The sequence below is a fragment of the Cydia pomonella genome, chromosome 17 (assembly GCF_033807575.1).
Source record: "Cydia pomonella isolate Wapato2018A chromosome 17, ilCydPomo1, whole genome shotgun sequence".
Taxonomy (NCBI): domain Eukaryota; kingdom Metazoa; phylum Arthropoda; class Insecta; order Lepidoptera; family Tortricidae; genus Cydia; species Cydia pomonella.
Genome location: NC_084719.1, coordinates 5,738,756 through 5,840,292, shown reverse-complemented (window position 1 = coordinate 5,840,292; position 101,537 = coordinate 5,738,756). Strand labels below are relative to the sequence as shown.

The following is a 101,537-nucleotide window of genomic DNA, read 5'->3' as shown; positions in this document are numbered from 1 at the left end:
TGCGCGTACCCTGCTTCGTCTACTGCTCCGCAGCAGCCATCCCCCATACGCACAAAGCTGGGGATCTATAAGACTTACTTGCCAGGACTCTCCTGCTAGGAGCCAAAAAGGGCCAGAAATGGCCACCTCAAACCCCCCAGAAAGGGAAATAAAAAAATGAAGTTCGTTTTTACTATAATTCGAAACTGAATTACAAAAATAAGATCCGTCCGCGTCCATTCGTATTCGGTTTTAGTTCAGTCCAAAACTAAATAAAAACAGTGAGCGTTTTACAGTAAACAGTGAATCATTTGACGTCCGCACGTTGCTATCACGGACTCTGGTTGGTCAACGCGTGTCACGCGTTTATTTTCCTCCTCGCACCTCATCCAACGTATCTTTATTATCAAATTGCCCAACGACCACGTAGCAATATTCATAATGACCAGACAATGTGATAAATAATGAAGTTCAGATAATAATTTATCACTTGGCCCGATATAGCTTGCCATTATTCATAATGCCCGGGCATTATATATAATGCCCACATTAATCACTTGGTCCATGACATATCCATGCCAAATTACAGCTATCTAGCACTAACGATCACGGAGCAAACCCTCGGACAGACGGACATGGCGAAACTATAAGTATACACCGCATAACGTTATACAAACTAATCGAAAACTAGTCAAAAAAAAATTAAGACATCGTAACAATGTTGTGATGGTACTGAATCCTCGGGGTGCGAGTCCGACTCGCACTTAATCTTTCTTTTTTTTTCAAACCAGGGGGCCCCGCGAGCTATTGTGCTAGGGGCCCCGCGCCTTCTTAATCCGCCCCTGGGTCCGGCATCACCATTAGACAAGAAACAATGGTGATGCTCAAGTTGAAGACCCGGCGTTGTTGTTATGATTTAGCTAATATAGACCCATGGTCCCCGCATTGAATACGGGCGGCCATGGTTCCTGGTTGAGAAGTTTTAAGAAAGATGATTTTTTGTTGTTGCGATTTTTATTAGATTTTTAGTTGGTGATACGAATTGGGACCGCAGTAGGTGTTAGTAACAATACTCGACGGACGCTGCTGACCATACGTCGGTTTCCCTTAGTCGGCTCTTACGACACCCACGGGACGAGATGGGGTGGTGCTATTCTAAAACGCCGGCACCACACGGCGACGTTCTGCGTACTAAGACTGCCATGTGGCGAGCAGGATCGTGAATTTTGGTGTAAGACTGCAGTTCGCCATTTCGTTTTCAATAAAAAAAAACACGGGCTTAGCAGATTTTATTGAAATATATAAAGGAAACCGCTGTTTATGTGATCAAACCGCCAAAATAGCTATTTTATTTTTTTACAAATAGCACGTAACGCAAATTGCAAGAGCACAGACACGAGGACCTACTGCGAAAACCGAAAAGCGTAGTGTCATACCAAGATAAGTTGGCAGCGATGTTGACAGCCTAGCTAGGCAGTGCAAGTGTTATTTTAAACATCAAACTTCTATGAAGTTATGACGCTTACTTAAAACTTGGACAGGCTGGGCTATCAAAATCACTGCTAACTTAGCTTGATCACTAGGATATGCAAGAGCGATAAAGCGGCAGGTAGCGACATTTCGATTTTCGTTTTTCGCGGTAGGTCCTCTGAGGCCTCTGGTGATGGACGGGTAAGCAGTATTTGAGCTATATCTTGCCCACAATCTTGACCCACAATCCTGCGAAGCGGACTGCAATGCAGAAATGTGAATAGGGGGCTTCAGACTGAGGTAAGTTAGGTTACAAGGTAGGTTGTTTTTTTTTTAAATTTTTATTGATTGTAAAAATGGACATGTAAAAGTGCCTCTGTGGCCTATTTGCTGAATAAATGTTTGATATTTGGTGGATATTTGATATTTGGTAAGTATGCAGCAATTTTGATAGCCCAGACTGTGCAAGTGTGATTTTAATCGTTAAACTTCTATAAAATTATGACGTATTTTAAATAACGGTTGTTATAAAAATCATTGCAGAGTTATCTTGATCTAACTCTATTTAATTAAAATAATAATTTTATCCGTTCAATTCCGGGGAAATCATTTTGGCTGCTGGTAACATTGTTAATATCTCCCCGCCTGTCACAGATGATCGTCGGACGGACACCCCTCCAATCGTTTGAAAGCACAACCACTCGACTTTGCTTTGGACGTGGGCGATACCAAAACACAACGTACCTCATGTTCGCGTGTTTATTTATAATATTCAAAAACACTGACTGAAAAGTAATTGCTTACATTATTTATTACCAGCTAATAGTGTTCCGTGAATAACAGTGACATTCGGTGAAAATATCAAATTGTATTGTGTTTAAAACTTTATATTACCTGCCTATTGAATTTTCGTGAAAATGACGGCCTCTACGATGATCGAACTGGAATCCTGGATCATCTACCAGTGTGTCCTGAACGAGTGCCACGTGTCTAGCTGTAAGTACAACATATAATATTTAATATTGTGTTTAGAAAAATAACTCCAAGCCACTTGCTAAAACAGAGTATTTTTTCGTAGTAACTAAACCTATTCAATTTTAAAACGTGTATTCAGGATAATCGTGGTTAAGTTTTTATTTTTTCAGCAGTATTACATTAATAAATAAATAAATTTGGAATATTCTTGCCCATTATTCTTAAATAAATTAGTTTATTATGTATTAAATACGTTTAGTATATGGGTACGTAATATAAGTATAATTACTTAATTAGCAAAGATGACTATCTAACTAGTACAAGAACCAACGAAAGTACAAGTTTACTTCCGAGTAAATAAACTATAACATTATTTAATTACACCCAGATAAATATAAACAAAGCAAAGGTTGATCCAATTGTATATACTTACCTAATATTGGTTTAGCAACAGATAGAATATCAATTTTATAAGAAATTCCGAATACCAACTTAAAAATGTCAGGTAATTCCAAAAATTACCTATAATCCCATCATACTATAGGGTCCATTCTCGAAATTAGGTAACAGACAATTCGAATTTACCCCAACCTTTTTAAACATAAACAAAATTGAGACATATAATTGATGACACTTCTTAAAAAGTACGTTAAAATCCGTTAAGCCGTTAGGACACGGACGCGCCGAGAAAATATTCATACGTACATTACGTACGTACGGTCAACCAATTTGATTCCTAGGCCACTATATGTAGAACCATGTCATAATGACTTCTACGACAGTGCTTATTGAGTGATGCATGTCATGTATAGAGTAGTTAAAGCGACAAGGTTCTATAGTGGCCTAGGATTCAAATTGGTTGACTGTACATACCTATCCAAATACCTACGTTAATTTGGACGGAGCGATAAAATATCAAAAGATATCTTATAGCAAGGCATCTTACGATATATTTTACGTACCATTTGACAGAGTCCACACACGAAGCTGTAATATATATTTTGGTATCTTACGATATCTAATAGCAAGGCTTCGATACCTTGAGATATAAGCTCGGTATATTACGATGTATTTTGGTATATTTCGTCGCTCACAATGTAGGTGTGCTAGACAGGCAGCGATATATATTTTGGTATCGTTGGCGTGTGTGGTGCTTAGCTATACTAGGTATAACATATCTGTCGATATCTTACGGTATATTAATGTTTATTATCGCTCCGTCTGTGACGGGCTTTAGATTCTGTTAACTCTGACTTTAGACTTTGAGAGAACCAAGTGTGGAGGTGTCATTACGTCATATTTTCACGTTTTAGAAAGTTGACATTTCCACACTTTATCATTGAAAATGCTTTCCAGAGTTAGCTTGGTTTGACCCTATTTACCCTTCCTTCGACGATTGGGTAAAAACGATCTATATTGTGTATCTGTCTTAACTTATTTCAAAGCGCTGGCGCATGTAATTGTATGTGATTAATAGTTTAGTAGGAATGTAGACGGAATTGCCCAATCTGTGCAGTAGTAGGTATTTACTGAACGCAAGTGTAAATCTTTGCACAATAATTGGACGCCGAAGTGATTAAGTTCATTCATGTAGCAACTTACAATAGGTACAGATAGCAGGCGAAATCAAATCTATTATGGCAGGGTAGGTAACCTGTAGGCTTTTGGCTGTTACCCACATTACCTACCTGGATACCTAGGTTTTTATGTAGAAACTTTCGTCGGACATTACCGAAAATTCAGTTTCGGCATGGCCGAAAGGTTCTTCAGATTCTCGGCCGTGACCGAGCCTTTGCCCGAAACATTAATTTTATGCCGAAACCTTCCGAAATCGAAAGTTTTCGTTCGAAAAAGACACCTTATCCTTTCGCGCTCGCTTCGGAAAAAATCGTGGTTTTCCTCTAAGGTTAAGTGACGCAAGCATAAATAATATTGTACGCACTTATAAAACTGTACAGTCAACTGCATTAGTGGCTGATGAGAATACGTGTCAAAGGCATCGATCATTAACTAATAGATAGAGTCAGACGCAGCTTGACAACGATTTTGATACCACAGACTGCGAAAGGGTTATTTTAAACGTCAAACTTCTATAAAATTATGAACTTCAAAATTGCTGCCAACTTGGCCTGGTCTGACTCTAAGGCTGTTGTTTAATGGTCCCAGCAAGCTCGGTTCTCCAATACAAACGTAGTTAGGCTCTATTTTAAAACGACTAGCTTTATTGCTCTGAAACTTTATACTTACAGGATAAGGTATTATCTAGCTAGTTAGTTTTTGTAGCCTCAGATACCACTTCTTCTCCTTGTCCTTTTCCTATCATTGGCGACGGAGACTGCTTACCATAGGCGGGCCGTATGCTTGTTTGCCACCGACAAAGTATAAAAAAAATTTGGGGTCGGCTCTCCTAGTTACATTTCGCCAGGCTTCTCGGTCCTGGGTCATGTCAGGTGGGATTTGGGCTTCTTCCATATATTCCATAGCCTCGGATACCACAGTTAAAAAAATGAAGCGAATTTAAGATTTTCATACAAAACTTATTTTTGCCCTATTTCGTTTGTTTCATAAGGTGGAACAAAAACAAATTTCAGCCCTAGCTATACCTCATTTCATTTTATGTGCAAAGTTTCATTACAGTCCAACACGTAGTTTTAAAATGAGAACGAAACTCCGTTTGTATGGGAAAGTAATTCGGCCGAGCTTTCCGGGGTCTCTTAATTATTATTAAATCATTTATTGCAGACAACATTGATCCATATACATATAACATTTATAAAAAGAATTAAAATAAAAACGAAAATTTAAATCGATTTAAAAACTAGACATTAAAATTTACATGATTTAAACTTAAGCCTGAAGAGGTGACAGATAGACAGAGTTATTGTCTGTCCCTTTTTCTAAGATCAAGTACGCCATAGTAAATGTATGGCGAACTTTGTCTTAGACAACTGACAGGCTATACTTTTGCATATATAATATTAGTAAGTATGGTCAATTAACAGTTTGGATGCTGGTATGAAGAAATTACTCGTCCCGCTCTCACGCGTAACTGCGTTTCTTTCACTCCAGTTTCGCAGCCGCCCCTCAATTAACTTAATGGTTTCTTCTTAATAAATTAATAATCATAAGCCACATGTTGTTTGTCTGTTCAGCATCAATGAAGTGAAACGGTATCAGGCGTAGCTCTTACAACTATTTTGTTTGTTTGTAATTTTAATTCAGACGAAAGTTGAGGTCCCGCCCTAAATCGCCTTTTCATACAAACGTTGTCCTCATTTTCTCTCTCTGGATATTAACGTTATTGAAAATATATTGACACAATTTGTTGTATATCAACCACAGCTCTGCCCCTATGTTTGATTTTTTACAAATGTTTAATTATTATAAGAGTTAGGAGCATTTAATTATTAGTATGAAATCTGTTTGTAGCTCTTATTCAATAGTCAAAAAAATCTAAACAAATCAAACGTAGGGGCATACCTATGGTTAATATACATCTAATTATGTAAAAATATTTTCCATAATGTCAATATCCAGAGAGGAAAATGGGGACTACGTTTGTATGAAGAAGCGGCCGTCCCTTTTCCTCTTAATGTTCCCATTATCTTCAAACTTAGTTTGAAACAATCTTATACAAATCTTGTGGTGCTCCCACATTGGATGTTATAAAATGTTATACAACATCGTGTGACAGGGACATCATGACAGTATTCATAGTAATTTATTATGTTGTCCCCGTCACACGATGTTATATAATATTTTATAACATCCAATGTGGGAGCCAGGGAACGGAAACCGGTATTTTTTGTATGGGAACGAAAACGGTATTTTTTCGTTCTTTGTTAATTATTTCATTCCTAATCGGGCAATCTAATAATACGAAGTCGTTATCTAAAAACACAACTGAGTCCTACATTTTGAGTATAAAATAAACCGAAATATATGGTTATTTAGATGTTTTTGCAAAAAACTGGTTCCGATCCCTGGTGGGAGCATTAGTACACAGGCCCCACAGTATTCTAAATAAGGGCTGTGACTTACAATTATAACCTTTGAAACACTTCTTTTAATATAACATTTCGCAGAATTATAACTTTCCCTTATTACAAATTCATGAATTTGCAGTTCGTCGACCTAAAAGGATAATAAATTTTAAGCGAAATTCCCGGAATATACGAATACCTACTGACAAATGTTATAAAATATCCCTGAAATTAATGTTCTTCCGCGTTCCGCTTAGGGAATATCTGCGTACACAGTACATATTAGAGACCATTTGATTTGATTCTGATAAACTTTGTGCCCGAAAGATCATGAAAACCTTCTGAAACAACTATTACATGCGGTTAAACCTATACTTTATTTCAGGAAGCACCTATATACATTATACATCTCTAAAGTGGAGTGAAGATAAGAATATTACTACTAAGAATCTACCTAGCCTAATATATACATACATAAAATGACGCCTATTTCCCGGAGGGGTAGGCAGCGACCACAGATTTCCACTTGCTACGATCTTGACATACTTCTTTCGCTTCCTTCACTTTCATAACATTCTTCATACACGCTCGTCGGTTTAGGGTGCTCTTGACCTGGACTTTCTTCAGGATTTCCCCAATTTGGTCAGAGAAAGTCCGCCGAGGTCTACCCCTTCCAGCTCCCTCTTCTACTTCTCCGTTATACACTCTCTTTGTTAGCCTTCTTTCACTCATTCTTTCCACGTGTCCAAACCATCTCAACATACCATTCTAAATTTTTGTCAATACATCTGCGTTCAGTCCACACTTTTCCCTAACCCAATAAACCTAATAAACTGATATAAATGTCATAATATTTAAGAAAAAGTGAATAAGTTCTGCAGTGACCGAGGCCGGAATTGAACGAATATGGAATGGATAGGCGTCAGCCGCGTAAGGCTCTCCTCACACCTATCGACGTGGAATCGGCAAAGGCCGATAGAAAAGCACGCGTTGTCAGGCGTCGGTCGAGCCGATAAGAGCCGAACGTCTTTCGCTCTTATTGCGTTAACATAACGTTTTTTTTCTATCGGTTTTAGTCGATTCCGCGTCGATAGGTCTGGGGACCGAGCGTGTCAATTTTTTGATATACTATTGGCCTTAGCGTCTATTTCAGACGATCTATGGTGCAATGTTTAGAGACATTACACCGCCTGGGACGGAGTTAAGGAAAACGCAGGAATGCCCAGCACCTGCGTCACCCTCTCGACCTCACTGGCCGGACCCACAGGAAAGGCAAGCCAATATGTGTGGAGCCAGGTTGGCTGCAGGAGTCTTACCGCAGATTTCAGGTTGGACCCTACTCACGCCTAACGGGGACTCCGTCCCGGGTTTGATTTTGGAGTTTTCCTTCTCCTAGATAAGTTGCAACCCAATGCTTAGAGGCTTATCTCCCCTGTGACGAAGGGTTAGATGACGGCTTCCTTCGTTCCTTTTTTGATATAAATTGACGTTTTTATGATTGATTTTAAATCGATTCTTTTATCGAATATAAATCGAGTTTATGGACAAAAAATGCGAAGCGATTCCAGTACAGTCGGTGCTCCAGATTTGAGAAATATACTAAATATGAAGAATAACAATATTATATAATCTCTCACTTTATACTTAAGCTTAAACTTCATAAAGATCTTCGTAACACGAAACCGTCACAAAAATCGATTATAAATCAAATTTCACAGTGATACTGCATGAAACATCATAGTGTGCAACACTAGTGGCTTAAAATCGACAGAATATGAGAAAATTCCTCCTACCATGCAACTAAACGATGTACGAAAGTATCGTTTGTTTGCTGTCCATTGCGACCTACAAATAAAATGCCTTTAGTGATGCATCAAATATAAGCCGTACTGGATGGCGTACTTCGTAGACAGTATGTATTGACTATTTTGGTAGAAACGTCACGACATCATTACAAATTGAAAATAAATAATTTTAAATTAAATATGGCGATATTTAATACCAAAATTACTTACTTATGAAAAGAAATGTCACCTTTCACACGACTAACCGCTCTCGTCGTATTCGCACAGTTAATTATGCTACAATGAGGCATTTTGTTGCGTGGCAATAAACGTCTGACACTTGGGATGTCATGAGCACCACTGAGCGAGAAGTAGTGAACTGTACTACTTAAAAACTCGCGCAAGTTTTGTACTGGCGATATCTAGTTAATCCTAAATCTGTGGGGAAGACCGTAAGCTGATGACACTGGTTCAATTATTTCAGTTTGTAATTTATATAGCGGTGTGACTATTTAAAAAAAAAAAACAAAATAGTAAAATTTCACTGGTTTCCTAGTTGGATAAAATTATGTCTGTTAATTTTATTTTAACACCTCGTTCGCTAGTTAAAATTGTGAAACCCCGGTGTTAATTTAGAGTCTGTGCCCAAAGCATTTTGGATCTGGATATAGAATTAATAAGAAAAGTTTCGTAAAGGTCGAGAACCTCTACTTTTACAAGTATCCAGCGAGAAAAGTTATATTTATCGACTCATTAAAATGGATGCTTGTTTCAAATTTCATAAAATGTTTTTATAAAATATCAAAATATTTTAGCTTACCTACTAAAGGTATGTGTGAAAAAATCAAGATGTGAAAGCATTCATTCAACTAAGGGGTACCTGATTTCTGCACACAGGGAATGAAATTGATACTTTTTAATATGTATTAATACCCTTCAAAAGTAGCTATATATTATGTCTTTGTTTTAACAATGTTACAACAATCAATCAATCTGCGTTTCGTAATAGGCAGTATATAATAAATACATAAATCAATATTATAGGACATTAGTACTTTCTTACACAAATTGAGTAAGTCCCACGGTAAGCTCAATAAGGCTTGTGTTGCGCGGGTACTTAGACAACGATATATATAATATATACATGATTATAAATACTTAAATACATAGAAAACATCCATGACTCAGGAACAATCATCCATGCTCATCACATGAATAAATGCCCTTATCAGGATTTGAACCCGGGACCATCGGCTTCATAGGCAGGGTCACTAACCACTAGGCCAGACAGGTCGTCAAAGTGAAGTAAGAAATGTCTTTAGAACTAATGGATTGTTGGCCGAGGCGCTGCCGAGGTTCCAAATATGTGATCTGAGGCTTTCTTAATTTGGCCGAGCTACTATTTTTCTGTTCGACGGAGCCTGAAAGCAGTAAATTCGTTTAGCGGCAGCGTGCCGAAAGTTGACGCCTTCCGCATAGAGAACAGAAAAATATGTTGACTTTTAAATGTTTTTTTTTTGTCCTACGAGTATCATGACATCGGAAACATATTTATAGGAGCTTAAAGAATAAAAGCCGTTAAAGGAACCTTGGGCCGAGGTCGCGTCCTTCGACGCGTGCCAATCGATTCCACCTTAAAATCTGGCCCTGAATTCCCTGTTTACCGAATCCCAATCCAGCATAACTAGGTCTCTACACCCGTGGCAACTGTGCGTGATCAAAGATTGAGCTTATACTGGTTTTCTAGAGGCATTGTCTTCCTTTTAATGTTGGGGAAATGCGTTTACGCGTGCCACCTGGTCCGGGGGAACCAGGAGGGATGACGGAATTGACGGACAAACAAGTGGTTGGCCTACCGGCTAAAACTACCAACGAATGCCGACTCCGTCTTGCAGTGGAGCGCCGCGGGGTAGGGATCATTTTTTTTGTCTGAGTTCCCTGCTTATCGAACATCAGTCTAGTAGAACTTGGTTCTTAAAGCCGTGACAAGTATGGGAAAGGAAAGAGCAAGGTTAAACTGGTTTACAAGAGTTTTTGTCTTTCCGTGGTAGTTGAGCTGTTGTAATTAAATGACATATATTTATATATTATTTTGACGACCGGTTTGGCCCAGTGGGTAGTGACCCTGCCTACGAAGCTGATGGTCCCGGGTTCAAATCCTGGTAAGGGCATTTATTCGTGTGACGAGCATGGATATTTGTTCCTGAGTCATGGGTGTTTTCTATGTATTTAAGTATTTATAAATATTGATATATTATATATATCGTTGTCTAAGTACCCTCAACACAAGCCTTATTGAGCTTACTGTGGGACTTAGTCAATTTGTGTAATAATGTCCTATAATATTTATTTATTTATTTTATATATTTATTATTTTTTATTTATTTATATAAGTGTGTTCTGATTGCTAAGGCGGGACGTTTAGGAATTCAGTGGGCCTATCGTGATAATGGAAGATTTGTCTCGTTGCCTTATAGCTCCAAGGAGGTCGGCATCGGCAAACTCTTAGCAGTAATCACCACAAATCTATAATTATTATGGTTATCTTAGTACTAATGATGAGTATATATATTTCTGTACAATAAAGAGTTTTACTATTACTACTACTACTTAGTAACTCTACTGCAGCTGGTAGCTGCGCGCAACTACGCTCACGGAGGTGTTCACGGAAGACCAGCGTCAGGTACTACTCCAGTAGGACCTGGCATTATGCTGAGTGTTCACTTTTTTCAGTATAGTTACACTAGTTACAGTGTACAAGTATAGTTATAAGTCTTAAGTCTTTTTTTGTTTCTCTTTCTCTGTATGTACTGTATAACTGTGTACTTATACTGAAATAAATGATATTCTATTCTATTCAAATGTAGGTTTCAGTGGTCAAAAATTTTTGTGTTCATGGATCACACGAGGAGCAAAAATTGTATCTTCAAAAAACATTATGCGGCGCGCGAATTGTGGTTTGCTGACCTCCTAGGGGAGTGATTTGCAAAAAATGACTTTAATAAAAGCCTTTTATGCTGCCGTTTTCTAAAGCTATTGCTTTGCCTTTGAACATGTTTACTTTAAATTAAGCACATTGTTGTTATTGTTAATTGTTAAGAACGTTCTCTCGTGTCGAAGGTTAAGATCCTTGTGGGTCGTTGAGCTAGCGTTTGTTAATTCACATTTCTAATTGGACTTGAATTGGATGTGGTTAATGTTTAATTAACTATCCGTACATCGTAACTAACCCGTATAATGATGATTAATTAAAACGAAGAATTATATTTTAATGAAATAATGCCTTAATAACAGAATATTTAATTAAAAATGTATTGCTCAAAACCTGATTAAAATGTCATAGCGAATGTAGTATTATGGATTGGTAGTATACTAGTATGATGGCATGGCTGCAATAAAAACACTGCAACAAAATAATAGTACTTATTATTGAAGAAAAACTCCGAATTAAACTGTCGTGAGACATACTAACATTAAACTAATTTTACAGATTACACTCCCGTGTTGTTAGGGTTCCGGACCCAAGGGATGGGACCTCGCACAACGTATCAGTATTGCGATACAACGAGGAAATGCCGCCAGCATCCTTGGTACAATGCCTCAAGGGCCTATTTTAGATATGAGCTAGTTATAGTTATCATCTGTATATATCCATTATGTATTTTGTTATTGTCAATAAACCCTTTAACAAATCGTAAAACAGAATAAAATAAATATTTATTTCCTATCTCGAGGTTCTCATCCAATCACCGAAGTTAAGCAACGTCGGGCGGGGCCAGTACTTGGATGGGTGACCGTTTTTTTATAGATAATGGTACGGAACCCTTTCTGTGCGAGTTCGACTCGCACGTGGTCGGTTTTTAGTCACTCCTGTGACATGTTTCGGAGAGCCTAGGTCTCCTTTCACAAACACTAACAGTACGAGCAGCGTTCACGACGGCCGTGACACACACTCGTGAAACACGTGAAGTGCAAACCTTAAAATTAGTTTAATGAAGAAAAACTTCATTACTAGCGTTAATTTTATAAACCACGCATTTTTTTTTGTTTATAAATCTCGACTTTTCAAATCTATGATTCAGTTTGTTTAATTGGAGCCAAAGCAAATTAATTTAAACATGGACGATCACAGAAACCCAACCCAACGCAAACACTCAGAATATCGGAGGTCCATTCTCGTCGTATTTACATTTAGAGTTGGTAAGAAACTAAGAACTTGAGTCTTATGAGTCTAAATTATAAAAAAATCTGCTTTGACGAGACTGCGGTTAAAAAACTTGAGTCACGAATATCTACTTTTTTTTAATTTTTTGGAGCGTGATTAATAAATTACTTATAAATAAAGAGTAAATATAATCTCCTTTTGTTTTATGGTTAAATCTGATTATAATTGTTTTATAATAGTTAAGAGGCTGGTAATGGAATAATAAGAAAACTATTGAAATAATTAAAAAAATATCCACGGATTATTACTCGTTAGTGTTTTAGGTATAAATGTTTTGATTTGTTATTTTATTGCAGACCCATGAGTAAAAAAAACAGCCAGAACCGTTTAATTATGATTTTAGGACTAATCTTTGCAATTATTTTCTATCGAGTTGATTTCGTCCTGTTTCGAGTACATCCACGTTCTTTGAAATATTAAAAACTTTTTCCTTTCCTAAAACAAACGGTTTTGTTAACAAATAACATCAGTTTCAAGGAGATTGGGTGTTGACAGCAGCCCCGTAAAGTAGTTGCCGTTTGGCGGAGAATCACAGGTTTTTTAAGTGCATAATGTTTGACATGTTAGGAAATGTTGAGAAAGTTAAAGAAGTTGCCGCTTTCAAGACTTTGTTTCTGTAAACCATAAAAGTAACTACAAGTTTCTGTTTGAACCAATGGTTGACTGGAAGAGAAGGCTTTAAGGTATTAAGTCCGCCGTTAGTAGAATTATAAGTTTAAATAACTAAATAAAACCAACACTCTTGGTGGTGGACGTAATATCCTTGCAATGAAGAGTCTAAATCATCTAGTCGAGTCTAGTCGAGTTTTATTCATTAGTGCTTCACCAACACCTCTCAAAGAACCCAATTTCCACTCGGAACCAACAAATGTTCTATCATTGCTACATTCCCAATTCATTTCGGATAAGTGTTTGCTTCGGTCCACGATTGGATGCTTGCCGGAACAGACACACGTTCTGAATTCAGACGGTGTAAGTAATGGAAGAACTCCTATATAGCCGCGTGAATGCACAGATTAAATAATTGATAAATTTTGATTTGATTTGATTTTGCCTCCATTGTAAAACCAAAATAAAAGTTATGCTTCCCTTCCTCTGCCCAAGACCAAACTTTTGGCTTGCTTCTAGTGGTTAGATAAGGTTTCTAACCTCAACAATCCTGACAAAGGACCAAAAATCTGACATGTCAGAGGAAATCCTGACGTATGGCAAGCATAATTAGGCTAGCATGTTATTTCACACTCATACGAAAACCGTAGCTTATGAACGCTTGCAGCTCTATGTGCAGGTGTAACTTGTACACGTGCGTTGCGGACTCCCCTTTATAGATTAAGTAGGTATATAGAATAAATCATTGACGATTTACTATAGTGGTAACTGACAGTCGATCGCCGAGAACACGATGCATTAGCATACTATATTACAATAGCTATATCTTATCCATATTTAGTGACATATCTGTTTCGTGTTGTGATCTGGACGAAGGGTTAGGATCACGTTTATTAAAACACGTTGCTGTTATATAACGTGCTTATGGAAGCTTGCGCGGGGAAACCGTAATCTTTCCAATATGTGTCTAATAATAGAATGTTTTCAAATGTGATAAAATAAAGTCAGCGATGGCGGGATGCCTTGTACTCCATGAGAGACTGGCCAGATGTAGCTTAAAACCGGGACGAGAAAAAGAGGGGGGAAGGTCGTGCCCAGCAGTGGCGCATAATAGGCTTGGAATTAGGGCTGCCATCCGTCCGGGTTTTCCCGGATTTGTCCTAGTTTGGAGGCCGTCCGGGGGGGGGGGGGTCAAGAACTGTCCCGGACACTTTTCATGTAAGGAAGCACATTAAAACTACATGTAAAATTAAAGGTCTTGTTTTTTTTTAATATTATTTTCGGATTCGTCCGGGGAAAAAATGCGATTTACGCCAAATGTCCGGGTTGTTTTGAATCTTTGTCCGGGTTTGGCAAAATTCGATATGGCAGCCCTACTTGGAATAATATATATCGTGTCGTGTCTTGCTTTGTCCGTTTTGTCGCGTGCCACTTCATGTCAAATTACGCAGGCCAAAGGTTTAATAGAGCACACTAATTTCAAAATCCCATAGCTATTGCATTAATCTTGTGTGAACACACCTGGCCACCTGGTGCCGATATTATATTAGTTATTTTATTTATTATTCAAATTTGTTACGCAGCATTACAGTATTAATACCAATGCACTGCGAACTCCAAAACATTTATAAAAATACAAAATACAAGATTACGAGAAAACGTAACAGCGTTGTTCCTAGCGTCGTCTGACTTGGCGTAGGATTCGGCAGGTTCTCCGGAACCGCCGAAACACCACACCCTTCGTCCAGAAGTCCGCGCTTGCGATGGTGTCCTGCAGCGGCCGCGGTATTTTAAACAGCAGAAGCACCAAGTCCTGGAGAAACAATTGATTTCTAAATACACGACGGTTATCAGACCAACGTTATCCTTGGGGCGAGAAGCTTTCTTGACAGCTTCGAGGACATGATCGCTGTAATCCAGCAGTTCCCAGACTATAGGTCGCGATCCATTGGTGGGTCGCGAGCGAAATTTAAGTGGGCCCTGAAAGACGACATGCCAGCAACAAAATGCAGTTGACGAAATTCTAGCTCTCAGTTGCTGGTAACTATCCTTGCCTGTTTAATGAAGCTATAAAAGTAATACTTTCCTTCAGTACCTCATATCTATGTAAGGCCGGATTTTCGGCAATAATTAGGTGGGTCCCGAATTTGGCGGTTTTGGTTAGGTGGTTCAGAGCCCATTCTACTTTGGGAACCACTGCTGTAATCTTATTCTAGGTTATGTTCAGAAACCTGGCTAATAATACCTAAGTATAAGTACCTTGTATTATAAGTATATAAAAGTTATAATAAGCGATGACCAATCTGACGTAAGATGTAAGAAGCGTGTGCCCCAGTTTGCCCACAATCATAACCACTTGATAAATTGATTCGATAACATCGTTACGGCAATGATCGTCTGGACTCTATCACGTCATCCCATATACTATTGAAGTATTATCTAAGATCATTACTTATACATAGTACACCATCGATTTAAATTACCATATAAATAAAAATAGTAATAGGGTATGTTAAATCGATTTAGTACACTAGAAAGGCCGAGATATAAGGTTGCGCAGTGGGATTTACGGACGAGTGGTGCGAGGCCGCTTAATAATAATAACACAAGGCTGGCCATATATTTTCTGGTTAGGTAATAATTCTCAAAAATAGCGCGCAAATACAGCCAAAAAATCAATCATAACCAACAAGTATATAATATAAGGCTCACTGGAACTGGGCTGAGCGAGGATAGGGAAATTAAATGATACTATCGGTTCTTAACAAACACATCGCTCGCCACGCGTCCTCGGACGGAAACGCAGTTAAGCCACAATTTCTGTCAAAAACACAACGTTAATCGCGTCATATAGGTATATGTACGGACGTACGAACGCTGCAAAATTATCTCATTATTAAAAGCACTCCTCCCCAAGGACTCCATCGGAATGTGCGATATGTGGAAGGCCAAGGTCGTTTGGTATAACAAGTACGTTCGTGTGTCGCGGCCTTGCATTCCTCGTTTACGGGGGTTGATGCGTAATGAAGGAAACAATAAATATGCAGATATTTTTTTATTTGGAGATACTTGGAAGTATTTGAGTTAAGTTTTAAACTATATCAAATATGGAGCCATATTTGATATAGATTGAGCTATTAGGTACACCCAAAAATACGTAAACAATTTTTGATAATGTCAACAAATGATTCCGTTTGTGTATCACAGCTAAAAGAGAATATTTTGAAGATAATACTTCAAAATGTTTAAATTTTTAGTGGCATTTGTAAAAGAGTTGTAAGTAACAAATATTCCTTAATAAAAATTGTTTGTCAATATATTTGTGCGCCATCATGTAGATGTGCAAATTGGAGAACGTTTCCAGAAGGTTGGATATGTTTTTCTAAAAATCCACACATTTTTACAAAAAGCCTGTATCAATTTTTGAAATGAACATTTTCGGCAGATGATAATATGACTTGTTTATTCATATCTGCAATTCAGTAGGTAATAAAAAAAAAAAACATTATGGTATATGTAATTACCCTTTCCCCCCTTAATATATTTTAATGTGCAGTTTGCATGCAAATTTGAATTTCCTTCTTTTCGACCATCGTGTTGTCTACCTATATTATGTACCTTTATAATATATTAAGGTGCATTGGGGTAAGTTCGAATGCGTTTTCGAATAATTTTTTAGTAAATATTAGCATTTTTTTTTGTAAAATTGCTGATATCTACTAAAATAGAAGTACGTTCTAATGTAGCAACCGTAAGCAAGATGCCGTGATAAGTCTTGCAGTAGCCAAGTGTTGCTAAAGTAAAGTAACATCCTGTTAATTCAAAAGAACTTGAAGTAGAACTTTGTTCATATGTCCGTTTCATCCGATTGCTTACGTGTAGGTATATATAAACCAAGTTTCGAACTTACTCGTTCAAGTTCCTTGGGAGATTTGAAACTTGTGTTCGATATTCGCTATTTTTACCATCTTGGGGGACCAGAATAACTTCTATAACTTTATAAAAAAAGAAAGCCAAATTAAGATTCTCAGAGCTCAAGATTCCACTTTTCGAACGACTTGATACAGTCGTGGTTCAATTTTGGAATCTTTCGTTTGCTCAGGTATTCTCGTAGTGGAATCTTGAGCGTTGCGAGCGTTTCAAGGCAGGAGGGTTAAAAAACTTTGCCTCGGAGTAAAACAAAAATTTTCACCACACCAACGCGAGGAAACTACTACGAGTAACTATGAAAAACCAAAAAAACAAAAATAAAATCTGATTAAAATGAACATCTAAAAAAATTATCATTCTAAATCATCATTTAAAAGTCAACACGCAATGCTGTTTATGGTAGCAAAGAGAATTGATTGTAATAGAGAGGTAAAGTCTAAGAAAAATATCTCTGTAAACCCGTTCTTCCCTACAAGTTTATACACGCATGAACGTAACAACAAAACACTTCCCCATCCTTTTTAAAAATATCGCTTGAATTACTCGGGTTGATACGAGTAACAATGGTTCCCCCCTTATTCATTTTCGCATAAAAAGACACACCTTGGTGGTTATTCCGAACGATATCCAAACGAATGAGAGTCCAACTTCTGGCACTGGCAACCCAGAATACCCAGATACACGCTCTATAAGTCCTGTTAAGGCTCGGTTTCATTGGTCGATAGGGCCCGCGTGCGGGGTGCGTGAGATTTACATAAAGCATGCCATTAGGGCCCGCATTCAGGGAACTGTTTTCATTGGTCGATAGGGCTCGTATGCGGGGTGCGGGACATCTCCAATAGGCATGCCATCATGAGTTTCACTAGTCGTTATACCGCCTGCGGGGAATCCCCGCACGTTTTATATCGACCGAGTTATAGACCGCCGAATTTTATTTTGATGTAAAAATAAATTATTTGTCTGCTTTGAAGATCTCCTCATTCTAGGCGAAATAAAAACGAAATGAAAACTTGCCCGGAAAAAAAATTGCTTACTTAGTTATGTAGGTAATTTCTCGTTGAAAGTATTTTATGAAAGAAACAATATAAGATAAAGGCCATTTTTGTAACACATATCACATTAAAGCCTGACCAGTAATATATGATCACGCGCCATATTGCGGAATTTCATTGGAACTACATTTTTCATACTAAACTGAACTGTCACCCTATACATCAGAGTAACAGCGCCCTCTTGACAATGATCATACATTTCTGGTCGGGCTTTAGATACGATTGTTTGTGAAATAATAGTCACCCAACTCTTAAAATCTTGAGGTCAAACTTACACTGGTGAGGTTAAGTTTATCTCACCTGCGCAAAGCGCACACTTCCTTCGCTTAACCTGCTGTACAATAAAAGTTCTTACCACCTTACTTTAAAGTCCTTACAAGATCCTTTTAAGAATAAGGCATTGAGACAAGTAAAATAGTTCTTAACACTTTCATAAGTATTATTGAATAAAGCATTGAGACGGGCTCGCTAAAATAGTCCTTAACACTTGTATTCTAAGTCGGTATTAGAATGCGCGTACGCTGGCACTGGCAGGTGTGCGCACAGCTGTTCGCCGCCATGTTTGTAACGGACGGCGCATGCGTTCTGTCAGGCGTCTGTCTTACCTATTAGACTAGGGGAATGCTTTTTTGGATAAAATGCAAAAAAAAAGAATTCATTACAAACTTAGATGCTGACGGCAACCGGTACAAATGCCACACTAGCAGATCAAAAGTATCAGTTCCCTTCTAATAGTTTGACAAAATTAAATATAGATTGAGTTCAAACATATCCGGAAGGTACTAGGTACACTTAATTGGTTTACATTTAGGGCCTGTTTCAGAATGTCCAAGTAAAGTCCTGAATAAACTACTTGCCACTTTTCTGAAAAATAAAGTCATCGTTGGCGTTTCACAATCTTCAAATAAGCTTAACTGGTTGATAAAGTGTTAAGTTTTACATAAAAATTTATCTGGCCGTTAATTTATTTGTTAATTAGCTATCCAATACTTCACTCGGACATTGACCCTTAGAATCATATCTGTAAAGCTATTAGGAAACTAAATAATTTTGAGAAGTATACTAATGTGAGGATGATAGAAGCGTGTCTTTAAAACATTTTTAAAAATGTTTTCGGTCAAATATCCCGTTACGAGATGGACAAAAATAAGACAATTAAGCGAGTCATAATTTTAACATACAAACATTTTAAAAATATCGTTGTCCTTAAATATAATGTAAGAATGTAATGGACCGATTTTTTGTTCTTGTTTTTCATCAGATTTCGATAAAATTTGATGGACAGATTCGGTGGCAGATTGCATTTTTATCATCTGTTACTATGTCTGTCACATTCGCACTTACTTGTTAGAACGTGACACGCGATAAAAATGCGACCGTGCTTAGCGCGATGGTTCCCTATTCTGAACATTATGGCTCCGCTACACGATGGCCCAGCGTAGGCCAGTCCTATGGACGCATTTATGCGTTAGAGGGAGCAAGTAATATTGCTATCTCGTTTCATCGCATAGCTGCGTCCCTTAGACTGGCCTACGCTGGGCCATCGTGTAGAGGAGCCCTTATAGGCGCAATTTCGCCGTATGCATTTTCCTCCGTGTTACGAAAACGTATGGTAATTTGGGCAAGTAGTGATTCCGTACCATCGCCCACACTGTTAGTGTTAACTGTCCAGGACCTCATTACAAAAGTCATAAGGTCCACCGATGGACAGTTAAGAGTGTTGCTGTTTGGATGTATTCCACTCAGAAGGAGGTTCTCTTCAAACCAGCTAAAATGTAACGTAATGTAAGACAAATCGATAAGAAAATAAAAGTCTGCCCTAATATGTATACTAGTAGAAAACGTTAAGTAATATCTTCATAATGTTACTTGTATAATTCTCTACGGATACATTATATAGACATGGGTTCAATTTAAAATGCACATTAGAATAATACATTCGTTGGCACGCGGTTGCGTATTGTGCAATGAATTATTGATTGGATTACTCCTTACAAATATGCTTTTGTCGTTTTGTCGAGTCTCCATTTATTGTGTTCAAGTGCGGTAAATAACCACAGAAGAATTTTCCGGCTCTTTTGTCCTATATCTGTTTCAATTTTCAATATCGATATGTACAGTCGATTTCATAAATATGTATACAATTCTTCACCCTGGTGCTTCAGTCCATTTTTGAAGTGAAAACTTCTTTAGCGGCGCTGTGCACTATTTGTGATGGGGGAAAAATGGAAAAAAGTATCCCCCTCTCTTTCTACCGCGCGGCGAAAATGTATACCTGCGCTTGCTGTTTCGTTTAGGCATGGAATGTTTTGCAAAATTATTCCCTAACCATTTCAAAATATCAAAAATGCACAACGCTCCCGGAGTGCAACCCGTTGTTTTTTTATACAACGTCGGTGGCAAACAAGCGTACGGCCCGCCTGATGGAAAACAGTCTCCGTAGCCTATGGACGCCTGCAACTCCAGAAGAGTTACATGCGCGTTGCCGACCCTAACACTCCGCACCCTCGTTGAGTTGTAGCAACCTTACTCACTATTAGCTTCAGTCCATTGCAATAAGGTGAAAAGATGTATAGATATGTATAAACTCATCTGTACACACAGCTTCAAAAGTACTAACTTACCCACTTTAAGAATGAATCGAAAGTGGGTATGCACTTTTGCAGCTCGTACATATGGAGACATGATCGTTTATCATAAGGTCAATAAATAAGGCTAACTTCGCTATGTGGTATCATGGGCGAAAATGTATCTAATATAAGTATATGGAGAATAATTTTAATTTTGATATGCGTTTCACTAGCATTAGTAATACGTGGGTAATACTGAAAGTTTCTGGAATGAGTCATTTATAGGTCACGCAATGAAAATGTTTATTTGTTGAAAATATAACTTATTGTCTATTTTTAGTTACAATTTGTTCGGTGATGATTTGTATTTTAGGAATGCTGTTTGAAAATTATATGTCAGGGATTTTTTGAAGATTAAAAAAAAAAAGATTCCAGGTCTTATCACGCGAAAATTTTGATGTGATTAGTACCTAAGTGCACAAACAAAAGGTATATATTACGACCAAATCTGCGTAATTCGTACGATTCTGAATTAGGGTGACAATATATCCATTGCTTCCTAATGTCCTTCTGGTTTCCAGTTTTCTTTCTTTACATTAGTTCAGCTTTAAACATGTTGCTAGCACTTAACAGTACAAGGATGTTCAGTTACGAAGGGTAGGAACTTGCTGTAGGGGTCAACGGCTTGTGGATTTTTTCGTGTCCCCCTTTTATTTTAAGTCTGCTCTAAGTTAGAACTTTTATCTGATGTCGATTCGTTTTAGAGACAAATGGGGATATTTATTTTTGTGTACAAACACAGCCTCACATTAAGCTCAATATACCTTCTCTGTTTCGTATTTGCACGTTTTTTTTTAAATATAATATAGGAGGCAAACGAGCAGGCGAAACGCCTGATGGTAAGCGGTTGCCGTACCCATGGATAACCAGTTGTAATTGTTGTAAGTGCGTTGGCGGCCTTTAAGATGGCAGTACGTTTTATCTTTAAAGATTTATCGAAAGAAGTGCCACACTTGGAACGAAAGATAATAGACTACACATTTTATTTGGTTTCCAATGGTACCATTACAATTTGCGGGTTAAAAACCTCATTTACCTTGTTACTTGTTGCGATATCGACGAAGCCTAATTTACGATGCGTCAGCGTATTCTGAGCAGCCACGTTGCCGATCTTTAACTTTAAACAATGTTTAATTACTCAAAAGAGCCCACAGAATAATTACGCAGGTAAATGCCTTAAGATTCACACGAACTTGCCACTAATCGAACGATAAGGTTGCATTCGATGCACATGCCAGCGTAAGCGACTCTGCTTTAGCAGCGCAAAGAGGCGCCCTCTTAACGTAAAGTGAAATAACTCATATTAATATTTAATTGTGTACTTTGTTCTCATACGATGTGTCACACAATTAAATGAAATTTTAAAATAAGTTATTATTGCACTTAACATTAGGAGGGCAAAGAGGGCAGCTGAGTAAGTTCAAGCACCCTCTCGTTCAAGTTTCATGTAATTTGATCATGTAGTTTTAAAATAAATAAATAAATATTATAGGACATTATTACACAAATTGACTAAGTCCCACAGTAAGCTCAAAAAGGCTTGTGTTGAGGGTACTTAGACAACAATATAAATATTTTTAAATACTTAAATACATAGAAAACACCCATAACTCAGGAACAAATATCCATGCTCATCACACGAATAAATGCCCTTACCAGGATTTGAACCCGGGACCATCGGCTTCGTAGGCAGGGTCACTACCCACTGGGCCAAACCGGTCGTCAATGAGAGCGTGACCTCGATGGTATGGAGACGGCTAGGTACGTATGACTTTTAAACATAATGACGTCAGCAAATCTATTAATTCTGTTACCTCGTTAGACTTGAACAGAAATTCCTAAGGCAACGATTTCTTAAACAATGTATGTTCAAATTACGTTGGGAGTGAGGCTTTTCATCCATAATTAAAATTTCATTGTGACCTTCCACAAATATAGAACTAGAAATATGAGTTGAAAATTTAGATTATTCTTGATGAGTTCTAAAGCCGACCCCTGACGAACAGGCCGCCGGACGATATCGGCTTGTCAGAACAAAAAATTGACAGTTCCGAAAAACTGACAGGCCGATATCGTCCAGCGGACTGTTAGTCCGTGGTCCTTTAGTCTACACCTCGATATTGGCAGAATCTACCTTGCTAAAATTGGGGAGGAGTAAAGGGGAAGGGAAAAAAATTCAGTTGTCGGCTTAGCAGAATATTTGTCTTTTGCGTTGCGTACTTGCGTATTTTAACGAAATATCTAAGGTTCATCCAGAATTTGGAACTTCCTGGATTCAACGGGCATTAGTAATGAACTTTAAAGGGCCGTCATCGTAGATCACTGCTTGGTCGACGCGGCACTCAAAGGCCCGCAACACCCCAATAATAATATTCACCATACAAATCAATATGACTCGTCTTCTTCTTCTTCAACCTAGCGTTTTCCCGGCCTAGCGCCAGGGTCCGCTCTCCTACTTAATCTTCTCCACTTTGCCCGATCTTCGGCATCCTCAGATGTGAGATTGCTCTCCACCATGTCCGCTCTCACGACCTCCAGCCAGCGCTTCTTAGGCCTACCGCGGCCGCGTGAACTAGGGCCTTGGACAGTGAGGTTGAGGCATCTATTTCCGACGTAGTCTACTGGTCTGCGGCTTATATGGCCATACCATCGGAGGCGACTTTCCTGCAGCTTATCCGCTACGTCACGAATTCCAAGGCTGCCACGAATGTGTTCGTTACGTATGCGATCTAATCGCGTAACGCCACACATCCATCGCAACATCTTCATTTCGGTGACGTGAAGCTGCTGGACATGTCTTCCGAGGACAGGCCAGGTCTCGCTACCATATAGTAGGACTGGTCGGATGATGCTCTTGTACACAAGGCCCTTTAGCTTCACCGGTATCCTAGGGTCGCAGATGACACCTGTTACTTCTCGCCATTTTGCCCAAGCAGCACTTATTCGGACTTGGACGTCGTGATCGATTTCACCAGATTCGTGCAGCACGGAACCAAGGTATTTGAATTTATTCGTTTTCACGACAAATTCGTCTCCTACCTTTATGGGGTCGGGGTCCGTGCCGCCACATGCCATGTACTCGGTCTTCGCAACATTTAGTTTCAGACCGCCATTCTCTAGCGCACCCTTCCATTTATTCACTTTATGCTCCAGTTTCTGTTTGTCCTCATCTGTCAGTGCAATGTCATCAGCGTACATCATCAGCCACGGAGATGGTTCATGGACTTTTGCCGAAACAATGTCTAGCACTACGCTGAACAGAAAAGGACTCAGGGCTGAGCCTTGGTGAACGCCAACTGTGATAGGGAATGGGTGAGTATCGCCAACGGCGGTCCTTACTATGGATTCCGAATTGTGGTACATGTCTCGGATAATATCAATATAGGTTTGTGGCACATTCTTCTCCTTCAAAGCCCACCAGATTACCTGGCGCGGTACGCAGTCGAAGGCCTTCTGCAGATCCAGAAAAGCCATATGCAAGGGCTTTTTCTTTTCTCTGTAGGCCTCGACTAGCATTCTTAGGGCAAAGATGGGATCTATAGTGCCACAGCCAGGACGAAACCCATACTGACACTCGTGATTAATAAAAAAACATTTAAAAAAAACATTAAAAAAAACCCCTAATTTTGGAAAAAAAAAACTGTTGTGTATTCAACAAAATGGCTCAGGGATTTAGCCAATATATTAGATAAGTCTGCAATGATTTTATTAGCACACGCTGCACAGGCCACTCGCAGTGCAACTGTCATTTTGAACGTCAAATGTCTATGAAATTATGATGTTTAAATAACACTTGGACTGCGTGTGCTATCAAAATCATTGCAGACTTATTTTGGTTGAACTCTAACTGAAGGAACAATATTAGCGTAGATATTTATACTAAATTAGGGGATGATCGATGGTGGCATTGACATAATTTAACATTTTCCTCTTAGTAATTGGGTCACGGAGGAAAAAATATCATCCCTGTTTCTGAAAATCAAGGCCACCTTCATTTCTGGTGAATTATAACAGCAAAATTTAGTAGTAGAGACGCCAATACACTACAATATGTCTTATTTTGTTTCTGATGCTGAATAAAGTAGTGTTCGACCGAAATTTCGGTTTCGGCATTAAAAACCATGTTTCGGCTGAAAAGCTGTGCGACGTCAGGAATGACAGGATAAAAAAAAACTTTTATTTTGGACAAGATTTCCATATTAGTAAATTTAAGTACCAAACGGAACTGAGGGCCTACCTAGATTATCGAAATTTCATTATCTTCCTCTATCGCTCGAAAATAGCGAATAAGCAAAATTGCATAAGCAAGAGTATATAAGAGAGAGAAATTTAGTTTTTGATTTTCGCGGTCATATAGACAAAACCCTCTAGACAAGACAAGACCTGTTTTTATTGAAGTCTGTGAAGTCGTTAGCGAAGGTCTCAGTTACAGCTCGGGCAAAAATGCTTTCGTATGCCCGGATGTTCTCTGCAGGTCGCATTTCTCAACCGATTCTCGTGAAATTTTGTGACCAGATGGCCTGCCGCGAACCACGTTCGACGTGTTGCCTCTCCGTCGCACTTGTAAATTCGTACGTAAGCGTGACAGGGAGGCAACACGTCGAACGTGGTTCGCGGTAGGCCCTCAGGTTCGGTAGCTGGATAGGATTCCTGTCGTTTATTTTTTTGGAAAATGGTAGAAATTGATATAAAGGATAATGATAATGACTCAACGCAGTAATATATTTTAATTTTTTTAATTTTTTTAAGCTTATGAATCTTATCGCGAGATGTACAACTCATAAAGCCACTAGTATATACTATATATATGTGTATTGATGTAAGGTATAATTGCAATATACGAATTACGATCCTGGTTCAATAAACTACAGTTGACAATGGAATTAATTTAAGCGGATGATTGGAATGGCATCTTGCCGGACGGGTATCACCGTTAATTGACTCACTGAGTCACTCGACTCACTGCCCATAAGGCCTATTTGGATAGGCATTTCTTGTTATGAAACGGTTATGGATATGATCTGAGCTTACTTACATGTACTTAGGTACAAATACATTACAAATCTTTAGTGCACAACCCCAAAATATTTTACAAGGGAACACAGATAATACATTAAGACAAAGGTAAACAAAAGGCGGCCTTATCGCTAAAGAGCGAGCTCTTCCAGACAACAACCTAAAGGTTAGTGGAGAAATGAAACTCTAAATACTCTAGGTAGTAGCTAGGTATAGGTACAGATGATTTCACAAACATTAATAAAGCCAACGTTCCAAAAATATTTTCTCAAAAGATTCAACGTTTAAGTATTCCTTACATTCCCATATGGCGTGGCGGCTCGTCGGCTCTGAAAATCTGAAGCAATATGCGTCGAACTCGTGCATTGGCTAAATCTGGGAATCGAAAGAATAGTTATTTACGATACAATTGCGAAAAATTGGAAATTCGTGACGAGTGGCGATAAATTGAAACACGACCCAAGGGAGTGTTTTAAATCGACACGAGTTGCGAAAATTACCTATTCGCACGTGTATCGTACAACGTTTTTCAGTATATATGACCTTTTTAATTTTCGACATAGTATGTAATGTGCTAATTTACGCACTAGTGCGGAAAAGTAGCACCATATGTACTGAAAATTATGCATCTATCCGGAAATATAAAGCCACAGCAATTCTTGATTTTGATGCAATTATAAATACTGTTCGCTTGTCGGAAGTCGGAACTCACTGTATTTTCTATGGCTAACAAGGTCTAACATCACAGACAAAGTTTATTTTGTACGAAGCGGAGGGCGGGTAAAAACATAAGCAGGCAATTTCAATGTCCATATGTTTTTTTTTTTGTTATCACTCAGAACTAACAAATACAAACGAAATGCACTGCGAATGTTAACAAAATTACTTCATTCGATATCCTTTTTATAACAAAATGTAAGTTCGAATTGATCTCCAGGTATTGATTCTTCATTTCTGACTTTTCTATTGCTTTTTATTTGACATTCGATCCTCAGAAGTAATAATAGGAAATTACCTTGAAGCGCACTATGATCATGATTTATGGAGCAATAGACCTGTCTGTCTAGCTAGACAAGACTATGACCTTGTCTTATAATGCTCATTTAATATTAGACCTTAAGAAGCCAGTGGATGGGTCAATTCTCTATACAACCATATTTGAGTCTATCTTTGATTTGCAATGACTTGTTTCAATACAGATTAAATATTATCAATGACTGTTATGCCTTTACTGACGACCCGATTCGAACTTTAAGATACGTCAAACATTTGCTAGAAACCATATGGATTAGATATGTGTCAAAAGATACGCTTCTTCAAACAAAAACATTACTTTGACTCTGACTTGTCCAATCCATATCGTATCTTTAGGAAATTTTTGACGTATTTTAAGATACGTTCGATTCGGGCAGTGATTTTTTTAACATTACCCAAAACGGCCTAATTGGCTAGGCCACTAAGATAAGACCGGTAATCAAATCTGCAGGCGTATCATGGATGGCTTTTTCCATGTGATAAAATAACTGTCACTTTTTGATACTGCGCGATTGAAAGTGATGGACACTGTTTTTATCACGCTGTCACGTAGACAAGAACGACCATCATATCCACGTACTGATATCAATTAGGGCAAAAAGGAAAAAAGAGCGCCCCAGAATATTTAATTTAGCATTGCATAGATTTTTGGTTGTGAAGTCGTAAACTGTTCTTATTGAATAGTGATTCGCACAGCGCCAAAAGTAGGCTTTAGTCATTATAACGGTTTAAATGATTATTTCGTATGAGAGCCGTCAACGAGACGCTATATCGTAAGATGAATTGCCACGGCTCAGTTTTTATCGTACGGTCAAGGCATTTAATTTCAGTACCATTTCGTTCTTGACGACCAGTTTGGCCTAGTGGGTAGTGACCCCGCCTAGGAAGCCGATGGTCCCGGGTTCAAATCCTGGTAAGGGCATTTATTCGTGTGATGAGCATGGATATTTGTTCCTGAGTCATGGATGTTTTCTATGTATTTAAGTATTTAAATATTTATATATTATATATATCGTTGTCTAAGTACCCTCAACACAAGCCTTATTGAGCTTACTGTGGGACTTAGTCAATTTGTGTAATAATGTCCTATAATATTTATTTATTTATTTATTTTATTTCGTACATTGTCCGAGGGCCCAAGCGAATACAATATAAGTTTGTGACTGTCAAAAGGTACGAAATGATACAGAAATTAAATTCTTACACTACAAATTTTTTGCATATTTTGGCGCATTTACGAAAAGATAGATAGATAATCCGTTTATTTTTTTACCACAATACACACAGGGAATACAAATAATAAAATGACAAAAAAAAACAGATAATACAAAATCAAACGAGAGAAATACCTTCCTAGTAGGTATTTCTTACCTACTAGGAAGACCCAATCTTGTTTGTCATATGTGTACCCAACATTAATGAAATAAATCATTTTCATTTTCAAATACACATTTATTCAAAATAGAAGCAGAAAGTAAAACCTTGAAATAATTAATACTGTTCCATACATATAGGAAATGTTGTGTGCGTCGGTCGTAGCAAAACAAAAGGGTTCTGGCTCAGTATTAGGGCTCCTCTACACGATGGCCCAGCGTAGGCCAGTCCAAGGGACGCAGCTATGCGGTGAAATGAGATAGCAATATCACTTGCTCCCTCTAACGCATAAATGCGTCCCTAGGACTGGCCTACGCTGGGCCATCATGTAGAGGAGCCATTACGCTTCACCCTATGGGAGAGGCAATAATTTCTGTTATTACGCGTTCGTATAAAATTTTGTGCCTAATTACTTTGTAATGGTAAGGCGAAAATTGTTTGAATATCGACGTTGACTATACAAGTATACAGATTATGCGGCCGCAATTCTACGCATCCTGATTCATTGTGTGAACAGGTACGTGGGTATTACTGAAGTCAAATATTTTGTAAATAAAATCAGCCATAATTAAAATAACAATTCAATTGGAGTTACTGCTCTGTCCACGGATTTGCCAGCCACTCAGATTCTTTCATTACTGGCATCCGGACAGCAGACGAAGAGGGTTTGTAATTATTATTACATTTTTAAAGTACTTACCTGTGTAAAATAACTAAGCATTGTTGCTTTTTTCTTCGTGGCCTTCACCTTGAACTCTTGTATAACATTATTAATTATACATTATTACATTATTATTTAATTGAAATCTGTACTGTTTTAATATAACATAAAATTAATTTTAGGTACTACTTAAAAAAAAAAAAAAAAACATAATAATAATAAATTATATACTAAGATATTAAAATTAAAACTAAAATATAATAGAACTTAAAATAAACTTATAAATAAAAAATGCTCCCCAGGTCACCTTCATGCATTATGGTACCCAGAAGACTGGCAGCGTTACCTTTTTGGATGGCCAGGCTTATCCTCTGACCGAGATAGCTGCCAGCCCTCCAGTCTGGTCGGTCTGTTAAACGCTGAGAAATTTCCTTGAATATTATTTTTGCGCTAGGCCCCCACGGTCCCAGAGTTTCTACGCCAAACGGCGCAAATATATAGCCCTCACCGAGGACAGCATATTTGCGCCGTTTGTTCTGTTTTAAGGTTTGTGAATTTTCGGTGTGGACGCACCAACGATCCAAACACACCAAGCCATTGAGTTTTTTTACCAATAGCTATTCTATCGGTTCTAATCGGATTCCTTTTGGAGATACACAGAAATTGCACATCGTAATCCATCTTCCCCGTCCCATCGTCTGGCGTCTATGCGGGAGAGTGCATCCTTCTGTCGTCGACATACTATTTATCGCAGCGAATGAAATGGAATTGTCTCCTGTCGTCTACATTCCCTGGCAGATACGATCTAGGACTTCTAAGTCTCTGTTTAAAGAAACACAAAGTGAATGTACCAGTACAGTGTTCGTGTCATCCACGGTGTTGTGCAGAGTTGTCAAATGTAATAAATAAAAATAAATAATAATAAATAAATAAATATTACAGGACATTATTACACAAATTGACTAAGTCCCACAGTAAGCTCAATAAGGCTTGTGTTGAGGGTACTTAGACAACGATATATATAATATATAAATATTTATAAATACTTAAATACATAGAAAACACCCGTGACTCAGGAACAAATATCCATGCTCATCACACAAATACATGCCCTTACCAGGATTTGAACCCGGGACCATCAGCTTCGTAGGCAGGGTCACTACCCACTAGGCCAAACCGGTCGTCAAATATTTAATAACATGACATTACAAGTCAAGGCGCGCTTCTTCGTGAATAACACGATCTATATACTGATTTTACATGTACTTACAATCCTAATTATCAAATTAATGGTTGGGTTATCTGCGGTAATAGGCAACAGTAATTGGATTATTCGCTGTAATATTTACGAACTCAGTAATAGGTACCAGGCATTTAGACCGCGTAGTAATAGATACGTGCATCCAGACTTTTTGTAATGCTTATCTTATTAAAGAAAATGCTAATCTATATACTGTACATGCAGATGTCAATCACAATGAAAAAAAATAACGATGATCAACTCTGGCTAACGTGGGACTCGAACCCACATCTTTGGATTGCCGGTCCAACGCATTGGTTGCTTGCACATCTTTTAAAGTTCAAAATTAGTTAGTTAAACTTTGATATAAAATAAAATAACTATATCGTTATCTTATACATTTCAGAAAAACAATTTCTAAGATTACTTGGAATAGGCATTAGCCTAAAAATATCCGTAATCACGGGTCAGCTTTCGTAATAAAATAAACCTTGTACAGTCGCCATCAGATATATCGGAGCGCCCAAGGAGTCCACAAATATCTGGATAAAGCCTTTTAAGAGATTAAAGTGCATGTTCAGATATTTTTGGCTATCTTGGCCGCTCGGATATATCTGATGGCGACTGTACACGTAGAGAAGGCGAGTAATATAAAAACCGCAAGAATGACTTCGCGCAGCGTTATAGCACGCATACAATTCGTGAATCATCGATGTAGAGTTGTTGAGTAGAGGTATTTTTAGTTTTTTACCTATATTTTTTTGAAACAGGTATTTGTATGGTATGTCTGCTATCGAAGTTTGAGTTTTTATCGAAACATGTTTAAAATTTTAAATGCTTATTAAAACATATAAACCAGGTCTATCGCGATTTTATTTTGTTACCTTTATTTCCGACGGGTTTCATGGTCGTGGTCACGGATAACTGATGTCCCAGCATAATGGCTCCTCACACGATGGCCCAGCGAGCGCTGAACCAGCGAAATAGCCATGCGATGGTTGAGAGCACGCACTATGGAATGGGCCACGTGTAGATGCGTACTGTTAAATGGAAACCGCGAAGGCCATTTTTAAAAAACATTTATTTCAAACTAAACTAACTTATATTAATACAACATGGCCTTGGGAGGCCTCGAAGGGCCAGGGCGACCAAAGGGATAGAGGTAATACGCGGCGAGCTCGACAGTCGGTAGGGACCTGACTGCGGGCAGGACTTAGGTGTTCTATATAGACAAGGGAGAAGGGAGGTGATGTGCTGATGGTGCTGCTAGGTCAGCCCTTGGAGTACAGGGAGGAGTACAGTACGCACCATCGCAGGCCCGCTACCTTTGTTGATGTGCGAACGATAAACTGACACCGTGGCCATCCCATCGCAGTCCCGCCGCGCCATAAGCTATCCGACACCACTACCCTCTCTACGGTAGCCCATCTTAGTGGGCCAGTATGATGGCCCATTGTATAGAGGAGCCATAGTGTCAAAATACAGATTTGTGGAACTACCGACGAATAAAGGTGACACAATAAATATAGACTATGTTTAAATATGTTTTAACTGTTCGAAAGTTTTAAATGTTACAATACTTAGTTCTGAACTGAACCTACATAGACGATAGCTTATTCTTAATTTACCCCCTTACAAGAAGATATTATTTTGCAAGTGACATCCCAAATATCTTATCGCCTTTTTAATAAGTGTGTCACGGCCTGTACATTCCCTTAGGGATTCATATGCAAGAATTGAGTAGTATTATACCTCGGTTCCAGGCAGCACCATTCTAACATGACCTAAGGATCCGTAAGAAAGCGTAATCTGACTGTGCAACTATATTGGTTTCCATGAGCCGTCGATTCGCCCGTGTTAGGAATAACGGTCTAGGTCGGAGGGACCTTCGTAACTCAATCCCAGACAGGACGGGCTGCGGCGAACGATACGCTTATTGGGTTACAAGTAAACAATCAACGTGGTAGTACTCGTACGTCGCGAGGCTACAGGACGCCATTTTGAAGGAATCCAGTATTTTACCGTTTGACCGCCGAGACGTCAACAGATGCTACAGCCCTTTTTTCTTAAGAGGAGCAATGCGTTCCGCATACCACCCAGGCGCGGGGACGGGCCTGGGATGGTTATGTGGCACTCCCATGTAGGCTGTTGAGACCCATGGTTTACCCACTAAAACCCCTCTGTTGCCGCCTCCGTGCTATAGGATGAGGTCCCAGGAACGCCAAAGTACTCTTCCGCAACAGCCCTATTTTGTATTAACCTTCATGCATTCCGACAAGGTTCCAGATGACGCGCCGCATACGTTAGGTGTGCCTGCAAAGAGAGATGGAATTCGGATGGCAGACCAGCGTTGCTGATACAGCATTGCAGTAGCGAAAAAGGGACGAGAACACTCTCAATTTCCTAGGATTGAAGCAGTAACGAGTGCAACGCAATTAATCGAGGAAATTGACAGTGAAATCTCACGTTTCCCACTTCTGCAACACTACAACACAAACGTTTCTGCAGTTGCCATAGGAATGTCACAATACATTCAGAGATTTATGGCGTTATTGATAAATGCGTTACTGGCCTGAATTGCTGTTCTTTATATGTTATTTTCACTTATGTATTATGTAAGAAAGGGATAAAACATAATTTAACTAAATTAGGCCCGTAAAGTATGTATGTATGTATGTCAACACTTTATTGTACACAAGACAGGTAAAGATACATTAAAAACAGTTGATTGTTGGCGATGTCTATATATGTCTATGTACAAAGGCAAACTTATCCCTATAAGGTAAAGTTTTATGAATAAGGGTTTAATGATTTAATCTTTATTGCACAATACATGACAGCACATGGTGTTATTGTAATTCCTTAGAATTTGCTACGAAAAGTTTGGCTGTAATTTTTACCTATTAGACCTTCTTATCTTATCTTCTCCCCCCCCCCAACCCCAACCCAGAGAAAACCCAGACCCAACAGAAAACGGCACACACAATGAGTCTACTCTGCCTCAACTCTATACAAGCACAGGCGTATTCTAATTTTAATAACAGGGTATGAATTAGATTAGATACATATCTAATCCATATCATGTTATTAAGGCGCTCTTATAGACAGATTTTAGGTTTTTGAGGGGGTGAAGCAGACGAAGTGGTAAAGCAGGCAGGCGGGCGCCCCGCGCGCCGCGCTCGCAGCAAGCCTACGTCCTTATTCTGACGCCATCCGTACTCTGGTTTGTTAGTTCTGGGATCTTTTCCGGAAATTTATATTGATTATGATTTAAACTTAATGAAATTAAAAATTGGATGATTATATATAATACTAGAGTATACCGCGGTAAATTGAGAACCTAGTAAAATGATACCAAATCGTTTTGTGTCGAAATAATATTACTTACTAATTCAGACAAAAGTTACAACTGTCTGCTTAACTAATTAACAATTACCTCCAATCATAACTTTGTTTTGTGGTGGTAGTCATTTTTAATAAGGAAACTGGAAAACTGTCACTGTTGCTAGGTTTGATTAGTTAGGTGCATGTGGCGAAATGCATAAACATTACAATAATTTAACAACAACAAGGACAACTTCAACAGAAGGACATGATGTCACGATCCTCAGCATTGAGGGACCAAGAAGAAGAAGACAATAATTTAATTGTTCTATGCGAATAGCGTATTTAGTGCTTATTCTAACGATATATGCTTAAATATATACTTTTATACATAGATAAGCTTAAATAGTTGAATTTGTAATATTCTCTAAATCCGCGCTGAACACCCGACGGGGCCCCGCCACGTGACTACTTTTTACGTTTTGGCTTCTGCCACTTGAAGGGATATACTATAGGCCTTGACTAGTGATTCATTTCAAAATAAACTATTTTAATATATACATATTACACATAAGCACCCTAATGCAAAAATGAAGAAAATTTATTTTGCGAAACTTTCGATCGATTTTTCCACTTATATTTTGTATTGGCAGGAAAAATAGTAAAAGCATATCACAAAGACATAACAAGGTCCAAGGTTTTAAAGAAGAAGGTAAAATTGGCTGAGACCTGAAATTGACGACAGAGTGTCATCGAAATTTATACTTGAAAAAATAAATAAAATGTCACCAGTTTTCATTTCATACAAAACAGAAATAGCATGGTATAAAAGTATTATACCAAACTTTTACAAAGGACTTTATGTTTAACATTATCAAAAATGGAATTCAGTAACATTCTTGAATTTACAGAATAATTAACCAGTGAAATAAAAATATTGGCGAGAGGTACAAATATATACGAACTTCCGAACCGAGTACTTGCAAAATTTTGAATGGAATTTGAAGGGTAAATATCACTCCTGCTCACCTTACAAAATAAAATAGTTGATAAATGTTGTAAATAAAGTCTTCAGTGTATACCATATGAAAGTTAATAAACCAGAAATACCAAACAAATTCAACACTTATAACATAAACTATTACAGCCATTTGAGCACTTCCACAAAAACGTGAAATGGTACCTTTCACTAAGCACTATTTAAATCCCACATATTTAAATCCAGTATATCTCCTGCATCCTGTATGTGTTAAAAATGAAGCTGTTCCAATGACTTATATAAATTAAACAAGCGGATTAATTTTATTTGTTTACGTTTAAAAATAGGTATTCAATTTGATTATACTGTAATAGCCATTTAAAATATTATTTTACCTAAATTGATAATTAAAAGTAGGTACCCCTCACGAAATAAGTACTACTGAATTTTATACTTAGCAGTGTTTTTTAAAATGTACATGTATTTTACCTTCCTCGTATTAAAAATGAAAAGTAGAGTGTTTAACTCGGGTGCAAGGCACCATTTCATCATTTGGTTAATCGTGGCTGTATGCCGGACAGGTGCGTGTGTAAAACTTGTCAAAAAAGATAAGATGACGGATGGATGTCTGAAATGTCACCGTATTTAAGAATCAATTAGCTTAAAAATTAGTTTTTTCTTCGTAAGAGTGATGAAAACATTGTGTGTATAACATATTTGTGTATTTATAGTGTGATTATCCATTTTATGTAACGTCCACTAAACTAGCACAGGTCCGACGCTGACAGTGGTCACGGGCGTACTGGCGTACTGACGGTATTGCCGCGCAGGGTAACGTTTAGTAGACAAAATGTTGAATTCATAATTATGAATGAAAAATTTAACGCATCGATAAACTGACAAGCAAAATGTTAGAGTTACTTAAGAGCTATTGAATGAAGTAAATCTCATATTGATATTCGTCATAGTACTTCTAAAATATCGAAATAAATACAGTTTTAAGCATATTTTCAAAGCAAAAATCTATCGAGAAAAAGATAAGCCATCGTGTTTCTGACAAGCATACAGCTAGTTCAAAGACTGAAGTTATACATACTAGAAAATAATCGATGAAACCCTTGTACAAGCCTGTAAATATCGATTTAAAAATAGCGCATTTTACTATACACCGCGCCTTAAAATTAGAATACGCCTGTTTGTAATCAAACAAACTTGTTGAAATCAATTATTCAACCAAACAAAACAATCGACCGAAGTGGCCAATTAGGGAACCATTATTAGAAGCTTACGTAACTGAAACCTGTGTAAAGATCGATTCATTGTTGCCTTCATTACCAAGTTACTCATTTATTTTATTTATTTCAAGTATTTATTAATGTTGATGGCAACATTTTCCTGCAATTGTCAGGCAAATGTTTAAAAATAGATTCAGAATTACGTCAGCATTATTTAACCTACTACGGAATTACTGTTTCCAGCCAATTAATACTTGTTTTATATTTAACATATAATGAAGCTCTTTTATCATTTCAATATAGCCCGGTTTTGTCTGTTTAGGACTGTATTTAATAGGTCGGGATTGGAATTGAACTCTATTTACATTTGGTTTTGTATGATCGACTCATTTTTCATTGCTGGGGGTCAATTTTATTGAATTTCGAGCGCTCGGGAACGAGGCGCTACCTAAAATTCTTTATCTACCTCTCTATCGCCCGAATATGCAAGAGCGATAGAGAGACAGATACCGTTTTTCGATTTTTCGGTGTTGGCAATAGGCCCTCTGATTGTTTAAGTAAGCTGTCATTGAAGTTACTTTGTCTTGTTGTGTATTAAGACAAAGCAAATCCTGCTTGTAGCTCATATCTCACATTTTTATACATTGGAATTGGAATTAAGTACTGTTATAAAGTATTCTTAGCTCACGGCAGATCTCGAAAAAGATGGTGGCTCGATCTTGACGTCATTCAGGAAGATTTTATATTTGCAAAGACAGAGATGCGTGCGATGCGATGCGAATGTCACTCGTTTTCATTGACAGATACAGCAGAGGCAACCACGATGCCGCAACAGTAATGCAGCTGCAGTTGACGTGCGGACGTCACTTTAATTGGCTTTGCCGTCAATACGCACGAAGCGTTTTGCTTCAACATTCCTTATGCGAACTGCCAAGGAGTGGAATGCCCTGCCCGAGTCTGTGTTACCGCATGAGTACAATCTGGGTCTCCTCAAGGCAAGAGTATAGGTATCTCATAGGGAAGCGTGCTCTATCCCTTTCGGCTATTTAGGATTGTCAAAATTCAAGTCTTATCTGTGTTCGTACACGCAAAGGGACGTCAAGTTGTGCCAACCCTAATAATTGCTCAGAGCAATGCCGAGCCGAACGGAGCCGAGATTGCGCGAAAGGAATAGTTTCGCCCCCCTGCAAGCAGCCTGATTCGGACTTTAAGATATGTCAAAAATGCGCTAAAGATGCGATATGGATTCGAATGATATATTATGTCAGTGTATAAAGTGACGTTTCTTCTAACAAAAACAGTGCCGGGGCGTAGACTGAAAAGCTTCGCTACTTTTTAGGGTTCCGTAGCCAAATGGCAAAAAACGGAACCCTTATAGATTCGTCATGTCCGTCTGTCTGTCCGATTCTGTCACAGCCACTTTTTTCCGAAACTATAAGAGCTGTACTGTTCAAACTTAGTAAGTGGATGTATTCTACGAACCGCATTAAGATTTTCACACAAAAATAGAAAAAAAACAATAAATTTTGGGGGTTCCCCATACTTAGAACTGAAACTCAAAAAATCTTTTTTCATCAAACCCATACGTGTGGGGTATCTATGGATAGGTCTTCAAAAATGATATTGAGGTTTCTAATATCATTTTTTTCTAAAATGAATAGTTTGCGCGAGAGACACTTCCAAAGTGGTAAAATGTGTGTCCCCCCCCCGTAACTTCTAAAATAACAGAATGAAAAATCTAAAAAAAATATATGATATACATTGCCATGTAAACTTCCACCGAAAATTGGTTTGAACGAGATCTAGTAAGTAGTTTTTTTTAATACGTCATGAAATTAAAAAAAAAATTTTTTTTTCATCATACCCATACGTGTGGGGTATCTATGGATAGGTCTTCAAAAATGATATTAAGGTTTCTAATATCATTTTTTTCTAAACTAAATAGTTTGCGCGAGAGAACCTTCCAAAGTGAAAAAAAGTGTGTCCCCCCCCCCTGTAACTTCTAAAATAACAGAATGAAAAATCTAAAAAAAATATATGATATACATTGCCATGTAAACTTCCACCGAAAATTGGTTTGAACGAGATCTAGTAAGTAGTTTTTTTTTAATACGTCATGAAATTAAAAAAAAAAAAAATTATTTCATCATACCCATACGTGTGGGGTATCTATGGATAGGTCTTCAAAAATGATATTAAGGTTTCTAATATCATTTTTTTCTAAACTGAATAGTTTGCGCGAGAGAACCTTCCAAAGTGAAAAAAAGTGTGTCCCCCCCCCCTGTAACTTCCAAAATAACAGAATGAAAAATCTAAAAAAAATATATAATATACATTACCATGCAAACTTCCACCGAAAATTGGTTTGAACGAGATCTAGTAAGTAGTTTTTTTTAATACGTCATAAAATTTAAAAAAAATTTTTTTCATTAAACATATACGTGTGGGGTATCTATGAATAGGTCTTCAAAAATGATATTTAGGTTCCTAATATCATTTTTTTCTAAACTGAATAGTTTGCGCGAGAGACACTTCCAAAGTGGTAAAATGTGTGTCCAAAGTGGGAAAATGTTGAACAAGATCTAATAAGAAGATTTTTTTTTAATACGTCTTAAATTGTACGGAACCCTTCATGCGCGAGTCCGACTCGCACTTGGCCGCTTTTTTATATACCACTGGTTGTATTTTCTTTTATATTTGTCTATTTACTAACAAGCTTACGTCACGTTATCAATACAATATATCATGTTCATAACATAAATGATACAACATCAAAATATCACTTGGCTTACGCCATGGGCATTTATTAGGTCATATTTTTATCTACAAATAACCAAATAACGGACTAGTTCCAAAACGTTGAAATTCGGAAATTTCAGGGAAATATTACAGAAATGAAGAAGACTTTCATTTTGAAAATGGAACATTTCGATACCCATACAAAGATATGACATTCTTCTGATTTTATTTTCATGTGAAAATTTCTCAATATTGATAACTTTTCGACTACGAGTACACATCTGTACCCCTAGTGTAAATATTTTCGACAGCGAAACGTGACGTACGCGTTTGCGTTAAGTGTCATTTTGTATGAGATTTTTGACTTTCCAAAACGTCCCGCTTGGCGCGCTGTTAAAAAACCCATACAAAATGAGACTAAACGTAAACGCGTACGTCACGTTTCAAAATCGAATTTATTTACACTAGGGGTACAGTACCCCTAGTGTACATCAATTCGATTTTGAAACGTGACGTACGCGTTTGCGTTTAGTCTCATTTTGTATGTGATTTAGAAAGAGCGCGCCAAGCGGGACGTTTTGGAAACTCAAAATCCTATACAAAATGAGACTTAACGCAAACGCGTTCGTCACGTTATGATGTCGATTAAATTTACACTAGGGGTACAGTTCCTATTTTACCTGTATCGACAACTCAACTTAAAACAACATCATATTGTAAATAAATTATTAAAGATTTTCAGGTTTCGCGAAGGTATACATAACCGCAATATCATGTAATTAAGTGTTATGCGATAATTTCACCGGAAAATAACAATGTATACCATAACATGTGTAAGTTAACCTTGTAAAGCTTCGCCAGGTTGCAAATTAATTAAATACTGCTCATTAAGGCTCGACCTCAGAACGTGGAGCGAACACATTGCGTTAATTAGTTCTGAAATTATATGGAAACAGTGACACATTCTGTTGCAGTATGTATTATACTCGTATAAGTCCATATGGAAAAATGAAATAATTTACATATAAAGAGGTAACCAAAGTGTAAGTTAATTAAACACTGTTCAATAAGGCTCGACCTCCCAACATGGAGCAAATACTTAATTTTAATTATAACTATTTATACTTGAATTTAAGTGAAAACAGGGACACCTGTTGCTGTTATGTGTAATAGGTATTGCATTCCAGTTAACACAAAACAAAAAAAATAGTAAGGAGATATTAGAAGTTATTTATTTCTTTTAATCTACTATTAAATAATTAGAGAAGTTCATTGAATAATATTTAAGTATAAATACTTTTAATCGTGCTAATTCGTGTAATACTTATATCGTGAAATTGCTAGGCAATCTAGGCATACAGTGGAATGTGAAAATCTTTGTCTCGTTCCCTGAGTCGACGGCGTCTCTAGTTCTAACGGCACGAATATGTAAGAGCGATAGAGATGCAGATAATGAAATTTCGATTTTCGTTTTTTTTTGCGGTGGCTCTCTGGACAGTTTGCCCTTCGGGCATCTGAAGCGATCTACCTATATTAGTTTAATGTGACTACCGTCAAAACATTACACATGAAAATTACGATCTGCCTGATCTTACGATCGGCCGCCGCCGGATAGATAATAAGAGCCTATTGCCTTACCTACCATATCCGAATGACAGCACAGCATCACGCCACCGCACGAAACCCATTTCGTTAGACACGCGCGCTCGAAATCGGTTATTGTTATATGACTCTCACGATTTTACTTCGAAAGCCGCGGGAATCAATTAGCTTTGTCACTAATTAACATATTTCAGCTCTAATTGGCCATATCCGGTGTTTCCGTATCTATTTTGGATTAATTTTGAATAGGGGCATATTACTTAATGACTTTGGCACACCCACTTTGTCAGTAAGAGTCCGCAGCAAGCTCGGTTCTCCATACAAACGTAGTTACGCTCTCATTTCAAAACGACTAGCTAGATTGCTATGAAACTTTGTACTTACAATAGGATAAGGCATATCTATGCCTGTATTTATGTAGCTTCAAATAAGCTCAAGCAAAGTGCTAAGTTTTACAGGGAGTTTTATCTGGCAGTTAATTTATTTGTTAATTGACTATCCAATACTTTACTCGGACTTTGTGAAACGGACCCTAAGTATGGTATGACTATTCGAACACATGAAAGGCGCTTTATTAAACTTTTTACCTCACTCCAATGCTAAATTGAACACAAAGTTCCAGCGAAACAAAAAACGTAACGAACGTAATTACATTTCACATTTGTTTACGTGAACGGTAAACAAGTTACACGTGCCCGTTAGCCTGTCAGAAAATAATGACAAATAGTCTTTCCTAAGGCATACCTAGCCTAATTGCTAACTTCACCCTTATTTTTATAAAATGTTGCGTAACAAGAGAAGGTACAGTCGGCTACAATTTTGTATAACAGTCTAGCAAAACAGTTTATTATATTTATATTTTGTGGTCATTATTATTCATTGTATTGGGGCACGCGTCGGGGATTGGTATAAAGACTACTACTGCGCAAAATACAAACATATTCTATAGGAGATCGTCTCTGCCTCCACATTTCCCAAATTTGCTGCCTTTGAAATAATTCTATAAATAAAAAGTAAGCTCAATAAGGGTTATGTAGTGTTGTGGGTACCTAGATAAAGATGTAGATAGGTAATATGTTAATATTTATAATTGCTTAAATACATAGAAAACACCCATCACGCAGGAACAAATATCCGTGCTAATCACACACAAAAATGCCCTTATCGGGATTTGAGTCCAGAACCATCAAATATCAAATATCAAATATTTATTCAGCAAATAGGCCACAGGGGCAATTTTACATGTCCATTTTTACAAACAATAAATAAAAAAAAAAAAAACAATTACAAATATCGAATCTATGAAATAATAAATACTTTATTAGAGATGTATACTGTCTTCATCATCAACTTTGTAGGCAGGGTCACTCTCCACCGAGTCCCGTCTAGGCTAGACAGGCCGTCCTTTTTAACTAAGCTAACTGATTCGCCAGACCATATCTTACGTCGAGACAAGCGACAAAATATATGACAGTGATAAATGAAATCGCGGCCTGGAAAGGGCTGAAGGTTTAATGAGGGAATTGTTTTATTTGTTTCGCTTTGTTAGTTGTTAAAAACATTCGGAATCCAGCAGCGGTATCATGGACGCATTAATATCACCTGTCACGCCATGCGTCACTTTCGCACTTACATACTTGTTAGAACGTGACAGGCATGGTGACAAATGGTAAAAAGCCGACCATATTAGCCCTACTGTTTGACTAAATATCTTAATTAAAACTACAAGGTGCTGAATTGATTAGAATAATGGTTACATACAAGATGTTTTTTTATGAACCTGCAATTTTGTAAGAAGTGAATATGCTGAGCAACTTATACTATAGGAGCAACCCTGGAATTGCGAAAAAAAATGGTTTTCCATAGAAAATATCTACATCGGACAGAAGATATCTTTGCTGTGATTTCGGGGTGTCCCTAGGAAAACTTGCTGAATAGGTATGATATACATATACTAAAACATATTGGAAAGGTTGAACATTGCAGGTTATTTGAAAATATCATGTATAATTGTATACATATGTATTTATAAAAGAGACAGATCCTAATACAGTTGACTGGTTAAACCAGTTTTTGTAACGAACTAAACTGCTAATTATCTACCATCGGACATGTTAATGCGTTGTGGATATTGCTGATGAATATATTAACTCTTAGAATGTTGTTTGTAAATATTGCTAGGTCTGTTTTTAAAACATTAGTAAAAATACACTTTCTGTGTAAATCAGAGCCTTCGCTAACCGACTTAGTGTAAAAGACAACAAAAATATTTTCTAGTCAAACATCTTTAAGATGCAGTATCATAATATTAACCTTTCGTATTTCCTTCCTTTCGGAATGGGGATCTGTTATAAGTATACAGTACATGTATTAAACTGTAATTAAAATTAATTTTCATCACACTTGCTCGAAAATTACCTTATTTCATGCAGGTGTACTAAGGTCAAAGGCCTATATTGTTCCCGCGGGAGTTATGGATTGTAAAAAAAAAAGTTTAACTTCCTAGGGAGTTATAGTTTTTTTTTTATTATTCATGCAAACCAAGTAGCATAAATGAGTTTTACTTTTAAAATACTGACGTTTATAATTTAATATTTATGTTTGTGTTTAAAATGATTTAATTCGATTAATTTAACAGCCGCTTAAAATATTTTTACATAATTTTCAATCATGGCTGAATGCCGAATAGGTCTGTGCCTTCGATGCCTAACCTGTCAAGAAATTACAAAATGGCGGACGAATGTTTAATATGTCACCATATTTAAGAACATTTCGCTTAAAATTTAGTTTTTTCTTCTCAAGTGTGATGAAAAACATAGTGTGTAACTCCGGGGGTAACAATATTGCAAACTCGGGTCTTTAATTCTCTCGTATCTAAAATAGTTAGGATATCGCGGATTCACGATCCACTTTCTTCATGATAGATTATGTTGTAAATGTTGGATGCAGGTCCTTGACAGTGTTTGTGGTAGACATACTGTTTTTTTAGTTATACGACCTGTAAACCCACAGAAGCAATTAATAAATGGAAGAGATATGTAATAACTAGGAGTTGGAAAATCATAAAATTGCACGAATACTATTTTAAACGGTAGACACTTGCCTAACTTCTGTAGAAACACTCATAATATGACGCTAGGTATGAAGTCATAAAATAAACCGGAACTACTAGCTTAACTCAGACCTGGCCATATATAGTACCGTCGCACGCACTGGTAACTGACAATTATACTTCTCGCATTTAATGATGGTCCAGTCAAGTGCGAAAATATGTATCGAAAGAATCGTCTCATAAATATGGTACTACGCTCTTATTACACTGGAATAAGATGCTATGGGACATATTATTGAGTAAGATGTGTACACCCATATTTTTACACTTGACAGTCCCTATGACAGTTCCTTAAGAGGAAAGAGGACGACCGATTCTCCATACAGTCACGTCTGAAAATATCGGTACGAAAAATGTGTCAAAAATATGTATACACTACCTTAATATATGGGCAATAATGTCGTGTATACATATTTTTGGCACTTTTTTCGTATCGATGTTTTCAGACGTGACCGTACAATCGCAGTCCCCATTTTCCTCTCTGGATATTGACATATTGGTAAATATTTTTACATGATTTGATGTATATTTAACATAGCTATTCCCCTACGTTTGACTTTTTACGGTTTTTCGAGTATTATTATAAAAAAAACAGGAGCGAATAACAGATTTCGTACAAAATTTTAAATGATTCTAACTCCCCTAATAATTTAAAATTAAAAAAAAATCTAACGTAGGGGCATAGCTGTGGTTGATATACAACAAATTGTGTCAACAATTTTTAATAATGTTAATATCCAGAGAGGAAAATGGGGATTACGCTTGTTTGAAAGGGCGTTTTCGCGCAAGAGAGTCTCGGCAAAAAAACGACCCAACCGAAGAAGCGCGGCACGAGAAGAGCGAGACGAGAAAAGAGCAGCATGTGCCCACTCGTTCTTGGCATTTCTCGGGGTCTCGACGAGCCCCGTGAAACGTGTGTACAGCCGGCAAAACATGGTCGTCGACCGTCCAGTTTGCACACTTAAATACACAATTATTCATAGTCGGTCGGTGAGTAATTGGCAGCATTACGAAAATGTTTGACAACACTCATGCGTTGTTTACCTTCGTGAGCCAACGCATTGTCGACTGGATGTGGATGTTACATCACAAGTGCGGTGTATCGTTTCCGTTGATAAGCCGGTGCAATAATACGCTTATAAGTATGACAATTTAAACTGGACGCAGTTTAGCCCTTAAACCTTCATACTCCTTAGCTTACAATCTATAATAAATAGAAAAATGTATAACTCTGTTACTAACTTTGTTATAATAAACAGTTTAATTATTATTACTCCTTTATTTCTCTTTCTTCTTAGGGTTATGTTTTTTACAATATGGATATAAAAGTAAAATATAAAAATACATTAAAAAATACTATACAAAACACATATAAACACATTGTAAAAAACTTAACCTAGTGTGCCGCCAGCAGCGGGGCAGGGCCCAAGCTGCCGGTGGTCAGGGCTGCAGAGAGAGGAACCGCCGCACTATCCGCGCCGTGTCCAAGATCACCGCCTTCTGCATCTGACCCTTTATTATTATTATTATTTTAGCGAATCTCGTATACTTTTGTAACACAAGACGTGCCGCCAGCGGCCAGATACATCAACCACAATTAACGGACTGATCAACATCACTCGGCAGGGAGATAAGAAACTTCCAATATAATGATATAATAAAATTCAGGTCTAAGGGTAAGGGTGTAAGTTACTCGCGGCTTGGTGAAGTAATTGTTAGCAATAGCAAAGACACGTGCGCTAATAGGTGTTTTAGGCGCTCGGAAGAAAATCTTAATGCCGATGTCTTTGCTTGAAGCACCGAACTTACCCCTTCAGGAAAAATCGGTGCACCAAGGAGGCAAAAGGATGATTTGTTGACCTTGATGCCTGGAAATAAATATCTAAGTAGTTATACTGTCACTGAAGGTAAAATATAACTACACTGGCTTAGTGACTTTAGGAGGATCTTGGCTTCCGACTTCCGACGTAAGAAAACCGCTATCTTTCTAAGCTGTTTCACCCCGGATGCATTTTTCAAGGGTTTAAATAATATTGATGTCCTAGTGCATCCCAGACGCGCAGAAAACCTTCACAAACTCGCGCCACGTTTTCCTCCTATCTTCAGCGACTCTTCTGTCCTCGCTTTAGTTCAGTCTGACCGCTCCTAGCTCACTCTCGCTGGGCCGTCGCCAAGAAAAAATAGGCAATGCATGAGTGTAATCAAAGTGTTAATACTGCTAATTGACTCACCGGCGGTACAGCTATGAATAATAGTGTAAATAACGGATGTCAGGTGTCTGGGATACGACCACTGTTGTAAGTGTCCTTTCCAACGAGAGATCCTTGATGTTGTAGAGATACATCGGCGATCGTTGCCGTAAATCTACCAGAGTGACAGAAATCGTAATATATGGTCGTCGTTTATGTAGATGTCGTGGCCAGATTTTAGAATTTATGTGTTCATGAAATCGATACCTCCTAAGTATACTGAGGCAAGTGCAAAGTTAGGATTTTGCAGGAGAGCGGCACAAAGGTACAGCGGAACGTAATTTCCTTATTTGTGAAAGTAATTCGATGAAATTTTGGATTTGGTCTGGCGAAATCTCTTAAATTATGTCTGCATTAATGGAATTCTAAACTTGATCGCAGTTTATGATAGAAGAGTATATTCTCTAGTATACGCGTATTTTAACCGAACCAATAAGCACTTGTTCCAGTATACGTCAAACTTTGTCAATTTTTACGATAAAATTAGATTCAACCTAGAATTGTATATTACCTAATTATAAAAACATTTAAAATTTATCAAATAATTGTAATTTCAATTGTTATTATCAGTCTTTCTACTACGTCGACCCAGTGAGTTGTATCAGTAGTCAACACTTTTGTTACCCTCTTCTGCGTTGACTGTAGCGCACCGCGTACACTTTATTTCCAAAAATAATACGAATGTCAGGATGACAGTGGAGGGTAAAAACATTGGTATTATAATAAAATGGACACTTGCCACAGTAAGTATACTTAGGAGGTATAAAAATGATCGGTTCGCCACATTTTCAAAATGTCAAACCTAACCTACCCATTTCATAAAATGACATTTCATGAAATGATGAAGTTCTGCGATCTGGCCACGAATAGGTCATTCGAAGGAAATTTATTGTAATTGAATTCTCTATTTATTGTTCAAGAAAAGCTTGGAATGGCGTGGAATTTAAATTTGCGGCTTTTCTTTAGAGTTGAGTAAATACGAAAGCTGGATATTTTCACAAACATTTCGTTTGAAATAGTTAAAATTACGATACCTACGGTATTTGAGGTAAATATTTAAAACATTTAAATACAAACTAAATTAAAGTATTATTTATCAAATTAAACTTGTAAAGGGGGCGTCCATTAATCGCGTCTTATTGTATAGGGGGGGGGGGGAGGGGGTCAGCAAAAAATCACCAATGATCACCACAGGGGACGGGGGGTATGGACACGTATCACGTGTATTTTTTTTTCATCTGTGCTATACTGTATTATAGTCAATAAAATAAAAATAATAGTTTTCCGCCCTTATTATCCTTCACGTGTACTTAGGTTCATTTGTTAGAAAACTGTTCTTTAGTTATCGAAAAAAATACACGTCATATTGGATGGGGGGGGGGGGGGTCCTGAAAATATCACCAAAGATCACCATGGGGGAGGGGGGGGTCTAAAACAAGCCAAAAACGTATGACGCGATTAATGGACGCCCCCAAAGGTAATACACGAGGACAAACCGCGACGCATGTAAATAAATATACATTAAAATTAATTAAATTCATTCGGTGTACCTACATAGATAATGAGGGTTATATTTAGAATTTCCTGTGCTGTTGCTCTTTTGTGATCAATATTAATAATTCATTTTATTATTTAAACAGGAAATGAACAAATATACTCAAAATTTAATATTATAATCTAATAATAACCGTGGAATAAGATGAACTAACCGCAAAAACAAGAAATAGAGCTTGAACAAACATATATGACTAAGCATTAAGTATATTTTATTACTACAATATTGACCATATGTAGACCTTATCATATAGCAATAAGCTTCACAACTGTTCAGTTTTCTGGGACGATGGTAAATTTCTGATTGTGTTTGCATTGTTCCACCATACTCTCAGTTAAAGTGGTCTGGCTGTTCTCAACGGCTACCTCGACTTTGACACTGACATGTTCGCTAGCTTGAGCGTAACTTACTTTCTATACATCTCGCTCGTACTGGCATATTAGTATATTAGTGCGAGCGAGATGTAAAGAAAGTAAGTTACGCAGATGTTAGCGTATATGTCAGTTTGACAGTGATAGATAGTCGTGGTAAGACCCCGGATTGCGATGGCACCATGGTTCCATTTTTATCACTTGTCACTATGCTCGTCTCTTTCGCGCTTACATACTTGTTAGAATGTGACAGGCATGGTGACAAATGATAAAGAGCCGACCATCTTCCCTACTGGACTGGTCAAAAACGATCATTCAAGTCTATACATTTTGATCGGAACCGAGCGCGTCTATTCCGCGACCCAAAGCTAGGTCGCTAAGGGTAGGTGAGTGAAGTTTATGGAAAATTTTCAAAATGGCAGAGGGGTTTGCGAGATCTACAGCTCACATAAGCACTAGTTCTAGGGAGATAAAAACAGACAGAAGGTTAAAAAAGCGATTCGTAAGTCGGTATATTATAGACGTACTTAACCTCGTTGGGTAAATGCGCAAATGTTTGTCAGCTGTGGCTCTGGGTCCTGTTTTGTTTGTTTTAACTGTTTACGCTTGGCGTAAATTTGTTTTAAGCTGGCTTTAGATTTTTATATCTCTTTTATTGTAATTGTGTGTACCAAATATATTTGAACAAAACTTGTGCCCGACAGAGTGTTGTAGACATTACAAATATCTAGTCAAAATCATTAGTGAACCGAAGCGTTAGCGAAGGGCTCCTCTTTATCTCGGGCATTTTGCTTTCGTATGTCCGGATGTGCTCCTCTGCAAGTCACAATTCTTAACCGATTCTCGTGAAATTTTGTGACCAGGGGGCCTACCGCGAAAATCGAAGTTCGTTAATTGCGGGCATTTTTATTTGTCACTCTAATTACGTCTTAGTGAGAGTAAAAGAGAAAGTTCCCCGCAACTTGCGAATTTCGGTTTTCGCGGTAGGCCCCCTGATTCTCTTATTTTTGTTGTACCAGTATTGGGAAATTTAAAAAATGCGGAATTTGGAATGAAGGACTTAAACGCCAATATCGTCTATGGCGCTTAAGACCAATGTGAGTTCACTGTCACTTTTACATTTTCTAAGCTTAACGCAAGGTTCACAGAGCCACTAGTTATTTTTTGTAATTAAACCACGACATTCAGTTTATATTACGCGATATTTTATTTCCTTTATTTCTCACTCGCCGGGATGACGGGATTACAGCATTACGCGTTCATGCACCGCACCACATGTGGTGTGGACATTTTCTTTTTTTTTCCTATTCCCATGGCATCCGGACGCATCGTCGCCCGCAGAGATGAAAGGGATGTAAATTTAGATTGCAGAGATGCGGACATTCCGTGTTTTTACTGTAAAAAAATAAAAATAGTAAGTTACCACGTTTTTGATGATTAACAGCCCTGGCGACACGCTCGGTAATTTTACAAGTTTTTTTTTTAACTTGTAATGTTTGTATGTATGTTCGGGTCAAATCTTGCAAGCTAAATTAGGCCCACTTTCTATTTCTCGACTGAACTGAAACTTCTCATGTGACGTCTCTTCTCAACAAAAGAAAAAAGAACTATGCCATTCAGTTTCCCATACATACTTAGCCATACTCCGACGTTAACGGAGTTAAAAAAAAACACCGTGAAGAACAATTCGCCTCGGACAGAACTTGAACGCCAACTGTAGAGACATACGTATCTCCATTTGGAAAATTATTCCAGGGTGGCAGATGTGTTTTTCATCCGCTACTATTGAGGCCGACTGTATTGTAGGTAGTAGATTAGACAATATATGGGCCACCCCACACTAGCGTCTTTTGAGCGTCGGCGTCTAGACAGCCCTATGGAAAATGGTGTCGCTGCGCTGTTGCCCTAACGTTGCGTCGAGCAGCAGCCAAGTTGACTAGACGCCGACGCTCGGCAGACGCTAGTGTACGGTGGCCCTAACTGTCATTTTAGTCGGTTGGGTTGGATATTAAAATAGTACATTACGATACAAGTGCGAAAAATAGGAAATTCAAAACGAGTGGCGATAAATTAAAACACGACCGAAGGGAGTGTTTTAAATCGACACGAGTTGCGAATTACCTATTCGCACATGTATCGTACAACGTTTTACAGTACATATGGCCCTTTAAATGTTCGACACAGTAACGTAATATGCTAATATTCGCACTAGTGCGATAAAGTAGCACCATATGTACTGTAAAAATAGTTTACTGTGGAAGTATAAGGAACAAGGTGGCCGTAAAAATCTTTGAAAATTCTGCTGTTTCATACTTATTATTTTGCACCTCCTTTTGTTTTTGATTAACTTATGTTATTCTTATCTTGTTTTAGTGTTTTCTTTATTTATTTTTCTTTTTATTTACAACTTTTACTTTCTCTCTTTTGCAGGAGCTGACGACGATTCTCGTTGATAACAACGAAGTTTACTTTTGATTTGTCTCCATGGTTTCTACTTGTAAGTTTTCTTTTTGGTTCCTTTTGTTTTATTATTTCTTTTTATCTGTGTGCTATTATTTATATTGATTTATTGTATATGTAATAAAATTTACGAAATATGTGACGAACGAAATGAAGTCAACCAGCGATTCACTCTAAAGCGGCCCACCGACCACCAGGGAGCGATGGGCATGACGAGGAGCATGACGTGCGGCATGATGAGTAACGTGCCCACACTACGTCTCTGCCTACTTTCCTCGCTAACTCCCATGCCACTCGTCGAGTGTGTGGTGTGTATGGGAGCCGGCCTTCCACGCTATATACTCGTAAATCATCTGCTACAACTTCACCTCACGATATTTACAAAACAAACACGTAGCAATTTCCACAAACTCAGGTGAACTAATCAACTGAAAAGGTCACTACAATATCCCGTTTAAAATATCGAGAAATGAGATATCTTACCTCGGATAAATTAATATCCGGTAGATATCTTTTCCAATACACGGGTCGGATTCAGAATAAGAAAGCCGTGCACAATATAATGCTATTTAAATGTCAGTAAGTGCTTGTAGAACAGATGATTTTAGAGAAATTGGACGGATTCAACCTCGATTTGCATTGGTCTGACATTCAATAAATTCAATAAAAGGATAAGGAATACTTTCCCTAAATTATTATTAGGGAAACTACTATTTAACTAAGATGATCACGCCTATGATCATACAATTCCCAAAGGGTCTCGTTGACGTTGGTGGTTGAAAGTTTGGCTGCGTTCTAATGATTGATGAGTGAGTTGATATTATATACTATTCGACAATGTTGTACTAAAAATCTCGCATCTTATCCAGCCGTCGTGAATTAAATGGTTTTAACCCGCGACGCAAAAAGAGAGGGGTGTTATATCTACAGGCTAATGGATACTAAAAGTTCAGGAGTTGCAACCACACGTACTTGAAAACGTATCATCCAATAACAAGGTGGATTGAGAATCGAAGATATAAAATGCGTGATTCGCCGCTTCATTACTGCTGCGATTATGACCTTCATTCCGTCAGTCATTGTATCAACAACGATGTCGCGTCAGTAATGCAGCTGCAGTTGATATCCAAACGTCACCTTAAGGAAACTTGAGCGTACTCGCTTTTTCCCATGATGTATATTCTAAATGAATGTGATTAGTATCGTTCTGATGCAAGCCAACACGAGTAATTATTTTTCGCTATTATACTTTACCGTGGACGTTCACGGCACCGGCAAGTTATCGTCACAATTAAGCCCGACACCGATATATGAGCTTACATACAGTAGCTATAATAAACAACATTGCATACATTAGCTTTCAGTTTACCGTGGTTGGTAACTGCATATCGTAGATGTCAACGTCGACGGTAATTTTAAATACGGACAGACGGACGGACGGATATGATGAAACTATAAGGGTTCTGTTTTTGCTAATGCATTCACAATATAATTTTGACAAAATACACATTGAAGAATAAGGCCCAAGGTAGTGAAATATTGAAGATATATCTCATTTCATATAACGGAATGAAATTGGCGGTGTGGTTCTCGACAAGTTGGCAGGCCATTATTTTTGTCTTACGTTACCTGTGCGACGAAATATTGGGGGAACAGATATTACTGGTACGTGAAGGTATGTTGGGTTGGGCGTTTCATTTATAGCTCTTTTAAACTGAGAGTCATCATCATTATGCTGTCAGTCGGAAGAGGTCCGCTGCTTGACTGCTGTCTTTTGCCTCTCTCATCCATCGGCTTCCTGCGACCTTAACCACCATCGGACCATCTTGTGGGTTTTTTCGTCCTGCGTTATCCTATTCCCGGTCGCAACTCAAGAATTTCCACACCATCGGCCATCGGTCCTACGAGCAAGTTGAGACTAGCCTGAGGTCTATTTGACACTAGATAAAAAAACTTTTAAACGCTAAGAACATCCAAAAGCGTCGTTACTAGTCGTGCCCATAGCACCAAGGACAACTATGGGTGTTATGGAGGACGCTGTCAAAGTACTTAACCTTCACACTTTTGAGTAAGGTTTACATTAGCTGCCTTGCGCCCGGTTCTTGGTGTTTGAGTGATATTTGTGTTTATGACATAAAGCTTTCAAAGGGTTAAGTAAGTACCTTGGGTATAGTCTGTTCGGAAAGAGAAGAGTCGTGGAATGTATTGGTCCCCATACATTCCACGACTCTTCTCTTTCCGCACAGACTCTACACAATTTTCGGTGTCGACTAATTGAAAATAATTTGAGTGTTCGTAAAAAACAAATCACAACTCATTGGTATGTAGGTACGTCTAAAAATATACAAAGGTACATTTTTGAGAAAGTTAAATGCTGCGAGGATTATCTAGGACATTATCAAGGACGACAGGAAGTCTAACGGTCAAACGGGTCCGAGATTGTATAAGCAAATAGTTGCGGGTCCCTAATAAACGCTGCAATATTGATCGCGCTCCCATGGCGACGCCACGGCCTTGTTCAGGAAGCGAGGATTCTCTAGAACATAGCAAAAGACAACAGGAAGACTATATATAATGACGTTCACTTAGGTACTTATATTTTATCTTTGGGATATCAAACAGTTCAATTTGTTATGCAATTGTGAGGCGTGACCTGATGTTGCAGGGGCTAGTTTAGGCGCCACAAAATTTAAAGAATGCACTATTTTCGTATACAATGATCATACTCCCTATGCCTGTACTTAGTGTCTATATTGTGCTTGTGACGCCACTTAGATGGTTGTCAGTCCTCAACTGCGAGTTTCTCCAGAAACTTTCTGCTTCTGCCTCGCACATTTAAACTGGAATGATCTGTCCCCAGCGGTATTTCCGGACCTTCAAACCTTCAAGAAAAGAGCGTATTCCCTCCTCCCCCTCTGGTGTTGTAGGTGTCCATGGGCGACGGTAATCGCTTACCAACAGGCGATCCGCCTGCTCGTTTGCCTCCTATATCATTAAAACTATTAGAGTTACAGGACAATAGGTCCGCTTACATCAAAGAGTTCAAGGAAAATTTACTTTTGCTTACACCGAATGTTTCCAAGAAGTAACAGGAAAGACCACAATAGAAGCAATCATATTTGTCTGGAGAGTTTACAGTCGTGACCGGCACGGTGTTACACATGTTTGTATCTAATAAACGTCCGGAAGTGACAGTTGACAGAGCGTACGTGATGCGTAACGGGACGAGAAGTGTTTTGACTCTTTCAGGATTAAGGAAGGCGTGGATATTATTTTGATTAATATCTCCAGAAACTGCAATTTTAATTCTTTCATATAGTTATGCATTACAGCCAATACTATCGGCCCGATTCGAAGATGGTTAAGATACGTTTAAGATCTTGGAAAGATCTTTAAAAGATCGATAACTAAACGACATGTCTAAATTGACTTTTAATTAGATTCCGCTGTGATCCCAATAAGATCTGTGGAGATATCTACGATATTTCTAGCGTCAAAGTGACATTAGTTGCCCGAAACGAGCTGCTTCTGTCAATTATACGACATTTAGACGATGTCTAAATGAGAACTTATCTAAACCAGAACTTATCGTTATCGTATCTCATTCTTCGAATCGGGCCGTTTGTAGACAATCCAGCTACAAAATATTAGTATAATCTGCTCGCAGTAAAAAAATAGTTTCGATAAAAGATTAGGCTTTCGGTTTCCGGGCGAGTAAGTCGCGATTGGACTCTAAAGTATTAATTTATTTTATTGTAATTTAAATATTTAATATAGGCAAGTATTTTCATTTTAAAATGATTTCTTTATCCATCACGGAAAAATGGTATTCCGGCGGACATTTAGGAGACGTGCGCGGAGCGTCCGTCCCTAATATTTGAAACTGTATAAATATTTGTGTGTATCTATGGGCATTTTAGGTTGAAATAAGCATTTCGAATTGAAAGCAGTTTACTAATGATTTATTTTCTTACAACTGATACTCTTATTTATAGTACATAAGGGGCAACATCAAACAGCAGTTGGTAGGGGGAATTTGATGGCGGGTCTCGGTCTCTTACGCCTAATGTTCGGGGAATTCAGATAAACATGATGAACACCCCTTATTGAATCTTTTAAAGAAGCGTTTCGGGCTTTGTCCCGGTAAACACATTGCAAGATCTATGTAATACTGAGAGCTTACCGCATAAAGCGGCTTAGGCGGTTTTCATTTTCTGAATGGCCGAAGTACGCAACGGTATAAAGAACCCAATTTATTGCGATTTATCTTCTAAGATGCTTGAAGTTTCAGTAATCATGTTTAGATCCGATTATACTAAAGTGGATGACGAATTGGGACCAGATATCAAAACTATTTGGTTATAATTCGTAGCTGTTAGATTCGTAGAATGGCAAAAAGTATGCGCCTTCGCAAGACAAATTGAACGGCAGAGGCGGAAAATTAAAGAAAAACGCGCACAATTTATTTGTAAAAGATAGGTATAAATAGGTCTTAGGTATATTACATTTGAACACTATGTTTCGCCGGTCGGCATACAAATGTCAGAAATAACGACAATCTAATTAAATATTGAACAATTGCTTGTTAAGAGGAAAAGGGACGGCCGGCTCTCCATCTAAACGTAGTCCCCACTTTCTTATCTCGATTTTGAGATTATGGGTATTTTTACATAATTTGATGCAAATTAACCATAGCTACGTTTGACGTTTTTTAGATTTTTTGACTATTGCAAAAATTAGGAGCGATAAACGATTTCATACAAATATTTAAATGCTCCTAACTCTCATAATAATTAAAAAATCGAAAAAAATCAAACGGGGCATAGTTGTGGTTGAAATACAACTAATTGCGTCAAAATATTTTCAATCATGTTAACATCCAGAGAGGAAAATAAACACCACGTTTGTATGAAAAGGCGATTTCGCGCGGGTCGTCCACTTTCGTCTCAAGCTGTTAACTAAAATAGTACTCGCATAAAGCTTGGAGCGTAAAATCACGAGCTCCAGCTACCTGGCACGTGCCTGAATCACATGAAGCGGTGTTTGGTTCGTATATCACATTCGTATAGCACGTGCGGAAACTTGCTGCAATTAATTGCACAGTTAATTACACGTTAAACCTTTATGCTGTTTTCATGTTGATAAGTGATTAACACGAGTTTATGCATTTGTTACCCATTTTTTTAATACTACGTCGGTGGCAAACAAGCATACGGCCCGCCTGATGGTAAGCAGTCTCCGTAGCCTATGTACACCTGCAACTCCAGAGGAGTTAGTTACATGGGCGTTGCCGACCCTAAACCCGCCCCCCTCGTTGAGCTCTGGCAACCTTACTCACCGGCAACCTATTTGCATTTAGTGTGGAAAATGTATCAACTCGCACCAAACAATGAGATTTTATCCTCAAAACCGACTTCATGGCTCTTGGTTCAGGAACCGAACAGTGGTAAGGGAACATCAGGATGTTCCCTTATTTTCCCATTAGTAGTTGGTATCCTAAGGTTTTATTAGTCGTATCGTATAAAACTGTGTTCAGATTCTAAAATAGCAACTTTATTTTTGTAATATATGATACGAATACGATCGCTTATCGGCGCGTGCGAGATGCTCTGCGAGTCGCTGGTATGGCCGTATCTCGCCAAATTCTACGTGCCTAAGATCCGTGGGGTTCCCATTTGGATTTGTTTTTTATTTTTTTTAAACTGATTAGAACATAGCATTTTATCTACAAGATAGAGCAATAAAATACTCTTTATCACACCTCAGTAAAAGATACAGCTTAAAGAAAAACAATTGATTAGTGATAGAGGCAGACAACAGGCGGTCCTATCGCTAAAGAGCGATCTCTTCCAGACAACCTTTGGGTAGCGGAAACAAAAACAATCAAAAAGAGTAAATAGTAGAGTGGAGAAGAGAGGCAAAGAAATTTGATGCATATTTTGAGTAGTTTCCTCATGTTGCCTGGTAGACTTTGATAAATATTTTATTTACTACAAGAACTAATTTATATTTGACAACCGGTAGTGACCCTGCCTATGAAGCCGATTGATGTCCTGGGTTCGAATCCCGGTAAGGGAATTTATTTGCGTGATGACCACAGGTATTTTTTCCTGAGTCATGGATATTTTCTGTGTATTTAAGTATATTATATATATATCGTTGTCTGAGTACCCACAACACAAGCCTTCTTGAGCTTACTTTGTGTTAGTCAATTTGTGTAATAATGTCCAATATTTCTTTATTTATAAAAGAAAAGTAATAAACAGTAAATAAAATTTCCACGTCACGCTCATGTGACGGTAGCGAAACGCCCAAGCCACATATTTTGACTATAGGTAAGGTGTAGAGTTTGTGAAGTTTAGGGCTTGTAGATTATTCTACAAGAGATCTGATAACTTTTTGACAGTGCGAGCTTGGTAACATTTTACATGAAAATGTTTTTGGTGGGATACTTTAGCCTGTTCCCTGTTTAAGTACGGATTCCTACTTATATGACTGAAAGACTAAATAATATATAAATCGCAAATATGCTCGGTCGTTGCCTCCATCCGTTTGAAGGAAACGTGATTACGACGCGTGAGGGTCCAAATGATGTCGATTCTGACGTTAGGGAAAATCACTTTTCGTGGTATTTCATGCGTAAAAGGCGGTTTATTTGTATTGTAAGTATACCAGCTTTTTCCCGTGAATTCGTTTGTGTAGAATACGGTCATCGCACTCCCGTAAAAACTCTTCTAAAATGGAGATTTATCTATATTATCTATATCTCGGTGCGAAGGTATCTCACAATGTAGTACAAATTGTAATATCTATATGCGTAACCTGATGCTTTTGTCGACGCAATGTTACACAAACGCACACATCTGTTGGTCAAGCTCAAAATAAGAACCTTACTTGACCCCCACAATGCACTGCTTTACGTACAGCTGATTTTTTCTTCGAAGTAACTTATCCGCAATTGTATACCTAAGTTCAACGTGGGTAAGACCGGCTTTTTTGGTTGAGAAGACCAGCCATAGATAAAAGATAAAGATAAAAATCTATTTATTCAAGTAGGATCTGTTGGATCTCTTTTGCATCGTCAACAGCGAATATATTACCTTAAACATGCACAATTCAAATATAAAATGAATTAAAAGGTGTCAAGAACTGTATTTATATACGTACAGTTGCCATCAGATATTTAGAAGCCGCCAAGGCGCTCACAAATATCTGAACACGCTTCTATTCTCAAGGCGTTAGAGTGCGTGTTCAGGTATATTTGAGCACCTTGGCCGCTCCGATATATCTGATGGCGACTGTACTTGTCTAAGACATAGTCAGAAAGGAAGAGCTTCACTCCTTCTGCTCTACTGACCTTCTGTAAGTGTCTGTAAGTGCAGTATGTGTACAAACGCAAGTGTTATAAGCGATGAAAGAGCTTGTCTTACCCGATAGACGGTCTTATCCACATTGACCTTACCTACATTCTGAAGTGGGAAGAAATTAGTAATAATATTTTTGTCTACGTATTCGGATGGCCACAGTTCCTCAACCTACTAACTTAGCGGCAGCTGACGTTATTTATATTGTATTTGCACAGTGTACAGAACACTCATACATTAGGTATTAATGGCTGTTGAAACATAATTTGCTGAAAGAATCGGGAAAATGCGTTCGTTGACCCCATCAGGCTCCGTTTGAAGGGAAATACGTGATAATGAGCTGCGCGGGCCCGAACATAGAGCACTTACCCACTAGGTGGTTGATGTTACATACACCTCGCGGTCACCAAGTATTTAACTTCTATACTTGATTGGACAGCGAAAGGATGTTTGCAATCTTGGCAATCAATAGGGATTTAGATAAGAAAAAGCAAGTAGATTGGCAAATGTAATGTTCGTCGAAATAACATAGTCCAATTATAGTCGTATCGCACTCGTGACCACTAGTCGACCCTCAGGAATTAGATTTTGATTCGATATAAGAGCAGAAGATACTGATTCAGTATGAAAGCAGAACATCTTAATGTTTTTGCTATTATGACTTTTACTTAAAATTTAAATTGAATCCTAGTCAAATGAAAAAAGTCATAATTTTACTTTTACAAGCTTCTAGCATGTATTCAGCTCGCGATTATTTTACGCCTATCAAGCCAATTCATGGACGCTCACCAAGGAGGCTGTGCATAAAATCCGTGTAGCACAGAGAGCCATGGAGCGCGCCATGGTCGGTATCAAGCTTCAAGACCGAGTAAGGAATGTCTAGATCCGACGCCGCACCAAGGTGCAAGACCTGGGTTGCGTCATTACCAAACTAAAATGGAGTTGGGCGGGACATGTTGTTAGGCAGAGTGATAGTAGGTGGACTACAATGTTAACGGACAGGGACAAGTGGTGTACTAAAAGAGAGGCCTATGCTTAGCAGTGGGTGATAAAGGGCTGATATGATGATGATGATATCAAGCCAATTCAAACGTACCCTGATATCAGAACGACATATAAATAATGTCATGCAGATATTGTGTATTTCGCTCGTACTTGTCCGTACATGAATTTGCGGAAGCACATCATTCTGATATCAGTGTCCGTTCGATTTGGCCTGTAGGTACGTAGCTGTGTGTGTTACCGCGAACCGTAAATGCTTTACAATGTGGAGTCTATGAGGGATGGTCTATGGGCCCAAATGATCCCGATCTGACGCAAGGGAAATTATTATTTTCAACCTTCCATGCGTGAAAGGAGTTTTATTTATACACTAAGCTCTTGTAAGGTCAACGCAAAGCTGTGAAATGCTTGCAATATTTGTTGTAAAAATTAACAAAATACACTATATTAAGGTCTGATTTTACAAACATTAGATAAAGATAACACTCTCTTTTTCTTCTTGCTTGTGAAAGAAAGGGAGCCTGTTATCTTTATCTAACAGATCATTTTATCTGATGTTTGAAAAATCAGACCTAAGGCGGTGTTTCTTTAGTTATTTTTAAAACTTGCCGCGGCTCACAATTTTGTCCGCCTAGGAGTTATTAAAAACTTTAACCCCAGAACTTCTTAGTGTTATAAAAAAACCTTTGAGGGGCTTAATTACGTTTCAAATTTCAAAGTTTTACGGGTTACCTGTAACGGGTTAGGTTCTGCGTACTTGGTTAGTTTTAAAGTTAAAGTTTCAAAAAAGTCGTTAAAATATTTAGAAATTTCAGGCAAACATATTAGCGCATAATAATATACCTCCTATATAGATGACAGCATATTATAATTGAATAAGAATACATATGTATGGATGGAGTGAGCACTTTTACGCTTACCTATTCCTCTGTGACTTAACATAAGCACAAACTAGTTGCTTACGTAAGTGTTCTAAACGTTACAACTTAATGACATTTCTCACATAAATTAGTTTCTAACATTCAGAATTTATAATCCAAGATTATATAGATGATTGTCTCGAAAAAATTATAATGAGGTGTAAACTATCCAGGCAATACGATCTTTATTAGTATGGATATAAAGTTCATTTTAAAGCGGTAGATAGTTTTCTTCCTGTTATGAGCACAATTATGAGGATTGTTAAAGATTAAATAAACTCGCTCATTATCTTGGCCATTGTTACTTGCTTCAGTTGTTGTTGTAAAGTGAGCTTTTCTTTAATAAAAAGTGATAGTTCTTTAAAAAAAAATCACATAACATGATCGAAGAGTGAAAACCGATTTGGAAAAAAAATTGTGCGTGGAGTCCCTCCGCGCGGAAGAAGTGAAACTTCGTAATGTGGAGATGAAAATAATGGTCTAAAATACATATGGTTTATATTAAGAGGTATGTATTATATTAACCTTGTTGGAAGTCGTATAATATTTTAAATTAAGATTTATTAAGTAGATTTAATAATACATATATTTAAATATATATATTCTAAAATTCCTAAATAATAGAAAATATAAAAAGAAAAACACAAAAAGTCAGGTTCCACCGAGATTTGAACTCGGATCGCTGGATTCAGAGTCCAGAGTGCTAACCATTACACCATGGAACCGGCTGAGCTAATCGATGAATTTACTCATTACAAACTCTTACTACTTTATGTTACCGATTATAGCGTTAAACGTTTAACGCAACCTGTTTTAGAAATAGTTCTTACATGGCTGCTTCAGTCTATCAGTAACTGGAGACATTTGAATATTAAGAATTCAAACTTATTTTGACATTACCTGTAGTGCGGTGCGTCTATTAGTATTTAATCAATTTAACATTAAATTAGACATCGTCGAACTCTCAAATACGCCTAAGTTCGGTTAAAAAATTTCTGCGCGTTGAAGCTCTGCGTTAAGGCCAGTCCAGACGGGAACAATTTTTCGCCGATCTGATTAAATTGTCTAATCAAATTACATAGTGCGGACGCAAACACCAATTTGGCTCGCTGATTTCGACCACCGTATTATGACCGATATTACCAATAAAATGGAGGTGCAGACGCTAGAATATCAATTCGTGACGCTAGTAATCGCGTTTGGGGTAATTTTTTTAATTTAGAGCGCTCAAATATCACCAGTTATTAAATTGGAGATTGACGCCACGACGGTCGATTTGATCATCCCGTCTGGACTGACTATTATGGAGAACATATCGAGCTATGTTCGACTTCAAATACGTGATTTCTATGCCACTTCGTCCATTCGTCGTCACAGTGACAATAATGAGATCTCTAGCTTCTGTATTGGTTGTCACGTTGACAAAGGCCCTAAAATCAACAGTACGGTATTTTCAATTGAGTCTCTGAATAAACACTTTTTAACTGACTTTAAAAACAGTAGGTCCTCATATATTTCAGTTACAAGTATATTTGGAAGTATTGTGTTTAGTTATAAGTTTGGTTGCAAGTATATTTTCAACAACTGGCACGTATTGTTCTCAAACAATTAATACCAATCATTGCGTACATTGTCCACAGTATTTTAAACGGCTCGGCTAATTGTTTTCATGATTCATGCGCCTCGCCTGATTTTCTGAGTCACATGACCTCTGTGGTTACGTTATACTCGTATGTCAGCGGAGTGCAAGTTTTTGCGTCAAAATTCATTTCGTTGTCTTTATGTTCCCAAAAAATGTGACGGAGTGTAGCTTTTTGTCATCATCATTATCCTCGCTTTTTCCCGGCATTTTGCCACGGTTCGTGGGAGTTTGAGCTCCGCTTGGCAACTAATCCCGAGAATTGGGGTAGGCGCTGGTTTTGAGTGTAGTTTTTTTGTTTGAGATGGAATGTAGTTATTAATTCTCATTTTTCTCCTATAATGTACAGCTAAATAGACATGCAATACCACTCGTCTTTTTTAATTAATTTATTTGATTAAATACAGAAATACAAGCGTGATAGAGTGGTCCAAAACAAGACAACGAAAATAATTTCCATCCTTTGCTCATACTGGATGACATATTTAGGTGATAAAAGATATATGTACGGCGTACAAACTGATTGTTATGATCACCTTTCGCTATAGCTAGCAGTAGGCAACTCTGAAAAAAAAAACCTAGTTCTATACAATTATCAAACTGAATCAGCTTCATGCCGTCAAGCTTTCAACCAATCCGTAGTTGACCATAATATTTATTTCCCAACCGGCTCAGTCAAACGGTTGATCTATATCTTAATCACTGTGTTTAACATTTTGACCGCCAAAGACGTGATATGATATGACGCGCGCGGCTACTGCCCAATTTCAACCTTTATGCGTACCGACAAGGTTCACGATTACGGCGTTCAAAAGGTTAAAAGTCCGCAGCAAACTCTGTTCTCCATAATACAAACGTAGTTACGTTCTCATTTTAAAACGACTAGCTAGATTGCTCTGAAAGTTTGTACTTAAAATTAGATAAGGTACTATGACTGAATATTATATATTATGAGAGTAATTAGTTAAGTTAGCGAATTTAAGTTTTTCATACATAATTTGTTTCTGCTCTATTTCGTTTGTTTTATAAGCTGGAGCTATATAAACTAGTTGTATGCATGTGCAAAGTTTCATTACAATCCAACACGTAGTTTTAAAATGAGAAGGAAACTCGCTTTGAAACGGAAGGTGATTTTCGCCCGAGCCTGCTACGGACTATTAAAAAGTATTCAATATACGTGAATGTAACTTTTTTGAAATAAGTTAATAGATCGAGCTAGCCCCAAACTAAACTATGCTTGCAAAGCCCGACCAGAAATATATGTCATTGTCAAGAGGGCGCTGTTATTCTCATGTATAGGGTGACAATTCAGTTAAGTATTAAAAATTTAGTTCCAATGAAATTCCGCAATATGGCGCGTGATTATATATTACTGGTCAGGCTTTACTATTAGCTATTTTCTAGTGGTTCACGTTTCAAGGATTCTCGCCAAGGATTTATGGAACTAGGCGACACGCCATAAATCTAAATGGTTGTAAAAGTTGAAACTTTATTGTAATAAAATTGATTTTGAAAGCTTTTCGGTGAAGGAAAACATCGTGAGGAAACCTGCATACATCTTCGAATCCCTAGCGTGGGGACTATAGCCCGAGCCCTCTCGCGCATGAGAGGAGGCCTGTGCCCAGCAGTGGGACGTATGTATGCTGAATTATTATTATTATTATAAAATTAATTCTTTATACTTTATTATTCTGACTTTTGTGCACGATTTTTTGCTTGTAACACGGAAGTCCTAACTAGTTTGATATTTGTATCAGTCATTATTTATTGTTAAAATCCATATACCATCACCCACACTGTTGACTGTCCATTGGTGGACCTTATTTCAAAAGGCATAAAGTAGTTCTTAGAGTGAAATTAGGCTATTGAAATATTAAAGGGTTTAGGACAGGGGCGGCCAACCGTGGTTCGTCAGGCTCGAGTAGCTCTCTGGACCTGCAGTTGCGACTCTTCAGGACACCCAAACAAGTAGCATTTAAAAGACCAACTTTTGTGATTTTTCGACATACATGAAGCAGGACCCCGATTTAAATTTAACAACTTGTTATTGTTCTTACTGGTTATTTCTACTGTGCTCACGGTAGTTCAAAGTTAAACCACCACCACTGACGACCAGTTTGGCCTAGTGGATAGTAACCCTGCCTACGAAGCCGATGGTTCCGGGTTCAAATCCTGGTAAGGGCATTTATTCGTGTGATGAGTATGGATATTTGTTCCTGAGTCATGGGTGTTTTCGATGTATTTAATTATTTATAAATATTTATATATTATATATATCGTTGGGTAAGTACCCTCAACAAAGTTTATTCAAAAATTGCATTTATGTGTGGTGGCCCCAAGCGCTTCAAAACCGCAAAAATTGTAGGTAACGTACTACTGAAACCGCCAGAAATTAGACAGAAACCGCAAGAAATTTATCGCAGTGCGTTCTAAGCCTGACGATAGCCTGTGTGAACTAAATACATTATTAACTTTCCTATGAACTTTGCTGTGCTCATAACTCCAAGAACGATTTGCTACAAAGATCCTTGGCCCACTTCGGAACTCCTTGGCCGTTGTGTTAGCACTGAGGCCGGTTAAACTGCAATGCAATATACAGTCTATAGTGTTTGCAAAACTGAGCATAACATTATAAGTTATTCAAACATCTCTGACCCTTCAGGCAATGCAAGACGGAAGGAAATGCCATTTTAGAATTGATCACTTCATGACATAGGTTACGTTTGACTTTTTTTATAAAATGATTACCACATAATGAAATAGTAAATTCTAAGATCTGACCACGACATATATAGCAACGATTAAGACAATATTTAATGTTTTTTCACGCTAAGCTTTTCTTAAATCTATTAAACGTGACACAGAACAGTCCCCTAAGCAGTATATGAACAAGCCCGTATCTTGAGATAATTAGATTAGTAATAACCGAGGGCCTTAGGTATGGTTCAGCGGTTTAATCTCCCCCAAGGTTGACGACCTCTGACTGAAGTTTTCTTATCTATGTGGGGACAGAGGGAGTACAGAATTTTGACCTGCTAGCGTGAGTTGCGTTCTCGCGCGTCTCCACACATCTAACGCTGCGCGACTTCGAGTATCTCGCGCGCGAGAATGCAACTCATGCTAGCTGGTCTGATGCAATAGTAGATATGTAGATACTTGCACCCAGAATTAGAAAGGGAACTGACAGTTCGGGGCGAATATTTCACGAGATATCAGGTATACTTCTTATACTTTTACAGTACATTACTTAACAATGTAACTGCTGTAAAATGTACATGTGCGAATAGGCAATTTTCAATTCGTGTCGATTTAAATAACTGCCTTCGGTCATGTTTTAATTTATCCCCATTCGTTGCGAAGTTCCATATTTTCGCACTTATATCGTAATGTACTATTACAGTACATATGGAGTGCGAGAATGAGGACTTTCCGTGCCTATGTCGAAAATTTTAAGGGTCATATGTCCTGTAAAACGAAGCACGGCGCGTGCTTCGATCGGCGCCACGTGTAAACAGGGTATTGACAACTCGCGTATTTATCACCCCAATTCCGTGTAGCCTGAGAAACCGTTGCATATTTTGGCAATCTTCTGTCTTTCCTTTCTCTTGAACATCGTCAGACGGAGGTTAAATGACGAGTTTTGTTGTGTTGTGTTACATTCGCCAACCTGCCTATACCTCGGTCGGCGAAAGATGGGTCCTGTCACACTTCGAATAACATTTCTTGTAGTGCCAAAATATCGATAATTTTACTTTTTTTTGGAGCTATGGTTGTACTGTATAAACAGCTAAGTTAGTTAAAATGTTCTATTTAGAAGCTTATGTTATTGTTTGGGGTGAATTAGAAAAAAAACAGCTCATGTCACTAAGTTATTCTGGATTGACGTCATCTGTCACTTCATTAATACAAGTATTAACGTTAAATCAGATTCAAGTTAAAAGTTTATTAACCAGATATTTCCTTTATTTATTTAGCTACTGTACCCTAAGAAAAAAATATCTTATTGTATTTTTTTTTGTAAATTACATTATTTTAATCTGTCTACCTCATATCTATTATCGAAATTATTTTATCGACACACCACTTCTCTGACCAACGAACAGTTGACACTGACTAACGAAGTAACTTTTGTGTGACGTCGCCACGCGACTTCATATCGGATTATTTCAACAAATTTCGAACAATACATACTATTAATATTGCTTAAATCGACTTTTTACATGAAAAAATGTGCTCTATATTTAAAGGCGCATAAAAGTATTGGTGTGACAAGACAAGACGTCGTTACAGGTTTATACCAATAAAAACGTCATTCGAAGTGTCACGGGACCCATCTGTCGCCGACCGAGGTATAGGTGAAGCGCATTCCACAAAGCTATACAAATCACGGCGCGTGCCGCGATCGACGCCCCCGTGTAAACAAGATAATTCACAACTCGTGTATATTGGCCCAATTCGGCATAGACCGAGAAACCGCTCCATAATTTGGTTGCCATTTGTTGATGTTTGTGTCTTAATAACCGGTTGAGCTAAATTCTTGAAATTTAGTGTTCTAGTTACCCTTAAGGTTCTTAATAAATAAATCAAATTTCGTGTTTATGTTTAATAGATTTTGAGTTACGTTACGTAACTTACGTAGGGGTCAAAAGTGGCTCTGGCGACATCTAAAAATATCAAATAATAATTAGGTACTTATTACATTAACGTCCATTTGGAAACTTTCCGAACCGAAAACAGAACTTGCACCAGATATTGCATTGCATGTATATTCAGTGTGATCCCAGTGCCCTTGAAATATCTATGACTATCAACAACAAAGAACAGATAAGTACAGAATTCAGCAGCGATCTCTCAACACCACTTCCAATATGAAACGTTCATTAGCGGAACGGATTCAACAAGTATAACCACATTTCCGCCCTTTCAATTTTCCCGATACACATTTCACTCATTTCCCAATGTTCAATCAAACTAGGGTTGCCAGATCGAAAGGCGCTATTATCGGGAAAAGATATCAATTTTTCGGGATTTTGGGACTGAAGTCGGAAAAAAAAACGTTCAAATTATAGTAATTGTATTAATAACAACGATATTTTACATTATTGGCACTACGTCAGCTGCTCTGCCCATAGACGTTTTTATATAAAAATAGTATAAATTCTTTGAGATCTAGAACAAATAAAAAAAAATGTCTTCTCATTATCTACCTATACTATCATACTTATACTTATTAGGTATCAATAATCAACCAAATTTATGGAAATAATTTATTTCTTAGCTTGCCACATGTATTTTATATTACTTTTGACCGATTTTACCATTTCTTGGCCTTTTTCGCTATTTAAGCTAGACTTGAAAGTCACGCAGTTTTCGTTTGAGTCGAATCATTAATTCGGCTTTAATTAGATCCATTCCCATTCTATTTCTTTCTTTTGTGTAGAGGTAAGGCAAACGCGCTCCCGCCCCGCACCGCACCCCTCACTGCACAATCTCACGCCAGCTCGCCACGCGCGCCCCCCGCCTCGTTCGCTCGGCGACAGTTCGGAACTTGAAATTATTGTTTTATTATAACGTGAAGCTGTTTTTCGGGACAGTCTTCACTTCGTCGGGAATCGGGAACACATGCTAAAAATCGGGAGAATCCCGCCAAATCCCGACCATCTGGCAACCCTAAATCAAACGCTGTCTGTTGACGACCCCAGTTTCAATTGAAATCATTAATTATCTCCTTTATGACTGTTTTGTATTTATTTCTATCCGAATTTACCTTTAACTACTAATTAAAATTAGTTAAAAGGACAGGAAGGACGGATCGTAGGCGTCTTAAATGGCTCCACGATATTGGCAGGGTAGCCAACTGAATTGCCAAGGAGATCAGTTGAACCTGGTACTTCGCACATGACAGTTTAGAAAAACACAGTGGCGTTATAATTCAATATGGAACCAATGAAATATTAGATACTTTCCTAGAGATGTATACAGTCTCTAAATGTCGAATTACACAAAGAAACTATCTTAAGTAAAACAATATAAAAAACAACAAATAAGAAAATTCTTAGAGATTAAAAAAAAACGATCATTAAATTATCCTTAGAGATGCAAAGGGTCTCCAAGACTTGAATTCTTATATAAATAATTATAAGACAAGAAATAAAATCGGACAAACAGACAAGAACCGAATGTCTGTAGTTAAAAAAAACAAGAATCCCAACGACGTGAGTATCCCGTGAAAAGGCTGATCTGTTTGGTACAGTCAAGGTATTTAATATCGATACGGACTAAGTAACAAAAATATGTACACACTACCTTAATATATAGGCAATAAGGTCATGTATACATATTTTTGGAACGTTGTCCGTATTGATATTTAATACCTTGACGGCACAAGCATCGGCGACCTCATTACAAGTCGCGGCTAAATAACGAGCAGCTTGACATTTACCTGTGACTGCGACAGCCTTTATGGCACATAAACTTCACTAACAAATGTCTTTGTCTATTGTTTTCTTTTTATGTTATTTTAGATGAGAACGAACTTGCCAGAGACCTATTAAACGACAACAGTAACATCACAAGACTCAAAAGGTGGCAGATCTTGGAACTAGACCAGAGAGAATAATCCACCCCCTGTTTTCACATAATAAAGGAATGGTGGTTAATGGACCACCACCTGGAAAAAGAAATTTTTTAGATACATAGATACAATCTGATTATGGCTAAGAAAGCCGATGGCAGATGAGAGTAAAAAAAAAGTTATTTTAGAATCAGTCTTCGTCCATGTACTAGTTACGGTTATGCCCGAAAAGTAACCGATAATCGGTTACGGTTATTTTCGACAAAATGATAAATTTACAAACAAGGAATTAAAACAAATACGAAAATAAAGGTACAGTACAGAGAAAGTGAGTACAAGTTTTTGTTTTTTAATAAAACACACAAAATACAGTAAAAGTTAAAATATGGCCTCGAACTTGACACAGTATTCAATCAAAATTTTCCATTTTTTTAATACTACGTCTGTGGCAAACAAGCATACGGCCCATAGGGTAGGTAGAGGATTTACATGCGCGTTGCCGATCCTAAACCCCCCCCCCCCCCCCCCCTCCCCCTCGTTGAGCTCTGGCAACCTTACTCACCGGGAGGAACACAATACTATGAGTAGGGTCTAGTCTAATAAGCAGAGATCGGACAAATTTGCGTCATTGCTCGCAATAATGTGGACATGACTCCAAAATTAGTCAAATATGTAATCATTTAATTAATTTCTTACTTGACTTAAATTTTAATTCCTAGTCAATAAATACAAAAGTTTGTTGAAGTATAGATTTATTAAAGAATAAGTTAAGTAGTTTTATAGGAATATTATTATTCCAGTATAATTCAGAGTTTATTTTCTGTTCTTTGTTTAGTTTATCCCGATTTTGAGGTTATCGCCCACAACTTAGAACAGAAAATAAACTCTGAATTATACTGGAATAATAATATTTCTATAAAACTACTTAAGTTTGCCCAATTAACATCAGTGGAGTGCGAGCGAAGTTTTTCAGCACTTAAGTATATTTTTGATGTAAAAAGAAATAGACTGACTGCAGAAAATTTGGAAAAAATACTGATTATTTTCTTTAATAAATCTATACTTTAACAAACTTTTGTATTTATTGACTAGGAATTAAAATTTAAGTCAAGTAAGAAATTAATTAAATGATTACATATTTGATTAATTTTGGAGTCATGTCCACATTATTGCGAGCAATGACGCAAATTTGTCCGATCTCTGCTAATAAGGGAAGTAAATTTAGTATGTTTTTGTTATTAAAGGTACACGAATGACAGAAAATTATAGTCACAGGCGTCACCACAGCCAAAAGAGGCACCCTGCCTTTGTAGTCATTAGAATAGAACATCAATTCATAGAATTGAAGTCATAAATAAATAACCGTAATTAACCGTAACCGGTTATTCAAGTTTCCAACAATCAGTTATGAAATTTTGTCAAAATAATCGGTTATAACCGACTATTTCGGTTACGGCTATAACCGATTTGCATTCCCTATCATGTACCTAGAAGTCGTGTAAAACTTTCAACCCACTTAGGGGATGAATTTGAAAAGATCCGTCACTAGTACATTTTTAGGCTGCCGTAGATCAAACGAAAAAAAAAAGCGGCCAAGTGCGAGTCGGACTCGCCCATGAAGGGTTCCGTACCATTTATGACGTATTAAAATAAACTACTTACTAGATCTGGTTCAAACCAATTTTCGTTGGAAGTTTGCATGGTAATGTATATCATATATTTTTTTTAGATTTTTCATTCTGTTATTTTAGAAGTTACAGGGGGGGGGGGGGGGGGACACACATTTTTTCACTTTGGAAGTGTCTCTCGCGCAAACTATTCAGTTTAGAAAAAAATGATATTAGAAACCTAAATATCATTTTTGAAGACCTATCACTAGATACCCCACACGTATGGGTTTGATGAAAAAAAATTTTTTTTCCGTCGGACTCGCCCATGAAGGGTTCCGTACCATTTATGACGTATTAAAAAAAAACTACTTACTAGATCTCGTTCGAACCAATTTTCGGTGGAAGTTTGCATGGCAATGTATATCATATATTTTTTTTAGATTTTTCATTCTGTTATTTTAGAAGTTACGGGGGGGGGGGGGGGGACACTTTTTACCACTTTGGAAGTGTCTCTCGCGCAAACTATTCAGTTTAGAAAAAAATTATATTAGAAACCTCAATATCATTTTTAAAGACCTATCCATAGATACCCCACACGTATGGGTTTGTAGAAAAAAGATTTTTTGAGTTTCAGTTCTAAGTATGGGGAATCCCCAAAATTTATTGTTTTTTTTTCTATTTTTGTGTAAACATCATAATGCGGTTCATAGAATACATCTACTTACCAAGTTTGAACAGTATAGCTTTTATAGTTTCGGAAAAAAGTGGATGTGACAGAATCGGACAGACAGACGGACATGACGAATCTATAAGGGTTCCGTTTTTTGCCATTTGGCTACGGAACCCTAAAAAGAAACTCGTGTGTCTGTTTGTCCATCCCTTACAACCAATTTACTCCGAAACTACTGGACCAATTGAGTTGAAATATTTGGTACACATACCTATGAAAGTCGATGACACAGGGTCAATAAAACAGGTGTAGTATGTCCCTTTATATACGAATTACATGTAAAATGTTGAAAAAAATGTACAGAAGATTTCACGCACATTTCAAATTTCGGGACTGTTCTAGAGATTGTCCTTCTTCGATTTTGCTAATTACTTGAATTCGAATTAAAAATGAAAGGTCCCATAAATTTTCCCTATTGCAATTGATTGTACAGTCAAAGTCAAAGATATTACACTTTCGCACCATACTCCTTTGTGATAAGGCCAGTATTACCTAGGCTAGGCAAAAAAGGAGCAAGTCAACGAACGTGCCCGTTGCTGGTCAAACATGGCGGCACACACCTGCGCTCGTTACGTTTACGATCGTCTTTACTACCGGACTTACTGTGTTGCCGCGATAAAGAGGCCCTTTATAGCCTAGCTTTAATTACCTAATTACCTACCAATAGTTGATGATTGACAATGATATGATCTCCTATCCCCCCAAGACCCATAGTGAACCCATAGTACTAAGGTACCTACTAGAACATGTGGGCGCCAAATGGCGGACCGCGGTTCTGATCCGGACCGTCTACGTATTACATTTACAAGTAGAAACTAGAAACGGACCGGGATGGTTATTTTATTTTAAAAACCGGATCCTATAAGAAACTAATTAGTGATCCCTGAACTAAAATAACTACTTCTTTAGACTCTGTATCTTTAGGTAATTAAATAAAAGTAAACAAACAATTTGTTCATTTTCGGGTAGTTATAACATTTATTGGTTAACCAACCAAATACAAAACCGCCTGGATCTGTGACTGAACGACCTGATTTTAACCTACATTATTTGATCATGTAGTTTTCATCTAACCTCAACTGGCTTAAGGAGCCGTTTGAGGGTAGATTTGGTTTACTTTTATTTAAATACCTAAAGAGAGGTCCTACTGGAGCTCAGAAATGACCCCACGTGTATTGTGCCGCGTGCGACTCAACTATTCTATTCGCGCAGCTTGACAACGTTAGATGTGGCTATCCATTAAAGAAGGATCCTTATTCTTCATGTGCAAAGCATGGAAAGTCACAAATATCGTAATACCGCGCAAGGGGCTTTACATATATAATTTTATTTCAGCCAATTTTAGCAAGCTCCAGATTATTACTGGATCTTAGACTCCGAACCTCCATGTACCAACAGCCGTAAAAGTTCATTAATTCAGAATTTTTTCATGCAAATTCGCAGCTCACTGTACAAGCGAGTTCGACCCAATTTACACTTCTTTTGTTCCCGGCTAAGCACGTACCTGGGAAATACGAGTAACAGGGCTTCTTTGATACACATGTTCGCTTTTCCATTTCGTCGTGTATTTGATACTGCGTTATTACGGTTCCTTGTTAGCGTCTTTCAGGCTAATTCGAACGTACACTAATATCAGTATAACGTCTAACTGATGTGATTCAATTATCGTGTATTTCGCTCGTACTTGTCCGTACATGCATTTGCGTGGGCGAGACGCACGATAACTAAATAACGATTCAAATATTCTGATGGCAGTGGCAGTGTACGTTCGAATTGGCATGTTTGTACCAATAAGGAGACCGTACATCAAACAATTTATTTCGCAAAATTGTTAACATTGTTTGCCGACGTTGCTCTGTATTCTATTGAAATTCTAATAAATGTCGGTAACTGCGTCACGTATTTAGCAGGAAAATTATTAAAAGACACAGAAAACTGCGTAATTATTATGTCGTCGAGCGATAAATGCGTACCAAACATAATTACTTATCACATAACTTTTAAGGTTGTCTGGAAGAGATCGCTTTTTAGCGATAAGACCGCCTGTTGTTTACCTCTTCTTTATGTGTTGTATTATTTGTACTGTTTCTGTATTGAGGTGTGCAATAGAGTATTTGTATTGTATTGTATTGTAATAACAAAATATTTCAGACATCCGACATCACCAACACAGTATTGTGATTTGAACGAAATTAAATAATATGTAGGTACTATTATTTATTATGTGATAATCTGGAAAGGAAATTACACTATTATTAATGTCAAATATATATAAATCTCTATAGTTCTTGGTCCAAAGTTATTGTTACAGTTTGATTTGTTCTACATATAAGACATATATACTTTTGACACGTAGTCTGATCCACATCTGAAGCTTATTGAACGTATAAAATGTCTGGGCCGCTTAAGTTTATTCATCTATGCTTAAATACAAATACTAAAGACTAGCTCTGTGACCAGTGCCGGATTAAGATATTTTGATGCCCTAAGCATTTCTAGACCGTGGTGCCCCCTCATCAAGATTACATTGAATTTTCTTGGTAAATTGAGTGACGTTTATTGCCGCATTACTGTTGAGAATAGAATTTTCAATCCGTCACATTATTATAACACAGAAATTAACAGTACTGCAGCAGTAATGTTGCAACAGTAGATAATGCTGCTGCAGTCGCCATCCGAATGTCACCTTTGTCAAAGTTGGCCCAAACAAAATGACCGAAATTACCTAATATCTATCATTGTGTGCTCTACTATGCGATTAAAACCTGGTTTGGTTCACAAGGTACTCGTAACATGACTTATTGGTACCCCTGCCCAAGAGTAACCCGAAAGTTTAGAAACAGTGTATTTTGATTATAATTAGAGCAGACTTTGGAAAAAACAATGCACTTGGCCATATAAGCAAGTTAATTTGAAGACCGTGCTGCGCATAAGGCTCGTAAGAGCTGAGCTGAGCCAACCAATGTGGAAGTGTAGCCCGGGCTCCGCACAGAGTTTTGCAACGCTCTAGGAAAGCTCTAGCTTTCCTGCGAAGTACATTCATGTGAGGACAAAGGCCGAGATTCAGTAGGAACTTGGTTCTGATAAAATGGCCACAAGGGTCTCAAATAGCAAATAATTATTTACGAAAACGGGGCTTAATCGCGTAAGTTATAAAATTACCTCTGACCCGACGTTTCAAGGCCGGCGTTGTCTCCATGGTCTCGGAGAAGACTGGGCCAAGTCGACATCATCATCTTTATAACGTTAAAGATAATTTTAGAACTTAATTAAACGTGGTTAAGTCCCATTTTCTTAAATAATATTGTGTCACAATTAGGACAATCAAATTACTTAGATTTTTCCGAAGAATTAATTCCCATCAAGCTGGTAATCTTTTCAATATCTTTATTTGGACCTAAAAATGCGTGTAATCCCAGTTTGCTCCATCCCAGAAGGTGTGCATACATTTTTCCTCTTTTTCATTTTTTTGCTTGTAAAACGGCACGGAAAATTTGTTCTAATCATGATATAATTAAAATTTATATCTGAGGATCCGAAAGGTACCTTAATATAAATTATATTCGTAGTATAAATTGTAATAAAAAATGGCCGCCATTTTTAATTTCTTTATTTTTGGTAAAATCCGCAAACGCCGTCTTACCAGTGTCTGATTCACCAAACCTTGCTGGTAGTGTCACTGTAATTGATGGTGGGTAAGGAAAAATGTATCTCCTCTAAGGAACCCAAAATTTATACACAAAGTCGAGCTGGAAGAAAGCAGAGCTTGGAATTGACCAATGGCGAGGTGTGAATGGCTGGACGTCCGGAGCGTCCGATCGCAGCGCGTTATCATACAATACAACCAATGGCGAAGTGTGAGCAACGCAGAAGGCGCAGCTGCGAGAGAGGAAAGCTTGGATTTCGATCCATGGGCTCCATGGCCAAGTGAAAGTGAGGCAGAAGATCGACTTTTGTATCCAAACCTACGTCCAAAACATCGGCTGGCCACAAGCTCGTCGGCAAGATTTTTTGGCCATGAGCTTTGAGGGCTTCGGCGTAAGGTTAAATCAAAGGCCTACGTTAGAGACTTACGTGTGCTCGCTCTCTTACTCTTACGACCCTTCGTTATTAGATGGATACTTGCACACGTATCAAAAAGTTTCGTTTCGTTAGTCGGTTCCCGAACATAAGTATCCACTTTTCTATACAACTAGTATCTACTTAGGGCACCAACCGTACATACTCCACTACGACTGATGCTGATGCAACCTGCGCGTTTTTTATCCTCCGATTTTGGTGCCCCCCTAGACGTGGTGCCCTAAGCAAGTGCTTATTTTGCTTAAGGGTTAATCCGGCACTGTCTGTGACCTGTAGACCTCGCGATAAGATTCAAAACGTGTAAAAAGAAAAATACTTGGTCGAGTCATTATCAACCGTACCCAAAATGTGATACTAATGGCGCTTCATTCATTTATGCCATTTTCCACTATTATGAACATTTTATAAAAAACGAAACGACAGAAAAATTATATCTAAGTACTGCTCATATTTCACGAGAATCGGTTGAAAATTGCGACGTGTAGAGGCGAACATGCAGATATACGAAAGCAGTTTGCCCGAGTAAGCACAATAGTTGCGTGTCGCGCGCATCGATCTGGCGGACTAAATACGGAATGTGTTAAAATGCCCACTGGCAATGTTTCGTGACAATTATCTAGGGTATTAAGCATGTACTTATCAGTTAACGTGAAATATTTTCTGTGTTTATACCTAACACGGTAAATTTTTTAACCATTTGAATGTCATACGCCATGCTGGCCGAGGGAGCTAATGTTTGAATGTTACTTTGACAACGTCCGACTTAGTAGTCCAAGATCCGTCAGCAGCTAGACCTTATTTATTTTCTCATGAATAAAATGTACGGGATAATATAGTGTTATATTAGCCCGACGGCCATTTGTCCGGTACAAGGTGCTAAGGTTGGTAAAAATATTACTAACTTTTCTCAATATTCTACTTACATGTAAGTCATTACCAGACTTTTAAGCTGTCAGAAAATATTGTAACTTACATTCTCACTCTTGTGCTCAAACTAGTGCCTACGCCAAATCTTTGGATTAGTTGTCAAGCGGACCCTACGCTCCCATGAGCCGTGGCAATATCCGGCATATTGCCACGGCTCATGGGAGCCTACAATGCTAGGAAGAAGACTTACATTCTCTGTCTTGATTTTTATCAATGCCAAGTTTTGTAACTTTGTCTCAACCATTTTGAACATTTACAAACTTTTTTTTTCAAGTCCCAAGAAATAAAATTATATTTTTTTGATTTTTATTTATGTAGTATTATTTGAAAATGTGATTTATAAGTTACTAAGTAAAAAAAAATATTTTTATTTAAATGAAATTCAAAATAAATAACTTATGAAAATGCTCAGTGTTATAGAAATGTTTTTCTATTTCAAAACTTATACATTACATGTTCAAGAAGCGCTGGTGGCCTAGCGGTAAGAGCGTGCGACTTGCAATCCGGAGGTCGCGGGTTCAAACCCCGGCTCGTACCAATGAGTTTTTCGGAACTTATGTACGAAATATCATTTGATATTTACCAGTCGCTTTTCGGTGAAGGAAAACATCGTGAGGAAACCGGACTAATCCCAACAAGGCCTAGTTTACCCTCTGGGTTGGAAGGGCAGATGGCAGTCGCTTTCGTAAAAATTAGTGCCTACGCCAAATCTTGGGATTAGTTGTCAAGCGGACCCCAGGCTCCCATGAGCCGTGGCAAGATGCCGGGACAACGCGAGGAAGAAGGAAGAAGGATACATTACATGTTCAAATAGTGTCACAACAGATAGTTAAATAAAAATCCAAAAAATATAGACCGGCCCGGACCCGAGTCGAGGTGTCCGACACGTCATTTTCTATGACGGCAGCTCGGTAATCACTTGGCGTTTTCCATAGAAAACGAATCGCCTGAAGCTCCGGCCCGGCCCCGGCCCGGTCTACCGTTCCTTTAGTCCAACATATTATCGCTTTCCATCCGGCGCGGCAATGTCGCAAGTATCTTTGCCACTTTTAGGCTGGGTGGGGGTCGGAATGTTTTTTTTTATTTATGGAGGATAGGCAGACGTTTGACCACGACCTCACCTGTACCCCTAGTGTAAATTTAGTCGATAGCGAAACGTGACGTACGCGTTTGCGTTAAGTCTCATTTTGTATGGGTTTTTGAACAGCGCGCCAAGCGGGACGTTTTGGAAAGTCAAAAATCTCAAACAAAATGACACTTAACGCAAACGCGTACGTCACGTTTCGCTGTCGAAAATATTTACACTAGGGGTACTGATGGTAAGTGATGATGCGGTCTACGGTGGACCACGCTTATATGCGTATGGTTTATAGTATAAGTAGAGCAGTATATTAGTAATGTAATTATTTTTCAGAGTTAGTTTTAGAGTCTTTGTTTGATTTTTTTGCCTTTTATGTGCTTGTGCTTTGCTATTGTTTTGTGCATATTTTTTATTTCATTCGTTAAGCTAATTTCTTATACGTATATAATTTTTTAAGTCAGTAGATACTAAATAAAAAAATTACTGAAAATAAATAATCCTTACATAGTAAGCATAATCCAATTAATTTAGTGAGTTATAAATCTATAAAAACAAAAAGATAGATAATAATAATTCAATTACTTCTATAAATCTAATAATAAAAATGTCAACATTTTCAATAGAAAGTAATCAAAGTAATTTGTACAATTATTTCTTGTTCATATAATTGTAGAACGGGCGCTCAATAAGCCAACTTTTTAGACGATGCGATGTTTAAAGCCACTTACGCTTGGGGCCTCAGTGATATATCTTAGTAGATGGTTACATAACGGAACTATCTTACGTCATAATTATGTATATTTACTGTATTATTATTACATATTAAACCTTTCGTTGTAGCGATTTTTGTAACTAGAAACGTGATCGATATCTTAATAAAAATGAAAATACTAAGGGTAAACCTTTTCCCCGAAACTCGCATTTGATATTGTCGCCAACCTTACGGGGATGGGGCTAACATTACCATTATTATAAATATAATAGAAAAAGGTCCCTGAAATATTGTGAGTATTTGTGAGCACTTTACAGTAAGATCGGTTCTGTTTCAACTATTTGGTATGGTTGTCTTGTTTTGATACGATATTTACTGTGACCACTACTTGGTGTTAGCGGCTCACGACAAATTATCATAAATACTTTAATTTGTTCTAATTGTATGAGGCCTTTGCCGAGCAGTGTGACACTTGAACGGGCTAATGAAAAAAAAAGTATGATAATCGTTCAGTACCCCTAGTGTAAATTTATTCGATAGCGATTTTGAGTTTCCAAAACGTCCCGCTTGGTGCGCTGTTTCTAAATCCCATACAAAATGAGACTTAACGCAAACGCGTTCGTCACGTCACGCTATCGAATAAATTTACATAAAATAATGTATGGAAATACGAGGGCTGCTATTTATATATCCGGAAACCGGGATTACAATCTTCTTAAATAGTATATTTAACCTCCATGGTAAAATTTGAACTTTTTTAAGTACTGGCCGGTATATTTTTTCTTTCTTATTAACGCTAGTGTTTTGTTTTTGACGGGTTTTAAATGTCATCTCGCTGCAAGAATGGAATTCACTCGTGAAAATATTCGTGCTATGATTTATTATGATTTTCGGCGTGGTTTAACGCAACAACAGTGCATAGATCAACTAACTTCAACTTTTGGTGATGAAGCTCCATCTAAAACGACTGTATCACTGGTTTAGTATGCTTACGGACGACGTTAAGGCAGGTCGCCCGAAATTGGTCGTTGTACCACAATATTTCTATGACTAGTATTAATAGCATATTACATGATCATTTACCTGTAAAAAAAATTTGTTTGCATTGGATACCGCACAACTTAACTAAGGAGCAAAAATATGCTCGCGTCGAATGGTGCAATAAAATGTTAAAAAAATGTAACCGTGGTGACTCAAAGGCCGTTTATAACATCTATACAGGTGACGAATCCTGGATCTATGCATACGATCCCGAAACGAAGCAACAATCAACGGTATGGGTGTTTCAAAATGAGCCGAACCCTACGAAAGTTACTCGTGCAAAAAGTACATTGAAACAAATGGTGGCCTGCTTCTTCGGTATTAATGGCCATGTAGCTACAGTGCCTCTAGAAAACCGTAAAACGGTTAATTCAGATTGGTATACGACCATTTGCTTACCGGAAGTATTTGAACAAATTCGTAAAACTAACCAGCGGCGAAGAATCATTCTTCATCATGACAATGCCAGCTGTCATACGTTACGCGAAACAACTCTATTTTTGGAAGGTCATAATGTGGAATTAACGGGTCATCCGCCGTACAGCCCTGACTTGGCACCCAATGATTTTTATTTATTTCCCAATATAAAAAATAAATTACGCGGTCAACGATTTTCGACCGCTGAAGATGCTGTCGACGCATTCAAACAACACGTTATGGAGGTACCTCAGGCGGAGTGGCAGAAGTGCTTCAAAAATTGGTTCACACGAATGCAAAAGTGCATAGATCATCAAGGGGAATACTTTGAAAAACAATTAAACCATTTTCAGCCGTGTACGTTTGTTTGTTTTTTTGTTTCCGGATATATAAGTAGCAACCCTGGTAGTCACTTGACTTTTCGTATCATCTGTCATCCTGGGTTTAGTCAACGTGCCAATCGTTAACGCTCTCTAGCGTACCGTAGTCATCTCTCTCTATCTACACTCTATCTCTATCTAGTGTACACTCAAACATAATAACATAACTCTAAGCCATTTAGTTTCCGACTAACGGCGAGTAAGGGATAATATATCAAGGGTCTGCCTGAAAACCAGCGTTGTAGTAAATACACTGCAACACTATGCTGAGGCAAGCTCCTTTTTAACACTCATGAATATTTCTCCCTCATATATACAACTCAATTTCTTAGTTTTTAAGTCTGAATTTAAGGCTTATTTGTATTAAATGTCACTGTCTGTTAACTCTGCCATTTCATGTGATGTTGAATAAAAATTTTCTATGTCTATGTCTATCTCTCTTCCATATCAGTGCGACAGTGACAGTTGCGTTTCGTTCGCTTACGGAGCGTTAACGATTGGCACGTTGCGTACGCCGCCTGTAACTTATTTCTTCCTTTACCATTTGTCGATGTACGGTTGCCATCTTGGCGAGGCCCCTAGCCCCTAGGAGTCGTCTTATGAGGTATTTCGCTCGCACTTATTGATGCATGTGAGATGCCTTTAGGTCGTATCAAAATAAGAACAAAACCTTAAAACAGAATCAGTCTCCGTAGCTTATATTTTTCTCGACGTCAGGGTAACCCTGATTTCAATTATTTTCTATACGCTTGCAGTACGAAACCTTTTAAAAGTAATATTAAATTAATTTTTTAGGTTGCGAATGAGTATAATACATTTCGTTGAATTAACTTAATTACTTATATAAGTAACTTTGATATTGGAAGTTGTACTTTTTTAACTACTTCAGTAGATGAGTTGTTGGTTTCTGTGAACTGGTTTCATTGTTCTCGAGTGTATCAGGCCAATTCGAAAGTACACTGACATCAGTATGACATTGTCAATTGTCCGGACATGTATTGGCGCATTGACTTGACAGTGTAGGGGAGAGCGGGGACAAACGTAACACTTTGTACTTTAACGTTATTTTTTGGTTAACCGTTATTATTTTTAATGAAATTTATGTTCTTATATATGCATTCAGATCATGATAGGTACAATTATATCTTGATTTACTTACCTTATTATTGTGTATTTTGTATGCATCAGAATGACTTTAAATAAATTCTTCCCTTCATACCTTTGACCCAGTTGGCGGGCCGGAAGTAATAAGTTGTGGGTCGAAAGTAACAAGACAAGGAGGTATGTAATAAATTTAATATGACATATTAAATAAAATAATAACACATATTATGTAACATATTATCAATAATTCGCTTATTTTAATTTTAGCTGCTTAAACATTATATATTTTATTTCAAGTAATGAGATGAATTATTGTATTATTATCACGTTCTAATTATTTAGGATGTAAGTGTTACTTTTGTACCACGTACATTTTTGTGAAAACATAAAAGATAACCTTGAAACGGAACGTGTCAGAGGAAAACGAATAGTAACACTGTGAAATCAATCTAATTAAGAATCCACACGAGAATATTAAAACTAATATAATATTTTAATACAACGTAATAATTAAATCTAAAACGTCAAACGCTAAACGTCAAAAAACGTTCTTTTGATTTGTAAAATCACGTTTCGTCCTCATACACAACGTAACAGTATTTCGACTGAATGCATGTGAGGGGAGCACCACCGGCTATCAGCTATTACCGAAGCGGTGTTATTATTTTCGACCTGCTGTTACGCTTGTCCCCACTCTACCCTACTACTACTCTAAGACTGGTAAAACACAACTTTTAAAGAAGCTGTCGTAGCCACCGCTACGAAACTTCGCTACGGCGTAGCGAGCTCAGTAAATAACTTTGCTAAGTGAATTGCATTGGGTGTTCTGCCGTGTTTTGAGAGAAATTGCCTTAAGAGTATATATTGAAAACAACGTGTGTATGTTTATCAGATTTACTATTTGTACCTTCATCCAGGAGCCCATTTTTTACCGCTTTTATACTTTTTATGTCTTACGCAGCAAATAGCCACGCAATTAATTATTTAAAGCCCGAACTGCTTTAATATTCGTCCCGAAGACCGAAATACACCTCAATGCCAGGGTCACTTTACTTGTTTAAATATTCATTATTACAAACTACTTTCGAAAAGTACTACTTGAACCGTCTTTTGAAGGTAGTTTGTATAACTTTGTCTATTTACGCCCTGTAAAATTTCCATCTAAAGAATTATTGTACATGGTTATTAAACGTTAGATTTGACAAATCTGCCCGTCATGACTGAATGACACGAACGGTAGTGTTTTTTAGAGAATCTCGTGTCAAGTGTTAAGCAAACGTTATGATTTCATAGCAGTTTGACGTTTAAAATAACACTTGCACTGTCTGGACTGTCAAAATCGCTGCCAAATTATCTTGGTCTGACTCTAGAACACATTTGTTACAACTCTTGCGATATAATAAAATACTTTTTATATTATATAATAGGTACAAAATGTAGCAGGGACACCGTATCAAACAAATCTTGAACAGTACCCCTAGTGTAGATTTGATCGACATCATAACGTGACGAACACGTTTGCGTTAAGTCTCATTTTGTATAGGATTTTGAGTTTCCAAAACGTCCCGCTTGGCGCGCTCTTTCTAAATTCAATACAAAATGAGACTAAACGCAAACGCGTACGTCACGTTTCGAAATCGAATTTATTTACACTAGGGGTACAGTACCCCTAGTGTAAATATTTTCGACAGCGAAACGTGACGTACGCGTTTGCGTTAAGTGTCATTTTGTATGAGATTTTTGACTTTCCAAAACGTCCCGCTTGGCGCGCTGTTCAAAAACCCATACAAAATGAGACTTAACGCAAACGCGTACGTCACGTTTCGCTATCAACTAAATTTACACTAGGGGTACAGATCTAAAAATAAATGGGTTTTTAGTTGTCACGAACTGGGCGTGACTCGTTTAAAGAATTCATTCGGCCCTTTATACGCAGTGCCTCTAAATAATAAATCAGATCTGGTGTCAGGAATTATTTAAGTGCCCATTACTTGTACGTCTTTTTTGGACGGAATTATCCGTCGGTAAAATTTACGTCTGCCGCTAAACCCTCTTCAATATAGTACGTTTATTAAAGCGCTTTCTTTCGTCTGACTTTAAATGCCCTAGAGTTTTATAATCATGTTTTCATAATAGGTCCTGAGTGCTTGTGGAAGCTTTGATAGTTTAAATTGTACTTTGGTAAAAGTATTTTTATGAGCTCTCAACTTTATTTATACTATAATAGATATATTAATAATTAGTTTAAATCTAAAATAGGCTCTTGAGGCATTGTAGCAAGGATGCTGGCGGCATTTCCTCGCTGTATCGCAATGCTGATACGTAGTGCGAGGTAGCCGCCATTTCGTCGGTCACCAGTTAGTACACAATAAAACATAATATGTTTATATTGATTATTCAAGGCTGACTGTGACTACCCTGTGTCACAACCGCTTCAATGAAATACGTTACCTCTTTAATTTGGCATCTTAATTTTTTAATTTCGTTATTTGTTATCACGTCACTTCAGTTCAGTTTGCCATATTAAAAAGCAGGAATACGAATATTCGGCATGTGTGTTGTGTGCTTAATACGATTTGATTTTTTATTTTATTATTTTCTTTTATTTTTAATTGAACGCCGACAAATGCTTGTTCTGTAGATATAGTAGGAATTCGATAAAATTTTATTCATTATAAAAACACAATATAAATTAAAACTAAAATATTACTAAATTAAATCTAAAATAAAACTAAAATAAATCTAAAAATGGCCCCTGCGGCATAGTACCGAAGACGCTGGCAGCATTTCCTCGCTGGATCGTTAGACTGATGCGTTGAGCGAGGAAGCTGCCAGCTCTTTGATCTCCTGTGGCGTCTCTGAGTCTCTTAGACAGATCTTTGAAGAGACTCAGAGCGCCAGGGCCCCACGGACCAAGGGTCTCGACACCGAATGGAATAAAATTTATGTGTGTAGATATAGTTGTTATTCCGTTCTGTTTTATTGTATATATGCTAGGAGTTAATGGCAACGTCATTGGTTTATGTATTAATTAATATTACTATTTGTAGAAGAATTATTGTACCGTTTGTGCCCAAATAAACATTAAAATTAAAATTATATAAAATTTTGGGTTTCAGTTCAGATTGCTGTTACATAAGTTATAAGCTATTAGTACAAAGTACAAAACAGAAGGATCATTGGCATTATAGCAATTGGATTATAGCAATGAAGCAATCTAAAACAATGCTAACACACATTTGACACCGCGGCCGGCAGAACGTTCCAATTTGTCGCTTGCCATAAGAACGAGATTTGCTTGTATCTTTATATTATACGAATAACGCGTCTGTATACGAATAACCTGACAAGGCGTCCTTATGGCAAACGACAAAGTGGGACGATTTTCCGGCCGCGTTCACATTTAATTTCCAGAAGTTTAGACACCTAACCTATTCTATTACAGTCTACATTCGATTTCCAATCCTATTGCTTTGAACTTCAGTCCCATTCCAAAAAGCAATCTCCAACAAGTTGAATCTCAGTTGCCTCCAATTAACAAAATATTATTTTAATTGAGGCTATTGACCCGGCCCGAGTCATCCAGGTCGTTATAACAGCAGTAACTTTACAAGGGTTTTGATTAGGACGTGACCCCTACAATACAACCCTAAGGGTGGGAATTTTGAGGTTAACGATTCTTCATCCGGAATTTTCGCATGAGTTGGCCGAATGAAATGTTTTGAACAGAACAGGTAGCTTTGAAAAAGAAATGAGAAATGCTACATCTCAAATACTTTTTTGTTATAAATATGATCAAGGAACAAAATGAAATACATAATAAAATACTGTCAAATTTAACTAGCAGTTGGTTCATATTCGTCATTACAAGCTTTTATACAAGCTTTTATTTAGTTTCACCTGTCCTGTTGTCTGTAATCAAATCTTGCAAGTTAAATTTGATCCACTTCCCGGTTTCCGATTGAGCTGGAAATTTGCATACATATGTAAGTCGGGTGACAATGCAATATTATGATGACATGGAGCTGATCTAATGATGGAGACATGAGGTGGCCATAGGAACTCTGTGATGAAACAACGCAACCTAATTGTGTTTGAGGTTTTTAGAATTTTCTCGATGAGTATGAGTTGCCGTGGTAAAAAAGTACAGGCAGCGATAAAAGCATGTACAAAAAAATGGAATTTTATTTTAATATTTGCGTTGTTAACTTGTTAGAAAGAGATAATATTTTAACAGACGTTTGCTAAGTTTTACGAATTAGAGACTATGGCAGTTTCCACGAGTCGATTGACTAAAACCACTTTAAGATAGTTGAAAAGATAAGTATATTAAAGTCAGATCAAGCTAAGATGGCAGCAATTTTAATAGTCCAGCCTGTGCAAGTGTTAATTATCGCCATAATTTCATAGAAGTTTGACGTTTAAAATAACACTTGCACTGTCTGCGCTGTCAAAATCGCTGCCAATGTATATAGGTCTGACTCTATCTCAGTACACTTTTAATGCAAAACATTACATAGATCATCTCTTATCGCGCTTATTACACGATTTATCTAAAACCTAGTCCTTTCGATTACCATAATATTTACTGAAGTTCCTCGAGGACCTTCGAGCGATAACAACAATAGGATGGACCTAGGATATAGATATTATAAATGTGTCAATAGAATATATATATGTCAAGTTTTTAGCGTTCTATAAGTTTTTTTAACCTTATAAGTTTTTTGACAAAAAAATATTTTTTGATATAAGCATGTGTCGCTGACTGTACACTCAACAAATAGTCATGGAGAGAATTCTAACAAATTCAAACACAATCAGGAAGCGTAGCGTTGTATAAACACAGTTTATATAGCCACCTGCGACCTCCGTCATCAGATCAGTTCAATAATACCATAATATTACATTTTTACCCAACTAAAGTTCAGATTCAGATTTTTTATTGGTAAAAAAATACAGATTTTTACACGTCAAATAAAAAGTGTAAAGTTTCCCCTATTACCGACAACGGTAGGGTTTGCACGACGGCTCTAAAATGTATCGGACGATCCACGGATCCGGATCCAGAACCTAGGCACAGGTGAAGCTAAATAAAAGCTTGTAATAAATATGCATTCGATCTATTGAACATTAGACTAACATTAGAGGTATACAAAGCCGATGAGTCAGCCAGGCAATTTCCCGGCGGAAGGGCGATAGCCGAGTATTAGCATATCGCGTGCTGAAAGCCTCGCTGGAGGGCTGCCAAAATGGTAGGCTATACCCGTGGCTTGCAGAATGCGGGCAGTGGTAGGGTAAGGCGAACCAGGGTAAATGAGACCTGGGGTAGTTATCCAATCTCTATTATTCTATTTTATATTGTTATATTTTATATTATTTAATTTGATAATTATGACATGTCAGAATATTATAATAATGATTTAATTTAATTTATTAGATATTTGAATTGTTTTGATTATTTTTATACTGTTTTATTTTACTGTAATTGAATTTGATTATTATTATTTAATATCTTAATTGTACTTAAATTGACATCGACCTAATTATATATTGTATTACCTTTTGACATGTAAAATTTGTAATTTTACCAATAAAGGAATATGAATATGAATATATTGAGTCGCATTAGGCCTCTAAGGCCATATGGCCTATTGATTATCATGAATATTTATTTATTTTATTGTCATAATATTATATAAATTGAATTTGTAACATTGTAAACAGTTTTTGTAACGTTGACGTGTAAATCTCATAGAGTAAGTGTGACATAGCATGTATAATAATTATAATAACATTACTTATAAGCGCCTTGTTTGAAGCTTATTTGTGAATAAAATTGAAATTGAATAGCTAAAGGCACAGGCCTGTAATTAGTTGATGTATTCGTTTCAAATTAAAAAATGCAGCGAATTTAAGTTTTTCATATAAAACTTGTTTTTGCTATATTTCGTTAGTTATATAAGCTGGAGATATATAAACTGAATATAGGCATAGTATAACCATATCCACACACGTCCAAATTTTCATTACAATCCAATAGGTAGTTTTAAAATGAGAACGAAACTCCGTTTGAATGGAAAGGTGAAATTCGACCGAGCTTGCTACGCTTTTGCATGTAAAGGTCAGAGGCGCAAGGAAAATGAATTATTAACTCAAAACGGAATTTAAATGTCATAACTGATAATACATGGTTAAGTTTTCCGGATTATTAGTGCCCATTTGTATGAACAATTCTTTAGCGTACTTATTCTGGTTGAGTAGCCCGTGTTAGCTAAGGGATTGGAACTATATCATGGCCAATGTCAAGTTCCAGTAATGTCAATGTTTGGACCAAGGTCTGAGGTAATCTGGGATCTTGATAACGGCCACTCTGTTTTTACTAGCATGGCCGAATCCGACTGGGGTAGACATTATGTTGCTTCTTATTTCGTCGTTATATTTTTCTACGGGGCACCCGCTTAATGTAGTCACCACTAAAAGCCAATGTAATTTTTTTCAGAGTTTTTGAATATGTTTTGGGGTCGATACCGCACTTTGAAAATTTGGACCATTCTTTGAAAATTTGGAACTTCGACGAAATAAGGAACACCCTAGTAGACATGAATGTGGTTTATTCTACTGCTGAGGGTAAGGCTGCCTTTCTGTTGAAGGCGGGGGGGAAGGGGGAGATATATGTGCAGGAATCAGCCCATAGCATTGGTTCTAATCAACATCTCTTCTCCGCTCCGCTGTTTATTGTTGCTTTTATTACAATCAATGCTTTTAGTTGATTCCAGCACATTTCCTGTTACGAGTGGTGGATAGTGAAAAGGCCGCCTAAATAAAAAATAATATAGTGATACAGTTCCAAGGACTCATGAAGCCGACTTTCCAGGCAGAAAAAACTACAATAGTTCTAAATGACTACCCTATTTCTATAAGTATTAATATCTAATGTCCCTTCAACTTTAGATTGTCTTCCTCCACATCTTAGAGCCTCTTACGATTTTCCGATTCGACATGAGGATTTTTGAAAATCTTTAAATATGTATATATTATTATATGATGTAACTAAAAATTTACGGTTTTCGAGATTTTTCCTTTATCTGTGCTATAAGACGTTGGTTCGTACCAAATTTCAAGATCCTAAGTTCACGGGAAGTACCCTGTAGGTTTTGATTGCCTTGCGAGTGTCGAAAATTGGCGGAAATTTGCGGCATAAACGGCTGTCTCTTTTGATTGCGTTGGCTTAGAAGTTTTCACAGCTGCAAGGGACAGTAGACTTGAGTATTTGATATAAATTCCAGCTTGATACCTCCAAGCGTCCCTGAAAAAACCCTAAAAAGATCTAGTGGTTCCTGAAAACAATAAGGAGTTCTGGGCAATTGTGCATGTCACATTAAAAATTAAAAACGTAAAGCCTTACCCAAGAAATTGTAGGCTTTGTAACAACAAATTCCAGGAACCTTTACCAGGTTACCTCATAACAGACAACAGTGACACAACATTCCTATCCCTTTCATTCGTCCATTACTTACGTCCCTCGTTAAAACTGCCCATTCGGCAGACACTTTTGAGGGGTTAATGATTCCCTTGAGAAGTACTTCCGTACAAAATGGCGCAGTGAGTTAGAGAGCTAAACCAATTCAAAAAGTTGTAAGTGCTTTATAGTCCCTGTACGCTTACGACTAGTTGTTATTGAGTTGTGGAGTAATAGGTAGGTTTCGCCGCGTATTGCCTTTGTGAAATTATAGGCAGGTGAGGTAATGGGTCACCCCTAGTGATGTAAGGTTTATTCTGAGACTTCTGATAAATTATATTGTGCTCTTTCAAGTGGATTTGATGTAGGTTATAGGGTCAATAGGGTCTGCTTTCGGAGCAATTTACTTCTGTTTGGAGTAATTTTATGCGTGTGTTCATCTGATGAAACCTGCTTGCTGACTACTACAATCATATACAAACTATATTATGAGTTACTCATTTTCGTCTCTTAAAATTATGTTATTTAACTGTTTGTCATAACCAAGTGGCAATCTTATTCACTCGGGATGTTTAAGAATACTAATATACCTCCATATCTTCAAAGCGAGGAGCACTGGTAGTTTGGAAATGTGGTCTTCTGTTATCTACCTACTTCCCGAGATAGATGAATAAAATCTTTTAGTCCATATACACATCAACATTACAAATAAAATACAATAGGTGATAGGATGCTCTCAATATCATAGGTATGTATAAGTTTCCCTTTTTTTACTACATGTTTTTCTTCTACTTTCTGAAACTTTTGTAAGTCATAAACACCCTCGGGTGAAGAGAAAAACTGCCGACTTGATAAGATAGGCTGACATAAATTGGATTCCATAAATCTTTATATAAAAATAATCCCGTAAGACCCTCTATAAAAAGTTGTTGACTGAACTTAGGATACAAACAAACAACCACATAACTTTTAGCATCTAGGCACACAACTTCACACTATATTTTGGAGTTATTTTATATGTATCAGCATTGCGATTTAACGAGGAAATGCCGCGAGCATCCTTGACACAATGCCTCAAGGGCCTATTTTAGATTTAAGCTAGTTATTAATAGTAATACCTCTGTATATATCTATTATGTACATAGGTAGGTATAGTATAAGTAGTTAAAACTCATCATTTCTGCAGTACTAAGCGATTACAGAGGCATAACTTATATTTTAAACGCGACTTGACATGTGAAATCGCGCACTACAAGGCAAGCTGTGATAGATATGAAATATTTAATATTATCGTTGTGTGCCCTGTTTAATTTGTATATATAATTGTGGAAGTTCCTATTGAATTCGCTTTATACAGAAACTGTTTTATAATTTTAAGTTCACAAAACAATACAAAGGTAACTGGTATTATATTAGCAGTGGCCTTGATACGTCCAGGCCGCAAAGGAAAGCACTAAAAGTAAACATATCCGTTACGAAATTAATTTGACATGACTCGGCTTGATCGACGCTAGAAGCCAAGGTCTGCCCGAGGGCTCCGACCTCAGGTTAAGCTAATAGCCAGATTCAATTTGCTTGATAAGACTACGTGCCACACCGTGTATTGTTATTCCTACTACGAGCACGAGATTAGTTTACAAACCGGTATATCTTTACCCCGAGATAAGTAACAATATTGGATAATGAACATCGAGTTGGACCTGATTCATTTTTACTGGACTAAAAGAAAATGTGAAACTCAGTATCACTTGCGTTAGATTTTAAGTTGAAATGAGATAACAGATAGCAGCTAGTCGATTGTACGCGGACGCGGGTGACTGTAGAACGTGGTGGTGGCTCGCTTTGTTGGGTGTGCTTGGCTGTAATCTGGTTCTGGCTTTGATGGAGTTTGTTCGGTTACTCGATCGCCGTTGGATATCATGTCCTCTCGGCTTTATTCGGCTATATTCCCGTATGAGCCTGCATTTCTACCAAAGATATGTGAGAATGCGTAACGAGGGATGTGATTGGTAATGTTAAGTACCAATAGAATAATATCTTCTAGCCCTGCGTTGAACAAGGATAGGTAAATGAAGTAAATCTATTGGTTCTTAACAAACACATCCCTCGCTACGCATCCTCGCGTATCTCTGTGGAAACACAGAGTTAAACCATAGATTTGTTTACCGTGTTTCCCATAAATTCGCGATTTTCGTTCAATCAACAACCAAGAACAACCGGCATCTCGCTCGTTTTTGCCCAGAACGTGCAAGTTGTGAAATAAGCTACCTTCTGAGGTGTTCTTCAAGAAGCAGGTAGGTAGGATCTCAAAGGTTGGCAACGCATAAGTGGCTCATCCGATGTTGCTTATGTCCATGGGCGGCGATGACTGATGCCCATCAGGCGGCTCATCTGCTCGTTTGCTGTCTATTACATTAAAAAAATATCAATAACTATGCCGCTGTTAGTAGTCCACACTACTGGTTCGCTATGTAGTCCTCGGCAAGCGTGTGGAGCGACACACCAGGTATTTCGTCTGCAAGCGGCGGTCCCAGGGGATGTAGTGTTTGCCGCGCAGAATTACTAAAATACATTGAAGACAAACAAAATGCGTAATTTCGTCACATGATCGCGGCCCTATGTGCGATGCTATCCTAATTGCCATGTATAAATAACATCTCTATGTATAATCCTTGGAAAAAATGATCATACTTAGACGAACCTTCTTATATTGAATGTTGTCAATTCAATTAGTCAAGCCAAGAGTAGTCCTGCCCAAGCTCAAAAGACGGCCGGGGACTTTTGATATGTTCACCCCCTTATTAGTCCAAACAAAGTTACGATGTCAAAAATTGTGTTCCAAGCATTTTCATCAATATCTTTTTTTGAGGTTGTTTGCCTGGCCTAATATTCTTATTAGTCGGTCTTGCGACCGAGAGAAAATAATTCAATGCTGATCGCTTTCTTGCCGCCGGTCCGACAGCTGCCTTTATCCTTTATAAGAGCAACTGAATTGATTCATGTTTTCAGTAAGAAAATAAAAAAAAGTCTTAAAATAAATGTAAATATTTATTTTCCTTTTTTATTGTGGAATGTACCACATGAAATTACAATCTATAAATTGTATATACAGATGTCAATCACACTGAAAAAATCAACGATGAGCAATTCTGGTCAATGTCAAGGTCTGGTGAACGTCAAGGTTGAAAAGTGCAGATGTCGCTAGTGACGTTGTCACAGTTGCAATGGTTAAATTTGCGGTGAATGATGGATAGTCAACTGGCGTAATTGGTAACGCGTTGGACCGGCAATCCAAAGATGTGGGTTCGAGTCCCACGTTGGCCCGAGCTGATCATCGTTGATTTTTCCGTTGTGATTGACATTATATATACAATTTATGTCTTAAAATAAATTCGACGTCCGACAAAAGGCAGTAAAAAATGTGATCTGAAATTAATAGCGTCACGACAAAGCAGCTTCATTACAATTCATCTCCCGTCTCGAGCAAACGAGTTTTCTTTATAAAAAATATATAAATCCCTTGCGTAGTCCAGTGACTCTCAACCTTTTCTCGACCAGTAAGATTATTTTCACATCACCTATTCCGAAAAAGGCTTTTTGTTCCCTGCTCGGTAATGCTGGAGGGATCAAAGTGGCACTTTTCTGTTTTGGGACACTATTTTATTTTTGGAATATACTTATTTATGCTTTTATAATTTGAGATATAATAATATTTCCTCATAGGTGATATGAAAAGTATGTGTCACGTAGTAGCCAAATTATTTTCACTTAAGGCGTCAACACTTGAAACCCTCACTACGTGTGTACAATGTTACCCCCACGACGTAAATATATCATTTTGCTCCCTTGTGATACATTTACTATTCTTTTGTTGTTAGAAGAATCATGAAAAAGGTTCTAAAATTACAGGCTTAACGCCACTTTGTCCACTGTAATAGGAATCATTTATTTATGACATATAGAATAAAATAAAACCAATACAATTAAAGAAGGACAAACGTAATGACTTCGGCTTAGCATTTAGCATGTGTTGGTCTGTGATGGTGCTGGCCAGACTGATCTTCAGTGGCCATTTGCATTCCGGACATGGAAACGATTCAAAAGACCGACTGATTAAAATACCGTAAAATTGCCCAGTTTGGTACCCACTGGGTAAAATTCGGTACATGGCGGGAAGAAGTTGATAACTCGAAATATAAAAGTGAAGTAATTTGAACTTAAAATAGAATTGTATAAAGTTTTAATTGTGCACCAACAGTCAGTATATATGAAAACTATATCACAACCTCATTTAATAAGCGTTACAACATGATAGTAGTGATGATCTACTTTAAATCTGCATACAAATCAACATACTACCACAATGTAATAACTTTAAAATTTACATTTTACGGTAATTTCGTATTTATCTTTCTAAAGCTGACTCAAACCTCGGTGTAAATAATATAGTTCGTTTTTAGCATTAGAAAGAAGCGATTTTGACGTGTCTTTAGATTCAACTTTGAAAAATAAGGTACAGCAAATATGTAACAATTATAAATCATATACGATTTTTTACATTCTCTTGCTTTCATGAGTAATATAAACGAATTGTTTTAGCTCTCAAGTTTCCTGCCGAGATTATGGTTATACAATGATAGAGTATTTTGCATTTTACCTTCTATTACCTTTATTTACAAACATGGAGAAAAATCGTATGAAATGTTGTTAAAAGGAGCACCAAAACTTTTAAACTAAAATAGGTGCTTTATTTAATAACAAAATTTGTGTCATTTCCAAGAAAAAAGTCCCACTTTGTCGCTAAATAAGAACGCTTTGACAGGTTATTCATATAAAAAATACAAGCAAATCCCGTCCTTATGACTCGACGCGACAAAGTGGGACCTTTGACTAGATTTCGACACATTTATAGGCTAGTATTTAGAAGGATGTTGAGAAGTAATGTGAATTTGTGTAGGTACTTCACCAAAATCCAACCCGTTTAAATATAAATTTCCCAAAAGCACACGAAATTAACATAAAAAGCGGGAAAAACTGTGATTTCCACGAACAAAATAAACTGGAATTTATCTAGCCTGAAACATTCCGGGTGCGTCCGTAATCCAGGCTTTCATTAGCTGAAACGAATTTCATATTTTCCAAAACATTAAGCTGGAAAGTCCGCGCCGTTTCCATTATGGCTCCACATACTGCCGACTGGATTGGTAAGTTCTGAACTTTATTACAAAGAGCTAAGGTTTATATTGTTTATAAGTGGTCAGTTAGGAGTGGTACTTGTGACCCGGTCACTATTTAGTAATTAAGGATATAAATTCTAATGAAACGAATTATGAGAAACTGGGACTATGTCCGTTGCGTTATTGCTAAACCTAGCTGCGGTTTAGGAACATTATAAAATTCATTTATTATGTCTTGTTTCGTTAATAGGTATTTGTGAATCCTTAATTTTGCAATGTCCAAAATACTTGAGATAACTACATAACCTATAGGATGCGATCGAGAAAACTCGTTAAAATAGGTACGAATAAAATACTTCAATAACTTTTCAAGCACCAGTCCGTTTGTTCAAGACAAATCACTGGACATAAATATTTCTGACGACTAATTTTGGCCAACGCCTCCTGCTGCGGTCGTTGAACCTTTAATTCTAGGATATTAACTTTATGGCACTCAAGCACCGCCATTTGTCATGAAAAATTTAGAAATTATTCTGGGAATTCATATTTTATGGGGTCGGCAGTGCGTGTTTATTTTATTTCTTTTCTTATTTTGGGTCTTAGTTTAGGTCTTTTACAATATGAATATAAAAGTAAATAAAATATAAAAACACAAAACAATACAAAAATATATAAACTCATTATAAAAAACCTAACCTAGGGTGCCGCCAGCTGCCGGTGGTCAGGGCTGCAGAGAGAGGAACCGCCGGGCTATCCTCGCCGTGTCCAAGATCACCGCCTTCTGCATCTGACTCTTGATCCAACCATCTAGCGAGAGTCTCTCAAGGTGTTGGTCGAGACGAGACTCTTCGCTATGAGACCGTTCGCTGAAACGACTATCGCGACAATGATCGTTGAATCAACATCCCACATGGCCACACGCCAAACATGACACAGAGGAATATAAGAATTGAATTATAACTATAATAAATATGTGTGTCTATGTAAACTTGGAAAACGAAAAGCTATCAAAGGGATATACGTACAGAACTACAGATATTACAGATGTGTCCATCAGGTCTGTTTGGTAGATGTGTCTGGCGGATAAATCTGTCAATGTATGAGTTAAATAGGCGCCGATTGCAGGCAGATCCGATAGTCGCATATGTCCGTAATTCGACACATCTGTACGCTGTACAAACATATATACCTACATATATACAGCGAGCTAAAAAATTACATGGACACATGAATCAATTCATTTTCAAAGTGGCTATACAATTATGTGGCTAGGAGTACATATTAACCGTTGTTTTTTGACTATTGGTTTGACTAGCAGAGACGCTTTCCATGTAGGTAGATTTCCGTACATATGGAAAGCGTTAGTAAATTCGACGTTGTTTATAATATGGCGAGTGTATGGCCAGTTTTAATGTGTGAACTGAAAACCGCCAACAAAATTTACCGAATCTTTTATATGAAATTAGTTTTTACCGCGATCAGTTTAAGGTGCAGTCAAGGAGTTGCTTTAAGGAGATCCTTCTTTTGATGCAGCCACTTACCTACATACATATTGTAGAAAAATTATTGCTTATATAAATTTAAGATTTAATAAGCTAATTTTCCTTCATATTATTTAACAACATACTGCAGTGTTTACGGAAAATGAGAACAACATATTATTAATTGTTGTTTAGTTATACAAATCGTTGTTATTTTCCTCCCATTACCCATACTTCCTTTACAATTTTAGGAACTTTGTTAACTTATACGATAATTAAAATAAACTTAAACCCTTATAAAAACACCCAAAATTAAACCTGCATGTGCACTATTATGCTATTATGAGCGATCCTACAGCGAAAAATTAAAATCGAAATTCTCTATCGCTCGAATGTGCAAGATAGAGGCAGATAAGGAGATTGCGATTTACGTTTTTGGCGGTAGACCCTCATCTAGCCGAGTGGACTTTGTGCTTCTTAACACATTCACGGCTCGGCTACGGTCGTAGCGCTACGTCGTAGCCAATAACATGGGTTTCCTGGTATGTAACGGAAATGATTTGTAGAGGCAAAACGACAACGTGTACTGATTAGCGCAGAATGGGTTAAGGATGCATTCTAGAACAACACTGAGATGAGGAGCCCGTGACATCGAACATCTTAGACATGATTAGCTTACGCACGATAACAACAACAATTAACTTACTATTACTAGACCTTACACCCTGGCAATAAGGTTTAAAATCGTCCGTTTATGCCGATGATGTAACGATGCACTGGCTTGTCCCAGTTCACCACGCTAAATGTTCAATTGAGACAATTGTCTATTAGGAAATTGATACACCACACAATGTAGGTACATAATACGATGCTCTGGATTCGGGCATTAATATTTATGGCCTTGTGCACAATTGTTGGTCCGAACATAATCATTATTTGACAAAAATAACCAGTTTTCTAAAAATGGATTATATAACTAGTGGTTCTGTGAGCTGTGGACCTCGCGTTAAGCTTAGAAAATGTATGTAAAAATGAAAAATACTTAGTTCGCGCTTAAGTTCTCTATGCCAATTTCCGCATAAAAAAATAATCCAAAAACTGAAACGACAAAAAAAATCTATTTCATCATAGAATCTGGTCATAAAATTTCATGAGAATCGGTTGAGAATTGCGACTTCTAGAGAACATCTGGATATCCGGAAAGTAGATTGCCCGAGTCAACTTTGCTAACGCTTCGGTCAATAAAAGGGATTAAAAAATGTAACGTTTGTAAACCATCGACTTTTAGGTCTTTTTTTAATTCAATGATTGGACAAAATTATGTAATAATACTGGGTCAATTAAAAAAAGTCTATAGTTTAGGCCCTTAATTTTTCCATTATGAATAATTCAAATTGTATAACGAAATATATGCACCTAATAGAAATAATTTGAGACCCCAGGAAGGACTAGGGATTGTTTTTATGAATCTTAATTTCTTCACCTCCATCCACGCAGAGGAAGTAACGTAACGAAAGACAATTTAAGAATTATACAAATCCATCATATACAATTATACATGCAACAAAGCAAGTCGTATGATACAGAAATGAAATCGCATCGCATCTCGAGGTAATCGTTTGGAACGCGCCGCTCCAATAACATCACGGTATTGCAATAATCCTGTACTCATAAACCATCTGATAATGTACGCTTAAGTCGTTTTATTGTTTCATTTATACTGATAGGGAACTTAGTAAAGTCTTAAGCGCCAGTTGACATAAGGCGTCTTGATTATGTATTTCGAAATATCAGTTTGACTAATTGCTTGCTAATACATTGCTTGAAAGATTTGACGTGTGTATAAGAGTCTATTTCAACATAGGAATTTGAAATATTGGAATGAAATTAGATACCTGATCCTCTGGTAATAATCCCCGTATATTTATAACATGTAAATGTTTAGGAACCCGATGAATTTTAAGTGGAATTTGATCAGAGGTCGCTAAAGGCAGACTGACATTTCATTTAAAATTATACTTTTGATAGCAGAGTGTATGAGTAGGAGTCCGAGAGATTTGCCCATCATATTTTATCGTTAAGGTCATATCATATTGTTTGTCTCCCGGACTCTCCCTACTTTTTGCAAATTACGAAGTTTCAAATGGATTTCTAAGTTTAATTTGAAGGAAATTTGTGTAAATTTGCAGAAATGTAATCGTGTAAACAAATCTCAATTCAATAAATCCTAGCCCTTTAATCTCGGTTCTACTATTAGAAAAATATCGTTTTAATAGCAGTATAAATAGAACAATATATCATTATTTAAGCCTCCTGCCGCCTATTGCCGAGCATCATTTAGGCATCTCTTCGTGTCTGAGCTAGTCTCATCCAGAAGTGCCCGCGGAATCTTCCGAATGTCGTCCACCCAAGGAGTTAACGGACGCCACAGGCGCTTCTTTCATCCGAAAGCGGCCACCAATCCGTTAATATTTTGGTCCACCTGCCCTCACTCTGCCTGGCAACATGTATCGTATCAGCATAATATGTCAATATGCAATTTCATTAGTCTACGTGTATTCGGTCTACAAGCGTGGGCTCGGTTATTTCGGTTGAAGCAAGGTTCGACGGAATTTATTGTTGTCTTTACTTTGTGGTCCTTCAATTATCTTAACTCGCTTCGGTTGAACTAGCGTAACCTTTTCTGGCCTGCGGTGTGGGTGTTCTTTTATTGTGACGTTTCTTATTTATTTATTGATTCAATAAAGTCTATCACAAATTGTACATGTCTACACGACAAAACCAGTCTAAAACCGAACTTTGGTGTTACAAAAGGGCGCAAGTTCGACCCTTCCCCGAAGCGGAGAATTTTTCGTTTAATTTAATAGTAATATTCTTAAATCTTTTACGGAGCCAAACTCTTAGACTCTCAACCTAGTATAAATACTGTAGGTACCTCTCTTTGTTTTGAAAAGTGTTTCAATTACCTACCTATGTTAATACAAACCTATTACTCCTGAGAACAGTTCTCTAAATTATATTTGAATAATTATATATAATAATAATACACGTAGGTATTTTAACTAACTAACCTTCAAATTTTTTGTTCCAGCAATGGACGGCGGCGCGTGGTGCGCCCGCGACATCTCGCTGCGCGCGCAGAAGAAGTTCTTGTCGCGCGTCGGCGGCTCGGCCAGCGCGCGCGCACTCGTGTTAGACGAGCATGCTGCCAAGCTCCTCGACCAGGTGAGAGAAAAGCCTCAAAAAGTGTGACGTAGCAAAGATTGTGATGTGGTATTTTTGAAGACTGCTGCGTATAACTTATACAGCTAGAAGATCCAACCACTCCATTTTAGAAGAGCTCAACCATTGACACTCGGTTCTCCACAATATGTCACAAGCGAGCCCTTAAGACTCTTCGGTCATATTATGCGGTCACCAATATGTGGAGAAACATATAATTTTAGGGCGAATGAATGGATTACGTGCTCGGGGGCACGTATGAGATGAGCTCTTCAGCGGTATGGTAACCACGGCTGACATAGGTTTACGGTAATATTTATACGCGGGGAAAGGTGACGAAAAGATGCCGAGGGGTCAACAGGGTTACTGGCTGTGAAGTGAAGGAAAACTTGGCTAATGCCATTAGGAAACTGACTGCAAAAACTCAAAATCAATGCTACCATTTAAAAAGGTGGCTTTTCTTGTTATTGGGGAGTGGGGATAAATTTTGGCTAGCAATGCGAGTTTTCAAAACGGAAATAGATTGCTGATGCGTTAATTTTTAGATCCTCAAGTGTCAATGGCTCTCCGTAACAACGATCACTGCTTTTTAAGTTCCTTCCTTTTTTAACGAAATAAAAAAAGAACATGGTTATGATTCCAGTTCCTGTGCGTGCTGCGGTCGCGCGTGGAGAAGCGCGAAGCGGAGAAGATGGTGAAGCACGTGATCAAAGCGGCAGTGAAGCTTGGCGTGCTGCGGCGGCACTCTCAGCTGCTGTCCGCGGACGACCGCGCGCTCGACGCCTTCCGGGCCAAGTTCCACGTGAGTTTAAAGTCAACCAACAAATGAACTTAAAATTGCAATACTAGCTTAAACAAAAAAATGGAGAACAAGATATCGCAACAGAATTCGTTCAATTTGTCGACGCAGTAGGGGCTCGGCATGATGTACACATCACATTTGAAAATAAACAGTCAGGACGAAGACGAACTGCAAATGACGTAACCTCGTAACTCAAGCCTACAGTACCCGAGCGCTGTCTAGCTTTTGTGTACAGATGGAGGCTATGCTATAGCAATTCGGTGCTGAGCGTCAGGAATCACGACAACTATTTACTGAAGTTTCGATGTGGGTTTCGTTACTAATCCTTTAATTTGAATTGGAAACCCTGGATTTCTGGGCTTTGAATACTACTTATTTGTAAATTTAAGGTCAGTAACGAAGTTACGCTTAAGTTACTTAGATATTAGATAGACTAGATAGATTAGATATAGACGACCGGTCTGGCCTAGTGGGTAGTGACCCTGCCTACGAAGCTGATGGTCCCGGGTTCAAATCCTGGTAAGGGCATGTATTCGTGTGATGAGCATGGATATTTGTTCCTGAGTCATGGGTGTTTTCTATATATTTAAGTATTTATAAATATTTATATATTATATATATCGTTGTCTAAGTACCCTCAACACAAGCCTTATTGAGCTTACTGTGGGACTTAGTCAATTTGTGTAATAAAGTCCTATAATATTATTATATCTTTTTTTTTTGCAGACCGTGCTGATGGCTGTGGTATCTTTCTGCGAAGTGGAGTTCTCGTATGACCGCGAGTTTCTTCAGGATGCTCTTCGCGAGTCGCATCAGTCGCTAAAGTGAGTGTCACTTCACATATAATTCCTTAATGAGGTTATACGTTGAAACAAATTATTCACAAGATATTGGCTAACTTCAATAAATCAACTAGGACATCCTTGCTCAAATTGACTAAGCCCCTCAGTAAGCTCAAGAAGACTCGTATTGTGGGTATTCAGATAATAGTATATGTAATATGTGCTCATCACACAAATATGTTACGTAATGCCCTCACCGGGATTTGAACCCAGAACAATTGGCGTCATACTCGTAGGCAGCCAATGCTTTTAAATCATATAATAAGATGAGAAAACATGCTAACAGACAAATAAGTAACTCAGTTTCTAAATAATGTAAAACATTTTCCAGATCAGTGGTGGAACGCCACCTCTCCGACAAGTCCGTGTCCCGGCTGGCGGGGGTGTTCGCGCTCGTCTCCCGCGCCGACCTACTCGACTCGCTGTTCGCCGGACAAGTCGACGAGGACGTTCTCAAACTAGCACGCATGCTTCGCAAGGAACTCGACCGTGGCCTCCTATAATCAAACCGTCCCAAAGGTCTGTGTCCAATTTTCTGCGGGAATCTTCCCGAATCGTCGTTTCTTCAGACGACTGTGGGATCATGTTATCCCCACAAATGGGGATTTGGTTTTCTATAAGACGAATTTTTTGCACTGTAGTGTATCGTTGCGAGTGGAGTTCGCTGCTTAGCGAAAGGTTCTCTCTAGATAATTCTGTTAACACTTTTCGTACGATTGGTGTCTAGAACCAATCAAATTGTAGCAGCTTACTTCACATCGATGACATGACATTGCTACACTGAATAGATCTTGCTTGAGCCTAATCTCAATAATTTATATGTTATTTTTTACACGATTTCTTATTTTATATTGATTTTTAAGTTTTATACTCACTGCTTGAATTCATTGTAAGTTTGAGCGAAAAGTAATAAGTAATTAAATTAAAATTTTGCCATTATTTATCATCTTGTCAACATCGAACATTAGAACGAAATTATGAGTGCATTTATATATTTACTGAAACCTGAATACTCATAAAATATTTTTACAGGCCATTTAGTCTCATAGATATCAAAAGGCTATGCATAAAATAATTTTGTACCGATTACACCCGATTTTGTACATCACCCAATCATTTTCAGTCATTGAAATCCGTATTACGTTGGTATATTATGCATATCTTTTAGATAGGTTGTAATTTCTGTCGGCGGTTTCACTTTAACATATCTCTTGTAAGAAAAATTAACGGATGAAAATTAAAAAAAGGTTTTTTGCGCTCTCTGACCTTTTCTGATCTGGCTTGAAAAACTTTCCAAATTCTTCGCGAGTCCCAAGCAATGAAAGATTTTTATGCATATGCATTCGCCTACAATTTAATTCAATCCATTGTGTAACGAAAGGGGCTTATACATTTTTATGGATAACTTTCATTTCGTTACACAACGGAACTGCGAATATCTTGAAAGACTTTTTTAAATCAAGGCTTGCCGTATCGTTTGCCAGTATTCTAACATGACGTAGGTAGTGTAAGTTTATAAAATGACATTAATAATAGGTATAATTGTTTTGTATGCTGTATAATTTATTAGTTATATATTGTGATGTCGGTTTGTTGAATGGTTTGATGTGAATTAAGGTTAGAATGCATTTAATAGCTGTACCTAAATGTGATTATAATGTTTATCGGCGTTAGTTTTATCGGATTTATGTTAGAATTTAAGACCAGTTACCAGATAGCCTTAAACATGACATAAACTGAACTGAAATAACGAAAATGTCTAAGTTATCTGAAAATAATTTAATTGTATATTTTAATTTAATAACAATACCTAATTATAAAAGTATGGTATTTGGATGACGGGACCCTTGGCGGCGACGTAATTTCCGTACTGGAAGATTTAAAAAAAATTAATACAGACATGAAAAAAATTGGCCTCTCACTTAATTTTTCCAAGTGCGAACTTTTTATTACCGATTCTTGTCGGGATAAGGAAAATACAATGAACCTTTTTAAACAACTCGCCCCAGATATCAAAATTCTAAACAATGATTCACTTCACCTCCTTGGTTGTCCCGTCCTAGATCAATCCTTTGAAAATTTCATCGATGAGAAAATTCTAAATTTCAAAGCAACATCACATCGTTTGGCAAAAATTAATCTACATTCAGCATATTCGATCATTAAGCATTGCCTTTTCGTCCCAAAATTTACTTATATACTTCGCGGAACCCATCTCTGGAAATATCCCAATTTGGTCTCAAAATTAGATACTTTAGTCATAGAAACGCTCACATCTATCTTCAACATTTCTTTTGACGAAAGATCTTGGACCCAGGCTAGCCTACCTATTAGGTTTGGCGGCCTGGGAATCCGCAAAATTTCCTGTGTTGCTCTACCTGCGTTCTTGTCCTCGGTGCATGGTGCTCAGAGCCTCATAGGGAAAATATTAGATTCTTCCATTGGATCTATGGAGGCCGCACACTGCTCCGAGGCCAAGAACGTTTGGTCTATAACCTGCCCCAACACGGATCCGCCTGCCAATCCTTGCTCGCAGAAGCAATGGGACGAGCCTCTCTGTCAACTAGTACGGAAAAACCTTTTAGATACGTCAACTAGTTCGACAGACCGAGCTCGTCTCCTTGCGACTGCGGAGTGGGAGTCGGGTCTGTGGCTGCAGGCATTACCCTCTCCAAATATTGGCACTTTTTTGGATGACACTACCTTCCGCCTGGCAGCTAGCTTACGTTTAGGGGCATCAACTAACCAACCACATCGCTGTCAATGCGGCGCCATGGTGGACATCCTAGGCCACCATGGCCTCTCGTGCGTCCGAAGCGCTGGAAGAATGCCCCGCCACGCCAGTATCAATGATGTTATCCGTCGGGCCCTTGTTAGTGCCAGAGTGCCGGCAGTACTTGAGCCCAGCGGTCTAGCCAGGGACCATGGCAAGCGACCCGACGGAATGACACTGGTGCCTTGGAGCATGGGTCGGCCGCTAGTGTGGGACGCTACATGCGTTGATACCCTGGCACCGTCCCATGTCCCGAGCACCAAAGTTACCGCTGGCGCTGCGGCATCCTCGGCCGAAAGCCTCAAGCGCCGCAAATATTCAGCACTAGGAAGTAGCTACATGTTTGCGGCGTTTGGCGTTGAAACCTTGGGGCCATGGGGGCCAAGTGCGCGTCGGCTTTTTAAAGATTTGTCGGCGCGCCTAATAGAGGCCTCGGGCGACCAGAGGGCTGGCCACTATTTCGCTCAGCGTATAAGTATCGCCATACAGCGGGGAAATACGGCCAGCCTTCTAGGCACCTTGCCCATTGACGGCGATTTGGGCCAAATTTTTTATCTTTAGTTTAAGTTGTTAATAAGTTTTATTTTATTATGTATGTTTATTTCTTTGTT

The 101,537-nt window shown here is 37.7% G+C and overlaps 1 protein-coding gene and 2 non-coding genes across 4 annotated transcripts; 2 read left to right on the top strand and 1 right to left on the bottom strand.

Moving 5' to 3' along the window:
* The first annotated feature begins 1,966 nt into the window (after positions 1 to 1,966).
* Positions 1,967 to 99,973, top strand: LOC133527287 (tumor necrosis factor alpha-induced protein 8-like protein). 2 transcript variants are annotated; one of them, XM_061864262.1, is made up of 6 exons: positions 1,969 to 2,445; positions 49,560 to 49,626; positions 96,379 to 96,512; positions 97,153 to 97,311; positions 98,038 to 98,135; positions 98,485 to 99,973. In XM_061864262.1, exons 2-6 carry the CDS (start codon positions 49,614 to 49,616, stop codon positions 98,654 to 98,656), a joined length of 576 nt encoding a protein of 191 aa, XP_061720246.1. In that variant the 5' UTR covers positions 1,969 to 2,445; positions 49,560 to 49,613; the 3' UTR covers positions 98,657 to 99,973. The 2 variants fall into 2 exon arrangements, with proteins under 2 accessions (XP_061720245.1, XP_061720246.1); XM_061864261.1 differs by lacking the exon at positions 49,560 to 49,626 and having other exon boundaries at positions 1,967 to 2,445.
* On the bottom strand, positions 59,529 to 59,600 carry Trnaq-cug (transfer RNA glutamine (anticodon CUG)). Its single transcript has one exon. It is a non-coding gene; the product is annotated as a tRNA-Gln (tRNA).
* Trnaa-ggc (transfer RNA alanine (anticodon GGC)) lies at positions 89,882 to 89,953 on the top strand. Its single transcript has one exon. It is a non-coding gene; the product is annotated as a tRNA-Ala (tRNA).
* Positions 99,974 to 101,537: the final 1,564 nt, after the last annotated feature.

Excerpts from the sequence above, each read along its gene's own strand:
- LOC133527287 (XM_061864261.1), top strand. The coding sequence starts at position 2,367 with ATGACGGCCTCTACGATGATCGAACTGGAATCCTGGATCATCTACCAG. Across the intron at positions 97,312-98,037 it reads CCTTCCGGGCCAAGTTCCAC|ACCGTGCTGATGGCTGTGGT; the intron begins GTGAGTTTAAAG and ends TTTTTTTTGCAG. Across the intron at positions 98,136-98,484 it reads GAGTCGCATCAGTCGCTAAA|ATCAGTGGTGGAACGCCACC; the intron begins GTGAGTGTCACT and ends AACATTTTCCAG.